This window comes from Megascapheus bottae, chromosome 10 (genome assembly GCF_031878675.1).
Source record: "Megascapheus bottae isolate mThoBot1 chromosome 10, mThoBot2.hap1, whole genome shotgun sequence".
Lineage (NCBI taxonomy): Eukaryota > Metazoa > Chordata > Mammalia > Rodentia > Geomyidae > Megascapheus > Megascapheus bottae.
Window position 1 is genome coordinate 30,536,171 of NC_143518.1, and position 130,105 is coordinate 30,666,275.

A 130,105-nucleotide genomic window follows, 5' to 3' on the forward strand; every position below is an offset into this window, starting at 1 on the left:
TTGTTAAAGGTTAGTTTTCTCAGTTACTTGCAACACAAATAGCTATTTGTCTCTAGAATAAGATTCCCATTTCATTATGGGAAGAACTTGCTAGATTAGTACTATTTTAGAATCTTTCACAAAAGATAAATATATATATATATGTATATATATAAGCTCATTACCTGACTTACGTAACTGTAATCCTCTGTACATCACCTTTATAACAATAAAAATGTAAAAAAACCTTAAGCTGTAAAGGAAATGCATTAATTTATAACATTCCTCAAAGAACTTTGAAAATGCCAAGAGTTTTTGTTTGCCTTGACAGTGTTAGGGTTTGAACCCAAAGCCTAGCATGCATGAGTAAGTATTCTACTATTGAGCTACATACATGTTCATCCACTCAAAAATTTGAGTGGCATACCCATCATATTACAGGAGATGTAGTAAGCCTTCCAAGAAAAAGAAAAGAATGCCAAGATATTCTCCAACCACAATTATTTTTAATCTATGAAACAGAGTTTCCTTACAGATTAAGTCGTTTTTTAGAGGAGTGATATTTACCATTGATGTAATCTGTTTAATATGACTGCAGTCAGAAGGGAATTTAGGCCTATTATTTTTCCAGAAATTGAGTAAGTACCATCATTAAGATATGGAAGAGAAAGATTTGTACCCATCTTTTTGGGACATGTAAGACGAGAGTGAGGTCTCACAGTTGGAGAACTTGTGGATGTTGCTGGAAGAACTGGAGATGCTCTCAAGTAAACGGGTGATTCCTCTTCCTCGAACACTACTGTTTTGGCCTGAAAAGTTCACCCCAGATGGGTAATCACCTAGATATTTAAAATACAACAGAAACATAGCAACTTTAAAATTTTATGATCAAATGATGCTTCAATTAACTGATTCTTATACTATTTAGGAGACAGGTCCTTAAGTAAAGGCAAAAGGCTGAACAAAACTGTTTTCTCTTGTTTTGAAATTCTTCAGATACCATTTGAAATTTTATGTCACTAGTTTTTGAAGAGTCTCATTTCCCAAATACATTATCACAGGAAAACTATAGCAGCTATAAGAAAAATTTTCTTTTAGATGTTCTGAATAAAAATTCTGAGGAATAAGTTATACAGTTCTAAAGTGACAGAAAAAATACATACTCAAATTGCATAAGATGTAAATGTCAACTAAATCTAATCTAGAAACATGGTTAAATACTAAATCCTAGCATCTTTATAAGCTATAAGGCTGAACATATCTAAGGTATGTTCTAATAAAATTTAATATGCTCACCAGTGAATGTGTTTGATCTTTGTTCCTGATTAGAAGAGTTGAAATGACAGAATCCTGGACTCTCAACTCTTAGCTTCTGTAAAGTAATGGGAAAAATGTTTATTTCCTATTAATTACTGGGTGGTCTAACTTATATTTCAAATTATTCTTTAAAAATGCAAACTAAAGGGGCTGGGAGTTTGGCCTAGTGGTAGAGTGCTTGTCTAGCATGCACGAAGACCCGGGTTTGATTCCTCAGTACCACATACATAGAAAAAAGCTGGAAATGGTGCTGAGGCTTAAGTGGTAGAGCTCTAGCCTTGAGAAAGTCCAAGGACAGTGGTCAGGCCCTGAGCTCAAGTCCAGGACTGGCCAAAAAAAATGCAATCTAAAGCTGGGTGCAGTGGCTCATGCCTGTAATACTAATCTCAGGGGACTGAGATCTAAGGATCAAGGGGAAAATCTATGAGACCATCATCTCCAATTAGCCACAAGAAAACTGGAAGTAATACTGTAGCTCAAAAGTGGTAGAGTGCTAGCCTTGAGCAAAAAAAGCTCAGGGAAAGTGCCCAGTTCCTGAGGGGAAAAAAAAAGCCAAGTTTCTCAGTAGGCTGAGATCAAGGGATCAAGGTTTGATGTCAACCCAGGCAAACAACATCTCTAAGACACTTGTCTCCAATTAACCACTAAGAAACTGGAAGTGGTAATATAGCTCAAGTGGTAGAGTGCCAGCCTTGAGTGAAAAAGCTAAGTGATTGCACCCAGGCTCGCCCCAGTACTGGAATAACAACAAAAAATGCCAACTAACACCATAGTGCTTTTCCAACTTCTGGTGCCAAGAGGAGGAATTAGAATAGTTGCTAGAGGGAAATTAGGAATTACAGGGTCAAGTGATAGTATGTTTGCCATGAGCTGGTGGCTCATGGCTGTAATCCTAGCTACTCAGGAGGCTGAGATCTGAGGACTATCCAGTCATTAAAGCCTGTGAGACTCTTACCTCCAATTAACCACCAGAAAACTGAAAGTGACGCTGTCACTTCCACGGTAGCCTTGAGCTGAAGAGCTCTGGGACAGAACCCAGGCCCAGAGTTCAAGTCCACAACTGACAAAAAGATAAGCACATTTGCTGAACAGAATGAGTCAGAACATATGACTGAAAACCTGATGGTGTAAGAAACAGGGTATAATTACTGCAGGCATAATTTTTTTAAGATATAAACACACATCCATCACAGTTTTAAAATAGAGGATATGGTAGGTGCAGGTGTGTGGGGTGGCAGAAAACCTCCTGATTGCTCCCTTTTTTCTGGAGAAGGCACTGGTTAGTGCATTAACAGTGATGGGAGAGGTGACAGAAGTTGGAAAAGAAAGAAAAGGTGAGAAATACCTGGCTAGAATAAAAAATATTTATCAGACTAAAGAAATGGATAAATGACAAGTAACACCAATGGCACACTGGAGGCTGGTAGTGTTGAAAATCTGATTCCAATAAGGAAGGAAGGTAGTTTGTTCCCAGTCTTATTTTCTTTACAAGTATACCACTAGACTAGGTAAAGATTTGGGTTAATCAGGGTATTTGTCACTCAAGTATGATGAGGAAAACAGAGCTAATGGAGTTGATAAGCACAAGTAATCTAAGCTGAGGGGGAAGGTGATGAGTGGGGATGAAGGTGGTAAAAGAGGATATGAGTCCACAACTTTATACATGTCAATAGTTCCCCTAGGACTGCACTACACAACAACCCTACATAGAATTACAAAATACGGATAGTCGGTCAAAGAATCTTGTGTGCTGGGTGCCACAGCAACACTTCCAGTTTTCTTGTGGTTAAGTGGAGATGAGAATTTCACAGACTCTCGTGTCTGAGATGGCTTTGAACCTCGATCTTAGCACCATGAGTAGTTAGGATTATAAGCATGGTAATTGTCACAAAAGAGGATGCTTGAAATTGAGAAGATGGAGACTACCAGTTGGGGTATAGATGACTATAGGAGTAGGAATTTAGATGTTAGGAGACAAATGAGGAAGGGAATTCAATGAAATGAATTCTCTCCAGCTCAGGTAGCTGGACTATCTAGGAGGAAGGAATGATTTTGATGGGAATATTGCTCTCCTGGATCAACGTTTCTCTAACAATGAGGACCAACCTGGGTGTCTACTAATCCCAACCAGGATTATTAAGTACTGTGCCCTACATGGCATGAGAAGTCCAAGGAATTTAGAAAGAAGGTAAAATCAAGAACATCTACTTCAAATGTAGGCAGGCCTATGACAAATGAGCAAATAAAATATATCATCTGAAGCACTAATGGAGAAGCAGTATCCTCACAAAATTTAGTTAACTTTAATTTCTTGTCAAAACGGCTGAAGATACGTAAAATTTTACTGATAGAATGTCCTTACCTGGTAACGCCCTGCATCCAATACAACCATTTTGGGTGTCACACTATTGCTGGCTTCATAATCTTGCAGTGGTACATGAGCTCCTGTAATTTGGACCCCAAAGAGAGTGGCCAAAGAATTACTGATGCAATACCTTTAAAAAAGAAGACAAAACTCACTGTAAGAATCTCATACAACTTCATTTTAGAAAAAAGTGTATATATATGTATATATATATATATCTTAAAATATCTAACAAAGTATAAAGATACTATCTGAATTGGAAAATAAAATTAGAGACCCAGAAAAAATGGAAATAAGCTAGCATTCATGCCACATAAAGCTTGTAAGCAGTAAACAGCCTTTTGACTACTAGACAAAATAGAAATAGATATGAGTGTGAAGATTACCAGGATTCACAAATATTTAAGAAAAGGAAAAAGAAGCAAAGATGTAACTCCAATCATAAACAGTTACTCCAATCATAAACAGTTAATCACCAGAACCAACGATCACCTGCTATGTTGAAGGGGCTATCGGGCTACTCAGAGATTAGGAACTACATACTTTCACTACAAAATGAGAAAATGTTTATTTCTGGAGCATCTTCACAAAAAGTGCTAACCTTAATGACAGAAGTAAATTTCTCTCTTGTCTACAAGATTTCAAGAAAGAAAAATTTCAGCCGGGTGTAGTGGCTCATGCCTGTAATCCTCACTCCTCAGGAGGTTGAGATCATGGTTCAAAGCCAGACCAGGAACTAAACTTTATGAGACTCTTATTTCCAGCACAGTGGTGCTGTGGCTCAAGGGGTAGGACAGTAGCCTTGAGCTGAAGAGCTTAGGAACAGTACCCAGGCCCAGAATTCAAGCCCCATGATGAAAGAAAGAAAGAAAGAAAGAAAGAAAGAAAGAAAGAAAGAAAGAAAGAAAGAAAGAAAGAAAGAAAGCAAGCAAGCAAGCAAGCAAGCAAGCAAGGAAGGAAGGAAGGAAGGAAGGAAGGAAGGAAGGAAGGAAGGAAGGAAAGGAAGGAAAGGAAGGAAAGGAAGGAAAGGAAGGAAAGGAAGGAAAGGAAGGAAAGGAAGGAAGGAAGAAAAAAGAAAAGAAAAGAAAGAAAGAGGGGGGGAGGGAATTCAAGAAGTGTTTCTACAGATTCACCAGATTGTTCGAGTGAGTAGAATAATAAAAAGTATCCTAAATTTTAAAAAATGAGCTTTGTTTTATAATTAAATTGTAGTAAAGGAAGTGACCAGATTTATCTAATCATACTAAGAGCAAGAAAAATGGCCACAAATCTTTTCAGTTCAGAGCACAGCATTATAAAGAAACTCCTTTCCCCAACTTACGCAATCTTCTTGCAAACAGCTAAAGCACAAAAGAGAATATCATTTTCTTCATGCCACTTGCACCTGTAGAACAAAAAGAAGTTCAGTATCCTAACTGCAGTAGTAATGCTGAGAAGTTTTCATGTGTTAGATTTCTAATTTAACTGAAGTAAATTAACCAAATGGACACTATTATTCCAACAATACGGTTTTTAAGCCATGAAACAATTTCTAAAGACAGATTTTATGATACTTCTGGTACAAATTCATGACAATATACCGCAGCAGTGAAATTTTACTTTAGCATGAGTGTTCTAGAAGAACAGTACTGACTACTATGCGTTCATTCAACAAGCTTGCACTGAGTGCACACTACTTGCCAAGTATTGTTTCAGCACTAAGGATACAGTACTGAATGAAATAGTGCCATAAAATTTACTTGCTAGCAGAGAGGACAGACCAAAAGGACATACATACATTTATACAATATAAATTCTAAGAGAAAAACAAGGAGGAACAAATATGAATTGTGAAGGTCAAGTGGCTAGAAAAGGTATCAACACTGACATGATCTCTGAGTGAAAACTGCAGCAAGTGATAGGAGAGAGGAAATAACACAACTTGATCCAACGGTGATGCACACAACAACACAACATGTGAGAAGCCAGGTTAAACTTGTGTCTTTCTGGAGTCTATTAACATGCAGAACAGCACTCATTACCATCAGAATACAATTCTTGCCTAAACTGAGTAAGAATCTACACTTTTTTAAAACTGTAAACATCTATGCTTCCTTTTTTTTTTTTTTTTTGCTTGAGCTCAGGGCCTGAGCACTGTCCTTGGACTTTCTCAAGGCTAGAGCTCTACCACTTGAGCCTCAGCACCACTTCCGGCTTTTTTCTATGTATGTGGTGCCGAGGAATTGAACCCGGGTCTTCGTGCATGCTAGGCAGACACTCTACCACTAGGCCAAACTCTTGGCCCTTATGAACCACTTTTATTTGATCACTCTTTTTTGGAAATATAGTGGGAGACTTTTAATCTTATTTTTTAGCCTGCCATTCAGTTAAATAGCTTCCATTCAGTAAAGATAACTAACATTTTACACTACTGTAGGGCAGTTTTAAAAAGTATCTTGAACAAGAAAAGACCTAGAATAGCCAAAACAATTCTAGGCAAAAAGAGCAATGCAGGTGGTATTACAATACCAGACTTCAAACTCTACTATAGAGCCATAATAACAAAAACTGCTTGGTATTGGCACAAAAACAGACCGGAAGATCAGTGGAACAGAATAGAAGACCCAGAAATAGAACCACATACCTATAGGCAACTTGTATTTGACAAAGGAGCCAAAGGTATACAATGGAACAAACACAGTCTATTCAATTATTGGTGCTGGCAAAACTGGGCAGCCACATGCAGAAAACTAAAAATTGACCCTAGCCTTCACCATGCACAAGCATTAACTCAAAGTGGATCAAAGACCTCAACGTCAGACCAGAAACCATGAAACTGCTACATGATAAAGTAGGAGAGACACTGGAACTCATAGGTACAGGCAAAAGATTCCTGAACAGAATCCCAGGGTCACAACAGACTGGAGAGAGACTGGATAAATGGGACTACCTAAAAATAAAAAGTTTCTGTACAAATAAAAACATAGTCGCAAATGTAGAGACAGCCAACCAATTGGGAAAAGATATTCACCAACAATACATCTGACAAATGCTCAATATCCAGTATCTACAGGGAACTAAAGAAACTAATCCCCCCAAAACCCAATAAACCATGGGCAAGAGAACTAAAGAGAGACTTAAGAAGAGATTAAAATGGCAGAAGAGCATATGAGAAAATGTTCATCATCTATGGTCATAAAGGAAATGCAAATAAAAACAACCCTAAGATACCACCTTACCCCAACAAGAATGGCCAAGATTTTGAACTCAGACAATGACAGTTGCTGGCGGGGTTGTGGAGAAAAAGGAACCCTACTACACTGCTGGTGGGAATGTAGACTAGTTTAGCCACTCGGGAAAGCAGTGTGGAGGTTTCTTAAAGAACTGAAAATAGACCTTCCCTACGATCCCGCCATTCCACCTCTGGGCATCTATCCTGAACATCATGACCCAAGGTATTATAAGGACACCTGCTCAGCTATGTTCATCTCTGCACTATTCAGAATAGCCAGGCAATGGAAACAATCCAGATGCCCTACTGCAGATGAATGGATACAGTAAATGTGGTATATATACAATGGAATTCTACATAGCCAACAGACAAGATAAAATAATGGCATTTGCAGGGAAGTGGATGAATCTAGAGCGAATCATGTTGAGTGAGACAAGTCAAGACCTAAGGAACAAAAGGCGCAGGGTATCCTTAATATGTGGCTATTAAATCCAAAGAGTACAAGAGCGAGGACTCAATAACTGCATACCCAAAGCTATGGACATGGTAATGGAAATATAAATTAATATGTTTCTATGACATCCAAACCCTTAGCCTAATTTTGATTAAGTTCTAAATACTAAGTCCCAGTGATTGTAAATAGAGATTCCCCCCTTGAACACTTGATTGTTAAACTTGTCATTGAAAATATGATGTAAAAATCAATGTTAATAAATTCTTTAATAAAAAAAGTATCTTGATTGAAATTAGAGTTCATTTTACAAAGATAAAATACTCTATGGTTGTTACTGAATAGTCTGGAAGTAGTTGCCATGCTTACACAGAAAAATTTCGTTATTTTTTTTATGTGTGTGGCAGTGTTACAATCTGAATTTAGAAATTTGCACTTGATTTATGTCCACACCCCTTGGTGATTTTTTGAATAGGGTCACACATTTTTTGCTATACCATGATTTTTCAGGCCTGGTGGACTATATTGATTTTCACTGGTTGAGATGGGGATAGCTTTATACAGCAATCTTCTTGACTAGCTAGAATTACAGGCATGGCCACTATGCATGGATGATTTTTATTCCTGATGGTAAACAAGACAATTTTAGTGCAACATTTAGTCAATAAATAAAGCTTATTTAAGAAAATACCATTCTGTCCCAGAAAACTTTCTACTAATTTCTGATAGTATTAAGAAAAAGCTGGTACTGCAATTGCAAATTGTGTCAATAGCTTAGAAGGAAATCTGAGATAATAGTGGAATTCTCTCTTTTAAGGAGCACTGTGTTTCCTTAACATTCTGAATGGCAGAGAGGTTAATAATGAATACAGAGACCAAATGGTTGCAAGTGTGAAATTTTAGAAGAATGTCCCTAGTAGCTGCAGATAATGGTAACAAATTCAAATATCTCAACGCATCACCCATAAACTTGGGCTGAAAATAACAGCAAAATAATAGGACAGACAAAATCAATTTTAAGATTAAGATTTTAAGTTACACTTTCGCAATTCCTCAGTCTTTCACCTCAAGTCTTTATGTGGATAGTAGAATCTAGAAAAAAAAAGACTCCAGAAAAGAAAGGAAATGAGGAGCTTAAATAAACTAAACTAATATCCACAAAAGACCGCTGTTTATATAAACATTGAAAGAGAGTCCTAGCAATCAGAATACTGATCTGTATACTAAGGAAAGTGCCTTGTGTTCAAAAAGGGGATGGGAGAAAAATCCCTTTACACATTGGATAGAGAAAAATAAGAGAGGGTAAATTTAGGACTTCATACATTTAAAGAACTGATACATTGTTACACTAATATAAGAGGGTGCTTTTGAACCAAGAGTCAAATCTCTCTAAGTCACCAGCCAACAACAACAACAAAAAGAACATCTTAATATGATTTTTTTCCAAGTCTTTCCATTTCCTTACAAATGGTACAATGGAACATAAGGCCCAATGGTTTCCCTCATTTGTAATGGTTAGTACACATCTTGGACTATAATAGCTCAAAACCTAGATATATAAGGCCATATAGGATGAGACTAAATGAAAGGATCTCTAGGATATGGAAACAAGAGCTTCATCTTGTGTGACTGTTGTTCTTAATGTACTATGTTATTTTTCTTCTCTTTTGTTGCCCTTTGGTTAATCTCATATTGTTACTGTATCTGACTTTGTTACCTAGTATATTGTATATATGTTTATTGGAATAGGAAAGGGAAGGGGGTAAAAGATGATTGGAAGGGGGTGAGAGGAAGGAAAATGGTATAAAAACATGAGAAGGGGTATCAATGTGTGAGAAGTAATGTACCTACCACCTGATGAATGTAACTGTAACCCCTCTATACATTACCCCAACAATAAAAAATTTAAAAAAACCATCTTCATTTACAGTTGCTATACAAATAAAACAGAAAAATGAAAATCAAAATACTTCAACTGATAACACCCTGAAGTTAAGAAATCTAACACATTTCACAGAGTTAAATATACTCAAACAACCTTAATAAGATACTTCAAGCAAGGCACTGATGACTCACACCTGTAACTCTACCTACTTAGAAGGCTGAGAACTGAAGATCAAGGTTTGAAGCCAGTCTGGACAGAAAAGTCCATGAGACTTTTATTTCTAATTAGTTAGCAAAAAGCTCTAATGGAGATGTAGATATGGCTCAAGTGGTAGAACACCAGCCTTGAGTGGAAAAATCTAAGTGGTAGAACCTAGTCCCTGAGTTCAAGCTCTAGTGCTTGCACAAAAATAGAAACTTCAAAACAACAGAAATAAATAAAAAATAAGATAAAGGAAGAGTTGAATAAATTAACAAACGAAATATTTTTAAAAAATCATATGAGGGAAAAGAAATAAATTACAAACTATTACCAAAAGAATAGATTTACAAAGTTAATAAAAAAATCTAAAGGAAAACTATCATGAGAATAAATAAGAAAAAATAAAATGAAAGCAAATAAGCAAAAACATATATATATACAAAATTCCCTTAAAATACAATTAAACACTAAAGTAGCACTAATACTAATTCTGAAACTACTTTCTAAGAAACTACATTGTAATGAAAACTTCAGAAATAGAACTTGAGTCTCAGTATTGAAATGGCTCATCAAACACCTAAAAAAAAAAATGGATCTGGAAGGTGGGCACCAGTGGCTCACATGTGTAATCTTAGCTACTTAGGAGGCTGAGATCTGAGAACTGCAGTTCAAAGCCAGCTGAGGCACAAAAGTTCATGAAACTCATCTTTAGTTAGCCACCAGAAAATCAGAAGTAGTGCTGTGGCTCAATGTGGTAGAGTAGTAGCCTTGGTTGAAGAGCTCAGGGACACTGCCCAGGCCCAGAGTTCAAGCCCCACAATCGACAAAAAAAAAAAAGGATATGGAACAATAAATCCAGAAAAAAATATCCTAGTAAAACTATTAAGCTTTAATATTAAAGTCTCCAGACAAAATAGGAGCATCTATCTAGCAAGCACCAAACCACCCTCCAACCCCCTCTAAACCTGCAAACTAATAAACAAAATACACTGGGACATGATAAATTATATAGATCTCCAGACAGTCACATAGTGAGACCAAAGGAAAAACAAAACAAAAAACCCAACTTACCTTACTATTTATCTTACAATTAATGGCATTTTATGACCATAAAAATAGTTCTTCCAAGGTTTTATAAGAAAATACTATGAAAGACAACTAAAATACATCTCAGAAAAGAAATTAAAATCACCAAATAACAAAAATCACCACCAATACCTTGTATCGCTAGAATAATCCCACATGGCAACATCCAGGAGGCTTCGAACCCAGGTCTTAGAGGGCTCCTTGAGGAATTTCTGTTGGTAGATCTCTACTACAAGGTCCTCTACAGAGAGGAGTTCTAGATCTTGCCTGATTTCTTCCATTAAGAAAAAGAAAAGGACATACAATTAGTGTCTTTCGGTACTTTATAAAACATGCATGTCAAAATGGAAATAGATATAAAACACCTTTGCAATGACCCAGGATTTTACATACCTGATGTCCTTGCCATATGCTTCAAACACCAGATGATTCTGGCTCTATCAACAGACTGGAGAAAGAAAAAAGTTACTTATATTTTTCTCCCACTGTGGTTTAATTATAATTAACACTGTCCTTTCAAATGCTGGGGGATGTAAGAGGGAAAGTTGTTTTATAACAACTAAATGGGGACTATTAAAAAAAGAGTGGCAGTATGTAGTTCATATTGTGAATGAAACTTTGCTTTTGTAATATATAAATAAAATAATAACACTTAAAAAAATAAATAAATAAAAATAAAAAGAGTGGCATACATTAGAAATGACAAGTGCTAGCATTCAGCAGATAATTTAAATATCAGTGCTAATAACCTCATGAAAAGCAAGTGAGACACAGGAGGCAATAAAAGAATAAGTCTTCAGAGAAGACCATTTTCTGCTTGTGGTTAAAATCCTAATGCTTAGTGAGACACTGGCTACACCTGTGATCCTGCCTTCTCGGAAGAAGGCTGAGAATGGAAGGATCTAGTGCTGCACCACACTGTCCCCCACCAATCCAAACTTTGATTCCTAACCTGGAGGAATCTAGATGAAAGAAAGACATAGTCTTTTCTAAAAATTACATAGAGAGAGACAAAGGATTGTTAGAAAGACCATTCTGAATAAAAGACAATCTTGTGTAAAGAATGTATTTATCTTCAGGGCAAAATGCTATCACCAATGTTTCAGAAGAGAACTAAAAAAATGACATGTAGAAATGTTTTCTACTTTTGTAGTCTTCAAAGTCCCTCCAAAACAGAATAATTTAAAATATATTATGTTAAACTGAAAGTGACACAGGATGACATTTTAACATACATAGCTATTAACAAGAAAAATGTTCCCTTTTGATATTCTGTAGATCTAGTATCTAAATGTATATCCTCAAAGAAGAAGAAATTACCTTGCAATAGATGGGTGGCCACTTCCCTGGGTTTGGATGGATAAATCTATAGAAGTTTTTTAACACAGTTGCTTGGTCATGCCCAAATTCAAAGTTTGAAATAGGAATCTTGTGACTAGAATCACCTGGAGAAAATTAAAAAAAGAGAAAAGGATGAAGTGCAAACATTGAGGAAAGACAAATGCTATGGGGAAGGATGGAAGCAGAGGTATAGGAAGAGAATAGTGCATTTGTACCAACCTTGGTTGCAATTAGGTACTTTGCATATTTTAATCTCATAGCCACTCTGGAGTGTGGGTGACACAATCATAAAAAGTAAAGAATTCCTAAAATTCAAGAAACTAGCAGTAAGTTAATAGGCACTGTAGTCATGACTGAAACCCAGGATAAGCAACCAAGCTTTTAGTGTTTTCACTATTGCCTTGGATACCTTTAATGTTCTGTTAATAAGGCTGGAGAAGTTAATAGTAATGACTGCATTTAAACAAGTTATTTGTTATCTATATAACGTATATAAGCTAATAATAAAAAAGAGTACAACAAAAAGGCTATGTGACCAAGCCATTAACTCAAAAAGTAAAAGAGTGGATCAATTTTTATCAGACCAATCCTCTGATAAAAAATAAAATGACCCTGAAGATACTAAGAGTATACATACACAGGTAGGAATTACTTGATCAATGTGCAAAAACCCAGAGACATAAAGCTTTCTTTAGGGGGAGGAGGGATGGTTTTGGAGAATCCCCTAGGTCACTTGCTAAATTTTAATGTCTAAGCAACGTACTTTGGAAGCTTCAAAGAAGCAAACATAAATGTGCTCTGGAAGAAGCTATTATTACATTTCCCAAGTTACTCTGAAATCATTTTTTTTCAGCATCCTACATAGACAACCAGGTATACAGAGAGAAAACAATGAGTCTGAGGTGGATGTCAGTGGCTCACACCTGTAACCCTAGCTATTCAGGAGGCTGAGAGTGGAATGTGGAGTTTCAAAGCTGGCCTAGGCAAACAAAACTCTTATCTCCAATTAACCACCAGAAGTTCCATAAATAGAGCTATGGCTCAAGTAGTAGAGCACCATCCTTGAGCAAAAACACTAAGAGTCCCTGAGTTCAAGCCCTAGTACAGGGATCAAAAAGAATGAGAAGTAAAAGTTCATAGACACAAGTACTAACGTTATTAGGCACAGATTTTAACTATGTTGAAAACAAATTCTAAATTTCAGTACAAAATGATATCCTGTAACAAAAGATGTAGGAGTTCAATGCCTGATTAATGGGTGAGGAAAAAACAAAACAAACAGAACTATAGAGGTATATAACTATAATGAGGAATTAAGTGGCCTGAAATCTTGGAAAAGTAGAAATACTGGAATGTTGAATCCAGAATTTTGGATATGCTTCTCCTCAGTGGCATTTACCAGTGCTGGAAGAAAATATTTAGAGGCTAATAACATGGATACAATTGTTAAAGACCCAGCATTAATATGAATTTAAAATATTATTCTAGTATTATTTAGTAAAACATGAGAATAAAAAATTCTATTGTCTACTGGCTTTTATTATCTATCCACCCTCCCTCTTTTTTAAAATTAAAAGATAATCTAAAATGAATTTAGTTCTCCTAAGGTCTGAAGTCAATTTTAAATTACCTCAAACCCTAAAATTAGATTAAGCTAATCTGAGATAGCTGGTGACCACAGCTTCAACCACAAATCTTTGGAGAAGAAAAAATATTGAATATACACTGCCTAGTGTAGGATTGCTGACATATGACTTTAAAATAACTAGGCTCCTAATATTTAGGGAAATAAAAAGAGTTCATTTCTATGGAATCATAAATCTAATTTGAAAACTGAAAACATTTCCCAGCTTGTATTATGATGACAAAGTGACCTTGATAATCAGTTACAGTTAATTTTTATCTTTCTTATAAATGCATAAATCCCAAAACAAAACAACTCAATAATCTAAGAAATACACTTAAGATGCTACATTTGTTCCTGAAATACAAGGAAAGCTTAACATTGGTAAATCACCACATAAACAAAGGTCACAAATATGCTACAGAAAGAGCATTCAGTAAAATGTTCAACTGCTATGTTCTAGTCTAATGGGAAACAAAAGGAATTTTTTGGAATCCTGATAATGTAGGCAAAAATAAAGGTAGAATGGAACACTCCTCAGTATAATAAAGGCCGTGTATGACAAACCCACAGCTAGCATTATACTAACTAAGCTAAAGCCATTTCTTCTACAATCAGGAACGAGACAAGGATGCCCACTTTCTCCACTCCTCTTTAACATAGTATTAGAATTCCTAGCCAGAGCAATAAGGCAAGAAGCAAGCATAAAGGGAATCCAAACAGGGAAAGAGGAAATGAAACTTTCCCTCTTTGCAGATGACATGATTCTGTATTTAAAGAACCCTATAGATTCCACTCCAAAGCTACTTGAGCTGATTCGAAACTTTGGCAAGGTATCAGGGTATAAAATTAACCCTCAAAAATCAACTGCCTTCCTATTCGCCAACAATAAGAGGAACGAGACAACAATCAGGAAAGCAACTCCTTTTGCAATAGCAATAGCCTCAAAGAAAATGAAGTACCTAGGAATTAACTTAACTAAGAATGCAAAGGACCTTTTTGATGAAAACTTTAAAACCCTGAAAAAGTAAATTAAAACAGAACTGACGAAATGGAAAAACCTCCCATGTTGGAAGAATTAACATGTTTAAATGGCAATCTTGCCAAGGGCTATCTACAAATTCAACGCAAAACCCATCAATATCCCAAAGTCATTCTTTAAAGAAACAGAAGAGGCAATCCAAAATTTCATATGGAATAATAAAAGACTCCGTATAGCAAAAACAATTCTTAGCAGAAAGAACAGCGCAGGAGGAATTTCAATACCAAACTTTAGACTCTATTACGGAGCTATAGTGACCAAAACAGCTTGGTACTGGCACAAGAACAGGCCTGAAGACTAATGGAATAGAACTGAGGACCCAACATATTATAACCCTAATCTTTGATAAAGGAGCCAAAGAAATAGAATGGAAGAAAGACAGCCTCTCAACAAGTGGTACTGGCAGAACTGGTTAAGCACCTGCAGAAAGCTAAAGTTGGATCCTTCTTTCTCAGCCTGCACTAGAATTAACTCCAAATGGATCAAAAACCTTGAGGTAAAAGCAAATACACCGAAAACTTTACAAGAAAGAATAGGAGATACATTAGATCTCCTTGAAAATTTCTTAATAAGGACCAAGAAACACAACAAATCAGAGAAATTCTGGAAAAGTGGGACTGCATTAAACTGCAGAGCCTCTGTATGGCAAAGAACATAGCTAGCAAATTAACTAGAAAGCCTACAGAGTGGGAGAAGATCTTCGCTAACCACACAACAGAAAAAGGCCTCATACCTAAAATATATATCAACAGCTCAAAAAATGGAATCACTCCAAAACTAATCTCCAAAGAAACAACCATCCTATTAAAAGATGGGCCAAAGACTTAAAGAGAGTCTTCTCTGAAGAAGAAATAAGAATGGCCTATAGACACAGGAAGAAATGTTTGACATCTCTGGCCATAAAAGATATCAAAACAACTCTGATTCCACTTCACTCCAGTTAGAATCGCCATTATCAAGAAACCTAATAACAGATGCTGGAGGGGATGCGGCCAGGAGGGACCACTACTACACTGTTGGTGGGAGTGAAAACTCGTTCAACCACTATAGAAAGCAGTATGACAGTTCCTCAAAAGACTAAACATAGAACTCCCCTATGACCCAGCAATTCCACTACTTGGCATTTACCCAACTGTCCAGAAACAAGGATGTACTAAAGCCACTAGCACAACGATGTTCAATGCAGCACTATTTATCATAGCAAAGATATGGTACCAACCCAGATGCCCCTCAGTTGATGAGTGGACCAACAAGATGTGGTATTTATACACAATGGAATTCTATGCTGCTGTCAGAAAGAATGACATTGCCCCATTTGTAAGGAAATGGAAAGACTTAGAAAAAATTATATTAAGTGAAGTAAGCCAGACTCAAAGGAACACAGGCTCAATGGTTTCCCTCATAATCAGTAGAAACCTTGGGCTCTCCTAGCAGAGATTTACAATAGAACAAAACCTAGATACATAAGGCCATATAGTATGATGCTAAATGAAAGGACCTCCAGGATATAGAAACAAAAGCTATATAACAAGTGATTGTGGTCCTTAATGTACTATGTTATCTCTTATCTCTTTTGCTGTCTCTTGGTTATCTCATTTTGTTACAGTATTTCACCTTGTTATCTGATATATTGGATATATGCGTATCTGGTTATTTGAAATTGGATAGGGAAGGGGGAAAACAAGATGAGGGGCGGGGGTGGGGGGAGAGAAATGGGGACCAAGATATGAGAAAGGGTATCAATGTATGTGAAGTAATGCACTCTCTATCTGGTGAATATAATGTGACCCTTCTATTAATTACAATAAAAATATATGGGGAAAAAAGGTAGAATGAGGTTGCAAAAAGGAAAAGAAAACTACAATAAGTAGCATACTCTTTAGTGAATCATTCAAAACTAGTGGTCCTAGGTGGCATACTAAGAGAAAACGGGTTTTTAAATTTTAAATGAAAAAATAGATTAAAAAGTAATGCTATCACAGATACAACTTTGTAAAATATTTGCTAAAAACTACAGAGCTTGGCAAGAGGCAAAGATAAAATGTGAAAGTCAATGACTAGGAACAAAAACAATTTCAGTATCATTAAAAAGACCACTAAATATACATGTAACAGGAGATCTTAAGCTCACTGTAAAGAAAATGATAAAACTTTGAAATACATTACAGGCTTTAAAAATACAAGAGTGGTCCCATGTTTATAAAAAGACCGTATTATGAAGATATCAATTTTCTCCAAAATGATCTAAAGATTTAAAGTTGATTCCAACCTAAGTACCAACAAGGGCTTTTATGAAACATTAAAAAAAAATCTAAAGTGTGGATATAGTAATAATGTCTCAAAAGCAATATTGTACCCGAAGCACAAAGTCAAAGGACTAACTAAATATTATCAAACTATTGTGTTTAAGAACATGATCTTGATATCAAAAGCCAGAACAGAATAGCAAAAAGATGGACACGAAACAGATATATGATAATGCACAAATGGTATTATATATTGAGGAACAAGTTGATTATTCATTAAATGATGATAAGAAAACTGATTATTTACCTAGGAAAAGAATGAAACCTAATTATCACCTTATGCCATGAAGTCAAATCCATGCTAAATAAGGACTTGTATTAAAAAAAACAATACTTCATACATTTCTAGAACAAACTGATCAAGATGCATTGTCCACATAAATTGACATGCTGAACAAAATTGCTTTGTACACTGTTTAAATTAAAAAAATAAACTGCATAAAAATAAAACAGGAGGCCATATAATCTTCAGCTACAAAACTATTAAAAAAAAAAAAAGGCTCTCTCCTGCTGGGTGCTGGGGCTCATGCCTGTAATTCTAGCAACTCAGGAAGCTGATACCTAAGGATCATGGTTTGAAGCCAGCCCAGGCAGGCAAATCCCTGAGATTCTAATCTCCAACTGAGCATAAAAAAAAGCCAAAAATAGAGCTGTCACTCAAATGGTAGAACTCTAGCTTTACATAGAAAAGCTTAAGAACAGAACAGTGCACACACTAAGTTCAAGCCTCAGGGCTCACACTTGTGCACATACACACATACACAAAACTACCCCCCCCCCAACTAAGGAAATATAGAGTTATACCCTAAATTAAAAACAAAAACATTTACCCACTAAAAGATAACATAGAAGGATGGAATAGGCAGTGCTAGCACACTTGCTTAGCACATGCAAGGCCTTAAAATAAAGGTGAAATACACCATTGTGAGGGGAAAATACAGGCACTAAAAATAGGTATCTGCATATAATTCTAAAAAATTAAGTAAAAAACTCAATAAGCAGATAAAATATTCAGCAAACTTTAAAATATAATTAAATGAGTAAAATATCACCAAGTGTAATAAATACAAATCTAGAATGCTACATATACTAGTTATGTAAAAGTTAATAAAAGCTAATTAAATATAGTTTAACTCAGTTAATTAACTCATCACAAAAAGAAATGATTAGCACCAAATTTAAGACTGTTGTCTTAAAGAGAGAGACAGGTATGTAATCAGGGAGAGAGACAGAAACTGTCAATATTATTGGCAATATTTCATTGTTTTCAGCTGATTAGTGGGTGGCACTGCTGTTCATTAAAATGTTTTATACTTTAATGTCACACTCTTCTTGCCTATGAATTTTCACTTGAAAAGTGAATAGACATTTAGAATAAGAAGTTGATATGAATATTCAAAGCTCTTTCAGAGCAGAGCTTCTCTTAAAAAAATTAACTAGTAAAATAAACAGAACCAGAATTCTTCTGGTTAAAGGTAGGGAGAAGAAAACTTCTAGATAATCTGAAGTATCTCTTTTCAGCAGAAACACAATGGAAAAGAGAGGCTCATTGGACTCCATGTCAAAATCTCCTCCACGTCTGAAATTCTTCAATTTTAATATCCTAAATAAATTATAATGCCTATGAAGTAGTCACTTGATTTAATGTACATGTACTTTTGAAAGAATTATAATATAGTTTCTTATAACATACTTTGAAAATTTTTCATCTCAAATACTTCTATAAACTAGTCCATTAGGCTAAATAAAAAATATAGAAATCTGGGCCAGGGGTTTGGCCTAGTGGTAGAGTGCTTGCCTAGCATGCACGAAGACCTGGGTTTGATTCCTCGGTACCACATACGTAGCAAAAAGCCAGAAGTGGTGCTGTGGCTCAAGTGGTAGAGCCCTAGCCTTGAGAAAATCCAGGGACAGTGCTCAGGTCCTGAGCCCAAGCTCAGGACTGGCAAAAAAAATACAGAAATCATTTAATGTTCTCTCATCAAAGGTCATATAGGATGAAAGGATCTCTAGGATATGGAAACAAGAGCTTTATCTTGTGTGATTGTTGTTCTTAATGTACTGTTTATTTCTCTTCTCTTTTTTGTTGCCCTTTGGTTAATCTCATATTGTTACTGTATCTGACTTTGTTACCTGGTATATTGTATACACATTTACTCGATTACTTGAAACAGGAAAAGAAGAGGGGAGGGGGTGAGGGAGGGAAATGGAGACAAAAACATGAGAAGGGGTATCATTGTGTGAGAAGTTATATGCCTACTATCTGGCGAATGTAACTGTAACCCCTGTATACATTACCCTGACAATAAAAAATAAACAGCTTACATGGATTTTTAAGGACTGGAGTCTATATGTAAGAGAGACCATGCAATGTTTTAACTAATCTGCCTTATTTTGCTTAGTGTGATGACTTCTAATTCTATTCATTTCCCCAAAGATGACATAATTCTATTAATTTTTTATGGTTAAGTAATACTCTATGTGTATAGATACCTCCTTTCATTTCTCTATTTATTGATGGGCTGATTCCAAATTAGGTCACTGTGAGCAAAAATGATAAACCATGGGTATGCAGATGTCTCAGCTGTATTTTTGTTTACATTCCTCCAGATATATGCCCAGGAGTATAATAACAGGATCATTTGGTAGTTTTACCTTTAGTTTCTTAAGGAACTTCCATCCTGGTTTTTATAATGGCTCTGCTAATTTACATGTCCAACAGAGTTCCTACCATCCCACTCCCTCTACCTTCACCTGCACTTGTTTTGACTTCTAGATAATAGCCATTCAGGCTGAGGTGGGAGGGAGTATGTTGTGGTTTGCTTTTCCTTTGGGTTAATAATGTTCAACATTTCTTTCTTTCTTTTTTGCCAGTCCTGGGGTTTGAACTCAGGGTCTAGACACTGTCCCTGAGTTTCTTTTGATCTAGAGTAGCACTCTGCCACTTGAGCCACAGCACTTCCAGCTTCTTCTCTTTATGTGGTACTGAAGAATGAAATGCAGGACTTCATGCATGCTAGCTAAGCACTCTACCACTAAGTCAAATTCCCAGTCCAATGTTCTTCCCAGTCCATTTCTTCATCTATTTATTAGTCCTTTGTACTTTCTTGGAAACCTTCCAATTAATTTGCTCATTTACTAACTGGAATATCCTTTAGATGTTTAATTTTTGGAGCTCTTTATATATTCTGGCCATAATCCTTTATCTGATGGTAAGTGGTGAAAATTCCTCTCCCCATTCTATAGGTTTTCTTTGGGCTCTAAAGACTGTTTCCTCTCTTGTCTACGAGATTTCAAGAAAGAAAAATTTCAGCCAGGTATAGTGGCTCATGCCTGTAATCCTACCTACTCAGGAGGCTGAGATCTGAGGATCACAGTTTAAAGCCAGCCCTGGCACTAAAGAACGTGAGACTCTTATCTCTAATTAACCACTAGAAAAGCAGAAGTGGCATTGGGCCCAGGCTCAATCAAGCCCCATGACTCATGCACACACAAAAGGCTGTTTCCTTTGTTATGCATACGTCTTTTCAATTCTTGTTTCATTTTTAAACAACTAGGGTTTTACATAGAAAAACATTACCTGTGCCTATAACCTAGGAGTTTCCTCTATGTTTTTCTAAGATACTTGATCCATTTGGAATTAATTTTTTGTATGGGGTGAGAAATAGGAATCTAGCTTCATTTTTCTACATGCAGATATCATCCACTCACACCATTTGTTCAAGGGACTTTTTTCTCCAATGTAGGTCTTTAGCAACTCTATCGAAGTCAGATAACTCTAAGACATGTAAGCCCATTTCTAAGACTTCTATTCCATCAATTTACCAGTTTACTACTCCTCCCGCAAGCCCTGCCCCATGTGGGGCTTGAACTCTGGGCCTGGGTGCTATCCCTGACTTTTCAGCTCAAGGCTACCACTCTACTCTTGAGCCACAGCCCCATTCCGGTTTTCTAGTGGTTAACTGGAGATAAGAATCTCATGGATTTTAGTGCTCAGGCTGGCTTTGAACCGTGATCCTCCGATCTCAGCCTCCTGAGTAGCTATGGTTACAGGCATGAGCCACTGTGCCTGGATTTTACCTGTGTTTTTGTGCTAGTTCCATGCCATTTTTGCTACTACACCTCTACAGTAAATGGGATACTCAATTTCAGCATTTTGTTCAGGACTGCCTTGGCTATCAAGGTCTTTCATGCTTCTAAATGAATTTTAAGGACTGCTATTTATCTTATGGGGAAGAATGACACTGGAATTTTGATAGGGTTTGTATTGAATTGAGCCTGTAGATTGGTTTGAATAGCATAGCCACTTTCCCAATATTGATTCTGTTACCCATAAACTGAAAGATCTCTCTATCTTCTGGGGTCTTCTTCAATTTATTTCTTTAATGTTGGAATAAAAACATAATTTTTTAAAATGAAAAGTGTTATAAATGGCCCTAAATCTAGATAAATCTGAAGACTTTTCAAATAAAAACAGATGATCTTGAAATCCAGGATACACAGTATTTAGTTAATAAACCACACTCCCTTAAACATCATACTACAAGTATATGAAATTTTGAAGATTTTCAGGATCATAGATACCCTCTATCATTTCCCCAATAATAATCGAAAGTTCATACTGTCCAAGCTTAAGTTTTGTATGTTAAAAGGAATAAGTCATAGCTATACATGTAAATATTCAATTCTTACAGTCTACACCGTTCTTTCATACTTACTTGCAGCCTGACAATGAAATCGAAATCCTCGTGGAATTTCACCTATAATATAAAATATTTTGTTGAGAGACAGAAATATGGAAGTTCCCTAGTTGTGATGCCATAGGATGGTCAAGTCATAACATGGACAGGTAATTCTTATGATGTAAAAACAAAAATTAAGTTCTGTATCTTTTCTTAAACCTCATTTCATGAATATCAAAGAATTTTAAACTACTTTAAAAAGTTTCTTCTTTACTAAAGGAGTCTTATTTAGGATTATACAAAAGTGGTATGGGGTTGTGGGGCCCTCTGTTACATCAAGTCTACATACATTTCCCAGAGGATAGAAAGTAACTAAAGTCTATCTTTTAGTGTTTTAAACTGATAGGAAAATTTGCTTAAGTAGCAACATTCAAGTAGAATTTGTTTTCCTATTATCTAAAAACAAAGCTATCCTGATTAATTTTAAAGCCAGTACCAAAAAGTAAAAACAACAACAACAACAACAACAAAAACCTCTCCATATCTTTTTATGTAGTCCCCCCTTCAAGGATATGGTAACTAAAATCTATCCTAATTAAACTAAAATGCTAATTATTTTAACTTAACTGAAATGCATTCTCTTTGGAAATCAAATCCTGTATCTTCATAATTACTTGCTTTTTTTTTTTTTGAGGAGGGCATATTTTTGAAACAGGGTTTTAGCCCAGTAGCTCAGATTGCCTTAGCCACAAGATCCTACTGCCTCAACTTCCTGAGTAGTGAAAAGGCTACATACACCTTGTATCAATACACAGTATCTACCATGTGTCCCTAAGCTCAAAGCTCATTTACTCTTTATAACATCCCTCCAGTAGGTATTACTCCTACATTACAAATAATCTAATTGGTTCGAGAGGTTAAGTAGTTTCCTCAAATTTATAATGCAGTAACAGCTTAAAAACTAGTGACCACCACAGAGGTAAAGGTTGTAGACAAAGAAAAATGCCAAGCATCAAACTTTCACAAGTCTCAAGATGTTGAGCAGGGTGCAGAGTATACATTTTCAGATCTTCTGTCTGCCCAATTACCCCTCCTTCTCCTCCTCCTCCTCCTCCTCCTCCTCCTCCTCCTCCTCCTCCTCCTCCTCCTCTTCTTCTTGGCCATACTGGTGTATTGAACTCGGGGCTTTCAGTCTGCTAAGTGGGCATTTTTTTTTTTTTACTATCCAGCCCTGTCCTTTGCTCATTATTTTTAAGATAGGATCTCCCTTCCAACCCAAGCATCTATTTGTATTAGGCTTCCCAATAGCCAGATCAACTGGTATAAGCAACAGCTCTTCATTGAGTAGATGTCTTGAGAACTTCTATCTATCCTCGAACCATGATTATAATAATCTTACTCTTCCAAGTAGCTAGGATTACAAGTGTAATTTATTGGCACCAGATCTGTCTACCCAAATTCTAACATTTCAGGCAAAGAATCTAAACTAATAACCTATGTCAACATCTAATTCCTAATTATTTTTTTCAATTAAGTATGGTTAATCTTACCACATTTTGAGAACTTAGTTGTACTTCAGCATACTATTAATAAATGATGATACATTTAAGATCTAGCAACTTCTCTATGTGAGTACTTACCAGGATTTATAAAACTGTGAAATTCTGCCATAATACCTTCTTGCAGAGAATATTTAACACAGCCAATTTCACAAGGGAGGAATCGCTGTTCACAATGAGGAGGTAGCTCACCATGGCTAAAAATGTTCAAAAAATAAAAAATACCTCCAAGGAATGCTACAAAACAAAAAATTCCAGGTGAATGTCTCCAATTTACTTCATTCAAAAAGCCTATTTATTCACAGATGAAAAAAAGTTTTAGAATCATTTTTTCTTTGTGTTCCTATATTTCTAAGATAGCTGGAAAACAGAAATATATTTGTACCAAACAGGTCAGATCTTTTGTAGTTAACCACTCTTTGTATAAAGCACCAAAATTACTTGAACTTGCAGCAGGCTCTATATAATTCAGCTACAGCTAAGCCTTGACTCTCAGGAATGGCTTAAGAAATGCTGCAACACACATTTCAGCAAATATTAGTTTGATTAAGCTACGTAACAAATTGGCTAACAATTCCATTACCCTTTACTCTCACTCCACCTACCCCCGCACCAGCAAGGTTTGGGAAATAAATTCCAATGATATTATACAGACTTTGTAAAGTATAGAAAATTTAGTTTGTTCCTTTTGCATTTTCTCTAAAATGTATATATTACCAATAAATAAAAAAGGCCATGTACATGGTGCCTCATGCATGTAATACTAGCTCCTTAGGAGTGCTGAGATTCTCAGGTCTGTTTGAAGCCAGTCCATTAAGAAAGGTCCATGAAACTCTTATCTACAATTAAATATCAAAAAGTCAAAAGTAGAGGTGTGGCTCAAGTGGAAGAGTGCCCAGTCCTTAACAAAAATGTTCAGAAACAGTTCCCAGGCCCTGAGTTCAAGCCCCAGGAATGCCACAAAATGAATAAGAAATGTGAAAATGTGTGAAGTATTTTTACTTACCTGGATAGGCTAGTGTTAAAAGTTTATCAGTGTTAGCTATAGGCAGGACCAGTTAATTAAAATGGCTAGAAAAAAGAGCAAACAGCAAAGGCACCTTTTTTTTTTTTGCCAGTCCTGGGGCTTGAACTCAGGGCCTGAGAGCTGTCCCTGAGATCATCTGTACTCTACCACTTGAACCAAGAGCCACTTCCAGCTTTTTTCTGAGTGGTTCATTGGAGATAACAATTCATGGACTTTTCTTATCTTTTGCTACTCCTGGCCCTTGAACTCAAGGCATGGGAACTGTCCTTGAGTTGTCTCAAGGCTAGCACTCTACCACTTGAGCCATAACACCACTTCCGGCATTTTCTGTGTATCTGGTACCAAGGAATCAAACCCAGGCCTTCATGAACGTTAGGCATATCACTAGGCCACACTCCTGTCCCCTCTCATGGACTTTTCTACCTAGCACAATTCTCAGATTTCAGCCTTCTGAGTAGCGAGGATTACAAGAATGAGCCACAGAAACCTTGTGTACTTTTATATCTATTTTTATCTTTACCTTTATGCATCTCCTCCAGGGTATTTAAATATATTTTGGCAGTGTGGGGGGGTGTCATGGGGCCTGAACTCTGGCTTGAGCTCTTCAGCTCAAGACTACCACCCTGCCCTTGAGCCAAGGCCCACTTCCTGTTCTCTAGTGATTAACAGGAGGTAAGAGTCTCTTAGCTTTGTAGGCTTTGTATTGCCTGGGCTAGCTTTGAACCTTGATCCTCAGATCTCAGCCTCCTGAGTAGCTAGAATTATAGGTGTGAGCCACCGTGCCAGCTGGTATTTAAAAATTTTTATTGTAAATTGGTAAATAATAACTGTATATCTTAATGGGATAAAATGGGGTTTGACTGTATATTATATATTATGGTTTGAATTTATGTTATATACTGTAGCATAATCAATTCAAGCTAGTTAACAAATAATATATTTCATAATTCAAGTAAAATCTAGTCTTCAATGCTAAAATATATATCATTAAACTGTAGTGATGAGGCTGTACAATAGATCTTAAAACCTCTTATCTGCCTTTATAATTTAAGTGCAATTAAGAACCTGCTTATAAGTCGAAGAAATATCTATTTTTAAATAATGTTTCAGGCAGCAATAACAAAAAAGCCAAATTTTTATTATAAAGATTCTTAAATCATTTCAATAAGTGAATATTATCTTTACTGCTATAGTACTTAAACACTTGCAGTAAAATACAATAAAATGGAGGATCAATATGAACAGAAAACATATTTACTAATATGACACTGTTTTGAGCAATATAGCATAGTAGTCTTTTGTTTGCTTTTTGAGCATTCAAAATTGGGAGAAATATTTTCAGAATACTCTACCTTGATCATTTTTTAGAGACAAACTTGACATATCTGGGGGTGAAACAGTCTGCTTTGGTACAAGCATACCAGGCCTCCTCAGAGGTGTGGCAATGAGTTTCTAAAGAGAAAGAGAATCATTGAACTTAATTCAGCTCTTGCTGCATACTTTAAACATTTTAAATTTATCAAAATAACTTGCATAGCCCATAGATTACTTCAGTAACCTCTTAATATCAACTCAATGAATATATTTGTCAATTGCACCAATATCCAAAGACAGAAATAAAAGGCAAAATCTAGAAGGTGAGTAAATAATCAATTGAATTAGCGGAAGCCATTTGATTAGTATGGACTAGGTTAATGTTCCTGGGTCACCTACCACCACATACAGGACATGGACAAAAAGAACACCATTTTCCAGACGCTACTAATATCCGTTTAGTTTTCTGTTCAAGTAAAAATCAGATCATGTTGACTCTGGGTCTTAAATTTTTCAGACGGAAAATAAGAAATTACAGTAAGAAAAAAAATCAAGGTTCACAAGTGTGACTGTGTACAAATGCAACTGATTACTCAAACATAAACCCCCCAAATAAAAATCCCTCAATCTAAAATAAGCAAAACTTGCTTGAATTTCAACCCAATGTTAACAGTTTAAGAATGAATGTCAGTATGTATACATCAAAAACTGTATTGTGTGTGGGAAGGGTGAACCCCACAATTATCTTTTACTTTTCTAATATAAATTACCAAGAAACCAAATTTTAGTTTGTACTTCAACATTCTACCACTCATTTACTCAAATTTTATTGAATTCTTTTACCTATAAGGTATACAAATGTTCACGAACATATTTTAATATTTAAAACACATCAACTGACAACCTTGGTTGTAGGTGTCATTTACAAACTATGGCATACATTGTAAAAGAGGTACTATTTGGGAGGGGAAAAAGAAAGGTCAAGAAGGGAATGGGTACGGCTATTACAAAAGTGTGTTTTATACAAAAACAGGATAACAAAAGGAAAGGTTACAGAGGAAAGTTAAGAACAAGCAATACAGAGGGAGTGAATTTCATCAAAGTACATTATATTTGTACATTTCACCCCTTTGTATACTGAATTAATGCTAATGAAAAATGAAGCAAAAAAGATTGACAAGAAAATTTTTTAAGTTAAAAACAACAAAAAATAATCTGAAGGTATAAACTATTTTAAAATCCAATAGATGAAAAATCTCTTTAATCACTGACAAGTTGACAGATCAGGCCTTTTATCACCAAATTATACCAACTTCTGCCCTGAGTTATGGAGTCTGCTGCTGTGTGTGTCTGCCAACACCTGTGGTTGAACTCAGGCCCTGGATACTGTCCCTTAGCTGTTTCACTCGAAAATGGAGATACACCTCCACGTCCAGCTTTTGACTGGTTAGTTGGAGATAAAAGCCTGGCTTTTATCTTCACAATCTTCAGATCTCAGCCTCCTGAGTATCTTGGATTACAGACATGAGCCACTGGTGCTGGACTAAGTTACTCTAACACCAGGAAACAACGAACCTCTTTCTTTCCTCACTCTAACCCACATCAGTTGTCTACTCCTAATCGTTGACCACTCACCCGTACAACGTTTTCTGAAAAAGCTTGTGTGCTGGGCCCCTTTTCCCCTTTACCTGCTTCTCTGAAGGCCCAGAATCCTTTCCCTGGGCGGCTCTCCATTCTCGAGCCATTTCTGTGTATTTCTCCTTTTCTTCCTCCCTCAGGACCTTCAGGAAATAGAAAAGAAAAGGGAAGCAGCGGTGAAGATCCCGTGTGGGTGTGGTGGGTCCCGCTGTAGACGCCTGGGCATTACAGGGCCACAGGTTCTGGTGTCAGTTTGTCCCTCGCCCGAGGTCAGCGGCCCCCTCCCCCCTCGCAGTCATCAGTGGTCAAGCTCGAGGCCTGAGGGGCTCGGGGCACTGGGCTGGGGGCTCGAGGCTCCGGCCTCGGGCCTCGCGGAAGCCTCTTGCCCCGCACTCCAGCTCCTCACCCCGCCCTCCTGCTCCCCACCTCGCCTTCCTTGCTCCGCCCAACTGCCCTGCCAGGCCTAGCACTCTCTCCTCGCGCCTTACCGCCCAGTCTGCGGAGCAGTAGGGGATGGCATCAGCCACGCGAACCACGGGCAGGCCTCGACGGCGTAGTTCCGGTATCTTCTCCTGCACGAAGAAATAGTACGCATTGCGGCTGGCCCTGCGATTCGGCATGGCGAGCAAGGTCAGGCTTCGACGTGGGCCTGAGACGGAACAGGCTGCAGGCGCCCTCGCCGGGCTCCCACCCTTAGTAACCGAGGTAGGTGCCTGCGCACGCGCAGGACACCAGCTTTTGGCCAATCAGGGTGCAGCGCACAGGCGTACTCACCCAGGTAGGGGAAGAAAATCCAGCCCCAAACCGGAAGATTCCGGTGGGTGGGAGAGAGAAGGGGGCGGGGCGCCACAAGTGTGAATTGTGCTGATTGGCTGGGATGAATCACAGGCGGGGCCTTGCCACGTGGAAGGCTAGGTGCATTTTCTGTTCATTGTTGCGTAATGGGTTAGAGTAGGTAGAGGAAGAAAGGCCTAGTGTGTATTTTAGTTTGCCAGTGCTTTCAGCCAGAAAGTGCTGGGTTTTGTCGTTGTCATTTTAAATGCTGAGATAAGAAACAGTTTATTATAGAAGAAAAAATTCCTCATCCAAAATCTATACAACTTTGCCACAATCGATATAAATATATAAACTGTACAAATTTACAGCAGTTCATAGTTTACCAAACGATGACAAAGTTCACAAAGTAGTTGGGGGTTTGCGGGAAAGACTTTGACCTAATTAAGTACAAGAAAAGTTACAAACCATACTTCCACTTTTTTTTCTAATATTTTATTTTTGTTTTATTGGGGTGATGCACAGAGGAGTTAAAGTTACATTCATCAGATACCTCCACATTCTAAAAACAGATTTAATCAGTCTTAGAAAACTACAACCTAGCAAATGTATAGAGAGCTGGCAGACGCTAATGCCACAGTTGAGACATCGTCTTTAATTTTGTAAGGATCCTTTTAAAAACCTGCTGCCAAGGCAGATTCTGATCCCTTGTTACTTTCAAAGCCAAAAAGACAATACAAGGTCTGACCATTTCCCCAGGCCATGTTTAGTAGTTTGCGTTTATGTGCATTTATACATATTTAAGTGCTAGGTAAAATGTCTTGTCATAAAATTTCTGGTACTACCATGTTTAAAACGTTTTTATGCTAAACATGGATAGGTATTACGTAGAAACAGTGAGAAACTCCACAACTGAGGACTTTACTCTCAAGAAATTTACCTAGAGGAGGCAGGAGAAGGGCAAAAATAAGTGCACTAAATTGTTTATTATAATTAATGCTATTTGGGGCCCAGAGTTTGAAAAACTCTTGAGCACACAGGTGCTCAACCACTGAGATATATACCTTTGAAATTTTAAAAGTTCTATTTAGAAAAAGTCAAGAAGGAACTAAAATTTAGACAAATTTAAAAGGTCTTGAATAAATTTTGATAGATTTCCTCATAAAAGTAACATGTGCTTTATGTCAGTTTTATTAGTAGGTGGCAGTATTTGTGGACATGTTATGAAAAATTTCTTTGTTTTATTTAATGAGTTACTGATGATATAAGGAAGGTATTGATTTGGGTGTTGATCCTGTACTTTTACCAATACACTATTTGTTCAATAAAAATTGATTCTTTTGGGTTTTCTGGATTTGTTTCCTAGAGGAAAATCTCTATGTACTAAGTATTGTACAGGTAGGAAATTTATATGTTTTAAAATAAAGAATGCAAGTTTATGTATCATTAAATGTCTTTTCTATATCTTTTCAGATAGCCGTATGACTATCTTTTGTTAATATAACAAATTAGAGTTTTTCTAATATTGAACATTTCTACTGTGCCTATCATAAACTCTTTTTTATCATGAGGTATTGCAGATGTTTTTAAAAAATATAATAGAAATTTTGCTTCCTTGATTGCTGTGATACTAAACTATAATTTTGTGGTGCGTTCCTTAGCAAATATTGATATCAGGATTGTCATAGCCCCATAAAATAAGCTGTCTTTTTTCCAGTTGAGATTTAAGTAATAGATTGGAATTACTTATTTCTCCACAGTTTTGTAAAATTTCTTTGTAAAGCTCTTTCCTGTTGTATCTTTGAGAGGCAGGATGGGACTACCTTTGACTGTTGTTTGCAGTATCTTGTATGGGTGATTTCAGTTTTCGTTAGTCAGTTTTATAGTTTACATAGTAATTTGTCTTCTACATTTGGGGTTGCAAGCCTATTGATATAAGATTTGATGAGGAAGCAATTGAAATTTCCATTTGAAATTTCCATTTGTGATTATTGAGAAAACTGCTTAACAACAACTTATTTTTCTTTTTTGTTAGTTGTGAGGTTTGAACTCAGAGCCTGGAGCACTGTCCTTGAGCCTCTTTGTGCTCAAGGCTACCATTCTACCACTTGAGCCACAGTGTTACATCCAGTTTTTGAGTGGTTAATTAGAAACAAGAGTCTCACAGGGACTTTTCTGCCTGGGTTGGCTTCAAACTGCGATCCTCGGATCTCAGCCTCCTGAGTAGCTAGGATTACAGGCATGAGCCACCAGCACCCAGCCATAATCCCACACTTTTGAGAGGAGCCAAACTATGCACAAAGCCTTGAGGTAAATTTTCACAACATCTCTATTCATAAGACCCCGGAGCTGGACAATCTGAGTATAGAAAGATGAATTGATAAATTGTGGCACTCAACAAAATGAATTTTGAAATTTAGAGTGAAAGGAAGCATACACAATGTATACATATTATATAACTCAACGCACATAAGCCTCCAAAAAACCTGAAACTATACTTGCAGAAATCAGATCAGCAGTAACCTGGGGCTTCAATTAGGAAAAGGGATGGACTGAGAACTAATCCAGGTAACCTTCTAGATTGGCAAAAATAATTTGTACTTTGGACTGGGGGCTCAGTAGTGCTTATCTAGCATATACAAAAGCAATGCTCAACCAGATGCAGATATCTATAATCCTAGCTACTCAGGAAGATAATATCTGAGGATCATGGTTCAGTGTCATCCCAGACTCTTATCTCTTATCTCCAATTAGCCACCAAAAAGCCAGAAGTGGAGCTGTGGTGCAAGTGATAGAGTGCTAGCCTTGAATGCAAAAGCTTAGGGACAGAAACCACAGCGCTACTTTCAGATTTTCCATGATTTAATTAGACTTGGCTTGGAAACACAATCCTCATATCTCAGCCTCCTGAGTAGCTAAGATTACAGGCCTGAGCCACTGGTACCTGGCTCTTAAAAATAACTTCCATTTCTCTACTTAACACAGTTGATCTTTATTTCCTCTACCTTGTTTAACATGAAATAGAATATCAAGGTTTCTTCTTTCATCTGAATTATTTGTGAGTCAGTTTCTTTCTCATTCATTCTTTTTTACTTATGATAGATTGTATTATACTGATTCTTTGAATGTCTGGTTATATGTTAATGAAGTTGTACTCACTATAAATGGTATCCTGTTGAATGCTGCATATTTCTTTATTCTTAGCAATATTCTTCTGCTTTGTTCTAGATTGGCACTTAGAAACAGTTTAAGGATTTTTTGGAGGTTTATGCTTTCTTATTTGGGAACAGCACAATTGTTATGACTAAGTTTTTTCCTCTACTGATAGAACATTCTTCCAACACTCTACCTGATAGCCCATGAATTTAAAGGTTTTTTTCCATTTTGGCTGTTGGAAACACAAGCGACTTCCAACCCTGTGTGAATTCCAAGGATTGTTCCTTCTCACCCTTTCAAGTTGTTCTTTCCCTGGCACTGGGTAGTTTCCTCCCACACAAGCCCTGATCAATATTCGCTAAAGCTTCAAGGGAGATCCTCACCACAGCTCCAGAGCTCTTTTTAGTTTCCTTTTCCTTTGTGCGATTCCTATTTTCTAGTGCTCTACCTTGCAAACATTTTTCACGCTGGTCAAACTGGACCTTTCACTCTTTCTCCTCAAACCAAGGAGGCTGTGAGGCTCTGTATCATTTACTGTCTTGATACTGTATTCTGCACCTCTCTCCTAGCAGCAAGCTGAGGCAATCACAAAGTTCATCTGCTTCCATTCTTTTAGGGATTACTCACATTACTGCCTGAAGTCCAGTATATGAAAATATATACTGACATATATATACATATATAGTTTTATACATAGTTGATGGAATTTTAAGTTGTTTTAGGCTGCTAGATAAATCCCTTCCCTGTTACTCTGCTTGATCAAGGTGGCTTTTCTTACTTTAATATTTTAAAACAATATTTAATTTTATTACTATTTTTTAAATAGATAATCAGAGTAGATATCCTTGGGGAGATTAAAAAAATGAGAAAGGACAGAATGAACATATCAGAGGAAATTGTATATTTAAAGGCTCAGATAATAAGAGCTGTGTGTGCCCTCAGAACAGACGGAAGACTGGTTGGTATTGGCATGATTCCAGTCAGGTGGAAAGTGGTGCATGCTGAGGGTGGATTTATCAATAAGTATTCAGGCATGGCCATTATAAGGGATTCAAGTGCTCTTCTAAATAAAATGGATGGTCACTTAAGTGTTTATATATTTGTTGTTCATTTAAAATAAAAGTTGCATGTATTTATTATATGCAACATCTTGTTTTAAAATATGTGTATATTATGAAGTAGCTAAATTGATCTAATTAATATTACTGACCTTGCATTTTTATCTCTTTCTTTTTGGTAGGGACAACATTTGAAACCTATTTCTATTAAAGAGTTTTAAAAACAGATATTATGATATGGTTTATATTTTAAGAAGATCTGTATTGTTTTTCAGAGAATAGCTCAAATCAGTAAAAGGGGGCAGTACGAGATCTGTTGGGGGGGCCTTCAAGAGCCTTAGTGACAAGCAAGTATGGTGGCACATTCTTGTAATCTCAGCTCTGCACAAGGCTAAGGTCAGAAGATCACAAGTTGGAGGCCAGCAAGAGCTCTTTATTTAGACTATGTCTAAAACAAAATAAAACAACCAAAACAAAACACAGAGGGCTTAGGATGTGGTAAACATTTGCTTAGCATGCATGATATTCTGGGGTTCAATCTCCAGAATCTGTGTGTGGGGGTGGGGGGGGCTCAGTGACCGTAAACCTAGATGATGATCTAAAACAGTAGATATGAAGAGACAGGAAGGGTTTAAATTGTATCTCATGGAAAAATAGAACTGGCTGATTGATTTGATGTGGAAGAGAGAAAAAAGGGGTAACTCAGTGGGGAATGGTGCTTTCAATAAAATAGGAAGGACTGGAGACTAGAGGGAGATAGTGCTCAGTGCTATAATGGAAAGGTATCTGTTCCTCTCCTTCGATGCAACTGATTTCTTTCAACCATAAGAAAAATCCCACATAAATAGAACAGTGTTTCCCATCTTCCAATTAGATAAATTGTTCTATCCATAAATTCTAAAGGGTATCATGTTTTGGTTGCAATATGTATATAAAGGACTTGAGATTAAGAGTTCCATTTTGGACATGTTAATTTCTAAATGCCTACTCTATATTCAAATGGAGATGTCAAACTGGCAATTGGCCATGCAAGGCTGGAGTGCTGGGCTGGAGACAGAACTGGAAGTAAGCCACATGAATATAGAATGGAAATGCATGGAAATGCATGAGATCACCTAAAGCAAGAATGGAAGGAGAGAAAAGGCATCTGGGATGGATTCCTGAGGGACACTAGCATTTAGAATTCAGAGAAGGAAGATATCTAAGAAAGAGCATAAGAAAAAGAAGGAATAAAAGCAGGAAAACCAAGGGAATATATATTTATTTATTTATTCAATAAATATTTAATAAGAACCTATTGAGTATCCCAGCTCTATTTTAAGCACAATAATAGATTGTATAAAACAAGGCCTATGAGGAAAATAGACAATAAAGAAATAAACAGTAATGTATCTAATAAGATGTATCTAAAACCATCCTCTTGGCAAAGTCCAGGGAGGAAAAATAATACAGAGTCAGGGGGTAGGAATTGGTGGAAGTTGAAGTTTAAGGTGGTCAGAAAAGAAAGGAAATGAAAGTTGACCGATGCTGGAAGTGAAGTAGCAAACAGTGAAGTTATAGGATGAAGCGCAATCCAGGCGTAGGTACATACTAGTAAATGTTAAGGCTCCAAGTAAAAGCATGTCAGCTATATTTGAGAAGCAGTAAAACAAATTCTGTGGCTTGAGGCCCGCGCGTGCGTGTGTGTGTGTGTGTGTGTGTGTGTGTGTGTGTGTGTGCATGCCCATGCACAGGAGGAGGGTGATGAGATTTGGGCCTGGATGGGTTTTATTTTTTTTTATGTATTTTTCATCTATGTGTTATAAAAACTACCCAAGGACATCTCATTGTGTTCTTGGAAAATGTGTTCATGTTTGTTCTTAAGTTTCTAAGGTTAAGGCCTTGACAATGTTTAGAGTGTGATGGCACACTATAATAATGACAATATTCTTTTCTTTTTTTCTTTCTTTTTTGTTTGTGCCAGTCTGGGAGCTTGAACTTGGGGCTTGAGTGCTGTCTCTGAGCATTTTTTTTTTTTTTGCTTAAGGTTAGGGCTCCACCACTTGAGCCACAGCTGTGCTTCCAACTTTATGGAAGTTCATTGGAGATAAGAGTTTCACAGATGTTCTTGCCTGAGCTGATTTTGAACCTCAGTCCTCAGATCTTAACCTCCTGAATAGCTAGAATTACAGCTGTGAGCCACCAGCGATGACTAAGAGAAGTATTTCATCTCCCCTCACAACAATCTATGAAATGTATAATAATTCCCAGTTGCAGAAAAAAAACTGGGGACAGGAGTGGGGAAGTGACTTCCTTATCACCTGATACTTTGCCAAAGCAAAAAGGAATTTCCAAGTACCTTCTAGACATTGCATGAATGTACTACCACATTCCTGAGCAACTCAACCTCAGTCTCAACTCTGGCTGATTCCTGAAGCTTGCTCAACCTGCTTCTGTGTTTCCCTGAAATATCTCTTTTGATTTCTGTTCATGTTGCCACATTATTTAGTTTGGGTGTTTGTCCTTTCTTGGGTTATTACAATAAGCTTTCTCTTGGAAAAAGCCTCTGTGGCTGTTTTTCTCTAATTCTCTGTGGTACAAAATGTCTTTCCTAATACAAAAGTCCGGCTTAGAAATTTTCATGGGTGTTCTTTTGCCTATGGGATTAAGTCCAGATCTGGTAACCTGGTCTCAGTCTACCTTCCAGCATTATTGTTTCTTTTCCCTTTGTGAACTCATGCTTCAGATAGTAAGTCCCGCCCTTACCTCTGTGTACTGCTTTTGTTTCTGCACTATCCCCTGCTTTCTGCCTTTAAAGATTCTGTTTAGATGATGGTTAAGGTTTAGTTCATGTGTCATCTTTTCATGAAGACATCTCTGATTGGCAGTATTGCTGCATGATTGAGCCCTTCCTTCCTCTTGGTTCCCACATCATGCCTGGTATAGGCCCTAACATAGATTCTGTTACACTTACCATATTTTTTTTTTGCCAGTCCTGGGCTTGGGCTCAGGACCTGAGCACTGTCTTTGGACTTTCTCAAGGCCAGAACTCTACCACTTGAGCCTCAGCACCACTTCCGGCTTTTTTCTATGTATGTGGTACTGAGCAATCGAACCCAGGTCTTCATGCATGCTAGGCAAGCACTCTACCACTAGGTCAAATTCCTGGCCCCTACACTTATCATATTTGCAAACTACATTTGCCTCCCTCTCCATAGAGATGGTTACTACTCAGCCGTAAGTTCTCTGGTAGAAGTTCTGTGATTTACTTATCCTTAATTTTCTAAATATAGTAGACACTCGATAAGTACATGTGGATTTACTTAATTTATGGAAGGAAAAAAGAAGAGGGAATTTGAATATCCTGGAGCAAGTTGTAATTAATTATACAAATACATAGATTCTTTGTATATGGTATCTAGAGTTGGAGAAGGGATAAATAACATTAAGACTTGTGTGAGACCTTCTCACCCTTTAACTCCAGCATGAGAGTCAAGGATGCTGTTCTCTAACACTGTCTTTTGAAAGCTCATCTGACCCTTTGTTGTTAGATCTTTTTGTTTGCCTCTGTTTCTGGTCTGTATATCTGGAGGTGAGGTCATCAGATGACATATTCTTTCTGGCTTCCTTCCATTCCTTACGTTCTGACTTTGACTTATGCCAGGGGAGGTCTCCTGGAGAATGCTTAGGGTTTTGAGAATCAACCTGTAGCTTAATTGCCTAAATGTATGTTCAAGACATCTTAGTCTTGTGAAATGTAGCCAGCCAGACTCTCTTCTCTCTCCTCTGGGCTGTAGGACACTGTTGGATCTCGAGAACCAGAATTTTTTTTGCTACTTATTTTGGAGCTTTGAATACTATTCAGGTCTCCAAAGTATGTTACATTGAAAGAAAAGCAGGCATAAAAGCAAAAACTAGTCAAGGCTCATAAAAAGGAAAAAGTTTGCTGGCTCACACACATAATCCTAGCTATGCAGGAAGCTGAGATATGAGGATCACAATTTGAAGGCAGACATGGCAGGAAACTCCTTGAGACTCTTATCTCCAATTAACCATTAAAAAGCCAGGAGCTCTGTTTCAAGTGGCAGAGTACTAGCCTTGACCTAAAAAAGCTCAGGGACAGTACCCACACTTGAACTCAGTTCAAACCCTGGGAATGGCAGAAATAGAGGGAGAGGGAAAGGGAAGGGGGGTGAAAACGGGGCGGGAAGAGAGAGAGAGAGAGAGAGAGAGAGAGAGAGAGAGAGAGAGAGAGAGAGAGAGAGAGAGAGAGAGAGAGAGAGAGAGAAACCAACAAGCAGCCTTGGCTCTGTAAGTTATAGGTTAAACTATTAGTAAGGGTTTCTAGAGCTTCAACTAACCACAATTAACTTAATTAACATATCACTATTGAGCATATCAATCACTATGAGAGCAGGTATATATTTGATGGCTTTGTATCTGTCTAAAAACACTGGCTTCACAAAACTCCTGTCATCTCTTCCTTCTTCCTCTCTTCTTCCTCCATGGGTATCCCAGAGACTGGACACATTTTGGCAGTGGACTTTCTCTGGTTCAGCACTTTTTCCCACATTATAAATAGATTAATATACAGAGAATTAAAAAGAAAATTTAAATGAACATTCATCTTATTCAGGGATAATTGCTGTTTTTACTTTTGTTATTTTCTTTGCCTCCTTGGAATGCATTTTCCATATTTGAGAGCATGGGATAAATGTACTGTTATGCTCTGTTTCTTTTTTTCTGCACAACACTTTTGGATTGATCCTTTCAGGGAAAGTCTTGTGAGACAGCTAGTTCAGGTAGAGGCTGAGGACATTTGGCCATAACATAGGCCACTGAGGGCATCACCAAATTCAGCACATAGCACCACCCTGTTGTATTTTCAATTCAAGCCCTCAACATCAGGTTTTGGATTAAAAAATTGCACTTAATTATGTGGAAATTTCAGAATATCCCTCAGAATTTTGCTCAGTAAATACTTACCACTGTTCATAGCAGTTATTGAGGTGGATGGGGGCCATCATGAACATTATATTTTTATTTCAGTCTTCAAAGCAATATTTGCTTTCAAGCAATCTATTTCTATGTGAGAGAGCTTTCAGATGGAAGGTTGTTTTAGTATTTTAAAAAATTGTCAGGGCCTGGGTGCTATTGATTAGCTTTTGTGCTTAAGGCTAGTACTCTGTCACTGTAAGTGACAGCTCCACTTCTGGTTAATTGGAGATAAGAGTCTCCTGGCCTTTCCTGCTGTGGCTGGCTTTGAACCATGATCCTCAGAGCTCAACCACCAAAATAGCTATGATTACAGGCAACACATCGACATCTGGCTTTGTATAGTTTTAGTGTATTTGAAAATATTTTTAGTATAAAGTTTTGTGTTTCAAGGTCCTTGGTTTGGATATTTTTTTTTCGCCAGTCCTGGGCTTGAGCTCAGGGCCTGAGCACTGTCCTTGGACTTTCTCAAGGGTAGAACTCTACCACTTGAGCCTCAGCACCACTTCCAGCTTTTTCTACATATGTGGTACCAAGGAATCGAACCCGGGTCTGCATGCATGCTAGGCAAGCACTTTAATCATTAGGCCAAACTCCCGGCCCAGGTTTGGATATTTTAATGATTAACAAATTATAACTCATTGAGGCTAGGTTTGAAGGTACGGGGGATGGGAAAGATTTTAAAAATCTAATCGGTAGCACAGGGAAGGAGAGATGAATTGAAGTTAGTGAAGAAACAGGGTATCTTTATCTTTTAAGGGTATGGTGTCTTTCAAAGTCATACTTCACACATCCCTTTTGGATGCAAGATCAGAGAGAAGCAGGAATACGATTTTATCCATGTGCTTTAAAAAGAACCACATTAAGCAGGATTCGTGTGCATGCATGCCTGTATGGTTGCAATGAAATCATGTTTTAAAGAGGATTCAGCTGCATTATATTTATAACTATGTGGTTGCTACCAGCTACCAGCAGGTCTCCTTGCAGGGGGCTCACTTCTCTCTGTGTGTCCTGTTTCTGTTCTAAAGTATGCAGCTTTGAGCAAGCAGCCTGTTAGTCTGTGCCCCTCTTCATCCAAGCTGTGGCCTCCAAGGAATCCTTTTCTATTTTCTCACATATTTGTCTCTGGTTGCAGGAGAGAACATAAGATGTTGAGGATCAGGCCCCTCTCTTGACTGTGATGAATCATTCTCTACCTGGGGCCTGGCCTATTTGGCTAGGATAAACTGACAACTGGAGCTTAACCAAAATGTAGGCTCATTTGCAAACATCAACTCAACAGCTTCCCAAGAGAACAAGAAGATGGGTAGGTATTGCATCTTAAACATTAATGTTCATGGAAAGCACTTAGGGAAGGCAGTTAAAAATGCTGATTTCTTGGCCCCACCTGGTGTTTCTGATCTCATCAATTTTAGCAGAGTTTCAGAATCTATCTTTTAAGTAGGCACCATAATGTGATTCCCTTGCTGGAAGTTCAAAAACCACACTTGGAAGAACACTGAGATTTTCAGGGTCATACTCACCACCAATTTGGCAAAACAATACCATCATTACATCTTCTTTTCATTTCTATCCCTCAGGCTGCAGATTTTGAATCATTTCAGATATTTTTGAGATTTATTTTAACCTGATATCACATTGCTACTCAGTTGTATTTGAGAGGGACAAATACCGTGATTTAGGGAATGCCCTGGGGCGCCACACAGGAAGATTCTTGATAGACTAAGTGTACTTCTCTGGCTATAAAGGGGGCTATACAGAAAACCAGAAAACAGTTTCTGGATGTAGACAACGCACCTGCATGCTATGAATCGTGGGTGCAGCGACTCTGCAAATCTTCTGATTCCTAGCAAAATACAAATAGGGGACATATCTCAACACAAATCCAAAGTTCACTTCTGTACCCATTCACTTTTCACTTCAAGGACACCTCTTGAATTGAATACTCAAACCATCTCTCATTTTCTTATTTATTTATTTATTCTCTGAGCACTATCCTTGGGCTTTTCTCCAGGCTAGCACTCTACCACCTGAGCCACAGCACCACTTCTGGCTTTTTCTATGTATGTGGTAATGAGGAATTGAACTCTGGTCTTCATCTATGCTAGGAAGGCACTCTACCACTAGGCCACTCTCCTGGCTCCCATTTTCATCTCTTATCTCATTTCATATGCTTAGAATTGGGAGTGGGAAACATTTTTATTTTCCTGTTAAAGGCCATTTAGATATTATAACATTTGTGGGCTATACATAATGATCACTACAGGCAACTGGGCAGATGGTAAGGAACATGTAAAGCTTATGTGTCTGTCCTGGACCAAATGATTTTATAGGCTTTATTCAGCCTACAGGTTGCACATTCCCCAACCCTAGCTTAAATAATAAGTGATCACATATACATTTTAGTACATGGTAGAACATAATACAGTGTGATCTGGACCTTGTGGTACAGCTGTTAACGTTTAAGGTGCAAAAGCATTACACTGTCAAGAGAGAAGATCTGAGTTCTAATCTTATTTTGTTAATCACATTCTCCAGGCCTAAGTTTCCTCATTACAATATAATGAGATGGTTTATAAAACATCTAGAACTATGCCTAGAATTTGAGAAACCCACAAACATTAAATACCTCCTTTATATTTATTCTAGTTTTTGCATGCAAAAAGTAGTTCTCATGTCTGCAATCCCAGCTATGTGGGAGCAGAAATAGGAGGATCATGGTTCAAAGCCAGTTGATGCAAAAAAAAAAAAAAAAAAAAAGCGAGTTCCTGTCTTATAAGATAAATAATCCCAGGTTCGTGGTCAGTAAAGAAGAGAGCAATTCAAGGAAAGTCTCAGGCAAAAAATTTAAGACCTTACCAGAAAAAATAACTAAAGCATAAAGGGCTGGGAGGGTAGGTGGCTCAGTGGTAGAGGACTTGCTTAGAAAGCAAAAGATTCTGAGTTCAAAACTCCAGTATTAACAAGCACCTCAGAACAATATATGGTGGCTTGACCCCTTGCCAGTCATGGCCCTGGATCCCTGTGCTGCTGCAAGCCTGGCGGCCAAACTGGTTCTCCACTCACCCTGTTTCCTGAACTTCCCATCCCAGAGTATAAACAAAACAACTGCACAAAACATCAGCCTGTCCACACCCAGGGACTTGGCCAGCCACTCTCGCTGGGGTGGTCAAGAGGCAGCTCCAGACTTTCTGGCTTCTGTAGCTGGAATTGCTGACAGGTGGAAGGGAATAAAGGGAATTTGGCTGTCAGTTGATGAGTGACCTCTGTCCAAGGTCGCTTCACTATTACAGTACCACGTGGCAACATGCCACACCGGTTCACAGCATTGTTGGTGTGCGAAGTTCCCTCAAACCTAATCAGCTGCTTTCAAAGCCTACTTTAAACACTTCTGCTCTTTATTGCCTTCTTCTACCCAGAGGGCCCATGCCTGACCATTTCCCACCACTGCGCCTGGAAGATCACATCTGCCATATATTATAATGGACCCAAGATGAGGCCTGTTCTACTTCTCTGGACCATGCTTTGAATAGAGCCTCCACATATTTGTTAAATTAACGAGACATTCCTCAGTAGTTGTTGATTCTTGTTAGAGATAGGAGGTAACACTATTTTTTTATTGTAATTAATAGAAGGGTTACACTATATTCACCAGATAGAAGGTGCATCACTTCACAAACATGGACACCCTTTCTTATGTCTTGGTCCCCATTTCCCTCCCCCAACTATTTTTTTTTTTAGAAGGGAATAATACACTTGAATCTGCCATGTGTAAAATGTCACACAGGTAAGTCATTTTTTAAAAAAAATTCCAGCTGCACCTATTTTCTGTTCAAGAGGCTGTGTCATTTTTCTACCATGTGATGCTTTTACAGGAGAAAGTTATGAGAGAGGATTCTGCCTCCTCCCGTCTCCCTTCTCCACTTCAGGTGGGCCTCCTGGTTCCTGGCACTGTCAGAAAAAAAAGAGAGAACTAGGTGCAGAGGCGGGATGGGGCGGGGACAGCGACAGCCAGTCTGAAGTCCTCCGGGAAGCTTGGCTGAGTCCCCAGGCGTCCCCTCCCTCGCTGAATGACCCTTTCTCCCGGGTTCAGGTGCGGGCATCCAGACTGGCTGGGTTCCCGGGGAGAAGCGGAGGTCGCGCGGCCGACCTCCCCCCCCCCGTCGCCCCCTCCCCCCCGATCGCCCCCTCCCCCCCGCCCCCGGGCTGCCAGGGGCCGGCACGTGACCGAGAAACTTTGGCCGCGCGGCGGCGGCGGGCGGAGGCGCGGGAGGCGGCGCATCCCCGGCGGCCGAGCTCCCCCGCGCGGCGGGCTCTGCGGCGGCGGGAGGCGCTCGCCCCGCACCGCGCGGTGCGGCGCTGCCTCCGGCGGGCGGACGGGCGTGCGGGTGCGCCGGCCGCCGGGAATGCGCCGCCGCCGAGCGCCGCGCCGAGTCCGGAGCCCGCGGCTGCGCGCGTGCGGCGGGCGGCGGGGTCCAGCGCGCGGCCCCGCCTGCGCGGCCAGCTCGGCGGGCGGCGGCGGCGGCGTCCAGGGACGCCCGGGGCCCGCGGGTTCCCGAGGCCCGCGCTCGGCTGCCGTCCGGTTCCTCCCCACTTTGCCCACTCCGAGTCTGGATGGGAAGTTGGGGAAAATGGACAGGGTCGTGTTGGGGTGGATGGCTCTCTTCTGCCTAACAGGTAAGACTCGCTTCCTTCCCAGGCGAATAACTTTGTGTCCATTCCCATAGTGGTGGGGTCCTCACCCCTCCCTCATTTTCCCTCTTCGTGACTGTTAGAGCTGCTTAGCGGGGTGGTGGTACGTGGGGGAGGGGGCTGAGTGTGTGTGTGAGAGTGTGAGATGGGGGTAGGGGAGAAGCCCGTTACAAAGGACGGATGGAGATGCAGGTGTTTGACTCATTGGCGCTGTGAAGCGGTTCTTTAGCATGTGCATAAAACCCTTCTTTCAATCTCATCCTCAGTCTGTAATGTTCTAGGTCTTGGGAGAAGCTGGCCTTGGGGGGGGGGAATCAAAGCTGGAGAGGGGACAGATGCATTTAGAGGACTGGTTTTCTGGACGCTGGAGTGGGGGAGCGTCTCCCCAATTCCTGCCCTAAAGTAGGAGGGGGTGGGGGGTGGCTTGGGAGTATTTTTTTGTGGCTCGCTGAGGGCAGGGGCAGAGATGGGGATTTAGGGCCTGGCTCCATGTCAGGGGTGTCATTTGGAGAGTGGCTCCCATAGGGAAAGGAGAAGCCCCTTTCTAACAGTTGAACTACCCCCAGTAAAGGTAATTGGCATTGAAGCTCAGAGGCACTGGATTCCTCAACACTGGAGTCACAGGTCTGGATGGGCCCTTGGTGTCCCCTTGTCCCTTCTGTGAACTTCATTTCCATCCTGAGGGATAGGAAAAGCTCTTTTTCAGAACTAAGTTACTGCTTAAGGAACAAGGAGGTGGGGGGCCAGCTCTGGGAGATTCACAGGAGGAGGAAGAAAAGGGTTTAGATAGCTTGGTTGTTGGCAGAGACAACCATTCAAAGGGAGTTGGAGATAGTAGGAAGGAGGAAAAGGTGTCAGAAAGGCCAGGAGAGGGGCAGAGACAGGCAGGAGTAAAGGGCAGAAGTTTTGTCTCCTCTGATGGCATCTATCAGAAGATGTGGGTGGGTGGGGGAGGAGAATCAAGTCTCTAGGGAAAACTGGAACCAGCTTAAAATATCCAAGGCAAGTCCCTGGAAGAGGGTAAGATACATTGAAAGGAAAGGAAGGCAGATTACCCTATTTCCCTGAGTTTCAGAATGAGATTACTGATTGCTTACAATTCCTTTTTCTATTTCAAATGAAAGGCCCCTGACATCACTGTTGCCCCCTTGCTGGGTTTAGGCTGTGGGAAGCACACTCAGCAGAGTTAGCCTCTTATCTTGGCTGTTCTGAGTTCATCCCTCCCACGCTAGTCAAATATGAATCATCTCTAATTTCAGGGTTTGGCTGATCCATGCTTTCCCCCCACTCCTCTGGCCTCCCAGTGCCTTCCTCACTGATTTCTAATGCCTTGATTTGCCTCAGTTTCTCAGTTTCTGTCCCTACCAGAGGAACTTAGCCTGTATCACCACCTCCATCAGCCATATTTTAGGAAGGGTCCCAGATCAGAGCTGCTTTTTTCGACACTCTGTCTCCCCTACCTTGCTGGTCTAACCAAAAGGGGCACTGTGGGGATTTTCAAGGGATAGGAGAACATATGTCTTGGTGGCTAACAGCTTATGGAAAGGAATCCTTTCAGTGGAGGGGCCACTGGGAATCTAGTTTAGCCCCCTAGGATTATAGAATTGAGGGCCCAGATGAAGAATAAGCACATTTGTTGATTCACTGGGGTTGCTTCCAAGTTTCCCCAGGTCAGGCTTACTTACATGTTTCTGATTTGTCTGTCTGATTTCTTGTTGGGGGCCGTTTTGCTTTACTTTTATTTGGTGGGAGGTGATGCCTCATCTGTGTCTTCTGCCTTCTGCACCTGGTGAAGCTGCCGCTGCCTGGAAGCAGGCAACAGGTTACTTATCAGGGCCATCTCATCTGCCAGATGTCTGGGCTGCTTTTGCTCTGCAAGTGGGGCAGACTTGTGCAATGCTACTGACCATCCTAGCATCATCCCTTCATGGGGTCACTGCTGTCACAGGTGTCGATGGACTAGCTGCCTCTCTGCCTTTGCGAAGTAGAGGAGCTAACAATGGCGGCAGGGGTGGGGGCTGCAGGAGAAGGAGCAGTCAAGGCTGAGAGGCATTCAGACTCATTTCTCACAGAGAAACCATGCTAGGAAAGGTAAGAAATGTTAGTCAAGCTCAATCAATGAATTCCCTCTTCGGGGGTGGTGGAAGGGGGAGGGAAAGGAAAAGCCTGATTAAAAATGAGACAGAACCAAGGGGGGAGAAACGCCTTACATTCAGTCTCCCTCTTCCCTCCCTATTCTCTCTCCCTCCCTCTCCTTCTCTCCTCCCTCTCTTCCTCTCTTTTTCTCCTCCCATCCACTCTCCCTGGTTTCTCTTCCACACAGGCTGAGTAATTTCTAATCAACACTTCAGTTTCACCCCCCTCCCCCCTCAGGCAGCAGCAGCAGCTCCTTCCTTGCCTTTCATTGCTGAAATTCTGTATTTCTACTTGCTATATATTTAGCCTCATGATTTCGTATTGTCATTATGCTGCTGCTTCCTGCAGTAGATTGGTTGGTCTCCTTGTTGTTGTTTTGAATAAAATGTAACGCTTACCAGCTGCTATTTTAGCAACAGGTGCCATCTAGCACTAAGACTTGAAGGAGGGCTTATTTGATCTTTGTTCCTGGATATGGGTGGTGTTTGGTCTTTTCCTGGCAGCAGAGGCTGTGAGAAACACTGAAGCAGTGTTGCTACTCTGGGAACCCACTCTGAGCAAGGGATGGGTTTTCCTGGAGTATCTTATGAGTGTCTCTGTGATGAAGATTGCTTGTTCTGTCAGCATTTCTTTTGGCACCCTTTCATTCATCTGTTTATCCATCCATTATACAGGCAGGATCCTGTGATTTTAAACATGATGATAGGTGGTGGGGATAAAGGAAGAAAAGCCATCATCTTACCTTCACGGTGTTGTCTAGTCAGTGGCTCAAACAAGTATAATTTGGGTAATTTTGTTGTGGTGGCTGGTGGTCTCATGATTAGAATCACATTAGTACTTTAGGAAATGAAGAGGCACAGTCAACCCAAAGCAGGGATTCTGACCCAAACCAACTCTGAAATGAATTTACAGAAGGGGTAATTGCTGAGTTAAGACTTTTATTCCCACAGAGTCAATGAGTTGCCACCAGTTCCAGTTCTTGTGCTAGGTTTAAGAGGATTAGCAAACCACTGTCACAGCCTTCAGGAGCCAGTCTGCTGGTTGGAGACACCAGTGGAGAACTGTGGACCCACAAGTGTGGAGTGTTAGAGTTGTGTAAAAAACAGGAAGAGAGCTGAACTAAGAATTGTTTGGCACCTTCAAGGGGCTCCTCACCCAGCCTTCAGGAGGGTGAGGAGGTATTAAAGAAGAATTGTTCCCTGGAGTAGCTGGCATCCAGGTAGCCATTCTGGTGACGGTATGGTGCCAGTGGGTATGGAAAATTAGAGTGCTGTTGGTACTGGAGAAGGAAGAGCTACTGCTAACCACTGCTGTCACCTCAACTTCCTTTATCATCTCCTTCCTTGTTCTGAATGGCTTCCAATATCTCTCCCTTCTTTGTTCTGTTTTCCTTTACAAAATAACCGTGTTCATACCAGAGCATCTTTGAAATTTTAAATTACAGCATTTTCTATACAACACACTCTTGCCCTGTCTAGATGCTTCTCTCTGAACTGGGAGCAGAAAGTTGTTTCAGTATCCTCATCACTCTTTCCAATTTGGACATATGATTCTGCTGGTTCCTTTATGAAGACTTGAGTACTGGTCCTGGTGGTCTTAGTACTGTGTAAGTAACCTTAGTTCAGGTTCTTAGTGCTCGGTCTAATGTTATTAATGAGGACTTGGTTAGAGGAGAGGGTCCTTGATCTAGGAGTTGAGGGTTGGGTTAATGTCCCAGCTTTTCCATAAGTAACTGTACATCGTGGACAGGTTTGTATTTGATAATCTTTTGAATGAGGTTACCTTCAAGATCTAAGATTCCGAGTCTCAATTTATTTTTCTCCTTTTAATTTTGATGAGCTGCATATCAAAGCTCAAATGACAGGCTCATTCTTCCTTTAAGAATTCACTTAGTGAAGGAAACTGAAGGAACTCAGGTGTCTTCAGCTTAAAAGAAAAATCTCAATGATTCAGATAGAAAAACACCAGCTGGGAATGGAAATCTCTTGAGATAATTTTCAGAAGAACCAATGGAGTATCATTGCTCTCCACTGGGCTCTCCATAGGGTCCTCTCTGGATAATTACTTGTGCTCATATCGAAGACTGGTGGAACAAGGCAAGTGTGTGGGACCAGGTGGGCCAAATTCTCTAGTCAATACAGATCTAATGTCTTTTTTGGTCTCTAGAACAATTGCCTCTTTAGTCCTTTCAGCTCTTTCCTTTTCATCAGGAATATTAAGAAAGTTATGACATATGTTATTATTTTTGCTTATTTTCATGCTACAGTGTTTTTCTCAAAACTAGGTGGATTTCCTCCACATTATCCCATTTGCTTCTTCTAAGTAAGGCCAATATTGCCAACTTATATTTAAAATCAAGAGTCAGAGGACATAAGTAGTAACGCATCCAAGTTTATGGTATTTTATTGATTAAAAATGTAAGAACAAGTATGTTACCTTAATATGACTTGGCTTTTCCAAGTATCTGAATCCATGGGAAACATTATTTTCTGGTAAAGGTAGATCAAAATAGAACTTCTAACTTCAGCATACATGATGTCTGTTATTGAGCCTTGGGCATTGAGGATGAGAGTCCATAAAACTTGGAAGTGAGGCAGAGAAAAGTGAGAAAGATTGGCTGTTAGTAACCCCTAATTAAATCCTGCGGTATTTTGAGCAGGAGTGAATGAAGAATATTCTAGCAAGTCACAGGAGGTCAGAGGCTATACCCTAGGGACAGAGGAAATGCTGCTGGGTATTTGGGACTAGGGGCTGGTCTATGTTATCCAGGATTTGGCTGCAGCCTATGCATGCTTACAAATTCTTCATTGCTGGGGCCGGGAGTGTGGCCTAGTGGTAGAGTGCTCGCCTAGCATGCACTGGGTTCAATTTCTTAGTACCACTGATACAGAAAAAGCCAAAAGTGGTGCTTGACTCAAGTGGCAGAGCACTAGCCTTGAGCAAAAAGTGTCCAAGGACTGTACAGGCCCTGAGTTCAAGGCCCAGGACTAGCATAAAAAAATCTTTGTTGCTAAGATGGGTTTTGGCTTTCTGAAAATGAAAGAAGGCATTTTGTATAGCTAGAGCTCTTTATGGGCCAAGAAATGAAGAACTCAGAAGAACATGCTGTTTCCTCTGTTCCCCTTCAGCGTCTGGATCCTACAGGAAGCAGCACTGTGGATTAGGGAGTGAGACCTTAACAGTCAGCAGGGACCTGCATCATCCCTCCTCCTGTTGCCTGGGCCTCACTAGGAGGCAGGCAGGCATAGAGGCAATGGAATGGGGGCTAGGTTCTAATTGGTTTTGAATGTTAGCTTAATGTTTTTACCTTATTTCCATTGTCTTTAAAATGGAAAGCTAACCTACCTGGTACTATTGGTACAGTACTTTGCAATTAAATAAATGAAAATAAAATTCCTGTCACAGTGTTTGATACACAGAAGTTTCCTTAATATGAGTCCAAATTAGGCATGTTGGTTAGCGTTTTCATGCCATGTCAAGCAAGCCCCAAATCTCAATAGCTTATTATTAAAGAATATACTTAGCTTTGCTTATGGATTTGTTTGCTTCTTTGGTGCCATTCCTGGGGCTTGAACTCAGGACTGGGTACTGTGCCTGAGTTTCTTTGCTCAAGGCTAACATTCTACCACTTGAGCCACCACTCCACTTCTAGATTTTTGGTAGTTAATTGAAGACAAGCATCTTACAGATTTCCTGCCTGGGCTGGCTCGGAACCCCAGCCCACAGATTTTATCTTCCTGAGTAGCTAGAATTTCAGGTGTGAGCTAGAGGGGCCTGACTCTTGCCTGTGTTTTCTGAGACCTGTACTCAGCTACAGGTATGGACTAGGCTAGGTTTGATGGATTTGGCTCAGTACTAATAGTCTTTCTATTCCCAGACCCAGAATAGAAGAGCAGCCCCTATCTGGATATATTGTTCTATAGTGGAGGGAAAATGCTGGGAGGAGGGTGTTGGGATTGATACAGAAACAAAGCATACAAGTATCTTAAAAGCTGCTGTTTGTACACCTCTTACAGCATATCTACTCATCTACTTAGTGCATGGTCTGTCAAGTGGTGAGTACAGGCTGTCTACACAGCCCAAGGTAAGGGTAAGGAGGGAAGAAACAATACAGTCTGCAAACTAGGTTGTTATTCAACATCTGTGATCAAGTTCTTACCATGTATCAAAGATTCTTTAGAAACCTGCAGAAGAGGGTTTATTATCAAAGGTGGAGACAGATGACTGAATAGGAAAGTCTTAGGCAATGGGACATCATTCTGTGTGGGGTCCTGTGTGATTATAATAAGAGCAAGAAGAAGCTTCTAGAAGTAGTGACAGCTAAGCAAGTCCTAAAAGATAAAAAAAAGTTCACAAGAAGAGTGAAACAAAGAAGAGAATCTACAGAGGCAATAGAGTATACAAATGCCAAGAATCAAGCAAGGGCACAATGGCTTCTGAAAACTACATATAATTAAGTATAGTTGAAACATTCATGCTGCAGAAGAAAAGCAGAGAGATTCATGTGGTCCTGAAGTCCACAGGGGGTCTTAAAGGAGTCAAAGATACTGCCATGATCATGTATATAATTTAGATGTATCATTTGGACCCAGTGCAGAGAGGGGCTTAGATATAGGCAGCAATTGTGATAGAAACCAAAAAGAGACCTTTTCTTTCAGAAAGCAAAGCATGATGCTCCAAGTAGGAGACTCTTGGAGAAAACGAGACATAATAAGACTCCGAGTCTACATAGTGGGTGCTACAGGGTTGAGTGGGCCTGAGAGAAGTAGACATATTGACTAGGGGGTGTGGGAGGGAAATAGGAGTGGTTTGGTTAAGAAGTATCAAAGATACGTCCACATTTCTGACTTGGGATATCTGGGGATACCATTAATGGACATGAATTAATATAAGAGAAGAAACATGTAAGAAAGGACTATGAAGGCCCTCCTCTTCTCTCCCCTCCTTTTCCTTCTCCTTCCCCCTCTTCTTCCTTTGTCCCTTTTCCCCTCCCCTTCTTCCTTCCCTCCTGTTCTTCCTTCTTTCCATCTTCTCTCCTTTCATTTATCCTGCCTTTTCTATGGAAAAGGAGATCCACCTTGGATCCACCTCTTTCCCTTCCTGTCCTTTCTCTTTATTTTTATTAAAGGAATAGCTTCTATATTTAAGAGACCCTAAAGTATAACTCACATGAAATAATTTCTCCTATAACAGTTCAGATTTGTGGGGTTATGTCTGTCCTTCCCACAGGTGGCTTCCCATTCTGCTGCAGTCATAGGCATTTCTTAGCAGGAGGAACAAGGCGCAAGGTAATTGATTTTCGCTTTATCCTAAGCCCAGTCATGTGGCCACAGTTAGCTGCAAGAAAAGCCAGAAAATGTAGTCCTTGGCTGGCTTGTCTATCCACATTAATACCTGGGCTGTTCTATTACTGAAAGGGACAAGGAGATGGTTGTTTCTCCATCTTTAGCAGAGTAAATTTGAAGTAGTTGCATAACATCCAGATGGAGAATAAAGTTTTGCATTTGATTCCTTTTAGCTCGGGATATCTAGCTCTTATCAGAAGATCTAGACAAGAAATACAGACAAGTTGATAAAAGTGACAGGAATTTTCTCATAGGTCCATCCCAGAAATCTGATCAACCTGAATGAACCTGGACAATACAAAGTACTTCTGCACTGCAGGATAAAGACTGACCTCTTTTTAGCACTGCTTTGGTTTCACTGGGGCAGCATGTAAGCCAGCTAGACATCACCCATGAGTTCATTTCAGATCTGTAGAAGACGCAAATCAGATGGAAAGAAAATATGTTTCTGCCTTTTATCTATACAGTGGTGGAAAATAAAGCAAGGCTCAGCTGGGCACAGAAAATCTCTTGATATGTGACCAGCTCCATGTGCACTAGCACCAGAGTCATTGGCAGCAAGTAATAACTAGGCCATGAACAAAGCCACCTGGGCTAGGGCCATACTGTACCGCTGTTTACCAAAGCCATATGGGAAAGAGGGAAGGAACCCTTGTGGGGGCATACCTGCAAGAATGCCACCATGTTTTTCTTAAAATGAGCTGTCTTCCTAACATAGAGATCAAGGAATCTGGAACTGTGGTTAAAAACAAGAGAAAATGGATTCCAGCTAATTTAAGCAGGAAACGAATGTCTTAGAAGATGATTAATTCACAGAACCTAGAGTAAAGCTGAAGAACAAGGCTCAGAAAATGGGTAGATACCATGCAGTGGCCCTTAGTCTTAATAAAACCCTTAAGTAAAACTCAAGTTTATCAAGAAGAGGAATGGTTCTGTTTCTGGAATTAAGAAGCATTCCAGGTGCATTTTCTTAGTCATTAAATCCACCTAGGTCAGAATTTCCCCAAAAGCCTTGTTCTAGTCTTGACAATGCTGCTATGGTATGCACAGCCTTTCTTCCTTTTTTGGACTTTGGACCACTTTTGGTGAAGTATATATACCTTCTGTTCATCAGCACTCAGAATAACCTGCCTATTAGTTGTCTCTAAAAAGGTCCTAGGATGTTGTGATATGTTCATATATCACAAAACAGTGAATTCCTTGAAGACTAACTCAAAGTCAGGACAAGAACATTCGTATTGTCATATTGAATAAAGAACTATCTTAGTAGTCTAAGTGCCAAGATATGGGGAATCTGTTAGTTTTCAGATCCTACCTTTGGGATTAGAAGAGTTAAGGGATGAGAGAGCTTTAAAGAAAAATTCTGAAACACGCCAGTTTGATAATTTTCCATGACCTTTAGCAACAGTCTTTGTTTCTCTAAAATGGGGCTGTGCTTATCTAGCTCAAAGATGTTGGCAGAAATAGCTTACAACTAGTGGGGGAAAGGAACTTGCTTTGAAAGAAATGAAAGTGCTAAAATAAGAACTGCTTTGCCTTAGAGTCTGCTTTTGTTATTCTCACAAGAACGTAGTTCGTCACATGTAGAATCCTTTTCTGTACATGAGAGTTGGGGCAGGACCTTGTTTTGCCACATGCAGGGAGGCATTGTCTGTACTTGGAGCAGATCTCCTCTACCCCTCTGATGGGAACGTACTACTGGAGAGGGGGGCTGAGGGAGGGGGCTGCTGCTCTGAGCTGACCACTTGTCATCCCACCTTCCTTAGTTGCTGTTCAGAATCCATTATCTGCACTACAGTCCACCTGCTAAGAAAAACACCTCAGACTTACAGATTCATGTGTTCATTTGTTCAGCTCACATTTTTTGAGCTTTCTCTGTATTCACTGGCTTTGCTGTGTACAGGTTCACTTACTCCTGATAGTGTTTTGAAATATACTTTTGGTTGAGTTAAGGAAGATAGTCAAAGGCAGATTTTGGGGAGAGTAGGTTATGTGCATGCAAGAGTGCACACACACACACGCACACACACACACACATTCACATACACAGTCTTATAATGTCTGCAGACGAACGATGCCACCTATGCCATTGTAGTGCATATAGTGCATTCCTGTACTAAGGAATTCTTAAATTTTTGTTTTTGTTTGTTCAGGAGATCTGAGTTTTACAAATGTGACATGCACAACGGAACCCTGCCCTTTATTTCAGAATTCTATTTTTGTCTTTTGCTCCTTTTCCTAAGTTGGCCTTCTTTAATTTTCCAGAGTCCCTGCTTTAACTGGGTAGATGAAGCATAGATTCTTTCTGCATTTCTCCCTCTCCCTCCCCCTCTCTTTCTGTCTTTTTAATAGGTTCAAGACTCAATTTCTCTAAAGTGTAATCAGTGCCAGGACTTAGAGTGCCTGCTCTACTGTTATGCTAGCAGTGCCTTTCCTCCTGTATCCTTTCGGTGTTTTTCATTAGCTTCAGGAACTCCTTCAGTTACATGCTCTTACATTTAGCAGGGGAAGGAAAATAGATGTATGACATACTTACAGTCAGAAATGGGCAAGATTTCACTGTGGCTGTAGTATGCATACAGCCACTCATGGAAAAGGCCTCACATGCTATGTCAAAGCATTTGGACTTTATCCTGAAGAGAGTAGACATTCAGCCTTAAAGCAAGAAACTTATGGGATTAGATAATACTCTAGGAAAAAAAAAACATGGAGACTGGATTGGACTGGAAGTAAGGAGACCATTTAGAAGGCTACTGGAAGCCTAAATGGTAGTGAAGACCTGGATAAATTGATGGTTAAAAGCTTTTGGCCAGTCAGCCTAGATTTGAGCTTGACTGACATCTGCTACCCTGAGATGTCACATAGGATAGATACTTTCTTTGAGCATCATTTCTTCATCTATAAAATGGATAATGATACCTATTTTGTGGGAGTTTTGAGGAGATTTTTTTTGCCAGCCCTGGGGCTTGAACTCAGGGCCTGACCACTGTCCTTGGGCTTTCTCAAGGCTAGTGCTCTACCACTTGAGACTCAGCACCACTTCCAGCTTTTTCTGTGTATATGGTACTGAGGAATTGAACCCTGGTCTTTGTGCATGCTAGGCAAGCACTTTTCGCACTAGGCCAAACACCCAGCCCCTTGAGGGAATTCTTTATGATGAGAAGTGCTTGGCACAGTCTGACACATAGTGATTTACAACCATTTCTTGTAAGAGGAAACACACTTGATTTAAAGGGGAGGGTGTGAGAATAGGATTGAGCCCGAAAGATATTTAGACTTAGTGACATACTGAATGTGGTCAAGAACAGAGAGGAAATCTAGGTTAGGAGTTCTGTCTAGGGCAAGAGAAGGGGATAAAAGCAAGAGAGGATAGGAAAGCTGAGCTCATAAGCAAGGATTGAGGTAGGAAAAAAAAGGAGATGATGAATGAGGTTCAGATGTGTTACACTTGAAGTATTAAATGTGCAGAGGAGGCTTAAGAACTGAGAGTCTGAGAAAAGTTGTAATTGAAACAATGATGAATAAGATTTCTTAGGTAAACACAACATACAGGCTGAAAAATTTTAATATACCTATCTGGTATTCAAAAGTATAGTTACATATTCCTAATAATTTGTATCGCTTTCAGAATAAAAAGTACTAGGTTGGCCAGGTACCAGTGGTCCATGCCTGTAATCCTAACTACTCAGGAGGCTGAGATCTAGAGAACTGAACTTTGAAGCCAGCCCTGGCAAAAAGAGACTATAAGACTCCATCTGTAATTAATTAGCAAAATTCCAGGCTAGAGAAGTAGTTCAAGTGGTAGAGCATCAGCCTTGAGCAAGTAAGCCAAGTGAGAGTGTGAGGCATTGAATTCAAGCCCCCAAACTGGCAGAAAAGAAAAGCACTAGATTTCTGGCATGTGGTAACTTGCAGAATGGAAAAACAAGAATTAAAATAACTCCGAGGAGGTAGGACCCAGTTCAGGATAATTAACCTCTCTTAATAATGGAGCTCAGGGGAAGGTATCCCCAAATCAAACCTCAGTGTCCATGGGATAGTGACAATCCCTGTTCCCACCCCAATTAGCTGTCGCCCTATGAGTAGGGCTCAAGCACTCTGAGAGGTGTTTTTTTGTTTTGTTTTTTGTTTGTTTTTTTGCTTGTTCTGGGCCTTGAACTCAGGGCGTTGCTACTGTCCTTAGGTTCTTGGGCTCTCTCAAGGCTAGAGCTCTACTACTTAAGCCACAGCACCATTTCTGGCTTTTTTCTATGTATGTGGTACCAAGGAATCAAACCTGGGTCTTCGTGCATGTTACACAAGCACTCTCCCAGTAGGCCAAACTCCTGGCCCCATGAGAAGTGTTTTTTGAAGTTGTGTGAAGAGCAGTATCCCTGCTTCAGATATGGATGAGCCGTGCCTGAGGAGTATAGGAAATACCCAGCTCTGGGAGAAAGGGCTGGTACAAGGGCCTCAAAAGAGAAGGCTAGAGTTCAGGGCAAGGCTTCAGTCCCAACAGAGCAAGTAGATTACAAATCACTGAAAATAGTCTTATATAAGGCAAAGGGTAAGGGAAAAATGCTGCTCATGGGTACCAGCCATTCAACCAGGCTCTAGGATAAGGGCGTGGAGAGGAATGCTACCTTACATTTTCCTTTGAGAATGGTGTTCTGATAAGCATGATCAGGATAGGTTGAAAAATGTATGGAAAAGAGAAAGGAGTGAACATTTCCAATTGTAAATCTTCACTCTTGTAACAATAAAACGATATTTACTTCAAATTCCTGGTCCCCACCTCTCCAGCTATCCAGCTCTGTCCATAGCATAGAGCGCATGCACACACAGCACACACATACATATACACATGGCTACACTCTTCTGAACTACCAGGAAGCACATGAGCAATGTGCAGTGCTTAGCATACCTAGACACTGTCACTGTTTTCTTCCTCCACTGTCACTGTTGGACTCCTAAGGACATATGGTATAGTTGCTGCCCATTCTCCCCTGTTCACACTTACCATCTCATACCTGGATCTCTGTGCTTGCTTACCTCTGGGTCCTTAGCATTAGAAAAGTCAGCAAACTGTTTAGACAACTGCAACAATAACAATAATAACTTCATTTCTTGAGTACTTGATAGATAGATACTTAGTTGTATCCTAAATATTTGAGATAATATCACTTATCCATCAAACAACTCAGTAAGGCAGTTACTGTTATGCTGGATTTGCTCCTGTGGAAACTGAAAGTCAAAAGTTGAGCAATTTGCTAGAGACCATATAGCTAGGAAGTGGTAGAATCTGCATTTTAATTTAGTACTAACTCCAAAATTGGTGCTGTGCAAAGGCAAATGTTTCTGAGAACTTATTCTGTGTATGTCATGGAAGAAGCTGAGCATTGACTGACCCCTGTTAATAATTGATTAGGTAGGTCCAATGGCTTGTTGGCCCAAATGGGTAATCTCATTAACAAAAACTAGAGCTGAAGAGTGGTGGTTCTTGATAAAAATCAAATGAGAAAAACCCCAAACTTAACTTGTTCTCTCAAAAATAGATGAATAATTAGCTGGGCATGGTGGCTCTCGCCTGTAATCCTAGCTACTCAGGAGGCTGACATCTGAGGATCTAGGTTCAAAGCCAGCCTGTGCACAAAAGGACCTGAGACTCTTATCTCCAATTAGCCTCTAGAAAATGGAGAGTGGGGATTGGCTCAAGGGTAGGGTGGTAGCCTTGAGCCAAAGAGCTCAGGGACAGCACCCAGGCCAAGTTCAAGCCCCATGACCCACCAAAATCAATCAATCAATCAATCGAGCCTCCACAGCACTTTTGTGTAGCACTTATCACCCTAGCTGATTTTAGTTTAGTTTTCTAGATAGGCCAGAAACTATGATTTCTCAAGTAGAACCTCAGTTGGGAACAAAACAGAAAGCTAGTGTGGTCAAGCACCCAGCACTCTGGGAACGGGGCCTATGTTTGGCTATCCAACTTCAACCACTGCTAACTGAGGTCACTTCACTTCTCTGTCCCATTTTTTTTGTCTCCTGAAAAATAGGAGAGGGAATAAGGGTTTGAAAAATAGATGCGCTATCACAAGGAAAAACTATAAAGAAATTTACTTTCCTAATTTAGTTATGTAACTTAGGGAGAATGGAATTAGCCATGTAAATATGTGGGCAAGGGTGAAGAGGAACATGGAAACTGAGCTTTTACATGGAATTATTTTCCCATCCATGGGATGATCTGCATAAATATGCCTTGTAATGGGGGGTGGTGGTCAAACTTATAATGGGAGGAGGCATTGTCATTGTATTTTAGGAGCATCAGAGTTGCAAGGGGATAGATAGGAAAGGTGTGGGGGGAGTAGTATTTGCATTTAAGATACACTCTTCACCTATCTCAGCACTCTTGTTTTGAGTCTTACTCTCTGAAGGCCCAATGAGATAACACAGGTTAATGGTAACACTCATAGGTGAGGAAAATGAGTCTCAGGCTGTTGGAAAGACTTCTTAAGGCCTCACCACTAGAATGTGCCAGATGATATTCAAAGCCCTGCCTACTTGGTGCCAATGCTATTTTACTATACTATGCTATCTATGACTCATCAACCAGTTTCCTCTGCAGAGTCCTAGAAATTCTCATATTAACAGTCATTCATTCTCCTGTCCATGTATATATTTATTCATAGGTAGCTATTGAGCACTTGGTAGGTCTAAAGCATTCTCAAATACTATCACTGTGTTCACTTCCAAATTCCATATAGACATCGGATACCTTTGTCTCCTAATAGGAATTAGAATCTGTTTTTTCACGGCACTGCTCTGGAAATCAGGAAGTAAGTGTGCAATTATGCCATCTTTCCCTAGTCATGGGTGCTTCATCAAGAGTCTTTACTAAGTAAGCATATTTAAGCTGCAAGGGTCAGTTTACCTTGCAGATGTTGTTGGGGACCTAAGGTAGGATGCATTCAATGGAAAATAATCCTTTCTCACCCCACTCAGGTCTGTTTCAGTTCTAATATAGAACCCTCAGCCCAAGCTACTTGAAAGAACGCCTCCAACTTATCTTCATATTCCTTTCCCCCCCCCCCGCTTCTCATCATAATTCTATTTCTGCTTCTAACACAAGTTTCTAAGGTAGAAATGCTTGATTCTCTTATTCAACTGAGGAAGTTACATGCGCATGGCTTGTAATTTCTAGATCTTACAATTGAGCTCAAACATGCCCCTTTTCTCTCAAACTCCCTTGGTCTCTCACAGAAACTTCCCTCTTTTTTGGTCACCCAGGTCGGATATTTTTACTACTTGAATTTTTGATCTGATTTTTAGACTTCTTTTTCTTCTTTTGATTACCCTTCAAAGCTTCTGAACGTAGTCTTCTGCTCTTGATCTCAAATCCTAAATTTCTGACAAAGACTTCTTTTCTCCTTTATCTCTGGCCCATTTGCTTGGTCATCAGTTAGAAGGGAAGTCACTTCCTCTTGAAGTCATACTTCCTGGCTTCATTTATTATGTAGCAAATATTTGTAGAGTATTCATGAGTTTTATAAGACAGGGCAGGCAAATATGTACTTTACCTAAAAATGCATGAAAATAAGTACTTGCAAAATGATGCTAATGTCTACAACAAAATGCATAGCATACTGTGGGCACAAAGGAGGAAACGAACTGATTGGTGAAAGATAGCTTTATATATTAAAAAAAAACTTTTGAACTGGGATTTGAAAGACAGAAAAGAGTTTCCAAATGAAGTAAGAAAAAGTATTTCAGAAATAGGGAATGTCATATACAAAGACCTAGTTGTTTGATGCACTCACTGTGTGGTATTCAAATAGTAGCACTCAAGATGGTAAGGCTTGTGGTAAAGATTAGATAATGGAGTATTTGGATGCCTTGTCCATGTGGTGCTGGGTTGTATCCTGAAGAACATGGAGGAATAGGAAAGGCTTTAAAGGAAGAGCTGTCACAGATTTTTAAAAAGATTATCTAAACTATAAAAAAGAGAATGAACTACATGCTGAAAGACAAGAGATTCTTGTAATATAAGCAACAAAGGAGGGCCTAAATGAAAGCAATGGCAGTATGATGGAACTGGAGACTTGGTTTAAGTGGGAGAGCATTAGCCATTGGTGGAGAAAACCAAGCAAGAAATATTAGAGCCAAGCCCTAGTACGAGGGAAAGAGAGAAAGAAAGGAAAAAGGGGAGGGAGAGAGAGAAATATATATTTATATTTATATTATATATTATATGTATATGGAGAGAGAGAGTAAGTTACATTGTGGTAGTAAGAGATCAAGTTGACTCAGCAAATGATTGGATATGGGGAATGAGGTAAGTTTCTGAACAAGGTGGCCAGATGAACACTGATGACACAGGCTGAATGGACAAGGTCAGGGAGGAATAGGCGAGGGAAGTGAGGTTCATGTTAAGGACATTGCTTGATTATGTTCGTTCTGTTCTGCAGTAATGGTTGAAGGACTTCAGGTCACTGTGCCTGACAAGAAGAAGGTGGCCATGCTCTTCCAGCCCACTGTGCTTCGTTGCCACTTTTCTACATCCTCCCATCAACCTGCTGTCATACAGTGGAAGTTCAAATCCTACTGCCAGGATCGCATGGGGGAATCCTTGGGCATGCCTTCTCTCCGGACCCAGTCTCTCAGCAAGAGGAACCTGGAATGGGACCCCTACTTGGACTGTTTAGACAGCAGGAGAACTGTTCGAGTGGTAGCTTCAAAACAGGGCTCAACTGTTACCCTGGGGGATTTCTACAGGGGCAGAGAGATCACGATTGTTCATGGTACTAATGATCTTGTTTTTGAATCTATAGGGACAGGCGGGTGGTTAGTTCCATTCTTCCCAGATAAAGATGTCAGCTTCTTAGCCCATCTTTTGTAGCACTTCAATAAGTGGTTATGGGAAATGGGAGCATTAAGATACCTAGTTCATTGCTTTGATTGCAATGGTGGAAGGAGGAAGGTAGGCAGTGTAATATCTAAAGAAAACAGAAGAGCCCCAAAATAGTCCTTCCCAAGCCTGACCTTCAGTCTCAGAGATTGTTTTCAGAATGGAATTGAAATGATTTCTTATGAAAGAACTTTGGTCAAATTTCCCTACATCTTGATATCACCTTTATGGTTTTTCTCAAACCCGAAAAGCAGACTTTCCTAAGAAATTCCTCTGCTGGGAGAAAGATGGTGTACATACAAATTACAGAGCCAGGTAGATTGATGGCTTGAGCCCTAGGAATGTTGTACCAGTTCTACACTCTTTCCTATTTCCTAAAGTTTTAGGTAAGGAAAGGTAAGTGTCTTATATGACGTACCTGATTATTCAAATTTTGAAGTATTCCCATGAAATCAGCTTATTTTCAGGCACCCAGAAGTAATTTGGGATTTACCTGGCTTTCTGGATTGATTTATCTGTTCTGATTCAGAGTTATCTTCTATTTGTAAAACTGGACCAGAACTAGACTTATGGCTGTGGTCTAATTGTCTTGCCTGAGGAATGCTGGTTTTGTTACTCTTTTGAGGTGTTGTTTGCAGCAAAGCAAACATCTGTCAACTACCATCCAGGTAAAGAAAGAACACTGTAAACAGCCCCAGAAAGGCTGCCTGCTTTTAGTCCCCATTGTCTAGTGCTTTCCTTTCAGAGGACACAGTTTTAGGACTGGGTCCTTCTTTTTATGATAACAGATGCAGATCTTCAGATTGGAAAACTCATGTGGGGAGACAGTGGACTGTATTACTGTATCATCACCACCCCTGATGACCTGGAGGGCAAAAATGAGGACTCTGTGGAATTGCTGGTGTTGGGTAAGTGAAAATCAGAGGCAAAGGTTTCATTTTGGCCTGCTTGCACTGCATCCTTCTGCTCATATCTCTCCTCCCTGCACATACGGCAGATCACATACCATCTGTCCATGGTGCAGACAAAATTTCGTTTAAGAGCATGCTCTTTGTGAGTAGTACCTATATTTATTGTCTTGCTTCTTGAAGGCTAGGACCTCCTTTTGAATATTGTCTCAGATTTTTTTTTTCTGCTTTCTTCTCCTTTCCACATTCACCATTAACCCTGATGCTAATTGTTTAGAGAAAATGTCAGAGGCCTTTGAAGTAGGGAGAGTCTTAAGAGAGAGGTAAGACTTCATTGGTATGTAAGCATCTCTAGAGACCTCAGGAATCTTTCCCATTCAATTACCCCAACTTAGGACAAGCTATATAGACAAGATGGGTGTACACTGGAGAGTCCAGTAACAAAAGGCACCCAATGAAAAGAGCTATTTAGGAGAAGTGCTAGCGTTTAATTGGAAGTGTCTGAGTTCTTCTCAAAACAAAGATATCTACTCCTTATTAATATTAATTTTTTCATAAGAGAAAACTTCTTAGCCTTGACTGCTTTTCCTCTTTGTGTATTAGAGGAGTGTTAGGAACAAATGACCTTCTTGTATGTGAATGACAATCGAGTGCATACTTTGTTCTACATAAGTGTTGATGGAATTAAAAAATTATAATAAAATAAACTGAATTGTAGGAGAAAAAGTGGCTAAGAATGTATAATTCATTTTTCAAAGAAAATTACATTTTCCTGTAGCTTCCAAAAAAACTGATGACAGTAATTTGGAAAACATATAAGAGTAATTAGTTTTAGAAGCAGTGTTGAAGATCAATTTTTATACTTTGCGAGAAACTGAATTCATATAGATAAAATCATATTTTCTATTTAGCATTTTTAGTTTTAGTGTTTGTTGTGACTTTGGCAAAATAAAATTTCTGACAAGTTTGGCTTATATTTTATAAATTGAACTAAGCTACTGTTGAACTACCTTAATAGAAAGTTGACATAAATCAAGCATAGTTTTTGGATCTTGGGATCTACAGAAGTGTGGAAATAGGACAGATATTCAAAAGGAAATAGGAAAGTAAAAGGCTTGTATTGACATTGTAAACTAATGTAGGAGGGTTACATTTCAGATCTGCTCCAACTCTGTAAATCAGAGGAATTCAAAAAGATAAATTTTTGCTTAATCGCCCAACTCTAATAGCCAAGTGTGCAGGAACAAGTGGCTCATTGAGCCTGCAATTAGCTAATTGTGAACACAGCCATTTGGCTGGGGTAACCATTTGCAGAAAAGTAATTGTTCAGGAAAAGGAGGTTAGGTAAAAAAAAAAATAATCACTAAATAATTTGGTCCCAGGGCCGGGAGTTTAGCCTAGTGTTAGAGTGCCTGCCTAGCATGCACGAAGACCTGGGTTCAATTCCTTGGTCCCACATACATAGGAAAAAAAAAAGCCAGAAATGGTGTTGTGGCTCGAGTGGTAGAGATCTAGCCTTGAGAAATCCCAAGGAAAGTGCCCAGGCCCTGAGTTCAAGGCCCAGGACTGGCAAAAATTTTTTTAAAAATAATTTGATCCCAGTTGTTCTGTAAATTTCTGGAGAAATGAATAAAATGAAAGCTTTGTCATTGAAAGATGTGCTGAATGTATAGTAGGCTTTCTGCTGGATCACAACATATAAACTTGAGCCTGGTGCTGGTGGCTCATACCTAGAATCCTACCTGTTCCTGACAGCCCAGACAGGAAAGTCTAAGACTCATCTCTAATTAACCACCAGAAAACAGGAAGTGGAGTAGAATGGTAGCGTGCTGGCTGTGAGCAAAAAAGCTCAGGGTCAGCACCCAAGCCTTGAGTTCAAGATCCACAACTGACAAAAACAATACACTTGAAGCTGGGTTGCAAAGGCTATTTAGGGTTAAAAGGAGCCAGCAGCTAGTAGGTGAAAGGAGAGCGCAGATGTCCATGGTCAGCATGATGGGAGGAAAGATGAAGAATACAAGTTAATGTTATGCTGAAAAGAATTGTGAATGGAAACTTCCTTGACTGCAAAGCAAGTTCAGTAAAAGCCATCTAAACAAGCTCATCTGAAACTATTTATATATATATATAATATATATATAATTCTTCTATATTCTACATTAATTAGAGATGATCAAAATGTGATAAGTTTAGCAGGAAAGCTTTTTAGGGTAACACTACTTTGGGTTGCTTATTTAAAGGGATTGAGACCTATGAACATAAGTACTAAATACAAAAATCTGAATATTCTTTGTCTTGACACCTTATTCAAAAATTTTTACAATATATTTACTCACAATTTTAGCTATATTCTGCATTCCTATTTGTTAAGTATTCTTCTTCTTTAATATAAGGCCAGGAGAGAAACCTGATTTCTGAGGTTAAGTCCAAAGCAATGGAGCCATCAGTAGGAAGATAACTGAGATACACTGTTTACTAATTACAACATTCACAAGCTACTGGTCCAGTCACTGAATTTTACATGAGGAATCACTGGAGGATTTATTTTGTGAAAAAAAAAATTAGAATGTGGAACACAGGGGAATGTCTCTAAATATTTGAAATAAAATTGTGTATATGACTGGACAGAACTCAAGCAGGAATAGAAGTTACAGGGGGAAGGACCTGTCTCCGTGTAAAGGAAGAACTGTTTAATGGAGGCATCTAGATATAGGATGAATGTCCTTGGGAGAGGACAAAACTATCTTTAAGCTTTAATTTAATTCAGAGATTACTAGATTAAAATCACAGGGTAATGGATGCTCATTCACCAGATAGGCAGAGGGCTGAAACTGGTCTGTGCCAGAGGTCAGGGATTATAGGACCAATTTCACAACAGTTAAGGAAAGGGAGTCTTGATGGTGTTTTCAGTGAGCCAGCCAATTCAACTCATCTTGGATCTGATCACAAACCTGGAGCCAAAAGCTGGTTAGAATTTCAGATGAATTAATAATGAATTAGGGAGATAAATTAGGAGCAAAGTTAAGAAGAATTTAGTTTTCACATTTCACATTGTGCTCTCAAAGGATGGGAGAATTAATAGGGCAAGATGAAGTGTGCGTGTGTGTGTTTGAGAAGTTTGGATTTCATCTAGAAGAGTCTGGGGGATGCAGTGAAGCAACCTTAACAGAAGAAAGATTATATCTCAGCGGCCAAATAATCATTATACCAGGGCAGAAAATGCATCAAGTAGAAGAGATCCAGAGAAGATCAGTTGTGGGGTTGCATGTGGGTTGCTATAACAGCACAAGTGTAAATACAAGATTCTAAACCAGAGTAGGGAATTGAGAGCAGACAGTGTAGAATACTTCTGGGATGGAAGTAAGGTGTAAATAAGGAAATGAGAGATAGAGAATACCATGATTCTAACTGTCTCGATAGCCAGATATTCCATCCATTAAAAAGAGGACATAGGTAGGAAAGAAAGGCAGGGAGGCAGGAGGATGAGTTTTGTAATTAGATATGTTGAATATAAAATATCCTCGGGATACCAAGATATGGATATTTTGCTGATGGTTGGAGATGTATGTCTGGAACTCAGTGGAGAATGAAGATCAGAGATAATAGATTTGAGAACCATAGCCAATAGATAGGCAAAGCCTTGAAAACAGATGAGTCACCCAGAAAGATGATAAAAACAAGCAAGAATAGAACCTTCTGATCTTGTACTATATAGTTTACTTCATGTGAATGGTAACTTTGGTATATACACCATGTGTACTTGTTTTGGTTCCCTGTACAAAATTGGGGAAAATGAATGGCATTGGACCATGAGCACTGAAGAGTCAAGGAACAGTTCCTTCATGTTTATATCAGCGATACATTTGGAAAAAAGATGCCTTAGTGTTTTTAATTTGTTTATTTTTATTTTTTGCTAGTCCTGGGGCTTAAGCTCAGGGCCTGAGCACTGTCCTTGGGCTTTTTCAAGACTAGAGCTCTCCCACTTGAGCCACAGCACCACTTCTGGCTTTTTTTCTCTGTATGTGGTACCGAGGAATCTAACCCAGGTCTTTGTGAATGCTAGGCAAGCACTCTTCCACTAGGCCAAACTCCCAGCCCAAGTGTTTTTAGATAAAGGGTTAGAATCTGTAATACTTCATTCCTCTTTAATGTTGTTTAGTATTGAGTATGTATTGCAATATATAAAGTACCAGTATGGTAAATATCTATAATCTCAAGTGAGATAATATGGTTTAGTCTCATTGGGGTTGCTCTTTATTTGGTGATTTCAATTATTATTAGTGCTCTATCTATCAAGGGGTATGGTTGAAAGCATCAGAAGTAACCTTTGGCTACCTTAAACAAAAGGAATTAATCAAAAGGCTATCAAAAGGGAAAGGGAGGCTATAGAATTAGTCTTAGGAAAAGATAATGTATCAGGCTAGCAAGATATAATACATTATAGGGAAGTCTAATACACTCTGTTAGCTACATAGAAATGACCCCAAATCTCAGCAACTACCACATTAAACATTCATTTCTTCATCTGGTTGTGTGTCATATGTAGGTTAGGAAGTTCATCTGGGTAGTTCCCTGCCAAGCAGTGATTTAGGGTTCTAGACTTCTCCATTCTTTGCCTCTGCTGTGCTGGAGGCTTTTTCTTCAGTTGGGGGAGGGGGAGGTGGAGAGGAGGAGGAGGAGGAGGAGGAGTACGGTGGGGAAAGGGGAGAGAGAGGGAAGAAACAAAAACCGTTACTGCCATGCCAGAAATTCTCCAGGGTTCAAGGGACAGTATCTTAGGGTTTCCTTTCAGAAAAAACAAACTGAAGTGCTATTTTCAACTCTTACGTTTTCCCACTGAAGAATTAGCCTCAAGAGAGAAAGCCCAATTGGCCCATTTTGGTCAATGGTCCAATGTTTAGCCTTGGGAGATCAAGGGCTCTTGATTGATAGTCCATCAAGAGAAGTCCATATGGAGAAGAATAGGTACTAAAAGCAGGAAGGATAAGAGTGGCATGCAAGAAGCAATAAATGTCTATACCATTAATAAAACCATACACAGATGGTAAATTATGGTACATAAAGCATTTCTATAATATAAGGTAAGACGGCAGATATTATTTCCCTCATTTTCCAAATAAGGAAATTAATGTTCTGGTTCTCTGGCTATTATCTCAGCATTTAAAAAGTGTTGTTGGGTGTGGTTGCCCATGACTGTAATCCTAGCAGCTTGGGAGGTAGAGATCAGGAAGACTGCTGCTTGAGGACCTTGGCAGTTATCAAGATTCCATAGCAAATAGCAATCCAAGGGTGCAGGTGCATGCCCTTTGGTCTCAGCTGAGTGAGAGGCACATAGGAGGATCACAGGCTGTCTTTCAGCAAAAATCCTATCTCAAAAGTAACCCAAAGAAAAAGCCTGGGTGTGAGACAAGCTATAGACCACCTCCCAATACTTCCTCCTCACCCCCACACAAAAGTATTGACCATACCCAGTCCCATAGATTCTCAGTCTTAACATTTCCCATAATACCATACATCCTATGTTCATTAAGATGGTGTAGAACAAGCTTGGTTAAAAAAAATCTGTGGCTGCTGCTTGGGCCAGAGGTCATAATTTCTGCTTGTTCAAGGTCTGCTTCAGTTTTTCATTTGATTTCTGTGTGAAATGGTTTGTAACCATTGACCTAGGCCCTCACTTCAAAGGCACAATTGCTCTTGTCTACATTCAATACCTCCCCACTGAGCCTGACTCATGCTCCTTCCACCCTTCACCTCTAAACTATCCATAAACTGCTATGGATACTTCTTTCAGACGTTTCAGAAATATCCAAAACATGGTTCACAGACATGGGAGGACAACCACTGATTTCACATTAAACAGGAAAACTAGATTGAACACCCTTTAATGCCTTTTTGATGATTCAGGTAAAGTCATTCTGAAGTTAGAAATGTGCACAGTTGTTTGGGGTGTTTTCAGCTGACAGTGACAGATACCTTAGAAATATTTAGACAGACGTTTGTGATGGTAAGGCCATCCCAGCAGACAGTCACAGAAGGTGGGAGTGTCCAGAATTCTGCCATCCTGAGATTCGACACTGGTCTAGGATCGATGGCAAGGACAGACTGTTTTGAACCTGGACGCACGCCACTGTTTGGATAGGGATAAAGTTTCCTGGAGCAGCCCCAGCTGGCAGGAAAAGGACTTCACCATTTCAGGAAGGCTCACGCAGGGAAGTTATTATTTTAAAATCTAAAAGCAGCCTGCCTTGTTCTGACTTCTTTCCATACACAATATGAGGTCCTGACCCCTTCTTTCTGATGTCCTCTGTGGTAGCTTGTTGTTTAAAGGCCTTTAATTACAGAAAGGGGGACAGGGCTCCTGTGGGAATGTGGGAAGATGAATGCTCCTGCCTCTGGCCTAAGAACAAGGTAAGGAGACATAAGTGTAGAGATGTTTAAATCAAGCTGAAGAAGGAAGTCCAATAAGTAAATAAGAACGTTTGGATAACTATGGATGGTTGAGGGAAATTATAAAAATTCTGATGAGCTTTGGCATGGAACAGATTCTCTTGTGTGGCCTCAAATATGGTCAAGTCCTGGTGAGTGTCAGGGAATTTCTCTTCTCACTTCCTCCTTGTGCTCTACTTCTCTCTGTTAACTTCATTTTCAGGCAGTTTCTCTTCACATGGGGCAAAGATATCCTGAGCAGTCCACGTATGCATAGTCTTTGGCATCTTTTATCTTAGGGGAACAAAGTGCCTCTTTCTCCATAGTCTGTGAAAGCCCTGTTGTTGGGGGTGACTTGTGTGTTGGGGGAAGAATGTAGTGAACTAGACAGGCCAACACACACACACACACACACACACACACACACACACACACACACACACTTAACATTTTATGAAATTCTCATGAGTTTCTTCTTTATGGGCCAAAAGCGGTGCTAATCCCAGAGGCTAGAAATAGGTATGCTCTCAGCAGGTCTTCATGAGTAGGCAATTTAATTTGGGATTGATTTCCCCCCCATGTAATGCCATTCAATTATCTTTGTTTTCCTGTTATATTCCTATTTTTTCTTCCATCTCCTCCTGTGATTTACCCAAAAGTACAGCATATATTACCTAGACAAGTGGTGAAGGAATAAATAGGCACTTTTTTTAAATCAAGCTATTCACAATACTGTTGTTGAAATTGTTTTTTGGCATATATTTTTTATCTTCCCATTCCTATAAAAGAGCCCTTTAAGAACCTAATAAGAAACAGTGGAAGCTTGGGATGGGAGATCTCCCAAGAGGTGACCTGAAGGATAGTTGATGGACTCATTTCCTAAGCTAGTTAGAAATGCCCTTCTAGCTACCCCTGTGCTCCTTTGGTTTGAATCCTGCCCATCTCTTATCCCAGGGATTTAGTTCAGACTGTTGTTCAGAAGGTACTTGTTGCCACAGCTCCCCCTCCCCCTTCTCTCACTCTTTGCCAGCCCTAGCCTAGTGCTGCTAACCAAGAAGATTTGCTGATTAAAAGGGCCTCAGCTCCCACAGTTCCCATGGCAACAGCCTCCTTGGAGGTCTTTGTTGCCTGCTAAAACTTTGATCTCTGAGAGTGGCTGCTGCTGTTTCTCTGGAAAATTTACAAACAGAGGAAGAAGGAAAAAGAATTGGAGGAAAAGCAAGAAAAAGTTTACTCCTGTCAGAAACGAAAGAAAGAATTACTCTAGCCTTAAATCTGGAGATTTTTGCCATTGGAACAACCCGTTCCCTGGGCCAGATCATGCTTCAGGATTGTGGTCCTGTATAACAGACTTGAACTGGGGTTGCTTTCCCCTAAGAGGGCAGACACAAATAGGCAGAAAACAAATGAGTAGAGAGCTTTTCAGGCTTTCTGTCCCGCTGCCTTTCCTCCCATCTTATATGTGTGCCCTGGCCTGCCCTAGCCCTGTTGGTCTTGTTTTCAGGAAGAACAAGAGAAATCTGTTGAAAGGATATAAGAAGAGAGGAAAGGCCAGGAAAGCTAGTCAGTTGAAATTTAACGAGGGTTTCCCCTTTCCTCACCTACATGCAGTACTGGGGTTTGAACTCAGGGCCTTTTACTTGCAAGGCAAATGCTCTACCCCTTAAGCCAAGTCCTCAGCTCTTTTTGCTTTTGGTATTCTTCAGATAGGTTCTCACGCTCCCACCTTGCCTCTGCAAGGCTTGGACAGCAGTCCAGATGTGTACTTACACATTCCAAATAGTTAGGATTACAGGCCTAAGCCACTGCACCTAGCCTTTACAAGTGTTTTTTTTCTTTTTTCTTTTTGCATGTTATGTCCCTAGCTCAGTGATGACAAAAAGTAAATGTTAAGCTTGCTGGGAAAAAATGGCCCCCTCCCCTTTGTCCTCCCTCAGTGCAAACTGTGGCCCTCTCAAAAAAGTCCCTACCCAGCACCTGTAATCCAAGTAACTGGAGCACTGTAGGGGCAGTGGAGGTCCCCCAGCCTCTGAGGTCACTTCCTCACCCAGGGTAGTCATACCTCCTTTGGACAGAAAGAGATTCCCAGGCTCTGAGGTCACTTCTACATCCACCACAGCCACACTTCGAGCCCTCTTGGTATATAATCTTCTTCCCTGCCATAAGTCCCCTCTCTTCATAATTACCTGTTGTGTGGGGTGATAGTTCAAGTCTCCCCAACTCTTTTATGCCTGAACAACCATGTGGAGATCTCCTTTCTCCAACCTTACAGTAAACAGTACTGTTTCAGAGTATTTTGATAAGGATAAAAGTTATAGTTCTGAAGCAGCTAGAAAACACAGAAAAGATTAAACTTATGGTCCTATTTTTCCCCTACTCTCAGACATTTCAGTGTTTAGAGACATTTTTTAGTTGTCACAGCTTGTAAGTTGCGTGACATCCTAATGGGTAGAGGCCAAGTAGGATGCTAAACCTCCTGCAGTACCCAGGATTGTCTTTCTTACCTAGCAAAGAATTGTCTGGACTCTAAATGTCAGTAGTACCAGGTTGTGAAAGTTTGTTTAAATACTATATCTGCTCTACTGTGAACAGCAGCAACTTTGGAGTCAGACAACTCTGCACTTACCTGAGTCTTGGACAGGGCCCTGTTGTTGAGTGGGGTCATAGAAGTTACACAGAAGAGCTCTGCTTAAATGGCATATAAGAACTCAACATGTGTTCCCTTCTCACTCCTCTCCTAGTCCCCATGTTGTTGTCTCATCACCAAATGTCTCACTCCTAATCTGAGGGAACCCTCTTTAGGGAAATCTCCTTCAGGGACTGCTGCTAAAGAGCTGATTTTCTGATTTTCCTTCAGCATGTTCCCTAGACAGAAGCTCTCATGGACCAGGTGTGTATTGGCAATAGATTCACATTTTCATCTGTGCTAGGTCTTGCCAATGACCCTAATCTTCCTGCTTGGGGCTTTGAGGGCAAACTCTTCCAATATACTGTCTTGAGCTGCTATGTTTCATTTGCTGTGTGAAGCTCCCTACCTCCCTCATTTTCTCAGTACATGGTCCATAGTTACAGGTAGTTTACTGCCTAACCAATGCAAGGATTAGGTGACATGAGCTATTCCATGAAGTCTGGAGTAGTTTGGAAAAGACATAAGATTGGAGTAGGATGTGGGTAGGTCTAGGTAGATTTTAGATAGGGCACAATTTATCATCCACAGAAGAGTGCAGAGCCGAGGGTTAAACATAATTTAGAACAAGACCAGTGGCATACCCGGGGACTGTCCACATAGGTCCAGATGAGGACCACTGTGTAGAGTCTCTCCTTGATTGGAGGGAACAGAGGATCCAGTGGATTTGAGGTCAAATTCGTGTCAGCTCCCAAACCATTGAGACCTCATGGAGACCTATGAGCCATGTACATGCATTTACATCTACTTAAAGCAAAGGAGTCCAGCACAGAGATGTTAGCTTGATGTACACATAATAGGCTGGAAAACGGAATGATAAAGCCGCCCTCAGATTTTTGAGTGGTCGTGTGGGCTCACCAGGCGCTCTTCCTGGGTCCCTAACCCTCCAGCCACCTCGTGGTGGACACGGCCAAACCAGGCTTGTGGGTCTGCCCGGCCTCCCGCCCTCTGCTTGCATCCCAACTCACTATTTTTGCTTCACTTGTTGCTCATTCCTGTGGGAGGATCTCGGCCTTCAATTAGCGCGCATTCCTGACGCTGCGGTTGCCGTGGTTACCCGGGGTGGCGTCCAAGCCGCTGGCTGGGTCAGCCCGTGCGGGCCGGGAGCCCCGGGAGCCCCGGGGAGGGCACAGGGGAGGAGGCGCTGGCTAGCTCAGCCCACTGGAGGCCCGGGAGCCCCGGGGCGGGCGGGCGCGGGGGAGGAGGCGCTGCCAAATGCGCTTAGCCTGGCCAAGAAAGAATGGCAGCCCTTGAAAGCCGGTCTGGAGACAGTTGTTCCATTTTTCTCCCCCTTCCCAAGCCAGCCGCCGTCATTCAAGCGTGCAGGTTTGTGTTCGCAAGAGGGGAGCTGCGCCTCCGGCTCTGCTGAATTGGCTTCTCTGGAGGGGGCGCTGGGAAAGTCTCCGTGACTGAAGCCCCTCACAGTCAGAGAGGGGCTGGGCGTGGAAGAAAGGGCAAGAACTCTGACCATTCAAAACCCACCAAGCTGTGAGCCTGTCCGAGACCCCAGACTGGCACTGCCCCCCAAGAAATCCAATTTCCTACTTCCGCTGCATTCTCCTTTTTTTTTTTGTACATCAATATTGAGTCAAATTCAACTTGCCTTCTGCATTTCATTTTAAAGTCAAGCATATTTTTATTTATTAAAAGTATCTTCACTCTTCAGGGGTAGGGAGTTGAATCACAACAGCACTTTGCAAAGGCTAAGTGCCTTTGCAACCATTTTTTATTGTTTATTTGTAGCAGTGTGACGAATGCGTTTTAATTAGATCATACTGTATTATGATGGATTGAGCCATCATTTCCTGTTGCAACTTTCAAAGGTGTTGATAATTTCAACCGTTGCCAACCAACATTTTTTTACATTCAAAAATTGTGCTTTCATGATCTAAGTAAAACAACAAGGCCACAAACACAAATAAGTTTTTAGAGTTGCTCACTGCAAATATTAGGAGAGTAGAAAGCAGTTGCTGATCTCTCAAGGACTTATACATGCTGAAGAGCAATGAGATAATGGGGGAAATAGTGGAATGATTGATTGTATTCCTGGCTTGATCCTTTGTTGTGTGGCTTTGGGTAAGATTCTTAACCTCTTTCTGACCCTCAAGTTTCTGAAAACATTGTTGAACGGGAGAGACTATTGACCAGAGCTTTGTGATCCTTTCTGACTATAAAATCACAGTTTAGAAGTCTATGGGGACAGAAAGCAATGTCTTATGTTAAGCTTATAATCACTGTCAAAGAAATCACTGCCAAAAAAGTTAATTGTGGTTGGTCCAATATTAATTTTATGGAGAAAATTGTTTTTTTCTAAGATTATTTAAAGTGAACTAAAATATAGAAGACACAAAAGGAGAAAAGTAAACACATGAAATGCTTAAACACACACACACACACACACACACACACATATATATATATATTTATATATATATATGAAAGGAAGGCTATATCCACATTTGTGGCAGATAGTCATAGACTATATTTATTGAATGCATGGTTGCCATGGTAATATAGAATAAAACCAGGGATATGTGTGCCCTTGGGAAATTTCCAGTCTATTTGAGATTTTTAAATAGCCATAGAAACCACACTTAAAGCATAGCCATAGAAACATCCTTACACTTAAAAGGGCCAGAGGAAGGCATCTGCTATTCTCAAAGGCATAGGAAAGAAATATTTTGGAGGGTTAGGAGATGAGAGAACAGGGGGTGGATACAGTACATCACTGAAGATAGATCCAGAACATATGAGGAGAACCTGGAAGCCAGTGAAGCGAAAATGTGCACTGACTAGAAAGAAGGCAAGAAAAATGGCAAGGAACTGGGAAGGAAAGACATTTGTCAGTGTCCTGAAGAGAAGGCTTAGTTGTACAGTATTATAGGAATACCCAGGAAGGGCCTCTAGTGAATATACTCAAGGAAATGAGTAGAGATTACTATGATGTAGGCATCATAAGAATGGAAGAAGTGTTGTGATCCCACCTTCTCATGAATTCCAATGCATTAACCCCTTGTCTGTTGTCAAATAGCTGAATAGCTAAGATCTAGGATCTGAAATCAAGTTGGTATAACATCTCAAATCCAACACCTAACTTTGTCTTTTGAATGGTTAAACTACTGATTAGATTTGGAAGCTAAGTATTAGAGAAATAAAATCTTTTTCTTTCTTTTCGTTAAAATTGAAGTGTCTCTTCTATCTCTGTAATGAGTTTCTTAAAAATACTGCAGCTTGGTGGTTCTTAAGTCAAAAGGGTGTGGGTTGTGGTGGTGCTTTCATTCTCTTAGATGGCAAGATGGCATTTTGGAATGCAATAATGTGTGTAGGATGTTATTAATGTTGAACCTCAGGGAGTGAAATATTCTGAAATATGGAGAAGAGTGCTGAATGAGTGATTTCATGGATGAATGAATCTTTCATACATTTTATTAAAATCTTGCTTCCATTTGAAATGTGTAGAAAGGAGCTATAATAAGAAGCAAATCAGAGGTCTAGCCAGAAGTCCAGCTTGAGAAACAATTTGCTAAACACTTGAGGGTCCTGATGGATAGAGGAGGTGCCTTTTCCTGCTAGTCTGCTAGGGAGACTAAATCTCTGTTTTGGAGAGGTTTCCATCTTTCTATGTAAGGGAATCATTATAATGGAAAGGAAAGTGCTCCAGTGAAGGTGTGTGCAGTAGCCCTGAAGATGATGGAGGAAGAAGCATTTTCAAATTTCAGTGTTCTTATAGGGCTTTGTCAAAACATATTTCATAGTCTCATAGGTAGACGGTATGTGGTAAGGACTTGTACAGGCAGTTCAGATGCTTATCTTAGTAAGGAAGATAAGGAAAATCTGCTTTGAGAAACCTGGCCTATCAAGGAAAGCATATTAGCAGCTTGGGGATTTGGGACATAACTGCTGTGAAATGTGCAAAGATAATGCTCTGCATAGAGGAGAAGAGGGAAAATAGATATGCATTGTATCTTTGGGGGAAGCCCATGACCAGATGGAATCTGATGCCAAAACACAAAGGAGGGTGACAGAACAGATTTGGTAGGAAGAAAGGCTTTGGATTTTAATACCTCAGGACAGAGAAGTAGAAAGAGAAATTAGTTCTTACGCTTACGGACAAATTTATGAATGTGGGCCGGACTGGGCGGTTCAAGCATCTTAATGGACTAACCATATCTTACTCATATTTCCATGTCCACCTAGCATAATATACACTATTGGTTGAATGAATTGAATGAATGAATGAATTGGAAACATTCCAGAAGTGAGCTAGTTTCCAGGAATATGTACAGATAGTTCAGTTAGGGATAACTTTAAGGTGGTAAGTATCATTCAGAAAGTAACTGAATTAGGTAGTCATATAAGTAAAATATGTATATCATCTTTTTTTATACTGTATGCTTCTACTCTGAGCATTCAACACAAGGTGTATGAACATGCCTGGCCATGAAATTTCTGACAATATAATATGAGATTGGTGCTTGTGCGTGTATAAGCACAAACTATTAGTTATGCCTGATTCATTTGGTTTATTCATGTGGAAATTTCTTTACAGTCAGAGATTTTGCAAGGTTTGGAGAAAACTGAGTGCTTACATGAAAACTGTATTTTCTACTGATAGTTTGAGCTTTGGTTTGAAAAGAGTAAATGTGGCCTTCTCTTTGCGGGTCTGCTTTTTATCCTTTCCTCAGACATTAAAGTGACTTGTAATTGCCACTCTTAGGCTGAATCTCAGAAGAATAACAGTGATTCAAAAGAGTAATAAAGTGCTGCTGAAATCTGGAATGCATCTACTGCCATTGTTGGGATGCTTTGCAATCAGACTTTCATTGGGTGCCATAGAGTAGAAGAAAAGATAGCACATTTCTGATGGACAAGAGCATTTCTTAGGAATTGTCAGGGAAGGAGCTGGATGCAAAACTATTTTTTCCAGAAATATAGGATTCCAGAATAAATAGTTTTTTTTTTTACCAGTTCTGGGACTTGAACTCAGGGCCTGAGCAGTGTCATTAGGCTTTCTCAAGGTGAGAGCTCTACCACTTGAGCCACAGCACCACTTTTTTCTAAGCATGTAGTACCAAGGAATTGAACCCAGTGCATGCTAGGCAAGCATTCTACCACTAGGCCAAACTCCTAGCCCATAAATCTAATTTTTAAGTGCCTTTAGCTTTAATAAAATATGTCATGGTATAAGAGCCTGAGAGCATTGCAATCTCTCTGCTGTTTAAATAATGATGATGTCTCTTATACCAAAACGCTAACTACCCAGGTGCATAAGGGGAAGCTGTCACCTGCTGGGCATCTGCTGTTGACTTTTGCTTCAGGGAGAACATGAAATTTGATGTAAGTCTTCCTGATGCAGTGACAAGCTTTGTGAATTTCCTGTCCATATTTCTGATATACTCTCTATCTTTATTTACTTTATTTACAGAAAGCAAATAATTCTATACTAAAAAAATGAAAGTCCTTTTATTGTACTTCCATGATTCCAATTCCAGCTACCTAGAAATGTGAAAGGCTAAATATGAAAGGCTAAAATGTGTGTAATATTTTTGCTTTGTAGTTTTAATTTAAACACAGACACCTAGAGTTTATACTTACTATTGTTCTGTGTGTAGGAGCAGTTTTAGAACACCACCCAAGTAACCCAAATAGCCTGTGGGGAAATTCAGTTTTTGTGTTTTTCCATTCATAAATATACCTGTGTATATGTACATTTGAAAACCTGTAACATAATTTCTAAGTTCTGTACAGCCCACAGGCGTTTTTAATTTGGCTTATCCTACTGTTTAAAAAATACGAGTTTAGTTGCTTTGATTTGAAAATTTTATTTAACATAAAATCTGGTGCCTGGTAATTTTCTTTTTTAATGGTAGCGCTAGGGATTGAACTCATGGCCTCTTGCCTGTATTTTACTACTTGAGCTACACTCATGACGCTTTTTACTTTAGTTATTCTGTGGATAGGGTATTGTGCTTCTGCCTGGGGTGGTGTATCTAGTTACTTTTGCCTCCTCAGTAGCTGGGAGTAAGGATATGCAACCACTCCTAGCCTAGGGCCTGCCTGGTGAATCTTGAATGATAGGATGATCTACAATCTTGAAGACACATTTTCTTGGGGTCAAAAATTGGCTAGAACAGTTGCCACTGTTGTCTTGTACCTGGCCAGCTGTACACATTTACACTGCCTGCTAGCCCCTGTAGTATTTGAGTTTGTAACTCTAGTCTTTGAATATCAGATTTGAGAACTAAAGTTATGTAGATAAGGTAACCATATAATTAGTTTTCCAAACTAGGATATTTTTGGCATAAAGAGGAAGCTCTTAATAATTACATTAGTCATAAATCAGGACTGTCCTAGATAAGCTATATAGGCTCCCTACTTATATACTATTATATTCAACACCTTCTTTTTACTAATGAGAAAACCTAGAAAGGAGAGGAAATTTGCCTGTAGTAGCTTCTAAATCAAAGCTTCCTTAACTATTGTGATTCTAGGCCTACAGGTTTTTTTTCCAACATTCTATGCTCTTTATACTATGTACAAATATTTTCAGACTCTCAAGTGTCTGGATTAACAGTTATCACATAGCTGACATCCTGTATGGACCTACATATGAGTAGCTTATATCATCACTGATACTTCTGTTATGACTCTAATTAGTAAATCCAGAAGATTTAGACTTGAAAACTAGAGAGTAAATCCAAGCAAAGTTTCTCATTTAACTGGACATAACGAGAGGCATATTTAAAAATACAAATTGTCTAGATAGAAAAGAAACATCTGCCATCAAGTATCTACTTGTCTTCCAACAACTCTTGTAGATTAACTTCTTCATCACTGGCTATTGATTGGCAGTGTCTTCAAGAGAAGTCCCAAAATTCCTAACCTTTGACCAGCTATCTATTCAATTTTCAAGATATATTTGTACAAAAAAAGAATACTGCAGATGAGAACAATATATGCTTTTATTCGTTTGTGCAGATTTTGATTTCAAACCCTTGTGTAATCTCCTACCAGTGTAAGCTTTTAGGGCACCTTTTGGGAGAGTTTAGGCTAAAGACTAGCTTGAACCATCTTCAGAGTACCTTCTCCAATGCCTGCTTGGCTCTCAGTTGTCTTTCTAAGGGACTTTGTTAGCACCAGGCTCTTACTATGCCACGTGTGCAAAATGAGGTCAGAAAGAAGGAAGGACTTATTGCCAACTCTAAAGCTAGTGTACGTCACTCCCATATGCTGCTTTTCCCCTGGAAGACACATGCAGATTTCTAAATGTGAAGTCCCCGCTCATGAAGAATAGGACCTGTGGTACTTACTGTATTAGCCCCTCTGGTTAAGGCAAGCCAAAGAAAGGTAGAGACAGTAAAGATCTCTTTTGTTCACTCACAAGCATCTTGCCTCACCTCTAGCAGTCCATTCCCCACTGTGCTGGAAGCATATTTTTTCCTTTGATTTTCATCAGAGCTGCTTTTCTGTGGGGTCCCTTAAAGAGGAGGGAACCAATGACCAATTTATGACCTTTAGACTCAGAAAATAAACAATACACATATATAACTCTCTCTCTCTCTCTCTCTCTCTCTCTCTCTCTCTCTCTCTCTTATATACCTCAGCAAACTTTAACGAGATAAAAAGTAATTTTCTAAATGAGCCAATTTCATATCCATGAATTTTGTTTTTATATAGAAGCAGAACTGTGAACGGATAGATGAAAATGTTGATGGTAGATTTTTGGTATATATGTGTGTGTGTGTGTGTATCTGTGTCTGTGAGTGTTATGTGTGTATGTGTTTTTCCCATCTGGTCAATTAGTACTTCTAAATATATTTCTTGTTGTGTCTAGTTAAATGAGAAGCTTTGCTTGTGTTTGCTCTCCAGTTCTGAAGTCTACCGCTGTTTTAGACATGTCTAGATATGCTATGGTCCAAGTGATTATTGAACTTCACCATCCAAATGCCATTGATTATATATGCTAGCAATTTGTAGGCTTTAGAGTTGTAATGTTCTTTAGCTACATGTAGTTACTGAGAACTTGATATGAGACTATAATAGTGGTATACACAAAAAGACTATTAAGTTAATTTTATCTGTTTCTTTTTACTTTTTAATGTAGTTCCTAGCAAAGCTAAAATTATTCATGCTTCTGGCATCAAACTTTCATTTAATGGTGCTGTTCTGTAGATATGTTGTACACTCAGCTGAAGCAGAGTTTTGTTGCGTGCTTAGGTGTCATAGTGACCTTTTACCATGACAAATCTAAGAGGAGTGAAGTTTATTGTTTCCTGGTACAGTTTTCTAGTGTATTAACTAGGCATTTAGACTGCAAAGGTATTATCACAGGCCTGTACATGTACTTTAGTGTGAGAATATGGTGAAATCATTCATAATTTCTTTAAGTCAGGCTGGCTTTTTAAAGTACTAATCTTCCTCCCATCTTCCTGCATCTTTTCCTGCACAGCTTTTTGCCTCCCAGAACCACTGAGGGGCACCTGTTCTGACATCAGCTTTAAGCTTCTATGCCATATCATGCAGAAGACACTTGGTTGCATACAATGCCAGCTGTGGATACCATATGGAAAAGCCATACCATATACATATGTACAGAGTAATCCTAAAACCAGAAGGAGATTGTAACCAATCTAGCTTTCTCTTTTCTTTGTCTTTGAAATTTTTAATTATTGAAATGCCTTTAGGCCATAAATGGAATCATGTAGTTAGATAATTCAGAGTTAAAAACCAAATATATGCTCTTGTTTTTGTGTGGACATAGGACTGCGTATGGAAGTATGAAAATGTAGATTGAATGTTTGGATACAGGCTTTTTCAATGACGTATAGGAAGAGAAATGTAGAAATGAATGGAGATGAGGCATGCCAATCTACTCAAGCAGTTTTTCATGTGGAACCAGAGAGTTCCTCTTCCCATAGGAGGCTGAAAAGTTCTGCTTCTGCTTCCACCTAATTTAAATGCAAACTTAAAGACTAGATTTTTAGAGCTTGAGCCTGAAGTTTGGGAATCCTAGTTTAGCTTCCATTGCTTGCTTCCATCGGCAAAATAAACATGGTGAAGGGCAGAGAAAGGAGATTTATTCCATGGCAGCCGTGAGAAGGAAGATAGCACTTCAGTATGTCTTCAGCTGTCTTAAAGACTATAGACATGGGCCTCAGGTTAAATACAGGGAAATGGGGCAAAGTGTGAGAAATACATGCATAGTTAAAACAGTCTCAAGTCACAGGTATGGGCTACCTGACCATGAGCTCAATCTTTGTTTCTGGAGGTCTGTTGGCTTTGCTCTTCAAGGTGATAGAAGAAGGCATTGCCTGTCTGAGGAGATGCATTCTTTCTGGAGCCCAAAGTTATTGTAGAATGACTGCAACAAGGAATAGCTCAGATAAAGAGCACAGATGAAAAGTCAGGCAGCTCGGGGAGGGCGGGGATCCTGAGCGATTAGCTTTTAGTTAATCCACAGGCCCAGCAAAAAATAGCTTTTAAGACTGGGAGTTTGGCCTAGTGGTAGAGTGCTTGCCTACCATGCACGAAGACCCGGGTTCGATTCCTCAGTACCACATATATAGAAAAAAGCCAGAAGTGGTAGAGCTCTATCCTTGAGAAAGTCCAAGGACAGTGCTTACGCCCTGAGCTCAAGCCTGGGACTGGCAAAAAAAAAAATAGCTTTTAAGTTGCCTCTTACAAGTTCTCTTAAATGATTGCTAAAGATTAATAGAGAAGGTCATTCTCTTGGAGCCCAGCCTTGGTGGTGGTACCTCTCCTACCACAAAGAGCATGAACTAAAGGCCCCATATAGAGATGTTCCCACAGGAGCTGTTTATCGAGCTGCATTTTGCTTTGGAGTAACCTCTCTCCTTCTTCTTTTCCTCTTGCTTCTTCTAGGCAGGACAGGGCTGCTTGCTGATCTCTTACCCAGTTTTGCTGTGGAGATTATGCCAGGTATTCCGGTCATTTAACTCTTGATTTGCTTACTTGGCTGTCATTCCATCTGTCTTGCTTCTGCATCAGCTCACTAATTACTTGTTTACTTTATTTGTACATTTGTGTCTATATGATTATGATTATTTTCTAGGATGAACGAAGCCCATTAGAGGAGCCTCTCAATTGTATCCCTTCAGTTTCTATATTCCCTAAAAGACTAATGATAATGAAAAGGTAGGCTTCCCAGTCCTTTCATATGAGGTGTGCAGGATTTTTGGTAATGTCCAGGCATATCTCAGAATTTCAGTAGTACCTAAATCAGAGTCCTTTTAGTCTTCAGTCTTTATTCCCCAAATCATATGTTTACCCATTCATTGTTACACATGCTACTCTGATTTGCATTTTGTAACATTATCCAAAAAAAGCCTTCATTTGTGTGAGGCAGGGTCTTGGGTCTTGCTACATAGCCTAGGATGGTCTCTAACTCATATAGCCTTGCCTCGCCTCACCTCTAACTTATGATTCTCCTGCCTTAGTCCCGTAATCATTGGGATTAAAATATGAACCACCATACCTGCCATGATTCAAATTTTGAGAAAACCCTAGGGTTTTCCTAGTTGAACCCCACTAATTATTCTTCCCTGAATTCTTCCAGGCCTAGACATACTCCTTAATTGACAGTGATCCCAAGGACACAAATAGACATGTCTTTGCAGTCTCCTTTATCAAAAATTTCCTCAATTTTGTAAGCAGATATTCATGAAAAAACAACCAATATTCTATTGTAGTGTTTCAAACTACAAGTTTTATTTCTCAGTCCCAAAAGTTACAGTCTTGTTTTTCATAGCCATCCTTATCCACCTGAATTTTCCTGCCTTTGACTCCAAGAATCTTGGAATTAGAGATAATATTTGTGTCTTGTTTCTCAAATAAAACTTTCTAGCCTTTGTTCCTTAACTATCTGACCTAAGTTTCAAGCTCCCTTCCCATACAGCTTATCTACCCTCAAAGCTCACATGTGTCTCTGGCTGCTGTATGTTATTAAGTTTCTACTACATCCGCAGCCAAAGCCTCTGTTATCTGTTGTTCTCAACAACACTGTCCTCCAGGTCATTGAAGCCAGGCACAGAGCTTTCTTAGTTCCACACTGAAGAGAGATTGACCTGCTTGATTTGAATATACGTCAGATGGAGAAACAAAGAGGACATTCAAGAACTATACATTGTTCTTTTTCCTTCTGAGGGGCTGATGTTCTAGCCTGAGGTCAAATGATTTTTCTCATCTTTAAAAATATGTCAAAAAAGACAGTATTTCAGGCTTCCAATTGAATGTCCACCTAATTGAAGGAATATTTCATATCCAAAATCTGAGAGAAGTAGTGTGTACTTGAGGCTCATTGTGAGGGATGTTTTTGTTTTTATAGATGGCTTTCCACTGCAAAGCCTCGCTTTTAGTCTTTTGACTTTTAAAGAAAAATATGGCTGACTTCAGTCTTCACAGGCCTCCAGAGAGAAATTAGGTTCTATAGCCAAGTCCCAATGGTGTGATATTAAAACAAATTGCCTGAGGGCCACGGTCATATTTATCTAAGCCAAGTAGAATTTGTTCTTTCTGATGATCATGTGAAACAGAATTCACATTTAGCCCTTAGCAGAGCTGTGAAAAATAGCAGAAGCTGTCAAATACCCAGTGTACACATGTCCACCTTGCCATTCACTGAGCCATACTAGTTCTGGCTATCTAGCCAAATCAGCTTGAGTATGATCAAGCCCAGCCTCTGGGGATGAGAATGGCGTGTTTTCTATTTGAGACTATGTTTCTAGATTTCTGTAGCTGTTGATAGTTGCCCAGATAGAAATAAGCAAGAGGTTTGGATCTCAGTGCTGGTGCTGAGGCTAGGAAAGGCACCCCAGAGGAAGTCAGCAGAGAAAACAAGGAAATATATTTAGGGCACAGACCACTCAAATATGGAAACATGGTCAGCAGTTAGAACATGTAGATAGAAAGGCCCTTTTTCCTCCCACAGGTTTTGTGTGTTTGGGGACAGTCTTGTTTTGTAGCTCAAAATGGTCTCAAATTCACAGTTCTTTTGCCTCAGACTTCCAAGTCTGGGACTATACGTGTGAACCAGCACACCTGGGCACAATTTATGTATTATAGTCAATAGATTAATTTGATTTGTAGAAGGTAGGGATTCAGGCAGACATGATGGTCCATGTCTCTAATCCCAGTTGGTCAAAAGTGCCTGAGCCTACCTGAAAAGCTAAAAGGACCCAGTGTGTGTCTTGAGTGGTAAAGCATTTGTCTACCCATTGGGAGGTCCTGAGTTCATCCCTAATACCACAATAAAATAAAATAAAATGAGAATGAAAAGAAAGAGAAAGAGACAAAGAAAGAAAAGAAAAAGATGTTCACAGAACTCACCAAGAATCCTTCCAGCCAAGAATCTTTCTGCTTTTGTCTCCCCTTTGCTTTGACATTACAGTCTATTTGGTAAATCCTTCCCCCAGTAAAGAACCCTGGAATCCCCCATTCCTTGATACAGGCCATTTTGTGTATCCCACATTACAACCCTCTTCATCACCACCCCTGCACACCTCACTCTCAGGGCTCCTCTTGAGGTTGGGGGTTCTTTCTTCCCCCAGGTCCCTTCTAATCCTCTCCTTTCACAGGTAGCACCCAATCAGAGTATGCCCTCTCCTGAAGGTGGATTTCTCTATGCCTTATTCCAGAGTGGGTATTTGTCGGCCTGGTGATCCTCGGAATCTTCCTGTTCTTTGTTCTGGTGGGGATCTGCTGGTGCCAGTGTTGCCCTCACAGTTGCTGTTGCTACGTCCGCTGTCCATGCTGCCCAGATTCCTGCTGCTGTCCTCAAGCCTGTGAGTAGAGACTATTGAGGAATTTAGTCCTTCTCCATTGAAGAGCTGTGTGATCTGAGACCCACCTCTCTCTTCTTTCCTTCTACTGGAACAGTTGGTTATCTCAGATCCTGGCCTATGCTGGGAGCCTCTGGCTCAGGGATGACCAGTCTTGCTTTCCTCACTTACATACATGTCTTCATGATTTTTTTTTAATCCACACTTATCACTCCATGCATTTGTAATTCTCATGGACACAACTGATGGAAGGAAGGGCAGGTTCAGGATGCCAGTGTTGTGGGATAAAACTTCGACCTCTCCTCTAGGCATTCAAGCTAGAGGAAACTTCTGCTTATGCAGAAACCCTCCTTAAGAACAGATGGCACAACTGTGGCCTTTGGTCACTATACAGCGTTGAGCAGTGGATTTTATTTACTCCCATGATGAAATGGGCCATAGTCCTTATTTGGAGATTCACCGTTTTACCTTACTAGCCAAGCCTAGATAGGCATTAAGTTTAACACCAATTACTGTAAATCATACACATTGTGAAAAAGAGAGGAACACTGTGTATCCTTAACATCTGTAAAAAGCAGTGTTAGATGGAGTCAAGTTATTGGCTCTGTTTTTGAAATTACACGTGCAATGCCATTGATGACTTTGTGTCGCCAGACGAGGTTCCAGCTCCTCCAGGAAGCAGCCCTGGGCAGTCTCTGTCATCTCTCAGAGGGCCTGAGTGGAGTTCAAACAGTGCTGCTCAGGGTGGGCTTCTGCTATCATTGGAGGTGCTGCTGCAACAGCTCCCAGAACCCCCTGATCACCTAGAAGTCAGGTACTAGACACTGTAATTTCATGTGTGGAATTACAGATTTCAGTTGAGTTGGAGGACGCCAAGTGAGAGTGGTTTTGATGAGTCAGTTTGATCCTAGGAAAGCAAACACACACCCATCCAGGAGCTTTCCTGGAGTGCATCTGCAAGGGTTTTTGGTGAGGGTGTGGAGGGTGGGATGATGTAATCTCTCTTCCTCTTCATCTCCCTCCGCAGTGTATGAAGCAGGGAAAGCAGCCAAGGCCGGGTACCCTCCCTCTGTTTCCGGTGTCCCTGGTCCTTACTCCATCCCCTCTGTCCCTTTGGGAGGAACCCCTTCATCTGGCATGCTGATGGACAAGCCGCACCCACCTCCCTTGGCACCAAGTGACTCCACTGGAGGAAGCCACAGTGGTAAATGTAGTTATAGACTTCCTTGCCTCTCACTTGTCTTGGCCTCCATCCTGGTTCCCAATCACCTCAGTGTTGTATCTTTGGGAAACTATTTTCTCTATTTAAAAAAATAAATAAAAGTCTTCCCAGCCATGTTAGATATCTTTTGAAGTGCATACTGGGCTTTCCAAGGATTGCAGGACATTCTGATCTCTGATTCCTTCCTAGGTTTCTTAGTAACAAAAACTAGAAGAGAAAACCAGCAATATCCCTTTTGAATATTCTTTATTTGGTAGTTTGCCTTGCCTAGTGTTCAAGCCTGATCTAGGTGTGAAGAGGGATCATCAAAAGATATGTAGAAGAAGCCCTCATCCGGGAGAAAGAATGCATCCTATTAAAACGATTAGCTGCTGAGCCGCATGGTACTTCCAGAGATGAAAAGCCACAGTGTTTGAAAAGGAGATGAAAATTGAGCTGAACCTGGAGGAATGAATTGGAGTTAGGAAAATGGAGCAGGGGTGCTGAATATCCTCAACAGGATGGCCGGCGCTCGATGAAATTCTGGCATGGGAAAAGCATAAATGTAAACATTTCCCAGTGGCCCAGCTTGATGTGCTGCCCATAAGAAGATGGCAGGATTTGGTGCATCCAGATTAGGGAGGGCCTTGCAACCCCTCCAGAAGAGCTAGGATGTGGTGGAGTGACCAGATGGCAGCCACTGTGGGCAGACTTCTGAGTGGAGAGGTGTCAGGATGAGGAGTGAATGTGAGAGAGTGGGTCCAAACACTACAAGCTCATATTTCTCTGAGGTGGTTCAGATGTGTTATCTGAATATCTGGTTTGTAATGGAGACTATGGGAATTGAAATGTTTGTGTGTTTGTGAGAGATACTTTGAAAAAGTAGCAAGGAGTTAGGCAATAAAGGAAAGGGAGGCTTCATGATGAACTCATGATGTCTAGTGGTACAGCAAGAACTGGTTTGAGCTCTACATGGAACATGATGAATTTATGCCACAGTTGGGAGTACACGCGGAACGGGCAAAGTAGGGAGAAAAGTTAGAGAAGCATTTAAATCATCTTTCCTGGAGGTAATTGAGCAGGATTATTGAGGGGTAGTGAAGGTGAAGGTTGTATGTGTAGTGGATTGATGTGCTATTTCAAATCTTACATGTGGATGAGCCAGTAGGGATAGTGAAACAGATGCTTCTTCTCTGTAGAGCCATGCATGGTCTTCAGTGGGTGGTGGGAAAAGGCATGAAGCCCATGTAATGAATGGCCAACACCTGTCTGGAGAAGGAGTGGCTCTCCTCAATGCGTAATTGATAATTTGCGGTTTTTTCTCTCTGGAACTATTAGTGGAATTCTGACGTCTAAGTCTAGAAATGACTCACAGAGAAAAGTTAATGATCAAGGATGCACAGGGAATTTGAGAGATAAAGGCAGTATAATCCAGTGGCCCAAAGGAAGGAATGGGCCAAAGAGACATTAATGGAACTTGACTCAAATCCTTTATTTGCTGCTTTCTCTCCCCTCCTTCTCTTCTCTTCACTTCCTTCTCACTATAACCCCATTGTCCTTTTTATTTAAGGGACTATCATAATAAATAAAATTATTTTGATTCAGAAGCTGACATTTTCTTTTTCTTGTGGAAGTTTATTTTGTCCCCACCCTCCTATGCTAACCAGCTATAATTAGGAGTGGCTTATTAAACATAGGGAAATGTACTCTTGCATTTTACAACAGCTCTCAAGGAAAGGACAGTTGCTCATTGAACAGTTTAGTGTCATCCTACAGGATATAGTTCTTTCCATCTTCTGTACTGTTTCATGAGCTCATCTCTTGTCCTCCTTTGCTGGATCTCCTCAGGATTCCTTGTTGCTGGAGATGATTTAAGATATTAAGTTCATTCAGAGGTGGAAGATTACTTGATCCTGTACCATTTCATGTAGGATGTTCCCATCCAACAGGCTTCTTCTTGCAATTCTATCAGACAGAATTGTGTCCCATGCCCAGTCTTAAACCAGATGGGCTAGAACTATCATAACTCACTTTTTAGGCCAAAACAGCCATTCATTCATCTTGGGAAGTGAATAAAACAAGGATCCATTAGCTAGGAAAAAAAGAGGAAAGGTGATAACTAGGGTTGCCATGACAACAGCTGGTATGTGGCCCATGTAATCGCTATCTGTCAGGCTATCACAGCAGAGATCTTCATAGTCTCCAAAGGCACCTTGCTATACTCATAGTGTCTTAGACAGCCTTAGTGTTAGTATGCAGGTAATTTTCCTTTAAGAAAGGTATATTATCCCAATATAGGTTAGTCTTTAAAGAGTGCTAAAAATGTCAAGAATGCTGATTTATAAAATGTAAATTTAGTATGCCACTCCAATTGTAGGGTAATCATGTAGCAACAGTAATTTTTCAGATTACATTTATGCACAATACTCTCTTGAACATAGTATAGTAGGCCTCTTTGATGAGCTATATATAGTATAACAAGTTGGTTCTATGGAAGAAGAGCCGACTGATTCATTATTTGTAATAGTAACTAGAGTCTATGTTACAAGAAAGGAGGACAGGTTCCTATTCTGCTCTAAATCTAGCTCCTTCAGATTTCTCAAGGCTCCCTATTCCCTAATCAGCTCTCTGCCCTGTTTTTACCTCATTGCTCCAACCTTTCCATCTTCGATGATTTTGCACTATCAACATGCAAGAGATGCTCAGATTTCTCCCATTAGATTATAGCAACTATTTGCAAAGCATCCTGTGGTTTCCTAGCCAAATTACCTAAAAGACTTTTGCTTATTTTAATGCCCCCATTGCTTGTATCCTTACCTCAGTTGCTTACTATCTTGTTCTTGCTTTCAGTACTCCAGAAAACCACCTATTGTCAAGACTGTGTGATCGCTTAATCCAGTGGATGCTTTCAATCCTTACCTCTTTTGCTTCCTCAAAAACATCTGTCACTCCTGGTTCATCTTACTTTGCCTTTGTTTTTCTGCCTATCTCTCCCTATTCTGGCTACTCTTTCTCTGTGCCTTTTGCTCCTTAGTCCTGTAGTTAGAACTGCCTTTGGACATCTCCACCTGAATGTCTTGTAGACATTTAAACTTCGACTGCTGCTTCTCTACTTCAACTCAGATTTTTAATGGTTGGTATCATGGTCCAGTTAGCAGCCAAAACCTGTCCTTATTTTCTCTCACTTTTCTTATCCAGTGGGTCACTGAGTCCTTCAGATTGTAGCTCAGAATAACCTTGAATTGGCCTATTTTCTTTCCTATCTGTGGCAGCTATCCTAGTCCCTGCTGCCACCTTCTACCTTGCTTAGGGCAATTATCTCCTACCAGTTCTTTCCACATCTACTCCCTGCCTGGCTCTAATCCATTTCATTTCAATTTCCCTGGACTCTACTCACTCTTCCTCCAAAAGAATAGAGTAGTCAAATAGGGTTCTGAAATGTCATTTTCAAAATTAATAAGGATGTGTCTATATATATGCCTACTGTACATATACAGAGAATATGAAAATTTCGAGAATCACTTCTCCCACAATTGAGCTGCTGTCACCCTGGGGGTGGAATCTGGCAGCTGTTCCATCATCTATAAACAGTTTTATTTAGCTCATTAAGACAGGACAGGAAGAACAAGGCTCTATCCTTGGAAGTCTACCTCAGAGGTTTTTTTGCTTCAAATTTTGTAAATTGGATTTCCCCTGTAAAAGAAGTTAATTAGGGGTCAGGAGCATGGCCTAGTGGTAGAATGCTCGCCTAGAATGCATTAAGCAATTCTTTGCTACCACATACACAGAAAAAGCTAAAAGTGGTCCTGTGGCTCAAGTGGTAGAGCACTAGCCTTGAGAAAGTTGTAATTATACCTTGATTGGGTCAACTTTGTCTTTTCTTTCCTTTTGTTGTGAGATTGGGATTTGAACTAGGTCCTGGATGCTTTGCTCATTGGCTGTTGCTCTACCAACTGAGCCATGCCTCCAACCACCAGCTCAGTGTTTTTTAACAATAGAAGCTTTTGATGTAGTTTGGCATCAATGGGAATGATACCCAGTAAAGTCAAAGTTGGCAAAGCTAGTAATAGAGGAGCTGAAGTATGAGGAGCCACACCAACTAAACGACTTGGACCACACTGAACTTGAAACAGAAATAAATCATCCATTGACCTTAACTGAAACAGCATCAGGAAAAAAATCATTTCCAGAACTACTGGTCTTTGGCCAGTAATCTAGAATATTTCTTATTAAGATATTGCCATATCATAAGAGAGTTCTTAGGCCTTTGGACACCATTCTAATCAGGAAACATTGTATGGATGCTTACAATGTTTATTTCCCTCAGGTAATTTACAGCCTTGCAGGGAGGTTGCTCGGGCCTTGTGGATGGACATAAAAGGAGGAAATATGAGGTCGAATATGACAATATTATTCTATGACAGAGGGTCAGAAAGCAAAATCTTGTCTTTGGAGAAAAGGGATCAGGAAAAGTTTCCTGGTGATTCATATGCTCTTGAGTACACAGATCCAGTTTCTACCATAATGGGAGAAGAACTCAGTATATTGTATGATCACACTTATAGCTTATCACTTACAAAAGCTCCTGTATACCTTTCAATGGTAAGAATTGCTTTTTCTACTACAACCAAATGCATGATGCCCCACAAATCCATGGTTTGGGGTTGCCTTTGTCTTTTTCAACAAAAGAATGTGAATCCTTGAAATCATAGGCTGCTGTGACTGGGAAGTCAAAGCTGGAAGTATATAATACAATCAGGTATCTGTAATGCCAGAATTGAAAGCTAAAACTCCCATCCTCCTGTAGTTATGGTAAATTTCTAATAGCAATCATGTTTGAATCTTGAGGAGTATAATTTTTTTAGTGATATAGAAAACAATCTAAGCTCCAACAATCTAAAATTACAATTAACTAACAAACTTCCAGCTGTTGCTCTGCATAGCTGTGATCTCTCTCCCAGGGAATACATGGCCCATAGTTCCTTATTCTAACCATTCCTCCCCCTATCGTTATCTCACTATCATTGAGTTGCCATAAAAGTGCTTCATATATTAAAAACACTTGGATAAAGCCATTGCTATAGGTGGAGTATGCTGCTTCCCTAATGCCTATAAACATGCTAGGATTCTTAGAAAATAATAATAACCACAAAACTTATCCAAATCTACCTGTTCTTTCAGGCTACCATTCAAACCTCCTCCTTCCTGTTCAAAATTCTATAATAAGCTACCCATGTGGCTTCATTTACTAGACTTTGTAATCCATAGAATTTACTTTGGCTTCCCAGGTTCTATTCACCCATCCACTCAAACTTTCATTCATTCCTTTGAGCATTCATGTTTTGAGTATCTGTAATGTGCCAGGCTCTATGCTATGTGTTAGGGTATAGGGAGCTGGTAATTGTCTTCAGAGAGTTTATAGCCTATAGATAGATACTTTACTGAAAATATTCTTTGTAAAGAAACCATTAACCGCATCCTATTCCTAGGCTTCCACTAATTCAACAAACACATATTAAGGGCACTATGTGTAAAGCGTAGTCCCTAGGCACATGGAAATTCTAGATGATAAGGATTCTTTGTCCTTTAAAAGAATCTTTGAGAAGATTTGGCAGTTATATAAAGAACTTGACACAAACTAAAACACATGATAAAAGAGCCATGATAAAAGTTCAAATGACTTGTAAATTAGGGAAGAGATGGAAACCAAGCCAGAGATAGGATATGAACATTAGAGAAAGCCTTTTGGATGGGGTATTACTTTAAACTACCCATAATAATTACAAAGAACTCAAATTACTCCACTCCTCTTTTTTTTTTTTTTTTGTAGTCCTTGGCTTGAGCTCAGTGCCTGAGCACTGTCCTTGGACTTTGTCAAGGCTAGAGTTCTACCACTTGAGCCTCAGCACCAATTCCAGCTTTTTCCTATGTATGTGGTACTGAGAAATCGAACCTGTGTCTTCATGTATGCTAGCCAAGCACTCTACCACTAGGCCAAACTCCCGGCCACTGCTCTCTTCTTTTGAAGCAATTAACTGAAAATTCAATCCTGATAAGTCTTCATTTATTGGAGGTCCCTCAATTACAGTGGCCACATTCCTACAAGATGCTCTATTTCCCGTTTCCCTTTTTCCAGCCCTGCACCTCACCATTACATATAACTGCCTTAGTACAGACATAGCACTTCCGTGGGATAATTGCATTTTAATTGAACTGTCTGTACTACTCTGTAGACGCCTCTGCAGAGATAGAAAAATGTGTGGCATGATAAATAAAATTTCTGCTAATAACTGCTTCCACATAAGCATTATGGGTCTAACCTTCTGGGAAAAGATGCCACAAAAAAGTGTGTTCTGAGGCTTAATACATTTTTCTAAGTCGTTTCACAATTTGAGAGATGGATGTGGACTGCCCAGTATGTTCTCATATGGAAAATCAGTGCACCTGCAAAGGGCTGTGTGGGACGACTTCTGTCTTCAGTGCCTGGGTGTGATTAGAGTGCTGAAGTATTTTATATTTTAATCTTCTACAAAAATAGCTTAAGTAGAGCTTTGTCCACATTCAGTGTAATATGTCCAGAGACTATAAATCAGGACTTTTCCTGGAGGTGCAGAGAGTTGTGTGCTTTCTTTAAGGATTTGTGCTCATTTCTGTCCCATAATATGGTCTCAGTAACCCGAAGTCAAGACAAGGACCAAGTTGAAGGACCACGTACCCCACCCCATACCCAAGAGCATTTCCTACTCTGGGATTTGGTCTCTCATCTCTTTTCATCTACTTGCCCCTCCTCTTCTCCCACACTATCTATTCTTGTAGGCAAAAATGTGCTCCTCTAATAGAGTTAAGCTTCAATCAGTCAAATTAATTGGTTCCAACCCTGGTTCATCCAGATTATTCCTAGACAGGCTGTGAAAATCTTTTGAGCCAGTGTTTTCCAATCACAAAATGTAGCTGATAATAGTACTTCCTTGAGTGGTGCCGAGGAACAATCATCCATGCAAACATTTAGCACAGTACCTAGCACATTTTGGTGTAGAGTAAATGTTGTCTAATTATCATTATTGTTCCTTTCCCATTTCATCATTCCTTTCATTCACACTCTCTTTTTTCATTTCTCATAGTTGTACTTCAGGCCCACTGATGTCTGATCACCCTTGTGGCTGGCATTGGACTAGACTCAAATGATATGGGGCTTAACCCCCTTCTGTCTGACAGTATGAGTGATGGAGATGTGGAATGTGGTATTCCCTTTCCTGCCTTCGCTTTGCTTTTTATTAAACCCTGAAAATAACACCTGCCCGTAACTGCATAGCAGCAGGTTGAATTAATCATGTCTAAAATATGCGGTTTCTTTTCCTAAAAGGAAAATGCTAAAGAAATAAAATGGAACCATGATTAGAAACCCATGTGTTGTGCATCTTGTTTTGTAGCACTATGCATATAGTCTAGAATCTAACATTAGTTCTTAGGCATGTACCACCCAGTTCAGAGAAGTTTTGTGCCATCTCCCTGGCAACGAAAGGCTTTGTCAAGGTCCCAGATGTTTGGTAATCTGTTTCTGTTCCTGTGCACCTACCTAGTAAAGGCGTGAACCTTAGAAGTGGTCTTTTTTAGTGTGGGTACAACCCTTCCTTGAAACCCAAAAGCTTTGAGAAAATGAGCTTTAAGTGGAGCTGTAGGAAATCAGAAGTTAGGAAGGAGAGGGTGATAGATGACTGAAAATATACCAAAGGATTTGTTATTGATCTTCAGGTCCTCCATTCCAAAGGCACCCTCTAATAGAGGGGAACCTCTGCTATACCCACTGACATATGTAAGGATAGATTATTATTTCTAGGTCATTTTAAAATGAGTTGTTATAAATAAGAGCTATGTTTTCTACTTGGTAAAAATGGAGGTTTTCTTGTCTTGATATCTTCCTTTACATTTTTATTTTTTTCTTTTCCTACTAACCTTCTTGTACTTTTCTTAACAGTTCGCAAAGGTTACCGGATCCAAGCTGATAAAGAGAGAGACTCCATGAAGGTCCTGTACTATGTCGAGAAGGAGCTGGCTCAGTTTGATCCAGCCAGAAGGATGAGAGGCAGATGTGAGCATCTGTTAGTTTCATGTGATCTGTGCATCCTGAAGGATTTAATAGCTAAATCCTGTTGGTTACCAAACTTGGAAGCCCTAAGCTTGCCGAGTCAGAACTCCCAAAGGTATTGGGGACTCCATGAAAAACGTAGCTTTGTATGCAGAAGAGAACACGAATGGTTTCTGGTGTAAATGGTGTAGCAGTCAGGTACCTTTGTTTATGTTATGTTATGGGGCAGTGTTGATTGCTGAAGTAATGTAATTCTGGAGTTTGAAGTGTTTTCCTGTAATAGACTCACCTACTTCCCCTTTTCAAAAGCACTCAAATTATAACTTCAGATGTGAAGCTGTAGTATCATTGCCCCTCCCCCCTCCAGTCCCCCTCCCAATAGCAAGGGCCCTGGCATTGAACAACTCAGTTGCTGGCTTGCCACACGGAGGTCTCAGTGAGATTGAAAGAACAAGTCTGGCAAATGAATCTGGGAAAAGATGCCCAACCATAGAAATTGAGGGTTGAGCAGAGGCCGATCCTCTTGTCAAAGAACTCTTACAATTACTAAGTTGGTAGGTGGCAGAGCCCCAACTCTTAACTTACCCAGAGTCCTTGGAGACTGCAGCTGACACAGCTGATTCTTCAGGGTAGGTTCCAAATTACTGTCTATTATGGGAGTCAGAACAGGGCAGGCCTGACATGGATGGGCTAATTATCAGAGGGTACTGGCAGGCATGGTAGAGAGGTCACTACACGCTTTCTTTGAACCCTACTCTTCTTGGAACCAATGAGAGACTTGATGGAGTTGTTGGGAAAACAGTCCCAGACTAGAGAAGCTTTATTCAGATTAAGGACAACATATTCCACCCAGTTTGCAATTCTAAATTCATCCTGTCTGTGTTGCATCCATTGCTGCATCCTCCCACCACCCTGACTATAAAAAGACCATCTCCAGATTGGAATGTCAGGAATGCAGATGTCACTGCACTTGACAAGCTAGTTGTAACAGTATTGTCATGGATCTCTGAAAGGGTCCAGAGATAATGAGCATCAGGGATCAAGGACAAGCCCAGTCTGGGGAAGGAAATCTGTGACAATTACAGCTCGGGGAAGAAAAACAGTTATCAACTAAGATCAAAAGTGAAGAATAGATTTTAATTTGAGTATTGTCTATTGAATGACTACTTTGATTAAGAGTCTCCAGGGCAGTAACTGGCCATCAGGTAGTGGACTTCTAGAGCCAAGAGAGCCTCTAGACACAGTCCTTAGACTATTCACCTGTAAAATGTACAGATGAGGAAACAGTGACAGAAGCAGGAGTAGAATCCAGTTGTCCAGATTCACAGTCCTGTGATCTTCGTGAAGGAAATCGTGGATTGTCTGTAGTCCCTCTTGAAACCATAGACTTATTTGTAGGGTGGTAGAATACTGGAACTAGAAGGAACTCTGAAGCTGTAGTATCTGCTTCCTTCATTTTATAAAGGAGGAAAAGGAGGCAAGGTGGAAAACTAACTCGAGGCCAATGCCAGGACTGGAACCCAGATTGCCTGGCACCTGCAGGTTGGCATTACAGTAACTACACAGAATGAAGTAGGAATGTAGTTCAGTCTACTTCAGGAGGTTGATTCTGTTTCTGAAAAGCGAAATAAGACAGAGTAGATTATGCAAGGAGACCATCTTGAAAGACTCATTATCAAATGGACCTTATGGTTTTATGTTCAGACAGAGGAGACAGATTCTATAAGAATTGGGAGCTCGAGGTTCAGGCTCATGAATGGGCTACCTACTGTTACCCTCCTTTAACTTGCCCTTATAGGTGGGGGGTTGCTCCTGGATATTTATTTAATCTGGGACCTCCTAGAGCAGGGGTCAGCAAACAATATTTCCTGGGCCAAAGATATTTCAAGTTCTGTTTTTTATAAATGAAGTTTTTTTTATAAATGTGTTTCTTTTGTGACTTCTTGAATGCTAAAATGATAGAACTGAACAGTCATACTGGTATGGCTTACAAAGACGGATGTTTATTCCCTAGCTCTTTTATTGATGTATATATTCAATTTAGCAGACATTTTAGTTATTATGAATTATAATTATTACCAGTGATAACCCTTCGATCTGCAGAAATGAAAAGGTTAAGTATTTCCCAAAGTTCAGAAAATGTTCTGAGTCAAAAATATTGTTTTTCAGTGGTCTCATTTGGCACATTTTGAAGTTGTTTTCTGCATGGTTCTCAGGAAACTGGAATTCTTGGGAGTCAAAAGAAAAGGAATGTTCTAGATGTTTTTAATCTTGAGTTACTTTCTCTTCAAATAGACTCAAACTATTCTTGAGAGGGTTGAAAGTTAAGACATTAGATTATAATTCATGAAATTAGATTACACGAATAGACCGAATGAGACTCATGGTAAATTCAGTGTCTCTGTTAGTACAGAACTGGGAGGTCAGTACTGTGAGGCAGAAGCCCCCCCACTTATTCCTAGGACTCTCCAGGATAGGGGAGAGGGCAGGGTAGGGAAGCAAAAGGGAATCTGAGACGCACATTTTTGCTTCCTGCAACTTATCTTGGCTTACTCTTGACTCAGCAGCCAGGTCTTAAACCTAGTAACTGTTGTTTTTAACAATATTTTTGAAGTCTTAATGGAAAGACTTTAGAAAACAAATGGATTCAGTTACATTGCAAATAGATTCATTAGATTTATTTTTAAAATAAATCGAAATTCAATATATCTCTAACTTCTATAAATGTTCTTTAAAAAATTTCTTTCAAGACTGTTATTCTAACCCTTATTCCTAAGTAGCTTTTTGCAAAAGTTACTTAGGAAATGAGAAAAGCTGTAACTGTGCACCCCCTTTACATTTTCATTTAGGCTGGGGCCTAGACTGAAGTAGCAGCCCACAGGACATATGGACAGCCCCCCACTTGCTTCTCACACCCCCAAACAGCTGCCTGGCCCCACATACCTGGATTTTCTTCAGGAGAAGGAAAGGGGTCTTTCTAGGTCATGGAAGTAGGCTTAGTGCCACTTGGACAAAATCTTCCAGATGTCCAGAAAAGCAGGGTCTAAAAGGGAGGTGTGTTGACCCTATGTACTTCCCTTTGACATTGACTCCTTGTTTTGAGGGGAAGAGCATAACTGAAGGAGGGGAGAACGGGGTTTCTCTAAGCATGTTGGCAGTGTTGGTTCTAAAGGCCCTATCTTGGGAATGGGCTGGGCTGTAGGGAAGATAGTGCCATTGTTGGCTTCTTTGTCTCTTTTGGCTCAACCTGCCTCGGATCGTCACAGCTCATCACAGAATTATACAGGCAAAGAAAAACATTTTGAACAAGGATGATGATGTACTAAGAAACCAGCTGCAGAGGGTTGGGCTCTGTGAAGAGTGCCTAAGGTAGAACAGAAAAACAATTGTCCTGTTCCAAGAACAGAGCACGTAGGAAGCCTCCCTCTCTGTAAGCAAGTTGGGTTTGAGCTCAAGCCAGTCCCTGCTGAGCTAGAAACACTAGTACTATTAAAGTGTGTCTATAGCCCACCCCTGACAGGGTTGAGACCCTCAGGCAGGAGTTTCTGGAACCCCAATCCTTTCCCTTCCTGCAGACATAAAGCAGCTTCTGTCTTGCTTGGTTTTTGTTCTGCAGACAACAATGCCATCTCAGAACTCAGCTCCCTTCATGAAGAGGATAGCAATTTCCGCCAGTCTTACCATCAAATGAGAAGCAAGCAGTTCCCTGGATCCCGGGACTTGGAGAGCAATCCTGACTACTGGTCAGGTGTCATGGGAGGCAGCAGTGGAGCAAGCCGAGGACCCACAGCCATGGAATATAACAAAGAGGACCAGGAGAGCTTCAGGCACAGGTGATGGTGGTGAGAGGGAAGGAGTAGAAAGCAGGTCAGACCTGGCACTATTATATGTTGTCATCTGTCTTCCTTTCAGCTACATCCTTTCTACAGGCTCTGGAATGCCCCTTTCTTACATTTACTACACTCTCTGGGAACCATGTGCCAGAGGAAGTGATCCTTCAAGGTCCCTTAATGAACTTTGACATCATCTTTGCCTTCCTCATATATTTTACCCTATGACCTCTTAAAATTCTCAGCCACTGTCTCTATAATTTTTTTTGTCATTTCTTACAGTGAAAGACAAATCACTTTAAATATCACCATTTTATTACGTACTCCTCCTAAGTCTAAAAGGCAGCTTTTGTTAATGTCAGAATTTGTAATCAGGAGGAAACAGAAACTTAGACCCTAGGTGATGATGAGATGAAAGAATTGGGGAGGCCAAGATTGAACCCTATACTGTGACTACTTCCCTCTGAATGACCCTCACCATTCGCCTGCCCACTTTGAAGGACAGTAGGCTATCACTTTTCTCTTACCAATGACAGACATTCCTTCAGCCTTCTGCCATAAGAGCAAAAGGTAGCAGGGGAGGGATTGGGAATAGGCTTCCCTGTGTGTCACCACATATTCCATTCTTGTAGGGCCTCACTTATGTATATTGTCACTTGCTGTGGCATTGGAGATGAATGGAGACGTGGCAGTCACATGTCTCCGAGGTCACAACGTGTCAATTAGAAATCCCTGTAAGTGTGTTTCAGGGCTCAATACGCAAAAGCATTTTTAGCTCCACAATCCCATCTTGAGATGGACAGGTTGCTCCCTCACTAGACACATTTGAAGTTTTAAACAGACCCCCTCCCCGCCCCCCGCCCGCCCATCCTTCTGGGCTTTTCCAGGTCAGTCTCAATCTAGCAGCTGCGCGCCAGGCAGGCAGGGCTTTGCTCCAGATCCACTCACTGACCTGGGCTCCTCTACCCACAGCCAACAGCGCTCCAAGTCAGAGATGCTGTCCCGAAAGAACTTCGCCACCGGGGTGCCCGCCGTGTCCATGGACGAGCTGGCGGCCTTTGCGGATTCCTATGGCCAGCGCCCTCGCCGCGCCAATGGCAACAGCCACGAGGCCCGGACCGGGAGCCGCTTCGAGCGCACGGAGTCGCGGGCGCACGGGGGCTTTTACCAGGATGGCTCCCTGGAGGAGTACTACGGCCCCCGCAGCCGCAGCCGCGAACCCCTGACCGACGCCGACCGTGGATGGTCCTACAGCCCCCCGCGCCGGCGCCCGGCCGACGATGCGCACCTGCCGCGCCTGGTGAGCCGGACGCCGGGCACAGCACCCAAGTACGATCACTCGTACCTGAGCAGCGTGCTGGAGCGCCAGCCGCGGCCCGACGCCCCGAGCCGCGGGGGCAGCCTGGAGACGCCGTCCAAGCTGAGCGCGCAGCTGAGCCAGCGCAGCGCCTCCTACTACGCCTGGTCCCCGCCGTCCACCTACAAGGCGGCCGCGCCCGAGGCCGACGAGGATGAGGACGAGGACGACGACGAGGACGCGGCCGAGGACACACTGCCGCCCTACAGCGAGCTGGAGCTGACCCGGGGCCCGTCCTACCGCGGCCGCGACCTGCCCTACCACAGCAACTCGGAGAAGAGGAGGAAAAAGGAGCCCGCCAAGAAGACGGTGAGCTGGCCTCTCCTGCGCTGCTTCTCCCTCCCAGCCTCGCGGTGTCACCGTTCCTGGCGCGGCCCGGAGGAAGGACAGAGTGGGAGGACACCTCATACCCCCCCTTTCTGGATCCCCCGACCAGAATGCCAGAGGGAAGGCCAGGCTAAGGGGGCCCAGCTGTCCTGCTTTCGAGAATTTGCCCACGGAGTCGTGTAGGCTCGGCGCCGGGAAGATTGTGGGAGGGGAATGGAAGATTAGAAAAAAATTTTTTTTTTCTTAAAGGCAGAAAGTAAGCCCCGGGTAAGGGTGATTGCTTGATTGCTTGATCGTCCTGGGGCTTGAATTCAAGGCCTGGGAGCTATTGTCCCTGAGCTTCTTATTGCTCAAGGCTACTGCTCTATCACTTGAGCCACATTGTCACTTCCGGCCTGAGTTTTATTGGACATAAGAGTTTTATGGACTTTCCTACCCTGGCTAGCTTCAAATTGCTCACCCTCCTGAGTTGCTAGGTTTAAAGGCATGAGCCACCACTGCTTGGCTCAGCTTTATTATTACTATTTTGTTCCTACTTAGGGTTTGAACGCAGAGCCTTGTAATTTACTTGCTTAGCAGGCACTCTTAAATAATATGAGTTACCTTCCCAGTCTCTGCTCCTTTTTAGTTTTACTTTTAAATTTTTGCTTTCCTTTTTTTTTTTTTCAGATATAAGTCTAACTTTTTGCCGGCTTCAGAACATGCTACTATTAAGAACCTATGACTTCCTCTGTAGCTGAGATCATAGACATAAACCACCACTCTGATCTTATAGTTTAGACAGGGAGGTCTTGCTAGCTATTTTACCCCAGGCTGGCCATGAATCACAATCTTCCTGATTTCTGCCTCTCACGCAGGTGGGATTGCAAGCATAAACCGCTATGCCTGGCATGACTAACTTTTAAAAGCATTTAGCAGCATGCCATTGTCACCACAGGCCTTTACCTGGGCTTCTGTGGTCTGTGTGCACTCTGTTCTAGGAATGTATATATATTCCCCATTTCCTACCTGCCCCTTTGAGTGAGAATTTGTAACTTCTATTAAGTTCCTAAATGAACCTATAACCTAGAGGTTATTCTGCCTATGTTTTGTGTGTGTTTGGGACTGACTTTCTTCTTCTCCCTCCTCCTCCTCCTCTTTTTCAAAACTTTGAATTATTCTTAATCTGTGCTTTCATTATGCAGTTTGTGGTTTCATGTTGCACTCTTTCTGCTTTTCCCCAGAGTGACTTTCCAACAAGGATGTCCCTTGTGGTCTGATGTTCTCTCTGGAACTTTCTCTGGATGACTAGAAATGACACGCGGATGGACCGAGGACAAGATACAACTCCAAGAACCAGCAAGCCCAGGACCTTCTTGGATACCACCTTGGAAGAATTTCTTCTCTACTTTGGCAAGGGACAGGGGCATCCTTTAAAGGAGGCTGATGCCAAACCTCAGTGCCCACCTAACTCAGATGAGAAATGAGTGGAGAAAACTAGAGACGTGCAAGAACATCCATACTCAGAGTTCCCCACCCAGGATTTTATCCTACATGGCCCCCTTTGTTAGTGGAACCAGGACTCCTCATCCACTTCTGAGAGGGAGTTAGCTCTGAATTACTCATCTCTAGAAATGGTCTACATTCACAGTATACTTTTCTAAACATCTTGTGCTATGCTTAGAGTCAGAAGAACTTATTATTACTATTAGAAGGCCTTTTGCTGATAAGGGAAGATAAGTTAAAAGTAAAATATACCTTTTATTCTCATCATGCTCCAGTTACTAGTCAATGACTGTTAAACCAAAATCAGAAGGGTCTTTGGTAAGCTCAGTAATGGTGACCTCCTGGACAATCACTGGAATGACTTCCATTTGCTGTTCTGAGTCACCGTTCTTGAGTGGCTTGGACAAAACGGCGTAGAGCATTTTGAAAAAGCTAAATGAAATATGTAAGCTGCCTTTCTCTTTCTGCTGTACATACTGACGACCAAGTCCAGACTTTAAGAACCTTTCTCTCTCTCCCTTCGTAGGCTTTTGCATAGGCTGGTGCCACACAGGCATCTTTGCTTACCTCTGCACTCTGAGGAGGTTGCAATCAAGTGATATTGACAAATGCATACAACATTCACATGAAAGAGAAGAAGGAGAACAAGAAGAGGAAGAAGTAATGCAATATGAGGAACAAGAAAGGACTTCAGTGAAAAATACTACATTGTCTCCTTATATTTAGAATGTGGGTGCTTTTCCCCACCACACCACCCAGTGTTTTCTAGATTTCTAATTCATCTGCCACGAATTGTTTCTGCTATACTGGTTCCACAATTACAGGAAACCAGGGATGTGGGCTGCCATTAAAGATGCTTTGGGGAAGTGAAGGATATTGCTTTCATGGCAAGGAATACTTTGTTCCTATCCTTGCTAAAATGATAGATTCCCCCTCCCCTTAAATTCCTAGACCCTCTGGATTTGGTAATTTGTATAGATTGCTACACAACTGGGTACAAACTCTTCCATCTTCACTGTTAAGAAGTGCAGTCTTTTCTTTCCTACTCTGAATCTGGAGTGGGCCTTGGGATTTGATTTGGCCCAGGACACAACAGCAAATGTAATGCAAGCAGAGACTTGAAAACTTCTAGTGCATTTGCCCTCTCTTGTGTCCCTAGGGACCTAGAAACCACCACCGGGTGGATGGATTTTTCACTCTGCTCTGGGATATTCATCAGTTTTTTTTCTTCGGCATGATGAGGAAAGGTCCTAGTTAACCATGTCACTGTATGTAGCAGCTTATCAACTCTCAGCTGGTTGTAAGCACACGTGTGCCCAGCCAAGACCAACAGAAGAAATGCCTAGCTGAGCCCATCCCGGACTGTGTGTTCTTACTGGAGGCATGAGAAGTCAGGTTCACCCTATATGCTCTTTTCTCTTAAAAAAATGGAGCTTTCTCCATATTCATTCCTGAATCCCTTCAACCTTAAGTGTCTCCCTTGCCTTCAATTTCTTTTACAGACTTTTGACCATAGCTTTTTCTCTGCTGTGGAACTTTCTATCATGGTTTTTTTTGTCACCCCATGGTGGGACATGTATTTTGGTCAAATTTCTGGAAGATGATGATGCTTGATTTTGCCATTCCCTAACCCAATAAGTGGTCATTTTCTTACTTACAGATCTACATCTAACCTCTAAAGAAGACTGGTCCACTTCAACTTGGTTTTCTTCAGAGCTTTCTGACTGGAGCTCTGAGTACCATTCCAATAGTTCCCATTATAGTTCATAGCATTTAAAAAAGAAATAGACCTACTTATGCAAAGTCATAGAGAAGCTGATGGGTAAGGTTGGAGAGATGAGCTGGTATTGTTGCTTGGAGGAGAATTGGCTTACCAAGGACTTCATGGCTGCTCTGGCCTGTCCTAGAACAACCAGGGGGACAGTTCAGCCCAGTGCTGGCATGTCCAAGGGCTAGAAGACACAAGCCATAACCTTGGTGCTGCATTTCAGACCTGCTGGTGTCCCTGGCCTCAGAAAACCTAGGTCTGGTCTCTTTGGGCCCCAATTCAATATGAAAAAAAAAGCCACATCATTTCTTAGTCACCAGCTTTGGATTTCATCTTGCTCAGGCAACTTTGGAGAACACTGGATAGCTGCAGTAGCTATTATTACTGTACACTGAGCACTGTGCCAGGCTTCTCACCACCAAAGAGCCCCATAGCACCAGCAGCAGAGACCAAATATATTTCTCTTTTAAGCCAGGGACATGTATGGTTTTGGTGAAGGTTGAAGGGAATGATGGGAAAGAACGATTAAAATTGGAACCCTCTCATTCCAAAGATAATGGAATTATAGACTGCCAATAAAAATGCGAAGAAGATGGTAGACTAATGAAATAACCTGAGTGGGAGTGGGGCCAGGTTCTCTGTAGGGCTGCATGAGTTACTTTGACTTTTCAGTGGAGAGAAAAATTTCTGTGTATGTGGAAATAGGGATAAATAGATAAGGCAAAGCTTAGCTATCCTTGGTGCCTGTGATTTGTGCTAAATGTTCCTTGTTTTCTTCTCTGGGTAGAGTGTTGTGAATAGGAAGTGCCTATACATGTTAGCTTCCTTGCTGGTTTTATTGGGAGTATAAAACTGTCATGTATAACAAGAGAGATGTGGTCTCTGTCCACTAAGGAGGGGGGAGGGGGAATGTGTCCCTCCAGTTTATAGGGAGAATTAGACGTGCCCAAAAAAACAATTAAGATTCTATTCATATGGTAATAGTGCTGTGGATACTTTACAGTACACTCAGATTTAAAATCTTTTATAAAATTTAAATGGGAATATTTTGATATTTAAGTGGTGTGTGTGTGTGTGTGTGTGTGTGTGTGTGTGAGAGAGAGAGAGAGAGAGAGAGAGAGAGAGAGAGAGAGAGAGAGAGAGAACTAGGACTGGATGGGACGAGCCTCAGGAGCCCAGAGCGATGCTGCAGGAGCTGCTGTGTGTACCTGTGAGTCACGGCTGAGTCAGGGTGAGGAGGAGGAGGGAGTGTGGAAGCAGGTGGCAGGAAGTGATCCCTGAAGGCCATGCACACATTCATTAGGAAGCTGGGACCACCACCATGTATGAGCTCTTCCACTCAGACACACTGGTGAGTACTCAATATCTGCTTTCCCTGGGGCTCAGCCCTGCTGCTTGTCATGTTGCTGCCCCAATATACTTGCAGAGGTGGTCCCTCCCCCCTTGCCATTTCCTCACTCCGTTCTTGCCATGGGACCAGGCACCCAAACCCAGGGCTCAGAGCCACATCACTATGTATTTCTAGTAGTCTGCAAACTTTACCTAAAAGTCTGATCCGATTTTAGGTAGCTTTTGAGAGAGGCTGGGCTAACAGATATTGTCACTTGTATCTGCCCTCCCCTTTAATAGGTGGAAAAAGCATCAGTCCTATTAGTGATGTTGTAAGCTTGTTAGATCCATAGACTCTCGGCCTACAATGGGTTAGTGTTTTCTCATATCATGGAAATTAACTTAATTGCTACCATTTAAAAGGCATTGTCAGTCCTTGCCTTGGAGATGAATTAGGTGTGTCCTAAGCCAGGACTTACGCTATGAACCAGCGTTTTGGGAAAGATCTGTGAAACATCTGGGAAGTGTTTCTCTGAACCATGCCTCTGTTTGCATCTCAAGCATCTGACCCCATAGCTCTCTGGAGTGGTAGAATTTTGTTCTCCAGATATAATGAGGTTACCCTTCCCTCTCTCAATTCTGGCAGCAGTGAGGCACTGAGCTGTCTGACCCTGAAGGTTGGTTCACTAGAGTCCAGTACAGGAAATCCCGATGTATGTGAGAAAAAGGAGTTAGGAGCTCTCTCTAGGAGCCTGTTGTAGATGCTCTCACCCCAAGAATAGTGATCTGTTGTGACAGTCTCAGATCAGACAACAAGAATTAGTTAATTTTCTCATTCCCTCAATTGCCATTCGGAGCAAAACTTAGAAATAGAAAAGAGGCCGTTTGGGAAAATGGCAGATATAAATCATTTTTAAAGCATGCAAATGATCAGCCTTGCTAGTTAAAATCACGTCCACCTTAATACCCGAAGTGGGTGAGCAAGTTCATGTATAACTCCTTCCAAAATGAGATTTAAATGCTGTCAGTCTTACAGGAGTTGGAAATTGATTTATAAATATAGAATATAGAAATCCAAATTCACTGCAATAATAGCCCAGGTACTTAAAGCCCCAGAAAAAAGAAATGCTTAATTTTTTTTTTCCTGGCAGGTTCCTACCTCGTAAGTCACCCAGGAAAATAGCTAACGGAGCTGGAAATAAGTGGCTTTTAACATCAGAGTAGAGCAAGGATAACACTGAGCAATTTTAATGTTAAGTAAAAACCTGAGCTTTCGCACTGCCTGAGGGTTATATGATGGCCAGAACTAATAATATGTGTACTCTCTTTATGATGTATTACTGTTTACAGGCCACTTTCACATACATTATTATTTGTTTTCCCATCAAGCCCCATGCAGGAGCAGGGTAGATGTTATCCTATCATACAGAGAGGAAAACAGGTTGAAAAAGCCAAGTGATTCACTTATATAGTCAAATGACTTTAAAAGTCATAGCACTGAGTCTTCTCTCCCTTCCATATCAACAATGCCTGAGGAACTGGACTTAGGCTTGTTTTCTTCACAGCAAGCTATAGGGTGAGAAGAGACCTGAACTCAGTGTTCATTGTTAATGTCAGCGATGGCACAAAACTATGAAGACAGACCCTGGAAACTCCCTTCTTCTAAGTCCATTCCTGGAAGCTCCCTTGAGGAGGCAGCTTTCCTGGAGGAAAACTTTATTTTTGGTCTCCATGCTCTCAAGGGAAAAGGCCTTTCACAAATACAGGCTGAAGCTTTTGGAATCCTTGAAGAGAGCCAAACTACAGATTTATCTGGACTTGGAATTGCAGGTTTGGGGGCGGGAGCTGCTTAGGAAAAAAAATAAGTGGCATCTTCACCCTATTTCTAGATTTGTTGGTAGAACCAAGAGTCTGATCAAGAAAGAGAGGGAGGGGAGGAGGAAAAAGGTTTTGTGAGAATGTCTTGGTGGGCCTGACTGGACTGACTCATTTCTACTGGGAAGGTGAAAAAGACACAGAGTTTCCCTTTCTTTGGCTGTAAGAAAAGGCATTTGATTCACAAAAAAATTTAATGTGACTCCTGTGGGAATAAAGAATGAACACAGAACTCACAGGACCAAGAGGAGCAGAAATCTGCTTCATAAGAGTCACTTGCCTAGTTGTTTTGTGCCTTGTCTGTGACATCAAAACTGAATTGTTCCTGTCACCGTTGCCCATATATACATATATATTTTTATGTCAGATATACAAGTGAATTTGGTTGTAATGTTTTAAGCTAAATAAAGCGTTTTCACCTATGTTTGGTATCAAGAACTCATTATTAAAATGACTGTGGGTCTACCATTAGAGGGTCTCTGCAAGGAAGAGTCAGGAATACAGCCCACATCTTCCTCAGAATATGGTCAGTACTATGGAATGAGAAGCAGGGGATATCAGAGAGATGGGCACTAACAGAGCATGTGTATTTGCACAGAATTTAATGGTGGGGCCTGGCTATGTTCTGTTGCCACTGTTGCTGCTCTAATGGGGGGAGGGGGGGCGATGGGGGTGTGAGAGGTGGCTGGACAGCATGGTGCATCTGTATCTGATTATTTTCACAAGGGTAACCAGCACCTGCCTGATAGAAATTCTAGCTGGGAATGGGACAAAGGAAGCTATTCGTGGGAGGACATTTGAAGTTCTGAAGAGATTTGAGAAATACCACAGCCCTATAATTAAGAGAATACAATTAAAAACCTTTGTCAGCCTAAGAATTGATATGTACCTCAGGGAACTATTCATCCTCTGGTGGCCAGGCTTTGTCTGAGGAATCCCAGATGTTAAGATCCTTGGTGAATTGAAAACTTGTCCCTGCCTAGAGATCTAAGTTTAATCCTCCTCTTATAATAATTAAAATATTAACATGTATGTTAACTTAGACTCTGAAACAGTTTAATTCTGTATACCTCTTCAGAACATCTTTCTGTACTGTCTATGCTTCAGCTGACTTTATTTTTCACATGTAAATACTCATATAAACATATATACACATGTTTATAGACACATTGCATAGTAATGTTTGTATGTGCATGTGTTGGTTTAGAGTCATCTATTTTTCTCTTAAAATTTTTTATTGTATTTTATTGTTAGGATAATGTATAGAGGGGTTACAGTTACATTTGTCAGGTAATGGGTACATTACTTCTCGAACCTTATAATGTTTTGTCCCTTTTTCCCTTCCCCCACCCCCTCTCAATCACCTTGTTTTCCCCCTTTCCCTTCCCTATTGAAAATAAATAAGTATATACAGTATACCAGGTAATGAAGTCAGATACAGTAATCACATGAGATTAACCATAAGTAGAAAAGAAATAGAAAAGAAATAATTTCACATAGTACATTAAGAACAACAGTCACAAAAATAAACCTCTTGTTTCCAGATCTTAGAGTTCATTTCATTTAGTTGCATCCTGTATAACCATATATTCATAGCTTTTGAAGTACTGTGATCCTCTGCTAGGAGAGGATCCATGAGGGAAACCATGGAGCCTATGTTCCTTTGAGTCTGGCTTACTTCACTTAATATGATTTTTTCCAAGTCTTTCCATTCCCTTACAAATAGGGTGATGTCATTCTTTCTGATGACAGCATAGAATTTCATTGTGTATAAATACCACATCTTCTTGATCCATTCATCTACTGAGAGGCATCTGGGTTGGTTCCATATCTTAGCTATGGTAAATAATGATGCAATGAACATTGTTGTGCTACTAGCTTTCGTATGCCATCATTTCTGGACATTTGGGTAGATGCCAAGGAGTGGGATTGTTGGGTCTGTGTTTAATCTTTTTGAGGAATCACCATACTGCTTTTCATAGTGGTTGAACGAGTTTACACTCCCACCAACAGTGCAATAGCGATCTCTCCTGGACACATCCTCATCAACATCTGTGTTATTAGATTTCTTGATCCTGGCCATTTGAACTGGAGTGAGGTGGAATCTCAAAGTTGTTTTGATTTGCATTTCTTTTATGATCAGAGATGTCCAGCATTTCTTCATGTGTCTATAGGACATTCTTATTTCCTCTTCAGAAAAGTCTCTCTTTAAATCTTTAGCCCACCTTTTAATGGGATGGTTGTTTCCTTGAGGATTTGTTTTTGAGGGATTCAATTTTTTGAGCTATAGGTATATTTTAGATATGAGGCCTTTGTCTGTTGTATGGTAAGTAAAGATCTTCTTCCACTCTGTGGGCTTTCTATTTAACTTGCTAGCTATGTCCTTTGCCATACAGAAGCTCTGCAGTTTAATGCAGTCATATTTGTCCAAACTTTAATTTGTTGTACTTCTGGACTTTCATTAAGCAAGTCTCGACCTGTACCAAGGGGTCCTAGTGTATCTCCTATTCCTTCCTATAAAGTTTTCGGGGCATCTGCTTTATCTCAAGGTCTTTGATCCATTTGGGATTAATTCTGGTGGAGGATGACATATAAGAATCCAGCTTAGGGCCGGGAGTTTGGCCTAGTGGTTAAAGTGCTTGCCTAGCATGCACGAAGACCCGGGTTCAATTCCTTGGTACCACATACATAGAAAAAAGCCGGAAGTGGTGCTGAGGCTCAAGTGGTAGAGCTCTAGCCTTGAGAAAGTCCAAGGACAGTGCTCAGGCCCTGAGCTCAAGCCTAGGACTGGCAAAAAAAAAAAAAAAAAAAAAAGAATCCAGCTTAGTTTTCTACAGGTGCTTAACCAATTCTGCCAACCCTACTTATTAAAGAGGCTGTGTTTCTTCCTTCATGGAAGATTAGGTAGCCATATGTCTGTGGGTTGATTTCTATTCCATTGCTCCTCAGTCCTAGTACCAAGCTGTTCTGATTACTATAGCTCTGTAAAAGAGTCTGAAGTTTGGTATTGATATTCCTCCTGTGCTGTTCTTTCTGCTAAGGATTGTTTTTGCTATTTGGTGTCTTTTATTGTTCCATGTGAATTTTTGGATTGCTGCTTCTTCTATTTCCTTAAAGAATGACATTGGGATATTGATGGGTATCGCACTGAATTTGTAGATAGCCCTTGGCAGGATCACCATTTTCACAATGTTAATTCTTCCAATCCAGAAGAATGGGAGGTTTTTCCACTTCCTTCGTTCTGCTTTGATTTCCTTTTTCAGGTTTTTAAAGTTTTCATCACAAAAGTCCTTTACATCTTTGGTTAATTCCTAAGTATTTAGTTTACTTTGAGGCTATTGCAAAAGAAGTTGTTTTCTTGTTTTCTGCCTCACTCTTCTCGTTGTTGGCATACAGGAAAGCCACTGATTTTTGAGGGTTAATTTTATACCCTGCTAATTTGTCAAAGTTTCAAGTCAGCTCAAGTAATTTAGGAGTGGAATCTATAGAGTTATTTAAGTATAGAATCATATCTTCTGCAAAGAGGGAAAGTGTTACTTCCTCCTTCCCCATTTGTATCCCCTTTATATTTGCTTCTTGCCTTATTGCTCTGGCTAGGAATTCTAATACTATATTGAAGAGGAGTGAAGAAAGTGGGCATCCTTGTCTCATTCCTGATTTTAGAGGAAATGGTTTAGCTTTTCACCTTAAGTATAATGCTTGCCATAGGTTTGTCATACGTAGCCTTTATTGTACTGAGGAATGTTCCATGGATTCCTAGTTTCCCCAGAGCTTTTAGCATATAGGGGTGTTGGATCTTGTCAAATGCTTTTACTGCATCTATTCAGATGATCCTGTGATTCTTGTCCTTGCTCCTGTTGATGTGATGAATTATATTAATTGACTTGCGTATATTGAACCAACTTTGCATCCCTGTGATGAATCCTATTTCATCACAGTGTATAATTTTTTGATGAGTTGTTGAAATCGATTGGCCAGTATTTCGTTGAGAAGTTTTGCATCAATGTTCATCAAAGGAATGAGTCTACAGTTCTCTTTGATGAATTCCTGTCTCGTTTGGGGATGAGGGTTATGCTGGCTTCATAGAATGAGTTTGGTAGAGAGCCTTCACTTTCAACTTCATTGAAGAGTTTGAGGAGTATTGGTATGAACTCTGGTATGAAGGCCTTATAGAATTCAGCTGTGAATCCATCAGGTCCTGGGCTTTTCTTGGATGGGAGATCTCTTATTGCCATTTCTATTTCAGTACTTGAAATGGGTCTGTTTAATAGGTTTAGATCTTCATCATTCAGTTTGGGTATTTTAATATTGGCTAGAACTTCATCCATATCTTCTAGATTCTCCAATTTGTTGGCATATTGATTTGAAAAATATTCCCTTATGATGCTCTGAATCTTGGTAATTTCTGTCATGATATTACCCTTATTGTCCATGATTTTGTTTATTTCGGTGTGTTCCTTGTTTTTTTTTTTGGTCAGATTTGCTAAGGGTCTGTCAATTTTGTCAATTTTTTCAAAGAACCAACTCCTTGTTTTGTTGATTCTTCTACATTTTTGGGACTAATTCATTTAATTCTGTTTTAATTTCAATAATGTGTTTCCTTCTACTGGATTTGGGTTTGGTTTGTTACTCTTTTTTCAAGAGCTCAAGGTGCACCATTAAATTGTTGGTTTGTGATTTTTTTCCAATTTGTTAATGTAGTCACTCAGAGCTATAAATTTTCCTTTGAATACTGCCTTTGCTTTTAATTTTTATTGTAAAGATGATGTACAGAGGGGTTACATGCTGTTCAATATAAGAGAACTACCATTTTAATTACAGACATAAAACCATCTTGAGGATTAAAAGTGAACAGACCATTAATTATTAAGGGTGACCAAAGAAATTATGCATCTGTACTTAATTCAGGAAGCAAAGAAAGGAAAGGTCCATAGGGGGAATCTAATTAGGCAAAATAAAATGTCTTCTCTCACACACACTTAGACTAATTCAAATCCAAGATTGTATGTGACAAATAGGCTGGTTTCAGATCCTCCTAGAAAACCTTGGTGGAGATACCTTAATAATACTAATCACACCATTTGAGTGAATGTTGTGTTTTCTGCTGAACTGGTTGCAAGCATTTCCTGATTGCTTATCAGGTGCCTGAGATGGCTCACTAAATATGGCATAAGGTGTAGAGGGAGGCTAGCTAAGCTGGCAGAAGAGTGCCTTAGCCTGATGCGCCATCTAGTGGTAGATATCCAAAAGAAGGCCAGGATTGTTAATATTCCAGCACTGGATGTGCTGGACAGAGGTAGGTGTGCCTCACATTACTTGTAAGATATGCCATGAATGGTATTCATATACACCAATAAAAATGAATGACACGGAAGTGTAACAGGCCATGTTGAGATGCAGGTACACATAGGAGAGGAGAGAGCTAATGTAGAAGTACTCTCTTTATAAGCATATATGAAAATAGAACAATAGAACCTATTGAAATTACTCAGGCACAATGAGAAGAGTGATGGGGCAGGTGAGTGTGATCGAATATGTTATACAGAAAAGTCACACTAAAGACCCCTTGGCTTGCCCCATGTACAACTAATATATGCCAGTAAAAAATGCCTTTTAAAAACCTCAAAATATGGAAAAGCAGAGAGTCATCACACTTTTGTCACTTCTATGGTTTTATCTCTGTGAGCCAAGAAAATATGTATCTAGGTTGAAGGTCCCCATAAATTTAGCAAAGCTTTACCTGGCTCTGTCAAGAGAATTCATTGATCAACTTGGTGGGGACGCTAAAAACTCTTCTAAAAAGGATTTCAGAAAAAAAAGTAAATCATCATTCTCATATAGTGAACACATGTGAAAAGCTTCATTTTAATCATTTGATAGGCAAGAACTGCACAGATGTCACAATCAGTTCCGAGGAAAATCAAAAGAGTACAAATTTTACACAGGATAAAGAAACACTGGGATGAATTGCACATGAGGGCAAAATAGATTTTTTTTTCCACAGAGGAAAAGAAGTCAACTGAATTTCTACCAAACAAGACAGAATCTACATATCAGTTACCTACAACTTGAAAAAGATTTGAAAACAGTGCTAAAGAATGTGTTATTAGATGAGGCATCATTTAGAATGAACCCAAGGCTCTCTGTGAGCTGATTTGTTTCTTTTTTCTCTTCTAACTAGCTTGCAATGTTGTCCCGTTGGATACTTCCTGGGATACTTTTTAAGATTCAGTTTGACTGTCATATCCTCCAGGAAACCCAGGCTCATCAGGCTGATCTGAGAGCCCCACTTGTATATTTCTACAACAGTGTTTGTCCAGTCACACACAACTTCAAACTTCCCTGTTTTTGTGTTCATCTGCCCACTAGAATACAACTTCTCTGAAAGTACTCTTAAAATACATATCCTTCATAGCTTCATAGAGATACACATAGTAGATTCCTATATGTTAATTATACCAAAAGTCATGTTTGGTATCGGGAGAACTCTAATGTCATAAGGGCTGGAGGACACTGTTGAGGAGGTTGACTATACAACCAAACACCTTGTTTGTCAGGTCCTGGCTTGGCCACAACAAATTATCTCAGATTCTAAAGATTTCAGTCTAGTTCTAGGCTATATAGCAGAGTTTGAGAAATCTTTTCCAAGGAACTTCCCAAGAAATGGTTCTCTTTCAAGCCTAGACAGGTTTGGAAAACAGAAAAAGATTATTTTGATTTATGGGCAAGAAATTTTGAGACAGTATAGTCATAGATTTTGGAGATAGAAACACTGAAGACTATACGTTTCCTGTCATTCTACTTGAGAATTATTATTATTATTATTATTATTATTATTATTGCCATTCTGTAGAGCATCTGGGAGCTGACCCAGAGCTAGTGCTCAAGGCTAATGCTCAACCACTTGAGCTGCAGCACCATTTTTTTTCTGAGTAGTTTATTGGAGAAAAGAGTCTCATGGACTTTCATGTGCAGATTGGCTTCATACCATGGTCCTCAAACTTCAGCTGCCTGTGTAAGCACTAGGCTTCCACTTGAGAATTTATAGTTTTGGAGATTCTTGATGAAGGATCTGTGGATGGGATTTGAGGGAAATAACTAATCCATAGACCAAAAGCTGTGCCTGCGTGCCTGCATGTGTGTATGTATGTGTGTGTGTGTGTGTGTATGTGTGTACACACATGTACACATGCTCATTTATCAGCATCTCAAATAGCAATGACTAATTTCTAAGTGCAAATGAATCATGAAAGTATATGAATTATGAGTTTTATATAAAGATATCAGGGCTGGAAAGATGTCAAGGAGGACTGGAAAGTACACTGTTCAAGTAGAGAGAGGCATAACACACTGAGTCACTAGAGATCTTGGAATCTGCCCCATAGTTATTTACTGTCTCCAAGCCTAGGTTTCCTTTAGTGTAAAGACAACAAATCAGGCTGATAGGTAGAAAATATCTATGTAATAAGCAGTACTCAAACTCTTTCTCCTTCAGGGCTTACCAAATTCTGAAGAGCCAGCTCAGCTTCTGCAATTTTGTGGTATCAAATGAAGTACTAAATGAAGGAAAAACCCAGAGGGGTCTGGCTTGGCTCTGTTGACTAAATTGAATAAGCAGAGTCGGGGAGAGGAGGGTAGCAAATGCAGTAGGAGAGTTTGCAGAGGACGAACAGTAGACTCATGGAATAAACATATTTATGAGATTTTTGCGAGCTATATGAAGATTTTTAAGGATTTAGGTTTTTGTGTGCACATAATCCCCTTTGGCATTATTGAGAGACTTTGGTATGTGCCAGGATGGGACCATGGGTTAAAAATAGTTGTAACAGCATTTTAAAAGTCTCACTTTTTATAGCAAGGCCTCTATCTTTTCATTTAACATAATTTTTCCCCACAGTTTCTTTAAGGACATGTCTATATGCTTGGCATGAAAATCAAGGATGGAAGAGCTAAGATGCCCTATTGTACACAGTGCAAGGAGAGGGGCTGATGGCTTAAAAATAGGCTGCAGAGGAAGCCCTTTGGGTACCTGCTTCATATTGTATGGACTCTCTTTAACTCCTGACCTCTGTTTTCTGGCGATGCTGGCTTCTGCCTTGTGTGTTAAGAGACTTTTAGAATATACCACAACATATTTATGTGCATCATTGCCGGATCTGCATGATTACTACTCCACGAGGAAAGTGGAATGTTAGGTGGTTGTTACAGTCTCTATCTGTAACATGGGGAGATGGAAACCACAAAGCAGAGGCATAGAGTTCTTAAGTTAAAATGAACAGCCAACAACAACAAAAAGGTGGCAAGATTGAGGTTGGAATTTGCTAGTTTCTTTTTTTTTTTTTAAATGTTCAGTTTCCTTTAATGACCCCTGTGTCCCTGACGGGCAGGTGCAGGCAGCTAGGCGAAGGCAACGGATGGTCACTTGAAGATCTTGCCCTGATTGAAGGCTTTGCCCACGTGCTGGAAGGCTCCCTCCCAGGAAAAGTACTCTCGAACCAAGGTCTGGGTCTCTTCGCTTCCAGGATCCAGTTTCCGCCACGTATATGATTCGTAGTCCACCTGCCAGTCTGGACTCAGCGGAAAGGCCAGATCCTGGCCTCGGAAAACCCAGACTCCAGAAATGGAGCTGCTATTATTGGTTCCAAAGAGGACAACACTGGCAAAGGCATTCTTCCTCAGCTTATCCAATCGCTGGAACATTCCAGTGATGAGGTTGCAGCTCATGAAGGTCTGGGTGAGCTCTTCGGGGAAGCGGTACTCAGCATACCACAGGGACCAGCCATCCTTATCGAAATGCTCCCAAAAATATGGCAGTGCCACAGACAGCGTGTCCTCATTAGAGTACTTGCGTTTAAATTCATCCAACACAAAGGTACTGTTGGGTAGATGAGCGAAGGGATCTTTGGCCTTGGGCTCGGAAGCCAGTGCCTGCTCACACTCGTCCATCTCCTCTGGAGCTGGGGCAGCTGCTTTTTTCTCCTCTTTTCGCTCAGAAGCCTTTTCCTTTTCCTTCTGCTTCTCTTCCCTTGAACCCTTTTCTTTCCGTGGGGCATCTTTTTTAGGCTGGCTTTCTGCAAACTTCTTAGCGTCAAACTGGGCCATCTTCTCACACAGCTTCACCTCCCCCAAAACAGCCTGGAACTGGGGCTGGTTAATGCAGGTAAGGAACCAGCGGTTGGTATTAGGGAAAGCCTGGCGGAAAGAAGGCTCCAAGACCTGTTTGTAGAGCCACAACAGGGTGCAGACAACTGTGATATCAGCCAATGTCACTCATTCGCCCACCAGGAAAGTCCTTGTCTTCAGATGAGCATCCAGTAGCCCCAGAATTCGCTTCACCTCCTCCTTTGCATTTTCAGTGGCCTGTTTGTTATGGTGCATGATGCCCAGGGTGGGGAACACCCAGGTGCTGGCAGGGGGCACTATGTCACTATCGGCAAAGCTCACCCACTGCACCACCCGGGCTGCTGCTTCTGGAGTACTTCCCCGAAGCTCCTCATTGCTCACATAGTAGGCAATGGCATTGCTCTCAAACACACAGAACCCGTCATCAGCCTCAAATGCTGGAACCTTGCCAGCAGGAAATTTTCGGAGAAACTCAGGTGTGCGGTTGGTTTGGCCAAAGTGGAAGTGGGGTGGTGCGGAGAGTACACGGACCTGGGCCCCACTGTACTGAGCAGCAATGAGGGCCTTGAAGGCCCTCCACTTTCAGGATATGTGTACAGGGTCCCAGCCGCCATGGTGATTCCGCAGAGAAAGGGGGTGGGGTTCGGAATTTGCTAGTTTCTAAAGTCTATAATCCTTGTTCCTTATCCCCCCATAGCATGTACTGCTTGTTTTGTGAACAAGTGTAGAGGTCATATGAAAAGGGATTGAAGTGAACAGGAAGCATAAATTAAAGAATCTCAGAAAATTGTGTGTCTATTGATGCATTCACTGTGGTGAAGCTGACTTTCAGGAAGAGCGTGATGTAGACTGGGCTGGATTCAAATCCCAAGGGAGATCTACAGATTGGGACAATAATCCAAATCTAATAAAATGAGACCAGGAGGGATCCAAGAAAGATCTGACATTGTTATCTACAAGATAATTCTACAAACATGAGATGGTGGATAAATCGATTAGGAAAATCTAATCCTTTTATGCAACTCCCCTTTTAAAAGGTATCTGTCATTCACCTTTATCTTTGCAATATTCTAGACACTCAGGTTACAGCAGTGAACAAGAATAAATAAGATCTTTTCGTCTCATGGAGTTTAAACTCCAGTGATGGGAACAGCTAATAAAGAAAAGGTTTCCTAAAATTCCAGTGTGTATAAGAAAACAAAATAGGTTGTGAAGGACCAGAATACATTAGATGGGTGGTCATAGAGGGGCTTGCCAAGGAAAGTCACAAAAAGCCACTGTGACGGTAAGGGCTGTTAGCCTCTGCAGGGGCAGGGAAAGCAAACACAATGTACCTGAGACAGACCTGACTTCAGAATGTGTAAGCAGCAGAAGAGAAGAGCCATTTTGCTCAGAACTGGTGAATGAGGAAAGACGTAGGCTTGACCGGATGCTGGTGAGGGAGCTGAACATCTGCATCATTAAGGGTAGAGCACGGTAAGAGATAAAGGATTATCTGCGTACCCACTCTAAGTTTCCCAGCTTTCCTCACTGTGGGGTGAGGCCATTTCTATCCTTTTATATCTTTGATGCCAGGGCTGACTTACCCATCATCCCTTCAAAAACCCTATGCTTGCATGATGCCCGTGGCTCTTTTGCGTGCAATTGTAGCTACTCAGGAAGTTGATAACTAAGGATTGTGGTTCAAAGCCAGGCTTGGGCAAATAAAGCATGTGAAACTCTTATCTCCAATTAGCCATCAAAAAGTTGGAAGTGGGGCTGTGATTCAAGTGGTAGAGTGCCAGCCTTAAGCAAAAGAAAACAAAACAAAAACAAATGAACAAAAGCCTCCAGGAACACCACCTAGGCTCTGAAATATTTTTATGATACTGATCTAAAGACAATTTTCTTATTCATAGAATGACAAAGAAGAAAGCTGCCCACCCAGAGAATCTGTCTCCCTATGACTGCAGGTAAAGCTTTTACTAATGTAATATTGTTGTGGATGGTTTTCTTCTTTTAACCTCCATCATCCTTGACCAAGGCTCTTTTTGTCCTCAGTGGCACTGTCCTAGTTTGATGTACACATCTAAGGCCTGCTTTCTCAAAATATCACAGACCTGACTTATAAAAGGGAAACAGTTTTAGAATCTATTGTGATCATTTTGGGTAGACCAAATGATTAGATTTTTATAGCACAGAAACCAGAACCAGCTACCTTCTGTTCTGGCTTCCTATGGGGCTGCTTGGACATATCAGTCACAGACAACAGGCCTGTGTCACTAAAACACAGTCACTGACATTACATTGCCTTCTCCATGCAGTGTTCTTGCAACATGTGGCCCTCTCATACAAGGAACAGATTCCTTCCAGGGTACCATAGACTCTAATGATAGTTTTTAGTTTCTTTCTTCTAACAGACACAAATATCTCTTTCTATGAGATCTTGGTTCTTCTCTATCTGCCAAAGCTGCGCATATATCTGTTTTTCAGATTTTAAAAAAAGGAACAAAGAGCCAGATATGGAAGTATATGTTTATAACCCAGCATTCAGAAGGCTGAGGCAGATGATAATAGCCAGTATGGTATACATAGTGAAATCCTATCTCAAGATAATTGTCTTGCCATGGATTCAATCCCTAATAGAGCACCAGAAAAAGAGAGAGAGAGAGAGAGAGAGAGAGAGAGAGAGAGAGAGAGAGAGAGAGAGAGAGAGAGAGAGAGAAAGAAGACAGACAGACTTTGGAAAAAGTATCCCAGTTTACCGTGTTTAGTTGACATTGTACAGAAATTAATAGCCATATTGGTCTAGAAATGTTAAACTTAATTTTTTTCATTTGTACAGGGGTAAATCACTGTATTAAATATGTAAAGTCTTATCTGTGTGGGTTTGATTACAGAAACTAATATTCTCTAAATTAAAAAACCAAATAAGAAAGAAAGGAAGAAATGAAGGAAGGAAAGACAGAAGGAAACAGGAAGGAAGGAAAGAAAAAAAGAGGAAACAATAAGCAAGAAAGAAAGACAGAAGGGAAAGAAGAGAGAAAATGAGAGAGAAAGGAAGGGAAGAAGGGAAAGAGGGAGGGAGGAAGAGGAGGAGGAGCAGAGAGAAAAATGGGGAGGGAGTACTGTATAGTTGAATTATTCAAAAATCTTGCCAAAAATGCAAATTCTCACTCAGTAGTTCTGGATGGCACCCAAAGCTCTGCATTTCTAGCAGCTTCCCAGGTGGTGTTGATTCTGCCAAGCTTAAGTGATCCAAAGCAGCAGAGGACAGAGTTTATCTGCCTCAGAGGACAGCGCATCCACCTGCCTCAGGAACTCTTGAAGATCTGTATGCTTTGCTTTCCTGCAGCTAGATCTCTTGTCCACATTCACTTAATTACGGATAGCAAGAAGAGAGGACTAGATGTTTGAATGGTTGCTGTCAACTGATGAACCATAACACAAGAAGAAATACTTGATTTTCTGAAATCAAATTCTTCTATTGGCAGAGATTCTTCTATGAACAGCAGAAAGGCTCATCTAGAAATCACTAACTTTTGTTAGCTGATAAAATGGATTAGATTATCTCGATTCTAGTTTATATATGGCTCAAGAGGCCTTGGAGGACTCTGAGGCAGAAAGACCCATGTTTTAATATCCTGAATATGGATATTCTAAATTTTTGTCCTCATCCGACTCTCTGCTGAACTCTGGTTGCATTGCCTCCTAGATGTCTCATCCTGGAGACAAGGAACTCCTCAGAAAAGAGAAGCATAACCCCAAATTCATGCTCTGCTAATCTTGCATCTCTTCATGGCATAGATCTTAATTCTCCTCTGAAAATCAATTTATTGAAGACTTGGTTTCCAGCTGATGGGGCTAATGGGAGGTGGTGGAAACTTTTGGTGATGGGAAACCTTAGGAGCAGGTCACTGGACATATGCTTTGAAGGTGACATTGGGATTCAACTTCCTCTTGTCTTTCTTTGCTTCCTAGCTGCCATAAGGAGAACAGCCCTGTTCTCCTCTCCTTAATGTTATAGCTGGCCCAAAATGATGGCACCAAGTGACCAGGGACTGAGACCTCCAAATAGATCTTGCCACCATTTAAGCTGTTCACCTCAAGTGTTTTGTCACAGAAACAGAACGCTTCCTAAGATAATCTTCTCACGGATTCCTTATATTGTTTAATCTGTACATTGTGAGGTTAGCTTTGGCATGTTTTCTTCCTCCCTGCAATGCAATCATGGTTGTGGCTACCCCCCAGAGTTAGGTCACGTTTTACATACACAGTAGCTCACAAGAATAGCCTTATTTCAGATGCCAGCAGTAGGAGCCACTTGGTCTTCTGATGAACTGGCCATATATTACAGAGTTTCCATGACATGTTCAAATTTTATGATTCATTAGGACAACTCACATAACTCATAAAATGTAATATTTCCAATTAGTATTTTATTCCAAAGATTCAAATCGGAAGAAGCTAAAAAGAAAGAGGGAGGGAAGGTGAGAGATAAATTTGTAAGATGACATAGGAGAGGGTCCCCAAAGTGAAGTTTATGAATCCTAAGTGTATGTTGCTCTCCTGATATATCAGTGTATCACTATTGTCCCTTTGACCGAACTCAATCCCCTATTCTCATCTCCTCCCTATGCATGGGATGTTCAACTGATATTCTTTAATTCAAAACTTCCACTCGTTAATAACATAGTTGGTCTTCCTAGCATAGCCAGACCACTCCATCCTAGAGGCCTTCCATGAATCACTTTTATAGCATAAATTCAAATTTCCTCCAATAATTCCATCTCCAATAATGAAGCTCCTCCTATGATTCAAGCGATTTCCAAAGTTTAGAGGTTACCCTTCTAGGGTAACAAAAGTCAGGTAAATTAAACAATCCACCTATACAGTCAACCAATTGCTAAGCCAGGTCAACTTCCCCTTCTGACTTCCTCTGAAATTCAAGTTCTCCACCATGATGGTTCTTACTGGCTAACCAGTGAACTATGGCAACAGACTCTTAAGTGGTCACTTTAATCATCACATTCTTTCTCTGCACAAAACAAAACACTTTTTTTTCATATATTTTATTGTAATTAGTAAAAGGGTTACATTATATTGACCAGATAGAAGTTGCATTACTTCACAAACATTGATACCCTTTCTCATGTCTTGGTCACCATTTCCCTGCCCCCACCCCTGCCCCTCATCTTGTTTTCCCCCCTTCTCTATCCTATTTCAAATAACCAAATAAGCATATATATAATATATCACATAACAAGGTGAAATACTGTAACACTATGAAATAACCAAGGGAAGCAAAAGAAATGAGAAGTAACATAGCACATTAAGGACAACAATCACTCATTATATGGCTTTTGTTTCCACATCCTGGAGGTCCTTGCATTTAGCATCATACTATATGGCCTTATGTATCTAGGTTTTGTTCTATTGTAATCTTTGCTAGGAGAGCCCAAGGTTTCTACTGATTATGACAAATGAGGGAAACCTATGTTTGAGTCTGGCTTACTTCACTTAATATGATTTTTTCTAAGTCTTTCCATTTCCTTACAAATGGGGCAATGTCATTCTTTCTGACAGCAGCATAGAATTCCATTGTGTATAAATACCACATCTTGTTGATCCACCCATCAACTGAGGGGCATCTGGGTTGGTTCCATATCTTTGCAATGGTAAATAGTGCTGCAGTGAACATCGTTGTGTTAGTGGATTTAGTATGCCCTTGTTTCTGGACATTTGGGTAAATGCCAAGTAGTGGAATTGCTGGGTCATAGGGGAGTTCTATGTTTAGTCTTTTGAGGAACTGCCATACTGCTTTCCATAGTGGTTGAATGAGTTTGCACTCACACCAACAGTGTAGTAGTGATCCCTCCTGGCCACATCCCCTCCAGCATCTGTTGTTATTAGATTTCTTGATCATGGCCATTCTAACTGGAGTTAAGATGGAATCTTAGAGTTGTTTTGATTTGCATTTCTTCTATGGCCAGAGATCTTGAGCATTTCTTCATGTGTTCATAGGCCATTCTTATTTCTTCTTCAGGGAAGACTCTCTTTAAGTCTTTGGCCCATCTTTTAATGGGATGGTTGTTTCTTTGGAGATTAGTTTTGGAGTGATTCAGTTTTTTGAGCTGCTGATATATTTTAGATATGAGGCCTTTGTCTGTTGTATGGTTAGTGAAGATCTTCTCCCACTCTGTAGGCTTTCTAGTTAGTTTGCTAGCTATGTCTTTTGCCATACAGAAGCTCTGCAGTTTAATGCAGTCCCACTTATCCATACTTTCTCTGATTTGTTGTGTTTCTCCATCCTTATTAAGAAATTTTCAACCCGTGCCAAGGAGACCTAGTGTATCTCCTATTCCTTCTTGTAAAGTTTTCAGTCACAAAACAAAACTCTTAAGTCTCCCAATTGCCAACAGCATCAATATACATGAGATGCATATGTAATTTCAAAGTTTTACAGGTGGGAAAATGAGTTGATTCTAATAAAATTAAAAGCTGATTTTAACATTTGTGTCAGTTTTTCAGTCACAGCAAATGTTTGAAACAGACACACAATGGGGAATGATTAGTTTTGGCTCATGGTTTCATAGGTTACAGCCTGCAGTTGGCTGGCATCATTGCTTTTAGGCTGCAATGAGGCAGAGCATAATGGTAGAGAGAGCATGCTAGAGAACTCTTCACCTCATGGTTGCTAAGAGCAGTGAGAGCGAGAGAGAGAGAGAGAGAGAGAGAGAGAGAGAGAGAGAGAGAGAGAGAGAGAGAGAGAGAGAGAGAGAGAGAGAGAGAGAGAGAGAGAGAGGGAGAGAGAGAGAACGCATCTAGAAAGTGGAGGTGAGCAGGGACAAGGTATATCTTTCCAGGGTCCATTCCTAGTTTTCTACCACCTTCCAATAATAACATTATTATTCCACTGAGGGACTGACCTGTCATTAGGTCAGAGTTCTCACCATAGTCTAAAACCATGAGCCAAAAGAAACTTTTCTTCCATTTAATTCATCTCAGGTGTTTTGTCACAGTGGTATAGAGTAGACCAACATACACAGGGCTACAGAGAATAATCTGCCAAATCTCCTCTCATTAGATCATAGACTTTGTTTTCCAATTACATTTTTCCACAAATGTTGGCTCTTCACCAAACTTATGCATGAACATACACACAGTTATTTCCTTAGGTCTTCATTATGACATTTGCCATGCCTATGAAATTTAGGTTAAATGCATAATATTCTGTCTCTGATCTGCCTTTTGTTATGGGGATCTCAGCCATGTGCCTAAGTTGGAACAAGAAGATCTTCATCTCTTGCAGTAGTAAGCCCTAGTGTTATTGTTACCTCTTCTATGAAGGCATCTCAGGCCCCACAAGCTACATCCCTCATGATCACTACCAAGCTTCTATGGAGCTTTAATCACACATTAACAATAACTGTATTTTTTGCACCAAAGATTGCAATCTATGATTTGACACTTCAAGTGACAATGAGGCAGGCTACTGAAGAAATAAGGAAAAAATTGTTGTTGTGATTACAGTATTTACCATGTTATATTGAAATTGTGTTTGTACATGCCTGAACACCAAGCTCCTCAAGGACACTGAGTGTCCTCACCACCTTCTTATTGCCACTTCTGCCTCAATGCCTGGAGGCCATTAACTCCTTCCTCACTTATTAAGTCGATGGATATTTTCCCCCTGGTTACAGCAAATACTGTTGGGAAAGGAAGTACATAGACATCCTTTGTGTTCCTCTTAACTCCCATTCCATATCGCTTCAAGATACTCTTATCTGAAATACACATAATTGCTGCTCATAAAAACTACCATTGACCACATAGGGCCTTCATTCAAACAGAATTCCAAGGATTTCACCATAAAAAGATGACATTTGGGATGGCTGCAGTGGCTCATACCTGTAATCCTAACTACTCAGGAAGCTGAGATCTAAGGATCACAGCTCAAAGCTAATCAAGGCACTAAAGAATGTGAGACTCTTATCTCCAATTAATCACTAGAAAATGGGAAGTGGGGCTGTGGCTCAAGGGGTAGGGTGGTAACCTTGAGCTGAAGAGCTCAGGGACAGTGCCCAGGCCCAGAGTTCAAGCCCCATGACCGACAAAAAGATGACATTTCAAAGGCAGAACAAGTGGCAACTTCCAATTAGGGAGCAGAGATGTTTTCTGGAGTTGCTGAAAGCATACCTCATACAGCTACTGCTTGGTAAAGATAAGGTCATTTCAAAAATGCCTTGTGACAGTACAGCCAACTTTGGAAAAGAATTCATTGTTTCTTACAAGACCATATGACCAAGCAATCATGTTCCTTGGTATTTACGTAAATGAGTTGAAAACATATCCACACAAAAATCTGCACATGGATATTTATAGCAACTTTACTCATAATTGCCAAAAAATTGGAAGCAAGCAGGATGTTGTCAGCAGGTAAATGAATAAACTGGTACACTTAGACAATGGAATATTATTTAGTGCTAAAGCAAATGGGTTGCAAAGTCATGAAGAGATGGGGAAATTTAAATGCATATAAGTGAATGATGCCTATCTAAAAGGATACATGAATGAATACCATAGAAAAAAATATCTGTCTGTAATTATCTGTGGTGCGTGAAGACAACGCAGTCTTCTCGTTCTCCATTGTCAATTTTCCTGAACCCCAAGCTGCTATGGTACTTCGTCCACATTGCCTGTCATCCAGTGGTGTTCATGCACATGTTCTCAATGAGTTGGAGCATGTGACTGATCCTGCTGGACTGCATGCTAAGCTCTGGGTGTCTTGAGATGCAGTCCTTCAAAAAGCACCCTCAGCCTCGGTGGTGCCTGGTGCTGGAGCTGATGCTTTCAACCGATGCTTTCAAACTTCACAGCAAAGGAATTGCTTTTAGTATTCCCATGCGGTGTCACCAGCCATCCCACTATGCTTCTGTGTGTCATGTTGGCTGAAACAGCTAGCATTGATAGTTCATGATGGTGCCCCTCCGCTTAGCATGCCCTGGTCAGGGCCACTCCATGCCCTTCTCTACACCCCCGCGTTGGAATCTGGCCAGTGAAAAGCAGTCAGAGGATTAGAAGAGATAGAGGCTGGGGTGTGTGCTCTCCATTTTTTTTCCTGCTGACTCTGGATCTCCAGAAGTATCATAACCAATTACCATAAATCAGGAAACTTCAACCAGCCCAGACTTACTTTTTTTTCTTATCATAGTTCTAGAGAGTAGAAGTTCAAAATCAAGTGCCCAATAGTTGGCCCTTTTAGGAGTATTTTAAGGGAGAATCCATTTCCCACATCCCTCTTATCTTCTGATGGTTTCTGACAATCTTTGGTGTCCTTTGGCTTGTACACATACCACTCCAATCTCTGTTTTCATTTTCAGACAGCTCTTCCTTCATGTGTTTCTATGTTTAAATGTTCCTTCTCTTTTCTCTTATAAGAACATCAGTAATACCTGGCTCTAGTGGTACATGCCTGTGATTTCAGCTACTTGAGAGTCTGAGATGAGCAAATCAATTTATCCTAAGAGTTCAAGACCAACCTGGGCAAAGCCCTGTCCTAGAAACAGACAAGCAAAGAAACAAGCAAAGAAACCTAAACCACCACCACCAAATGAAAAACAAAACAGCTAGCAATTACCCCAATTCTATTAAGCCTAAATCCAAGATAATCTCATCGTGTGATCCTTAAATACATTTGCAAATTAAGGACTACTAAAGGTTAGGTCTTGGACTTACCTTTTAAGACCTTAACTCAAGCCACTATAGCTGCCCTGATATCTCTAATTTTAAAAAAAGGACATGTAGAAAGCAGCCATCTCCTCTACAGTCTCAGTTCTTATTGGTAACACTATTTCCTCTCATCGTCCCTTCTCCTCTCCCAGTGGTAATGCCTCCTCCTCAGTGACTAGATCCTGAGTGCCTCAGAAACCCTGTTCTAAGGGGTTGACTTATTTATTTGTTTATTACTGTTATTGAAAAGGAGATATACAAAGGGCTTACGGTTTCCTAAGTCAGGTAATGAATGCATTTCTTTTCTCCCAGTTTTTTCCTCCTGACCCTCTTTACCCCACAAGTTGTATAGTTCATTGAATGTCTTTCTAATTATACCCTTGCCCCGTACACAGCACGTGAATAAAAGTTGCATTCTTGGAAAATAAGTAAAACTGTGTTAAGATCTATTCATGAGAACACAAGCCAGAAGTAAAGGCAGAGTAAACTTTATATATTTTTTTCTAAATAAGAGTCATGTTATATTTGGTTCATTTTTCCAAGTCTTTTCTCATAGTTCATTTGTTATATTTAGTTCTAAAACAAAAAGTAACTATCAGTTTAAGTTAAGGATTTTCCTGCTTTAATGTCATCTCTAAAAGAAAATCAGAACCATCTAAGATTTTTTAAGTAGAGCTATTGATTTTTTTGCCTTACTCCTGATCTACTAGGTTAGAATCACCAGAGTTATCTTCTAGATACCTTTGCATTCAACTCTCAACACACACACACACACACACACACACACACACACACACACACACACACACACGCAGAGAGACAGACAGAGAGAGAGAGAGAGAGACAGACAGAGAGAGAGAGAGAGAGAGAGAGACAGAGAGAGAGAGAGAGAGAGAGAGAGAGAGAGAGAGAGAGAGAGAGAGAGAGAGAGAGAGAGAGAGAGAGAGAGAATAGTTGAATAGAATCATCTTTATTTGGGCTCCCCAACAAAGCACACCTTGAAATAGGAATTGAAGCCAAGCAGATTTTTAGAGAGGATGATCCTAAAGAGGAAATGAGACAGAGAAAGAAAAGAATAGATAGAGGGTTCATGGTCAAGGTTATTATCATTTCCTGAAAGTGAGCATCAATCTTGGTGGCAGTTCTGTGAGAGTTAAAGTGAGGAATCAGCTGTATCTGCCACTCCCCACCCATCTGGGGTTGATGGGATTGTTTTGGAAGATATAAGCTCTGCAGAAATTCCCATTGGTTCTTGGTTCAAGTCCCCAGGCAGAGAGCAGTAGATGTTTACAGGAAAAGTATTGGCTTGTACAGTTAAAGGTTAAAGGCTATAGATAAGACACAGATAACATCAGCTGAATGAATTAATGCCACTAGAGGAAAAGGCAAGACAGGGCTGAACATACAGACTTACCAAGAACACAGCAAATGATGTCGAGTTGTTTATTAATCCCGAGATTTTCCAGCCTTCCTTCTATTCCATTCTTGCCATGGCTAAAGGGTGGGCAGGTTGTAATTCCCATCTTTATTGGCTTTGGGCTCCCCATGTGACTTGTGTTGTCTGAAGGAAGGTTAAGGGACATCCTAGAGCAGAAGTTGTCAGTGACTTCATGGCTTGGCTTGATCTATACTTTGCACGATCTATGATTTTTAACTGGAGTCCCTTGTTGAGTTTGAAGCCTGTAAAAAGACACAGATACACATATAAATTATGCAAAATATAATCAGTACAAGCTTGAAGATGTAGGCAAAACTTTGGAAAGAATATAATGAAAGAATAGGCAAAGTATGGCATAATCTTCTAGTGTAATTTTCTATAGCACAAAAAGTCAGTGGAAGTGAAGCTGTGGTTTAAAGTGTTATTGCACTAGCCTTGTGTGAAAGAGCTCAGGGATAGCACCTAGCCCTTGTGTTCAAGCCCCGAGACCAATTTTAAAAAATATTTTTAGAAACTAATGGGAAAATGTATCTCTGGCCATTATAATTGAAAAATTAGCGAAAGCACATGCAAACATGTACTTTAATATTATAAACTATAAAGAGAAAACAAAACTTGTCTCTTCATACTATTTCCTATCCCACTGATAACTGTGTTTTGTATTACCAAGGTTCTTTTAATGCATATAGTCATGTTATAAATGTATTAGACACTACATTGCAACTTGTTATTATAACCCTTGAGAATAGAGTTACTTTTGTGTTTCTTGCTGGTACTAGGGCTTGAACTCTGTGTCTGGGCACTGTTTCTGAGCTTTGTGCTTAAGGCTGATGTTTTACAACATAAGCCACAGCTCTATTTCTGCCTTTTTGTAGTTAATGAGAGCAATGAATCTCACAGTTTTTCCTACATGAGCTGGCTTTGAATAGCAGTTCTCAGATCTCAGGCTCCTGAGTAGCTAGGATCACAGGCATGAACCACCAGTATCCCACAGAATAAAGTTACTTTTTTATTCCTGCAATGGCAGGATGGCCCTTTATATGAAAATATCTTATTTACTAAGCTTCTTCCCTTCTAGCGCACATCCCTGAGTTTTGTTCTTACAAAATACTGTAGCAAAAACATTTTTATACATACACTTTGCTAAGCGTAAATAACTACATCAAGTGGGTAAATTTCTGGCATAGGATTACCAAAAAAGATGTGATTTTCAATCATAACAGTTATTGTTCAAGTCTCCAGAAAGGATGGATCAACAAACATTTCCACCAATGTTTTCCCCTCAGGCTTCAGCACTAAGTGTCATCATGCATCTATCTGTATGTCCTAATCAGAGAGGTGAGAAGAAACTTAAATTTGTGTTCATTGCTATCCTGATTCTTTGCACTTATTTAATTAGAAGTGAGGTTGTGCATCTCATCGTTCTTTATTGTTGTTGACCATTTTCTCCCTGGGTTGGTCATTTTTCTTAATACTGACTTTTTGATAATGAAAGCTCTTGATAATGAAAGAAATTTAACATTTCAGCATCTGTTTTGCACATGTATTTTTTCTGTGTTGTCATTAGTCTTATTTTTGTTTACATAGTTTAAAATGTGCACATGGACAAATAATATTAAATATGTTTTGGAGAGTTCTGAATTTTCTTCTTCCTCAAAATAGCTTTTCTCAGCACAGATTATAAATTCTTCTAGAGGTTTTTATGTTTAGGTTATTGATCCAGCAAGCAATGGGTTTTGTGGAGAGAGGCATGTTTACTTGTATTTTTTTAGGTGTTCTAATTGAGTTCTCTAAAATTAGCACAGGTTGACTTCTGTAGTTACAACATCCCAGTAAATGAAGAAGATGATAAAGCATAATAATCCTCAGGACAAGTCTCTGAGACAGAAATGACTGGTTGAGCTATGGTAATAGTTATGATCGCATATGTCCATCCAGTACATGGACCGCTTATTATGTGTCACGCCTCATGCTACATTCTGGGACATCATAAAAGCCCAGGTTGGAGAACTGACAATAGTGGTAGGAAGGAGGAGAAGAATTGGTGGAAATGTTTTAGCCCAGAGCAATCACCATGGCAACAGGAGCCTGAATCATCACTATGGAGACACAGTGTCTGCAATTATGATTAAAGGAATAGTGTGAGAGTGCTGGTGAGGAATTTGAACAGGTAAACAGGTATGTTATGGATGTTTCAAAATTACACTTTTACTTGCCAAACTGAAGTTATAAAATTACTCTTTTACTTGCCAAACTGAAGTTATTGCCTTCAATTATCCCCAGTGTTCTCTTGAGGGAGATTAGATATATAATTCAAGAAAACATAGGTTAACAACACATGAATAAGCCTTACATGGTCCCTGCTATTCATGTTTGTACTCAAAGGAGTTACTATTCAATGTAACAACACACTCCATAGATAGTGTCTGTATGTTCCAAAACTTTGATCTGTGTTGCTTCATTGTTGGAGAGGATTTCCCCATGCAGATTGGTCTGACATTTGAAGTCCCAGAGAACTTAGTATGTTTGGCTATGGGAAATGGAGTCAGGATTGAGTGGTGTGGTTATTTGAGCTCTTTGGCTATTTCATTAGGTGGCAGATTTCACTTGCTCAAGAGTACACATGAGGTCACGCTTATGAATATGTCCAGTATTATCCATTCATCTCTCCTACTTCTCTTCTTTCCTTCAGAATTTCCAGGGTTACTTTCAGGTGCTTTGGGGGTATTGGACAATTCTAAGGCAGAAGATGTCCACACAGGCTCAAAGTGAATCTGGAATAGCACTATACTTCTGCCTCATCTGGTAGACTGCTAACAAGGAGCGTTACCCTTGTTAAGGCTGATATGATGGCTGGACACTGTAGGTGGGAAGGCAGCAGTGGCAAAGCAAGGAGTAGCTGCCTCCCTCTTTTCTGAGGCTTTGCCTTGATTTCTGCAGTGTAGCTCAGGCAAGGCTGTGGCTTCAGGTGTGTATTTTCTTAGAGCTAAGTGATAACCAAAGGGAAGCTTATGCAGGATACCAGATTAGATAGCTTTGGGGACCATGGGCTAGCCTCAACATCCTCTACGTGACAGAGGCTAGCTTTCCTCCCTCCTGGAATGCCTTCACAAGTCTAGATTTCTTTTTATGCAATGATCCTATAAAAATTGATTTCTGCTGCCAGATATCGCAAATGTCTTTTAACTTATCTCCTTGGGTTGGGTTTATTCAACATCTCCAGGAATGTTTGCTGTTTCCGGTTGGTAGGGGTTTTCTGTGCTTTGCAGAAAGAGCCATTTATTAATGCTAGGAGGGAAATGCTAAGAAAAAAATCGCTGCTTACTGGAATCTGTAGAAGCTTCGAAAAGTATTGGGTTCCAGCCCCCTCCACCCTCTCAGATATTCTGTTTTTATCAGCCTGTGGTATGACCTCAGGAAAAAGAAAATCCCAAGTAAGTCTAACACCAGAGTTAATTGAAAACCACTCTTCTCCCCCAAGTAGGAAAAGTAAAGAGAAATAATTCAGTTAGAGAAAGTAAACCCGAGTAGTCTCCTTTGGCAGGTTCCAGAATTGGGGGCTGCATAACCTCATGTTTTCTATAGAGCCCCTCCTAGTCTCCACAGCAATGAGATGGAGTTGATTCCACTGTCCTAGCCTGCCCAGCTCCTAGGTACCCATGGAAAAATATGGAAGCTGGAATTCGTGGTGACATATTAAGTACTTGACTTGTCCTCATCTGATCAGGAGCTGGCTGGGCCGGTCACTGAACACATGCAGTGCTTTCTGTCCACTGACACCAGAACTGTCCACTGACAACAGAAAAGCTGAAGTCTCTTGTTACTGATGTTTTCCAAAAACCTGCCGGCAATACCATACTTATTGTGGGGTTTGCAGCTGCGGGGAATTCACACCTTTGGGCCCACAGGTGTGTGAGTCCAAATGCCAGGACCTCTCAAGGTCTCCCTTGGTCTACCAAAGGCTCTGCAGGTATGGCATCCTGGAGGAAAGGTAAGAGCGCATCGCCCCCTGGTGACCTGAGGAATAGACAGCCGCTCGGAAAGCTGTATTGGAGACTGGTGTAACTTCTAGGAAAGGCATAGGGAGGGGAGACTGCTCAAATATTTCGCTGGAGGTGGGAAGTGATAATTTAACATTTACAGCAACCTTCAGGTGAGTCGTATTACGACTTCCACTTTGCAGGTGTGGAAATGGAGATAGCATGACTAATTTTCCCAGAGTCACACAATTAAACTAGGAAAAGTCAGGAATGAAACCTGAGGCAGAATGGAACTAGCACTTGTACACCAGGCTCTCTCTGGTTCTACTGCGTGGAGGGCACTAAGGAACCAGAGGTAACAAGGAAAAGGGTAAAAACAGCAACAAAAAGGTGCCTTTAGAGGAAAAAACACTAGACCGGCCTTCCTTCTTACTTTGGAGAAGTACGAGCTCTCAAGGTTAGGGAAGGCTTAGGACACCAGCAGGAGAGTGGCAATCTAGTGCTCAGTGTGGTGCCATTCCAGACAGTGAATTACCCCTGGATTTTAAGCAATGTGCCCTCATCAAATCTACAAATTTCCAAGCTGGGGACAGGTTTTCAAGGCCCCACCTTGAGAGTGCATCTACTACCTCCTAATAGAGCTGCACTGAGGACCTGTCACACATCGGCCACTGGGGGATGCTGACCCTAACCATAGTAGATGGTTACTTTGTGTCCTCAGAAGCTAATTATTTATCCATATCCCCACTGTACTGCACTTCTACACTTTGGTGATTGTCCTGTCTCTTAGTCTTTTAGTGTCATAGTACTTATGTGTTGACTTGGCATCACTGTAGCTGGGGAAGGAAACTCTTCTAGAGAATAATTTTTAAAATAAAGAAAAAACTAAAGTAAGCGAATATGAATTTAATATATGAAGATCATGAAGTTGGTGCCTTTCTCTGTGTCTGTGCCTCTGCTTTTTAGCCCTTCAGTGTTTGTTCCCCCAAGATTTGCTCACTTAAGAAATGCTTCTCAGATCAAGCGAGTGCAACCACAACTGTATCAAGGCACGCTGGAGAGGCAGTGCTGACTTTTAGCATTTGAGGCTTGCATGGGTAACTCTTTTATCTGCTAGGTGTTCCAGATTCCTTCCATTTCTCAGGCTCTTAGAAGTTTTGTCTCCAAGAACCTCTGAGAAAAGGCAATAGCAACTGCAGACAGCACTCTGTAGAGTGTGCTGTCATGGTTAAGTCTTTACATCCTTCAAGTTTATCTGCTGAAGTTCTGACTCTCAGCACGGCTGAGCTTGGAGATAGGGGCTTCTGAAGAGGTTTGTAAGATTAAATTACATCACAGAGTGGAGCCCTGATAGGCTAGGGTGAATTTTTTTATAAGAAGAGTCCCCAGAGAGCCCTCTGTTCCATTCTTCCAGTAGCAGTCATTGAAAAGGGGACATGTCAGGACACAGGGAGAAAGTGGCTGACCTGGGGGAAAGCCCTCACCAGAGACCATTTGATCATGAAGCTCTAGCTGCCCACACTAGGAGATAATGAATTCCTATTGGTTAAGCCACCCAGGCAGTGGTGCTTTGTTATAGACACCTGAGCAGACTTGTCAAGAATCTATAAAATATTACAGGGCCAGGGCACAGGTGACTCATGCCTACAATCCTAGCTAATCAGAAAACTGAGATCTGAGGATCTCAGATCAAAGCCAGCTCAAGCAGAAAAGTCCGTGAGATTCTTATCTCCAATAAACTACTCAGAAAAACCCAGAAGTGGTGCTGTGCCTTAAGTGGTAGAAAGCTAGCTTTGAGTACAAAGAGAGCAAGGACGGTGCCTAGATCATCAGTTCAAGCTCCAGCATGAGAATATACATATATCTGAATATATATATATATATATACATACACATACATGTATATATACACAGGATTACAGGGTTTGTGCTTAAGGGGGGATTCATGGGTACAACTGTGTTTCAACAAAATTTTCAGTGTAAGTATGCAGCATATGCTTAAGAGCATCATTCAAATTCATTATCAGACTGCCAATGAGGACTGTACCCCCATCCCCTACCCCAACACACAAGAAGAACCTCTTTATCTGCTGGAAGTCATAAGTAAACATCTTATGGTGTCAGGATGAGGTGAGTCTCAATATAAATATTACCAGGATCTAAGATAGTCCAAATGTATAACCCTTAATAATATTAAAAATCTATAGGTTGCTACAGATATAGGTGGGGAAAACATTGTATAGGGTTTCCAAAATATGTAATTCTACCAGACCTTCATGTTGAGTGTGAGCCACAGCAGAGGAGAATGTGGCCAGATGCCCAGGAATCCTGTGCGGAGTTCACAGATGTCGAGAGCATATGGATCACCACAGTGCGCCATGCATGTACTGCAGGTGACAGTGAACCATACGGTGGGAAGTTCAAATGGAAATTGCAACATTGCTAATAATGCTTTAAAGCGGAGCTGTCAGAGTTCCTCCAGTAATGCTGAGCTGCTGATGTCAGAACTGGAACTGCAGCTGGCTATGTATACGGAAGAAGGCTAGTGTGTCAAAACTCTTGGGTCACTTCAGTAAGCAAGTCAGTCAGTAGAGCACCAGGTAAGCAGGTGTGAAGCCCTGGGCCCGAACCAAAGTACTTCCAAAGCAGGGAAAAAGCAAGGAAGATATGTCTCTGGTTTGTAAATACTCCAAAAGAGTTCTTTGAGAAGGAGAATCATCCCTTGCAGAATCTTCCAAGCTGGAATATGTGACAGGACCATCAACACCAGATCCTGATGCTACAGAAGACAGTGTTGGTGAGCGTGCAGAATAATTGGAACTCCAATACTCTTGGTGAGAATAGAAAGTAAAGTAGCCACCAAGGGGAAAACAAGAATAGAAAAGTAGACATACCATACAATCAAGCAGTCCCACTTGCAGATACTTATTTAGAAGAACTAAAATCTGGATTTTTATTAGCAGTCTCGTATTTGTGCCATACTACTTAATAAATAGCCAAAGATGTTGGTGAACCTAACTGTTCATTGACAGGATCCATGGACACTTTAATCCATAGAATAGATACAACATATGTGTTACATATATGCATTATGGAATCCTATTCAGCCTTGAAAAAGGAAGAACGCTGTAGTACATGACAACAGGGCTGAACCTCAAGGATATTACACCAAGGCAAATAAAGACAAAAATCACTAGTAGACAAAAATGACACTTCCATTTATATAAGAGATGGTCCAAATCAGATCCATAAAATCAAATATGAAATGGTGATTACCAAGGGGGCTGGAAAGAGGAAAATGACCAGTGACTAATCACAAAGTTTCTCCTTAGAAAGATTAACAGGCCCTACAGATCTATAGTATAACATTGTATCCATATTCATCAATAAAACATAATTAAAAATTAAAGAAAGTAGATCTCATCTTGTATTTTTACAACAACAAAAAAGAAAAATAGTGTATAATAAAATACAGGGTTGAGAAGTAAGCAAGGGCCCAATTACAGGAATCTGTAAAAATGACTTCTGTTTAAAAACAAACTAGAGGAAACTACTCCTGAATTTCATAAAACATTTCATAAAACATGTCCTCTAAGGGTGTTTAGTTGCTGTCTATATGTAGTACATGCTGTCCAAGTATTGCTAAAACTACAAGGTGATTTAGAATTACTATTGAGTTACAGGTTGTTTGGTTTTGATTTTATTACATCAGATGTTCATTTGTGTATGTCATA

The 130,105-nt window shown here is 40.4% G+C and overlaps 2 protein-coding genes, 1 long non-coding RNA gene and 1 pseudogene across 7 annotated transcripts; 1 reads left to right on the forward strand and 3 right to left on the reverse strand.

Moving 5' to 3' along the window:
- Positions 1 to 463: 463 nt before the first annotated feature.
- Positions 464 to 27,715, reverse strand: Mael (maelstrom spermatogenic transposon silencer). Its single transcript, XM_090340541.1, has 12 exons — positions 27,517 to 27,715; positions 27,079 to 27,171; positions 25,429 to 25,528; positions 23,131 to 23,286; positions 21,527 to 21,568; positions 11,816 to 11,940; positions 10,889 to 10,943; positions 10,628 to 10,769; positions 4,983 to 5,045; positions 3,659 to 3,791; positions 1,276 to 1,351; positions 464 to 818 (listed from the first exon to the last, which is right to left on the reverse strand). The coding sequence occupies exons 1-12, from the start codon at positions 27,646 to 27,648 to the stop codon at positions 631 to 633; spliced, it is 1,305 nt and encodes a 434-aa protein (XP_090196667.1). The 5' UTR covers positions 27,649 to 27,715; the 3' UTR covers positions 464 to 630.
- Positions 27,716 to 40,647: 12,932 nt separating this feature from the next.
- On the reverse strand, positions 40,648 to 69,155 carry LOC150057838 (uncharacterized). Its single transcript, XR_016536846.1, has 3 exons — positions 69,033 to 69,155; positions 43,368 to 43,487; positions 40,648 to 40,941 (listed from the first exon to the last, which is right to left on the reverse strand). It is a non-coding gene; the product is annotated as an uncharacterized LOC150057838 (long non-coding RNA).
- Ildr2 (immunoglobulin like domain containing receptor 2) lies at positions 41,551 to 99,785 on the forward strand. Of its 5 annotated transcripts, none has more exons than XM_090340536.1 (10): positions 41,551 to 41,667; positions 57,605 to 57,937; positions 58,833 to 58,952; positions 77,947 to 78,003; positions 80,718 to 80,864; positions 81,889 to 82,065; positions 90,038 to 90,151; positions 93,765 to 93,981; positions 94,951 to 95,644; positions 96,886 to 99,785. In XM_090340536.1, the coding sequence occupies exons 1-10, from the start codon at positions 41,622 to 41,624 to the stop codon at positions 96,919 to 96,921; spliced, it is 1,941 nt and encodes a 646-aa protein (XP_090196662.1). In that variant the 5' UTR covers positions 41,551 to 41,621; the 3' UTR covers positions 96,922 to 99,785. The 5 variants fall into 5 exon arrangements, with proteins under 5 accessions (XP_090196662.1, XP_090196665.1, XP_090196664.1 ...); XM_090340537.1 differs by lacking the exon at positions 41,551 to 41,667 and adding an exon at positions 49,057 to 49,106; XM_090340539.1 differs by lacking the exon at positions 81,889 to 82,065.
- Positions 99,786 to 110,471: 10,686 nt separating this feature from the next.
- Positions 110,472 to 111,880, reverse strand: LOC150057840 (elongation factor 1-gamma pseudogene; annotated as a pseudogene).
- Positions 111,881 to 130,105: the final 18,225 nt, after the last annotated feature.

Bases quoted from the DNA above. Each gene is read 5' to 3' on its own strand.
- Mael (XM_090340541.1), bottom strand. From the start codon at position 27,648: ATGCCGAATCGCAGGGCCAGCCGCAATGCGTACTATTTCTTCGTGCAG. The intron at 10,944-11,815 runs GTAATTTCTTCT...TTCTTTCTCCAG, and splicing joins GGCCACCCATCTATTGCAAG to TCTGTTGATAGAGCCAGAAT. The intron at 10,770-10,888 runs GTATGTAAAATC...TCTTAATGGAAG, and splicing joins GCATATGGCAAGGACATCAG to AAATCAGGCAAGATCTAGAA.
- Ildr2 (XM_090340536.1), top strand. From the start codon at position 41,622: ATGGACAGGGTCGTGTTGGGGTGGATGGCTCTCTTCTGCCTAACAG. The intron at 58,953-77,946 runs GTAAGTGAAAAT...TGCTTCTTCTAG, and splicing joins TGTGGAATTGCTGGTGTTGG to GCAGGACAGGGCTGCTTGCT. The intron at 78,004-80,717 runs GTATTCCGGTCA...GCCTTATTCCAG, and splicing joins TGCTGTGGAGATTATGCCAG to AGTGGGTATTTGTCGGCCTG.